We start from the raw sequence: 116,673 nt of genomic DNA, 5'->3' as shown, positions 1-116,673 counted from the left end.
ACAATCCCCACAAAATTATGAAAGGAAAAAACTTTATAGCTTACTACGTTTTCGTTGTTCACGCAGTACAACTTGCCACGTGAAGTATGATGTTTTATTTATTGCTTCTTTATTACTAACTGCATTCTCAACACCTTTAGCAGACAGTATTCAAATAATGCACTGAATGTACCAGCAGAACTATATTGTTGCATTACACCATTTCAGGAGATATGACGTCATAAACACTGAAATGCATGAAAAACTTCTGCATCGTGTATAACATTTAAATTTATTACCGCTTTGATACTAACTCTATTCGGAGACTGTATTCACATATCTCACTGAAGGGACCTACAATAATCTGTCATTGTAGGATACATAGTTCAGGGTATATGTCGTCAAATATTGATATACGTGAAGACCTGCCACATCATATAGATGTTTAAATTTGTTATCTCTCTACTACTAACTCTATTCTCAACACATATCACAGAAGGTAGCTACATGTACCATTGGATGTACCTGCAAAATTATATCACTGTACAACACATCGTACAGGAGTTACGACATCATAAACATTGAGCTTTGTGAAAACGAAACTGCAGAGCGAAATTTGCTACAGATACAGGTGAAATATTTGTACAAATATATGTGAAATATGATAAATACATGTGAAATGTCTACAACTTGTATGTGCATGGGTAAAGCAACATGTAAAAAGTTCAGCCTAAATCTCTGGAACAATTTCAATAAAATTTCATACACATATTAGTTACGATCTGCAATGAAATACTGTGCGGTTAAGAATAACTAGCCTCTTATTGGGGTGTGGGTGATAAGATGGAGAAAGAAGGGGGAGGAAGAAATGGACAGGTACAGAGGGAGAGAAGGCGATGGACACAGACTGGGGGGGGGGGGGGGCGGCGATGGACAGAGAGAGGGGGAGGGGATGGTCCAAAACAGGAAAGAGGAGGAGTCAGACAAAGAAAACAGAGGGGGAGGGGGGGGGGGGGAGAAGAAGGGCAGGAAGAGATCAACAGAAGGTGAAAGTGGAAGTGGTGGACAGAGATATGAGGTGGAGAAGAAGAGGGGGAAGGAGTAGATAGGCTAATAGAAGACTGCAATAAATAAATAGCCGGACAGCACTAGGCACTCAGCTATCTCTACATACAGGGTGAGTCAGGAGGAATGTCACATAATTTATGAGGTGACTCTACATGTAAAAATAAAGTGAAAAAGTCCTATGAACACGTGTTCGATTTTAGATAATTATGCAGCTGGAATAGATTGAAGGTTACACACATCCATGAATGAATATGAATCCAAGTGTGAGTATCACTTATCAAAATGCTGGGTAGGCCCTGTGGTGGACAGAATCGGCCTTAAAAGAGGTGTAGTGGTTCTCCAACAGATGGCAGCACCGTGGCATCGCACCAAGGCAACAGCCGAAAGTGTACCCAGTGTGCTATCGTGGGTTGGTGTGTGTTGTGCTTGGGTGATGTTTAATTGAGAAAGTCCATCACGTCTGTGAATACCAACATGCTGCATATCTTCACCCACACATAATATGCAGACATGCTGTTTGTGTGTGGGCACTGTAATGGCAGTGCCTGTGTGGCTGTGACAGAATACTAGACAAGTTTCCTAGATTGACGAACCCCCTACGTCAGGGTATTTCCCAGGGCATTTCCAGCATTACATGAATCTGGAACATTATCCAGTGTACATGTAACATCAGAACAGGAGGCCATCCAGTCAGTTGTGGAAAGGAAAGATATTATTGCAATAGTACAATGGAGTCCCACCAAAGAATACGGCACATTAGCCATCAGCTCAATATTCCACAAATGCAAGTGTAGCATACATTGCATTTGAGGGCTTGTACTCATTCCATGTGCAGCCTTACAACATGTGCATCCAGGTGACTCAGTAGGCAAAGAAAAATTTTGTGAACAGTTGGCTGTACACAGGGACGTCTTGCAGTATACTTTATTTACAGATAAGGCTACACTGACATGCAATGTTATCATGGACAACCACAAGTCTCACACATGGGAAAAGGAGACTCCACATGACACTAGGGAAACAAGATTCCAAGTTAGGTTCTCAGTGAACCTCTGGTGTGGTATGACCACTGACCTAGTGACAGGGCCTGTGTTCCTGTCAAATCACAACAGCCACAGCACACACACATTTCCTGATAGAAGATATATCAGCATTTTTGGAGACACAGCATTATAACAATGATGGCCAATATATTCGCAACATGATGGATCACCGATTCAATGTACCGGACAAACATCTCAGGGTCTGAATAACACATTTCCTCAATAGTGGATTGGCCGTGGTAGAGCCATTAACTGGCCTGCCAGAACATGACCAAACCCCATTAGACTTCTGTCTATGGGGCTGGTTAAATGGGGATGTGTACGCTACGAAGGTGGATAACATGAAGAACTTGGCAGTAGCATCACCAATTTGCTGCCCGCATTAAAGCCCGCCGAGGTGATGTTCGATGTGCAACACAAAACACTCTCCAGCATGTTGACAAGTGCATTGAGATAGGTGGGGACTTTTTGAACATCTCTTGTAGTATGAATCAATCATTTGTCTCACCATTATTCTGTCCACCACAGTGCCTACACATCATTTCGGTAAGTAATATTCACACTTGCCTCCATAATCATTCATGATGCATGTAGTCTTCAACCCGCTCTAGTTCTGTAATGATCAAAAAATCCGACACATGTTAATAGGTCTTTTTCGATAAACTTTCACATGCAGAGTCACCTCACTAATTACACGACATTTCTCCTGAATCATCCTGTATATAGCTGAGTACCTAGCACTGCCCAAGGATGTATTTATTCCAGTCTTCTACTATCATCTCCTCATTCCACCTCTCACTGAATTTATCATGTGGACAACTTTTTATCCAGTCATATTTCTTCCATTCCCATGTGACCGAGTATTTGGCACTTTGATCCAGATACAAAGTTCACTAGTATGTAAATGCCTATTCATAAACATGGATGAAAAACTCAAGTAAAACTACTTACTGGCACTCAATAAAAAGCAAATATCGGAGTGACAATAACAGTGATGGCAGGCTATAAAAGAGTACAATCAACAATGCCAAAAAGCTCGAATATTTCCACTCATAACTGGATACGTCGGTGTTCAGGTGGCTCCAACTATCACTCTCAGCAGTCCAGGGAGGTGCAAATGTGATTGCAGACTGTCTACAGTGATGGTCAGAGATAGGCTTAACTGTGAAATTGAAGTACGAATATGTGAATTGATAATTTTTATTTGGCTGCAGCGATACTCATGGTAATTCTTTATTATTATTATTATTATTATTGCAGCAACATCATCATAATTTTTAAAAATGTAAATGTGGACAGTAAATCTTCAAATTCATGTATACTATAGCTGCTACTTTTCAAAAGCTGTAAAATGTAAACAGGTTTGTGTTCATGGGTATGATTTGTACATGAGTAGCCCGTAACATAATTTTCTGCACAATATATTTACCTTCCATACAAATAAATGGCTGAATAAGTGTTTAAAGGCTAAGATTCAAATGGAACAACACAAACCCCAGGTAGGAATATCAACAATGTAGGAAAAGCTACTTACCATAAAGACGACATATTAAGTTGCAAACTCGCACAATTAAAAGACACTTACGTAAAGCCTTCAGTCACAGCCTTCATCAGCAAAGAAGAAACGTACACCATCCACACACACAAGCAAGCACACCTCATGCACACACAACCACCAACTTCAGCATCTCGGCTGGCCTGAGACAAACTGGTTTGACTCGAAAGAAATGAAAAATAATAATCCAACTGACATGTAAAACTACAACCAACTGAATCTATTGTTCTCATTAGGTCACTCCTGCACACTGGTATCATTCATATGAATGAATGAATAGTGCAACTGATACGTAAAACTGCAATCAACTGAATCGATTTCTTTCCTTCAATTGTTCACATAGACTAGTTCCAATCAAAAGAATTAATGCATAACTCAACTGGTATGTAAAACTACAACTGAATTAGTTAACTGTTTTACAACAACTGACTGAATTGATTGTCTTCATTCAGTTATTCCCATCACTAGAGAACAGGCTACTAATATAAATATCACTGTAGCTCTGAAAAAATGAAGCAACAATAGCATGAATTACAGAAAGACGAAAACAACTAGAAAGAAACAAATCACAGGAATAGAGAAACATTTCTGAGAATAAATTAACTAAATTCAGAAGTCTTTCAAGGCATATGAATAAGAAATCAGTGACAACATACATAGGGGAAAGGAAAAGATAGGAAACAACAAAGAAAGAAGAGGAATTGAAATTGTTATGTGAGCCCAGTTCATCCTCAAAAAAAAAAAAAAAGAGGAAAATTATTTTCATGAATTCTGACTTTGCCGACTTTTATGAGAATTTCATAAAGTGCCTTGTCTTAACAATACATTACTGAAATCAGTTACTGAATATGTTTACAAGAAATTTAAAATGGGATTGTCATGTGAAAGCTGTCGAAACAAAGCTTCCAAAAGCTTTTTACACTCTTTATGTGGAAGTAACGTGCAAGCGGGTCAGCAATGAGTCTGATAAATTATGCGATACTTCAGTTCATTACTTCAGTATGGGCTACATCTTTGGGCAAAAAAAGTCTTCAGCATACAGAAAAAAGCTGTCAGAGATATTTGCAACTTAAGAAACTTCAAATATGTAGACCTCAACTTCATTTAGCTGGAAAAAATGAGCCTGCAAAATCTTTACATATATAAATCTATCCTCTTTGGAGATGGATATCTTTTAAACAAAACCAGGGAACTATGGCAAAATAAACATGTCCATAGCCACAACACATGCAGCACCTGTAATATTCACATATCTCAGTCTAGAACACACTGTGTGTGTGTGTGTGTGTGTGTGTGTGTGATAACTGTTTATAAAACACAGTTTTTCACAATTTTTACTTTTATTATGTCCGACATACTACTGAAGTATGCAATGGATCAGAATGGATGATGATGATATGGACGACGACGATGACGACAACAACGACAACAAAACAGTGCAAATGTATTTCATTTGTGCCTCTTCCAGCCTCTTCTATTTATCCAGTACGGATCTTAACTGATTGATTTTATACCCACAACTACACATTTTCTCTGTTCTTCTGTTTGACTACTGGAAGAATGTTCAAAAAGGCCACGATTCTAGTGTACATTCAGTGACAGCAAAAAAAATGAAACCTCCACCAAATAAAAGTAGTTATTAATTTACTTGCTCTTATAAAAGTCAGCTGTCATGGTCACAGCATTCAGTTCAACAGTTTAGTGTTTCTATGTGCCTACTGCAATACTCTTAGCCCCTTATGTTGACATATGCATAGGCCAGGCTATTCCCCCACAGTTTTTGGTACAACAAGAAAATCAGTAATATTGTCACATTCAAATTTTTAAGACACAACTGAGAATCAGTTCACCTGCTAAACTATCAAAATAACGATAATCTGTGCAGTTATTAGTAAGACAGAAATTTATTTTGAAATACATAATGATGTATACAGGTTAAAAATGCTGATATCAAAACAACATAGTAATCGGAAGCGTAATTTACATCAGTCATGTACATCTTGAATTACTTAATGATTTACACAGCAGTAAGGTTGGTTGTTTCAAGTGCAGTCCTGCTTTTAGATAGGATCATTTTCAAGTGTTCTGTGATGGACAGCTTAATGAGATTAATTTCTGAAATAAAAATAAGTGGCATTCTCAATATTGATGTTTTTCAATACACATGCTTACATCATAATCTTAGTTATGTTAGTACAGTGTGGACGAAATAATGGACATTTTAACAATCTTTGACTAATGACAACCAAGGAATTACCTTTTCCATACTTTTCTATGCCAAAATACATATTTCATGAGTACCAACATAAAATATTGATATAAAAAACATTTCAGAAGTATAGCTACAACATTATAATTTTACAACTTTGCTGCAGATATCTCCCAAAGTGAAGTCTGATTTGCTCACTTTGTGCACATAACTACATGTTTATATATTTATATTATAGTAACAGAAACAAATTAAAACATATCTTTTTCTCGTGAATATCAATTTCATAACAAACAAAACAGCTGTGCAATCAACTTGGAAATGTATCCTTCAATGCATTGCTGTGAAAGCATATGTACTACTCTGTGTAGTAATACAATTACAGTGACAAACTAGAAACAGTGCAGTGATAGGTATTATTAATACCCAAAAGAGTTAAAAATAAGGAAAAAAGTTGAAATACAAAAGCACTATAGGACTTATGACAGGTGCCAGAAAGAGGATATACTTTCTGTAACTGTCAATTAATTTTCAGTCTGCTTTCTTCATTGGGGACCAGTGTCAGTAAATTGGATTTTTTCTGTATTTCCAGTGTTTGATAGTAAGGCTTCATTGAAGTAAAGAGTGTAGTCTTATGTGTTCTTAGATAGAAGAACACAACTTTAATGAGCCAATGAAATCTGATTACAAAATCTTATATAGCTATTACAAATAGCTCTCAGAATGTACAAAATGTACAGTAACAGTACATTTATGAACTATCATTTACTATATGAATCATATGTTCTACATAAATCTCTCCTACAATGAATTCTTTCATATTTTCAACTCCCTTCCAACACAAGTTTTAGAGACTTCAATTTGTACTTTCTTGAACAGGGAGTACTCTGTTTACAATCATTACATTTCTTGCCAGCAGCTGCACTTTTTAAATTGTCACAATGTTGAAAGTAAAACTCATAATCAATAATCAGTTCATAAAATAACTTGCATGCGAGTCTGAACACTGATCACAAACAATTGCGCAAAACACTTATAGTATTTTTGTTACATTCAATTTGCTTGACACAAAATAATCTGCTAATGCTGTGATTTCAAGCACCGTCTCAGATAAATGTAGGACATACATCAAAAATATATTAATATGACTTGATTTACTGCACATTGCTTACCATAAATATAAACTCTGTGGTACAGGACACAATTGCAAATTGTCTTGATGCAAACCAGCAGACATGTCTACTAACACAATTCAAGTGATAATATATTATTATAGAGGATATTAGTTAATGTAATAATGGGATACCCTGGGTGGATGTTATTTTCTTCTACATGATATTCAAAGACAGCCAATATTTGCATCATGCAAATTACCACATAACATCCAGATAATTATTTCACAATTAAGTTTCTCCCAGCAAACAAAAACAATAAATCACTAATTTAGTAAACTAAGACATATGTTCCTCACTGATTTCTTGTTGTTTCAGTCTCAGAGCTCCACAAGGAAACAGACATTATTCAAGGAACTCTGCAACTTCCTGCAACTCCCTTTCTCTTGCTTGCTGATGAGCCCAACGATCCTCTGCCAGTTTGTCACTCAGGCGCCACTTGTCATGGTAAATTCTTTGTTTGCAAGCTGGACATTTTTTGCCCCCTGCAAAGCAAATCATATCCTTTGGTAAAATGCAAAAAAATGTAAATTACAGATATAAAACCTCCCTAAAAAAATTTCCAAAAATTTTAAATAAATATGCTACAACCATCACATTACTAGAAGGTGCAAAAAAGATAGTGGAAATGGATGGAGAATATTCCAAGGTTTTTGACATAAAAATAGGAGTCGGACAAGAAGATGGATCATCACCATCACTCTTGCTCAATGTAATAATGCGGGAAGCACTGGATGCAACAAGTGAAGCAGAGGAGGGGATTAATATAGGAATAAAAATGAATGTACTGTCTTTTGCAGATGATGTAGCATTAATCGCTGAAAATCTGGATGACCTGAAAATACTGGTAAGGAAGCTATTTCAAAAAGTAAGGTAATTCATGAGCGTACAAAGCAATTACAAGACAAAAAGGTGGGAAACCATACAACTTGATGGCCATTTGCTCGAACAGTCCACGGGTGTACTGCCGGTCCATAGTGTCAAATGTGCACAATATTTCGGCGATCAGACGTGTTGCCATCATTAGGTGTGCTGACAAACTGAGCTCCTGAGAGCAGTGTGCCGTCTTAAATCCCCTCCCCCTGCAAGGTGTTCTCTCTGCAGTCCGCGCCTGCAGCCACGTGTCAGCGGCCACTGAGACGCTGGCGTCGGCATCTGTGGTGACGGTGTAATTGCCTATTCCGCCCTGGTTGCCCATTCGTTTTCTTTGCTGAGCATCTTTTTAATTAGACGCAATGATCATTCCCATGCCTTGCTGAGGTTATAGCCATAATCTTGGTTGATGAGTCTGTCCCTGGTACGAATTTCGATAGCCTCTCTAATGACGCTGTCCCAGTACTTAGATGTCTGTGCCAAGACCCTGGTATGTTGGTAGTCCATTTTCGGACAAACAGTGCTCTGCAACCGCTGACTTGTTGGGGTACCTAAGCCAAGTGTACCTTTGATGTTCTCGGCACAATCTTCGTTGGTGCGCACTGTCTGTCCAATATAAGTCTTCCCACACTGACACAGAATCTGGAATATGCCAGCCTTCTGCAAACCGAGATCATCTTTGACACTTCCCAATAATGCTCGTGTTCTATTGGGTGGGCAAAAGACAATTCCTATTCGGTGTTTCCTCAATATTTGTCCTATTTTCCCCAGGGAAACGCCTTAGACAAACTGTTTAGCGAGTGAAGCAAGGTGGAGGTTCCCTGATGTTTTGGGGTGGAATTATGTGGGGCCAACATATGCCGCTGGTGGTCATGGAAGGCGCCGTTGCCTCCAAACACGTCTCCGACGATTGTCTGGTTGAAGGCTTATACGACACTCATCAGTGAAGAGAACGTGATGCCAATCCTGAGTGGTCCATTCGGCACGTTGTTGGGCCCATCTGTACCGCACTGCATGGTGTCGTGGTTGCAAAGATGGACCTCGCCATGGACGTCGGGAGTAAAGTTGCGCATCATGGAGCCTACTGCAAATAGTTTGAGTCATAATACGACATCCTGTGGCTGCACAAAAAGCATTATTCAACATCGTGGCGTTGCTGTTCAGGTTCCAACGAGCCATAATCCTTAGGTAGCGGTGATCCACTGCAGTAGTAGCCCTAGGGCGTCCTGGGCAAGGCATGTCATCTACATTTCCTGGCTCTCTGTATCTCCTGCATGTCCAAACAACATCGCTTTGGTTCACTCTGAGATGCCTGCGCACTTCCCTTGTTGAGAACCCTTCCTGGCACAAAGTAACAATGCAGACGCAATCGAATCGCGATACTGACCATCTAGGCATGGTCGAACTACAGACAACATGAGCCGTATACCTCCTTCCTGGTGGAATGACTGGAACTGATCTACTGTTGGACCTTCTCCATCTCATAGGTGCTATTCATTCATGGTTGTTTACATCTTTGGGCGGGTTTAGTGACATCTCTGAACAGTCAAAGGGACTGTGTCTATGATACCATATCCACAGTCAATGTCTATCTTCAGGAGTTCTGGGAACCGGGGTGATGCAAAACTTTTTTTGATTTGTGTACTTACAGCAATCCATTAGAGGTGTAGGGTAAGCCATATGATTGTGTGTATCTGTTAATACAGTTGAGAAAAAGACTTCAGGGGGGTTCACAGTTCTTTTGTAAACATGTATTTGGCAAGCATGGGGTCCAGAAGTCTGTGCTGTTTTTGATATTTGGGCTGCTGCCTACTCTTCAACTATATGATACATTTATGAATAAAAAATTTCTATAGTAATTATGATAATAAATATAGATGTCTGGATGAAATGTAAGAATGAAATCTTGTGTGAAGTCGAAAAAAGAAATTTGAAATTGCTCTTCTGTGTATGTAGTATTTAACTAATTTGAATATATTACTTTATTACAACAAGGGATATCATTTTTTTAAAAAACTGAGGATAATTATTCCATTATGGTATTGTCAATATTGTGACATTTCTTGAGATTCATTGCTAACTCATTGTTTCCAGATTAGGGAATAGAACCATATTTGGAATAATCCTTCGACTTTTCAAGTGAAAATACAGGAATGATTTTGTTGTGACTCACGGATCTTTCAAAGAGCCACCTCGCAGTTACGTGCGTCCTCTACATGCAGCGCTGTCTGCCAGCCATGCAGCAACAGCACCACCTAAGCGGCCAGCAGCCGCTAGATTTGGACTCAGTTATAATTTGACTGTTAAAGTGTACACACGTCTTACTCTGTTTACTTGATCTATGACTTTCATGTATTGCGTCTTCCTTGAAATACATTTGTTCAACTTGAAGTTATAACAGATTTTATTTGACAAAACAAGAATAGATTCTCTGCTTGTTTTGCCAATCTAGAAGTTTTGTCTACAAACAGAAATAACGAAATTATATAATTTGCGAGTAACATTCATAAATAACATAAATAAATAATGACTGCTGTGGTGGAAGTAAGGCAGAATGGCATATTGTTAATTTAAAGGACATACTAAAGGTTACATAAGCTAATGACAAGATGGGGATTGGCAGCCACTGAGGGACACCAACGATGTGCTAGTGCTGCTGCATGAGTGAATGGTATCGAAGCAGTGCAATGCAGACTTGAGAGGATTGTATAACTGTGTTAAATGATGGAGAAGGGACCATCAATGAACACTTGTCAACAGTAATGTTCAGTTAGCATTTTGTTTCATGTTTCAAGTTTGTTTCATGTACAAGTAATAATCTGTTGCTTATACCATAACTACTTTCACGCTCACTGTAAGTAGGGCAAAGAGCACTTACAACTTTGTAAAAAATTATAAGTTTGCAATTTTATAATGTTTCGTTATTCAATTACAACCTAATTTCTCCTTTAGTGATTCATCTACAATATATTACTGTACTCAGTTTAGCAGCTGTCAGGTTGATCATTTTGGCAAGGGCTACTATTCCCCACTCCCGGTACCAATGTATGTGGGTAGGAAGTCATCCTACAATGTATGTACAGCACTTTTCATTTCAAAAATACATTCTATGTTATATTAAAAAATCAGTTAACAATATAAAAATAGGCGATAATGAGAAATCATGAAAATTTAGCAACAGAACATACCAGGAAATGACTGGGTATTTCCTTTCCTACAGACAAAAGCCTGCTGTTATTATATCAGACAGGAAACTGAATGAAGTTCTTATGTATCTAGGAAAATTTAATTTACACCCACATTAAAGTTAACTCAATCTTTGCTACTAAGAACGTGGTACATAAAGCAATAGCAAAACCTACCTTCAAAGGGAGGAGTTTTCATGTAGGAAACCAGGCACTGCAAATGCAGCAAGTGTCCACAGTAAACACGTTCAACATGTTTATCTGCCATTTCATCGACCTCGACTTCCTGTAACAAAATGCAGCTTCAAAGACTACCAGTATTTTGTTGGTATATGACTGACTGATAATACACCAGGGAGAAGTTAAAAAATCCTGAAAAAGTAATGTGACAGGCCCAGATAAGAGGTAGAACAACTGTAACTAATATATTATTTGTACCAAAAATTTTCATTCTTTCTTTTTGTAAATTTTGCCAGAAAATGAAGGAATAACAATACTGGTTTTGGCAATACAAACCAATAAGGGCACTGTGGACTGATAATACAATACAATTAATTTAAAACAGGCACAACAGAAAGACTGCTATACATTTGAGTTTTCAGCCAGAAGGCCTTATTCTAAAGTAGAAAGCACACACACATTCAATGAAGTACAAATCACACACCACACATGAACACTGTCTCTGGCCATTAAGACCTCAGCAGCCAAAGACAGTGGCTATATGTGTGTGCATTTTGCTTGTGTGAATGTGTGTACATTTTCTACTTTAGAGGAAGGGCTTTTGGCTGAAAGCTTGAATGTATAGCGGTCCTTTTTGTTGTACCTTTCTGTGAAACATCATCTCCTCTACATGGTGAGTAGCAATCTATCCCTTTTTGTAATACAGTCATTATTACATGCTGAATTATCCATACAATGAATTTCTGTTGACCTAGGGAGCAAATCTTCACAAACCACAATTAACACACAGTTTGTCCTGGGGAGAATCCGTACAAAAAGTACTCAATTTTTTCCTAAATTCCCACTTGAGTTTATCTGGTTATGCTGATTCGAAGCTCTGAGATTCATAAGCATGTCTAGGCCAAAACTCTTGTGAGCATAGTTCCACCAATGTTTTGCGTTCTTAACATGTAACATCCAAGTACAACGGGTGAGGTTGCCACAGCCCCTACCGACAAGTGCGAGCTTCTGAAAGCTGATACTCTAGACCAACTGAAAGAATATTGAGAGTAGTGGACAGAGGGTACTCAAGCATAGGCTTCAGGCAAGGGGGCACACACAGTCACCTCTGCTACATGACATTTGGTGAAGTAGATACCAACAATGACAATCAAAATGGAAAGGCTTCAAATACTTTTTATTTAGTGATGATTAATTACAGAACTGTTGGATCTTAATATATGTTAGTAGATACTGAAGGATTCTTAGACAGAACAGAAAGACTGGTTTCAAAAATAAAGAAAAGGTACTCCATGGAAATCATTCATATCAACACACCACAGTGGTGGTTGGTTGGATGATGCACAGTGCAAGTAGAAGTGCACCACATGATGCTCCAGAGAAGAGTGTTGTTCTACCACATCTGTCTATAGGACACACTCTGGTGTGCATATGGAACATTTAGCATTTATTTTCACATTAGTTTAGGTGTGGTGAGGTCACTTAGCCACTACAGTGTTCATTATGGGTGGCATTAAACAATTACAAAAAATATTACATTAAGAAATGAAAACAATAGTTTTCCTGAGTATATAAATTCTACTAGGGAGAGACAGAAGCAGAAACATTGCTCTGATGTAGCGATTATCCTGGTGTTGTCAGCTACCACGATAGGCAATGGCTGGAGAGTGAGTCAAAGGACACAAATAGAGAACAAACTTGCAACACTGCAAAGTATTCTCCATCTCTCTCCGAGCCAAGCGCACATCAGGCTGCTGCCTTCTTACATGTAAATCATTACAACACACAAATCATTACAATACACTCACATTCTGATGAAGAGGTAGAAGATCTCTATGAACAGTTACAGAAAGACAATATTATGAAAAGGATTGATTGCTATTCACTATATAGTGGAGATGTTGAGTCATAGACATGCACAACAAAAAGACTGCTAAACAAGTCTATGTGGTTCTGAGTAGACAAGACAGATTGCTGATGTAACTACTTAGATTTGAAGATGATTCACAGTGATCGAACCATGTAATATAATTAAAAATGTGCAACTGAGATGGAACAACAAATGAGAATTATCTTTATTATCTAACCACTTGCTCAATCTCTTATGGCATTTATGTATAGTACATAAAGGAACTGTAAAGCTTGTAACAGTCCTGAATCACTTTCAAATTACAAATGATCACAGATTTGTAAGATGAGGAGTAAAAACAGATTCAATGTTAGAAACAAACAGGCTCATCAGGCAAGAAGTCGGAAGTGTAGACTATGACTGCTCTGTTGGGGACCAGAGCCCTCCAGCATTAACAGTGCTGGACCACAGGTGGTCTACGCCAAAAGTTGGAGCGCTACAATGGTGAACACTGACACTGCAGTTCTGAGCACACACCTCACTGACAGGCGGAAGCAGCATCGCTCCAAGAAGGTGCAATTAGCGCGGACCTACTTGCTTCCACAGGACGACGTGCTTGAAAATATGTCTCACCATACCCTGGTGCCTCAACACTATTTAGGCTGGCGCATGGCTATGGCTATTCAGGCCTCCACAGTGAGCTCTCTTAGCTTTACACCAACCACTGATTCTGTGACCTGTAATCTGATGCCAGTCTACCTGCCTGGAATCTTTGCCTTCGACACTTCGTGGAACCACCCACAGTTGTCCCCGGGGTCTTTGATATTTTGGTATGACATTATGTCTTGTAATTAAAGACACTAAGTTGCTCATTAATCATACTTTGACTCAACTAATTGTGATTCAGTTTTCCCTGGATGACCGACCACCGGACTTAAGCATTTCACTAACTTCACAGACACAGACTTATTGTTGGGTAATTATGCTCCAAAGGAGGATAACTGAAGGTTTATGTTTGTTTCAATAAACTCCCTTTTCATTGTCTACCTGAGCTTTAGTTTCTCTGCATTTGAAATTGGCATGGGTTACTGTAACTGTCCTCGCAGAAGCAGAAATCTATTGCTTCTTGGAACAGCTCAATCATGAGGTCGAACCTCATGCTTTGCTTCATGGATGCTTAAACTCCTGTTTGTTGGAATACTTTGATTTCCAAGAGCATGTGGCAGCCACCTGTTCCAAGTTTTTTAGCTGCCACTGGAAATGGAAAATTGAAATGAGCATTTGGCGTCATTGGCCGGAAGGCCCCTTGCAGGGCAGGTCTGGTCGCTGTGGTGCAGGTCTTATACATTCAACGCCATATTGAGCGATCTGCGTGCTGGATGGGGATGAAATGATGATGAAGACAACACAACACCCAGTCCCTGAGTGGAGAAAATTCCCCGGCCCAGCCTGGAATTGAACCCGGGCCCGCAGGACGGCAATCCGTCACACTGACCACTCAGTTATCGGGGCGGACAGCTGCCTCTAACAAAACAGCAGTTGTACTGGGAGTGGACGGCCCACTTATGAGGTCTTTCTAGGGACTGCAGTTTCCAATGTTCTAATCCTCAGTGCAAACAGTCTTATGTGGTTAGGGAAATTATCCTGGTCCACTCTACAGATAAAGGACTCCACAATGACCTCTTAAAGCTCAATGACCCATCTTTAGCTACATGTCTTCCCCTCATCCAGGCATTTAAACAGTACATCTGGTCCTCAGTAGCTCTGCAGGACTCACTGCAAGTGCCTGCCACCCACCAAACTCTCCAGATCACCTCCTGGGTGGACAGCACATGCAGCAATTACCTTCATGCGGTAAGTGTTTTGAAATATGTCAGAAGCAGCAGTGCTACTTTCATAGGACAGAGTGGACAGACTGTGGGAAGAAAGGACACAACACTGAAGTATGCCGGTCGTCCATAAAGATAGGATGTTGATTGTGGACTCCAGGGATTGTGATTTGGGCAACACTGACTGGATCTATGGTCCAGATGTTCTCCATGTCCAGGCCTCCCTTCTATCTCCAATAGGTTATTAACACTGGAAGTGGCAATCAAGCCATTCTAGTTGTTTTTCAAATTAATACTGGATCTTCCACCACTTCTGTCGATTGAAGCTGCATTGCCATCTGGGCTCCCCTACACTACAACCTTTTTCTATTGCTTATTTGCAGCTCCTCTTGGACAAAGCCTCCAAAAGCATCCTGATGATCAACACTCCATTTGGTCCTTGTCTTTTTCAGTATAACAACATGCTCTTAGGCACTGCCACAACACCAGCCATATTCTATTGCTGTTTGGAACACCTCACACGGGATATTCCAGGGATAGTAAATTATTTGGAATATATCTTTGTCACTGGTAAAAATGAACAGGATCTAGTAATCAATTTGGACTACTTGTTCAGTGTTCTCCAGTGGGCTGATTGGAAGTGCAATATGGAAAAAGGCTGTTTCTTCATGCTGCAAATAGATTATCTGAGACATGTTTTCAGTGCGTAAGTCATACGCATCACCCTGCATCATGTCAATGCTGTACAAAACCTACCGGCTGGGGCCCTCAGAGACGCCAAACAACTCAAATCCATGTTAGGTCAACTGAATCATTACAGAAAATCTGTTCCTCTCAGACAGCAGCTACAGCCAAACCACTACATCAGCTTCTTCACAAGAATGTTGAGAGGCAATGGTCTTTCATCTGCATAAGTCTTTTCGAGACATTACACAGGCTCTACTCCGCTCAATGTGCCTCATGGCATATGGCCTGTCCAAGCCCCTGATAGTGATCACAGATGCATCCGACTACAGCTTGGGAGCCATTCTTTCTCACAAAGTCAACAGAGCTGAAGTCCCAGTTGTGTTTGTTTCCAGGATATTAATGAAGGCACAGTGAAATTACAGACAAATAAAAAAGAAAGGCTTAGCTACCATTTTTGCCTTGAAGAAATTCTTGATTATGTTATGGACAGTGATTTATCCTGTTAATGGATCATTAGCCTTATTACCACTGTTCAACATTCATTCTAATATTTCGACTAGGAGCACCCGATGCCTGCAGATATGGTCATTGTCCCTGTCAGGGTTTCACTACGACATCCCTTATTAGTGCACAGTGCAACATGTCAACATGGATATCTTATAACGTCTACCAGTGGGACAAGACCCCAAGATTGATGGGGCTGCTGAAGTCAGCTTTCATGCTGACACAGAGCCTGAGGCAGTGGTGGCCAGCTTACCCATGGATACTGCAGTCATTGCTTGACAATTGCCAGAGGACCCAGTCCTCCATGATGAGGCAGTGGTGGCCAGCTTACCCATGGATACTACAGTCATCACCTGACAGCTGCCAGAGGACCCAGTCCTCCATGAAGTCATGCAATTTGTGAAGAATGTTTGGCTAGCAAATCCAAAACCCTTGAACATCTGGACGCTGGGGCCTATTGCTACCTGCAACGTGAACTGTCTGCTCTCAAAGGCATTCTCTGGTTCCAAGCAGATAAACGACATGCCAGAGTGCTCAATCTGCAAGCACTCCAACACTGCATCTGGCCAGTACTTCAGGAAGGTCATTAGGATACGGTCCTCACCAAACAGATAGCCCGCCAACATGTCTTCTGGAGGGCACTGATATAGACCACATGGTTACAGTGTACACGACACACCAAAGCAGGCAGGCAGCACCAGCCTCTCAGTATTTTTCTTGGCCTGACGTAACATCCTTGTGGTCTCGTACTTATCCTAATTTCGCAGGGCCTTTCTGGGTTACTAGTCATTGATCATAAGATGCAGCAGCAGTTTTCCAAAAGTTTCATGAATGCACCCAATGTCATCAACAAAGACCATCCAGGATTTATCTTGCATCTTCTCAACTGGAGGGCTTCCAGAAACAACTGTGATGGATAACAGCCCTCAGTTCATGTCAGCAGAATTTTGCAGTTTTTGTGCGGGAAATGGGCATAGTTTTGGTATGTAAAGCACTGTTCCACCCCATTTTCAATGACTAGCAAGGATGTTCACTCACACTTTTAAGATTGAACTGGCGAAGTTGCACCATCTCGAAGCAACTCAGTTTACTTCTTGCCTCCCATTGCTCCTCTCCACAGGATGGATACAGCCTGGCTGAAAAACTCCATGGTTGGCAGTATCTGTCATCCAGCCCACCACCTTCCCATTCCCCACCAGCATTCACACAGTTATCAATGCCCAGGAGTGATGACTATGACCTCTAGCGGTCTCACTTGCAGGGCTTGCTGGCCACAGGACCTGGCATCACAGCCTTCCGGCAGGCCATGCGTCCACTTCCATTGATGTTGACAACGGCCTCCTGGGTTCTCAGCTTCCCCAGGACACCAGCAGTGGTACTACCACCTTCTGAGACACCGAGATGTGTCACCATCTCTTTTCTAATGTGGGAATGCTATGATGGGGCTCATAGACCTACAGCATAATAGCATTGTGCCACATGTGGCATGTGCCCAATGACCCACAGACTACAATGATGAACATAACCATGACATTCTGAGTGCACACCTCGCCAACAGGCGGCAGCATAATTGCTCCAAGAAGGCACAGTTGGTGCGGACCTACTTGCATCCACAGGGTCTTGTGCTCAAAAATAGATCTCGTCGTAGCCTGGTGCCTTAACATTAGGCCGCTGCATGGCTGCAGCTAGTCAGTTTTCCATGGACGAGCTCTCTGGGCTTTAAGCCGAGCATTGTCACGCAATGAGGAAACTGATATGTCAATGGGTGCGAGGGACAGGCATGATGTATTCTCTGCAAATATGATGTGTTACAATTGAGGGTGAACAGGACATCTGCAGAAGCAGTGCCTCCAGCCTCAGTGGAATAGCTGTGATACGTCTCATTGACAGCATTATAGGAAAGGTAGTAGGGGTGGACACAGAAGAAGCAAGCAGCCGTTAAACGCAAGCAACAATTACGTATGCACAGGCTGAATGTGCAATAATGGGTATAGTGAAGGGAAGGAAGTAAAAGTTATCATACACAGGGGTGCATATGTCAGTAGCCAGTAGGGACCTAGTGCGTCGGAAGCGATGGAACCCACCACACTACAAATTGCATAGGGTGACGGACAACAACATAAGGTCACTGAGACCAATGGAAATATATTTTTCGTTGGAGGCAGACGGATCTAGGCAGTGCATGGAGGTAGTGCCTCATGTAAGTGAGAACTACAGCATGATGATAGGATTGGACGTCTTGCATCAAAATCACACTATAATTTATCTTTGGCAACAAGTAGTGGAACTTAGTGGGAAGACTTTCTTGCCACAGAAATCCCTCAACCAATTTAGATCTGTCTCCATTGTAGTGGGCAATTCAATTAAACAGTGTACAAATACATTAAGGCTTAATTTGCTTGATTGTGAGCCAAGTGGCAGTGGGAAGTCGTTTTGGGTGAGTGTGGAGCCAAACTTACCAGTCAATGTTGTTGTTGTTGTTGACACTGGTTTGATGCAGCTCTCCTTGCTACTCTATCCTGTGCAAGCTTCTTCATCTCCGAATAACTACTGAAACTTACATCTTTCTGAATCTGTTAAGTGTATTCATGCCTTGGTCTCCCTCTACAATTTTTATCCTCCACGCTTCCCTCCAGTACAAAACTGATGATCCCTTGATGCCTCAGACCATGTCCTACCAACTGATCACTTCTCCTAGTCAAGTTGTGTCACAAATTCCTCTTCTCCCCAATAATATTCAATATCTCCCCTTTAGTTACACAATCTACCCATCTAATCTTCAACATTCTCTACCCATCTAATCTTCAACATTCTTCTGTAGCACCACATTTCGAAAGCTTCTATTCTCTTCTAGTCTAAACTAGTTATCGCGCATGTTTCACTTCCATACATGGCTACATCCATACAAATACTTTCAGAAAAGACTTCCTGACACTTAAATCTATACTCAATGTTAACAAATTTCTCTTCTTCAGAAATGCTTTCCTTGCCATTGCCAGTCTACATTTTATATCCTCTCTACTTCGACCATCATCAGTTATTTTGTTCCCCAAACAGCAAAACTCATCTACTACTTTAAGTGTGTCATTTCATAATCTAATTCCCTCAGCAACACCTGATGTAATTCGGCTACATTCCATTATCCTCATTTTGCTTTTGTTGATGTTCATCTTATATCCTCCTTTCAAGACACTGACCATTCTATTCAACTGCTCTTCCAGGTCCTTTGCTGTCTCTGACAGAATTACAATGTCTTTGGCAAACCTCAAAGTTCTTATTTCTTCTCCATGGATTTTAATTCCTACTCTAAATTTTTCTTTTGTTTCCTTTCTTGCTTGCTCACTATACAGATTGAATGGAACTACTGGAAGAAGACGATGTATTAGATTCAGCAAGTTGTTTGATTAAAAGAAATATCATATGCATATGGAAGAATAACAGTGGGAGGGTAGTACCCATCAATGTTGGCAATTTTAGCACTGAAGAAGTAAAGTTGACCAAGAGGAAGTTGATAGTGAGATGGGACATTCCAGAGGAGGAGGAATGCTGCACATCAGATGTAAGCTATAAACAGCTACAGGATGCTGCTAAGACTGCATCACATAAGGATGTGGCGTATCCAAAGGCATTAGAGCAAACACTGATGGATCTGCTATTGGTGTAATTTGAAGATTTGTTTTTTCGTCGAGGTCTATTGCCTGTGACAACTGTTACGTAATACAGAATTTCAAAAGGGAATGAAGTACCGTTATATCACAAATCATTCGTATTTGCAACCAATTCTGGAGGAACTTATTAACCAGCAGTTGGCCAGTGGCTTAATAGAAGAGAGTGACGGACCATGGGAAGTAGGAATTGTGATTGTGCTGAGAAAGTTTATGAACAAGAAATACAGATTTTGCTGCGATTACCATCATCCTCATGTGAGGGTCAGTCAAATGAAAACTGAACACCAACCACAATGGGACCATGGAACGGTTCCATTCAAAAGTAGTCACCACACATGTTAAGACATTTACCCCTCTGGGAGCTGAGATGATCAATTTCTGTTTTGCAGAATGCCGACAACCGCTGACGGATCCAGAACTGCACCCACTCTTGTACTTTCTCGTCCGCCTGAAACTGACGTCCATGCCTGTCCTCCTTGAGGTCACCAAAGATGTGAAAATCACAAAGTGAAATGTTCAGTCTGTACAGAGGATTTTGTAATGCTTCCCAAACAAATTGCTAAAATGTAGCCTTCCATCCGACTGGCAGTGAGGGGGCGGCTGTTATCGTGCAACAGGATGATTTTGTCTGACAGCATTTCTGGGCGTTTTGGCTTTATGGTGCAGTGCAGTTTGTGCAAAGTGTATTCACAGGGCCACACACTGATAGTAGTTCCATGTTTGAGGAACTCTATGAGCAGAGGAAGCATCCTGTCATAAGGTAACACCCGTCCCCACACTGCAAATCAGACAAAGGCTATGCAACAGCAATTTGGTTGGGAAACATTGCAACATACTCTGTGCAGCCTGGATCTTTCACCATTTGATTTTCACATTTTAGGTGACCTTTCACATTTTAGGTGACCTGAGGAAAGACATGCGTGGACATCAGTCTCACTCGAATAAGGAAGTTCAAGAAAACATGCACTTCAGGATTCGTCAGTGGCCACTGCGTTCTGGAAAGCAGGGCTTGATCATGCCATCTTCTAGTGGGATGAATATCTTAACACATGTAGTGATTACTTTTGAATGGACCCACTCCAATGTCCTGTTGCGGTGGGTGTTTGGTTTTCATTTAACTGCCTCTTATAGTAAGATGCATACCCCATATGTAGGGCACAGACACCATTGAAAACTTGGGGCAGGGCCAGTATTTTTCTACCATAGTTTAAGAAGTGGATACCATCAGTTGGAGGTGGTTCCAGAGGACCAACCAAAGACAGTTTTTTCGTTATCCTGGGGCCATTATCAGTATCAAAGGATGCCGTTTGGGCTGAAGGATGCTCCTGTGATGTTTCAGCATTTGTTGGTTGGAGTGTTGAAGGGGTTGAAGCCTTGCCAGTGTCTAGTTTACTTGGGCAACATATTGGTGTTCTAAAGGAACATGGAATAACACAGACAATATTTAAGAGAAGTATTTAATAGGTTGTGGGCTGCACATCTGATTATGAGTATGGAGAAGTGGCTTTTGTGTTGGAGAAAGTAAGTTACATAGGGCATGTGATTAGCAAAGATGGGACGAAGGTGAATAAAGAATGAAAGTTGTTCTTGGGATCCTCAATTTATTGTAGGAAGTCCATAAGGGGATTCGTTAACATAGCACAACCATTCATGCAACTATTGGAAAAGGGTGCAAAATTTGTGTGAACAGAGGAATGTCAGTGGGTGTTTGAAGCCCTGAAGAGAGTTTTGATGACAAGTCAAGTGTTGATGTTCCCAGATTTCCAGTGGGAGTTTATATTGTCCTGTGAGGCATCTTATCATGCTCTCGGCAGTGTTCTGAGTCAAGCGATCAACTGCGAGGAACACCCCATGGCTTCTGCACAAGACAACTTAACAGAACCAAGAAAACTATTCAACCACAGAGAGAGAAATGGTTATCCTCATGCATGGAGTGTCATATTTTCGATGTTACGTTTATGGGAAGAACTTTCAAGTAGTGACCCATCATGATACTTTGAAAAGGTTATTAGGGTTGAAGAGCTCATCCAGCAGACTAATGAGATAGGTGTTAAGACTCAATGAGCTTGACTACGAAGTGCAAGTACTGCGTCACAGCCCTGCTGAACACCAAGTGGCACAGAATGCTAACATTTGCTGCAAATAATACAGGATCCACCCACAGTTCAGCATATATGACGGTCTGTTGTGCAAAGTAACAGAGTTACAGCCAAAAGCAATGGCCCTGGCAAAGATGAAAGAAGATGTTCTAAAGGAAACACATGATCATGTGCTGCTCAGTCATGAAAGATGCAGAGCAACGAGCTGAAGGGTAATGGAGAAATACTAGTGGAAAGGAAGAAAAGGAGATGTGGATCAGTATTTGAGGAATTTTGCACAGCATGCAGATGCGAGTTGTAAGCAAGTACCGTTACAGAGACTGCCAGAAGCTTCAAAACCATTTGAGATGATGTGGTGGATGTGGTAGTACCGTTTAACCAGATCCTGGCAGGGAATTGTTGTTTTGCTGATGAAGAGTTGTCATTTCTCATTGTATGTTGAGATGATACCTACGCCGAACAAGCAAGTAATTACAATTGAACAGGCACTGGTCAATAGGCGGATTCTGGAGTACCAGACTCGATGATTACAGAGCAGGATACGAACTTAATGTCAGACTTGATGAACAAATTTCATCATTTGTTACATTTGAAGAAATTGATAACTAGTCCACCTCACCTTCAGTTGAATGGAAGAGGGGAATGGGTACATCGGATGACCAGGAGGATGCTGAGTTACTATGTGAACTCTCACCACAAAGATTGGGACACATGTCTTTCATTTGTAGTGTGTATGTATAATTCGAAGCTCCACACCAGTACAGGGTTGGGAGAAAAATTCCATCAGCATCTGATATGATTAAGGCAAAATGATGTGGAGTCAGTCCATGAGCTTGCGAGAACAATGAGAGATTCTTCCTCTTAAGCCAACAAAAGATATTTGTGTAAAAACATTGTTTATATAGTACTTAAATGGATAACTGCACACTGTGGTCTGGTGCACATACAGATGGGGTGAAAGAAGTGTGAGCACAGAAAATCATCAAGGCACAAGGAGGATTGAGCATCTCCACCTGCTATGGTGGGCTTAGTTATAATTTGGCGTCATGGCTTGGAGGTGTCACGGAAGGCATGGAGAAATGGATGCTGCTGATAAAATGACACTACCTGGAAACAGTTGAAGAAAGTTTAACGCAAATGTCATTCTGTTCTAATAGTCAAGTCTGTTCTGTTCTAAGACTCTGTTTGGAGGTGGTGTTCTGATTTAAGAATTAATAAGAGATCTGTTCGTCTAACATTATAATGGTTACACCAGAGAAGAAAAATACAGAAGAGTTATTCATAAAATTGTTACATCATTTCATTTCATAGCTTGAATCATTTGAAACCATGCCTTCTTGGCTCAGTGCAGATACAGGGCACAAATGCTATATTCCACTGCAGTACAGAGTGGGGCAGTGGGAGGTGATGCCTAGCCTTTACACACAAAAAGACAAGATGACATTTGTGATAAGGTTCCAAGGTCCTTGTCAGGTAATAGAAGCCACATATTCACTCAATGTTCTCCTGCAGCAGTCGATGAAGTCGACAACAATGAATGTTGGACATCTACAACTGTTCAGAGGCATTTTGCAGTCAACCCCAGGGATAGTTACAGTGGAACCAGAAGAAAAGCAAAAAGGATGAATTGGAGAAGTACACAGGAAAGTGTAAATAAACCATGCAAGAAGTGTCATATGCACTGAAGTCACAGAAGTAGCAGATGTATTTTATTTTGATTATAGATGGTTATTTATGATATTGTGTGCAGGGTACCGGGAGTAGTATTTTAAGGGTGAAAGTATGAATTGTGTGTCAGACTAAGGGTTCTTTAGGTGTACTTGGGGCAGAGTGGGGATACTGTCGACCCAACATATGGACTGAGGAGTTCTGTTTGCCAGATAAGAGGATGTGATGATTACTAGTCAGAAATAGATACTGACTTTAGTGTTTAATGCATGAGAGTTCTGGAATGAAATAAGGAGACTGGAGGACATGTTCAATGGTTTGTGATGGGTAGCCAAGAACAAGGGAGTACTTGGGGAAGTTTCAGGGGAGTACAAGAAATTGTGCAAGACATATGAGCAGTTGCAAGGGCAGATGCAGCAATTTGTGGAGGTGATGCCACGTTCATTACTACAGCAGAAGAAAGGTTGGATAGACACCAGGGGAACGATTTTGTTTGGAGTAGCAGGCTCTGGGTACATAAGAGAACTGAACAGGATAATGGAGGTAGTGAAGGAGCTGGCCAAGGATAATAAGCCAGTGGTGAAGTGGCATACCACACACATTGCAAGCTTGGAGAATGGAGTGTTAAACAATATACATATGCTCCAGAACCAATAAGTTAAAAATAAAGTGTTTAATTTGACAACCGCTTCTTCCTTGGCCTCACTAGCCTGCCATCCAGCCTCATGCCCTAGCGAATCAGCCTTCTGACAATGCAGCTGCCCCACACCACCCACAAGATTGACTATAATATATCTACATCTACATCTACATTGATACTCCGCAAGCCACCCAACGGTGTGTGGCGGAGGGCACTTTACGTGCCACTGTCATTACCTCCCTTTCCTGTTCCAGTCGCGTATGGTTCGCGGGAAGAACGACTGTCTGAAAGCCTCCGTGCGCGCTCTAATCTCTCTAATTTTACATTCGTGATCTCCTCGGGAAGTATAAGTAGGGGGAAGCAATATATTCGATACCTCATCCAGAAACGCACCCTCTCGAAACCTGGCGAGCAAGCTACACCGCGATGCAGAGCGCCTCTCTTGCAGAGTCTGCCACTTGAGTTTATTAAACATCTCCGTAACGCTATCACGGTTACCAAATAACCCAGTGACGAAACGCGCCGCTCTTCTTTGGATCTTCTCTATCTCCTCCGTCAACCCGACCTGGTACGGATCCCACACTGATGAGCAATACTCAAGTATAGGTCGAACGAGTGTTTTGTAAGCCACCTCCTTTGTTGATGGACTACATTTTCTAAGCACTCTCCCAATGAATCTCAACCTGGTACCCGCCTTACCAACAATTAGTTTTATATGATCATTCCACTTCAAATCGTTCCGTACGCATACTCCCAGATATTTTACGGTACTGCAGGGAGAAAAGAAAATCCCAAATGGAACAAATCAGCTATTACAAAAAGCAATATTTCCAAGTGAAGAATAAAGGGAATGCGGTACATTTATGCTGAAATATTTGTACATTTCTTCAATAAGGTGAGAGATGACACAATGAAAATTTTGCAAAGGAACGAACAGAAAAAAAAGAAAATAATAATAATAATAATAAAAGAACAGATGATGCATATGAAGTCATATGAGGTGTGAAGAAAGGGTAGATCCCTGCTCAGGACAGTGTTTCAGTAGAAATGATTAAAGCTGCAAGCAAAATAAAGGGAATTTATGAAATTGTTTGGACAATTCACACAAAACAATACTGTAATTATTCTCCTTCACAAGAAAGGCTACAAAAAAGCTGTAGATATTAACTAAAATCACTACCAACAACAGAGAGAGAGAGAGAGAGGGGGGGGGGGGGGGGGGGGGGGGGGGGCAGGAATCAGGCAGAAGAACAAGCTGGCTTTAGAATTTGACATAGCAAAATGGACCACTCGCAAATTATGAATGAAACCACAGAATGGAGCAATGAGTATAAATTACCACTTTGGGATTTATAGATTGTGAGAAAGCTTGTGACTCAGTTTTAACCAAATCTACACTGACAGCCAGTGGTGATTTGTGCAAAATTTTACCAATGTGCTACAATATTACAAAAATAAACAGACTGTGTTCCACTACAGCATCATGCTGGCACGACTTAATATTGCTGCAATATTAGCTTAACCTAATGTACTAAGATCAAGTACTTTGTTTACATGTTTATGATTTCTGCCTTTTTTTTAAACACATTAATATGTCTTAGATCTTTCACTCCCCCTGAACTCTTTTCAAACACTTCCATACTAAATGTCTTTATAACTTGCCCTCTTTTTTTTTTCCTTCCCCCCCCCCCCCCCCCCTGCCCACCACCACCACCACCAATAGCCTTTTGACTTACAAGGGTAGTAATCATAAGTATAGTGAATATACTAATATTATGTATATGAACTGAAGTAAAATGCTGCTCAAATATCCCTCACACTCTATGCGTATATCTTTAAGAAAATATTTTACCCTTTCCTATGGCCTACTCAGGAAAAATATTCAAGGAATTTGAAAAGGGCATCTACCTGCTTCTAGTTGCATACTTTGAGCCAAATCAGTGAGCCCTGTCTCACATCCTCCTGTTGTTAAGATTTAAATTTTGAGTGGATCCACCAAACACACTAACTCTCACTTTCTGCTCCAAAGAATTTACTGGAAAAAGGCCTTTTTAGCAGATCATCTACAGAAAACACTTTCATGCTAATTTCCCGTGTACTCACTTTTTTTTATCACCACCCAATATAGCACTCATAGTACAGGAAGCAGAAGGGATGAAGTCACATTAGAGTACGCACAGTCGAAAACAGACAGCTGCATCCCTTCTCTGAGTTGACCATAGCGCAGTTGACCACTTTTCAGCACTCATCATTGGTTTTCAGTTATTGTGGAGAGAGCACTATAAAACATTTTCTGTCTTGTTTTATTTGCTTACCAGCACACATTTGAAGTGAACTGGTGTACTTTTAATGTGATTTCCAGCTTGCATTCGAAGAGAAATGATGAATTTTTAAGGTGATTTCTGGTTCACATTTGAAGAGAAATGGCATAATTTAAATATGACATTTACAAAGTGCTGTAATATGTTAGCACGTGATCACCGGCCGCCACTGGTGACAGCCTTTTAGAAACAAAATATTGATTGAAAATCTGTAGAGCTTCCATTAGAGTTAGTCAACATGGTTACAAATTCAAAACTGGAAGAAAAGTCAGACAAATAGATTCCACATCACTAAAACTATTTTGATCACTTGAAAAGTGTGTTTTCAGTTAAGTTGGAATATGAAAAAGAAATATGAGTTAAACAAATATATCTAATATTGACAATAATATTTTAACTAAATTATAATTACAAAAAATGATTACAAGAGCTACTGAAATCCACCACGGAGTGCTTAATAAACTGTAAATATAGATTTTCTAGTTAGAATTATGCAAGGTCCGTCAGTTCAGAAACAATTTTATGATGTATGTGTTTTAACATGACTGCAATCACATAACTCAAATGAATGTTGTATGACAGTGGGAATCAGTGAAGTTCGGTGGCAGGAGGAACAAGACTACTGGTCAGGTGACTACAGGGTTATAAACACAAAATCAAATAAGGGTAATGCAGGAGTAGGTTTAATAATGAATAGGAAAATAGGAATGCGGGTAAGCTACTACAAACAGCATAGTGAATGCATTATTGTGGCCCAGATAGATACGAAGCCCACACCCACTACAGTAGTACAAGTTTATATGCCAACTAGCTCTGCAGATGACGAAGAAATTGAAGAAATGTATGATGAAATAAAAGAAATTATTCAGATAGTGAAGGGAGATGAAAATTTAATAGTCATGGGTGACTGGAATTCGAGTGTAGGAAAAGGGAGAGAAGGAAATGTAGTAGGTGAATATGGATTGGGGCTAAGAAATGAAAGAGGAAGCCGCCTGGTAGAATTATGCACAGAGCATAAGTTAATCATAGCTAAAACTTGGTTTAAGAATCATGAAAGAAGGTTGTATACATGGAAGAATCCTGGAGATACTAAAAGGTATCAGATAGATTATATAATGGTAACACAGAGATTTAGGAACCAGATTTTAAATTGTAAGACATTTCCAGGGGCAGATGTGGACTCTGACCACAATCTATTGGTTATGACCTGTAGATTAAAACTGAAGAAACTGAAGAAACTGCTAAAAGGTGGGAATTTAAGGAGATGGGACCTGGATAAACTGAAAGAACCAGAGGTTCTACAGAGTTTCAGGGAGAGCATAAGGGAACAATTGACAGGAATGGGGGAATGAAATACAGTAGAAGAAGAATGGGTAGCTTTGAGGGATGAAGTAGTGAAGGCAGCAGAGGATCAAGTAGGTAAAAAGACGAGGGCTAGTAGAAATCCTTGGGTAACACAAGAAATATTGAATTTAATTGATGAAAGGAGAAAATATAAAAATGCAATAAATGAAGCAGGCAAAAAGGAATACAAACGTCTCAAAAATGAGATCGACAGGAAGTGCAAAATGGCTAAGCAGGGATGGCTAGAGGACAAATGTAAGGATGTAGAGGCTTATCTCACTAGAGGTAAGATAGATACTGCCTACAGGAAAATTAAAGAGACCTTTGGAGACAAAAGAACCACTTGTATGAACATCAAGAGCTCAGATGGAAACCCAGTTCTAAGCAAAGAAGGGAAAGCAGAAAGGTGGAAGGAGTATATAGAGGATCTATACAAGGGCGATGTACTTGAGGACAATATTATGGAAATGGAAGAGGATGAAGATGAAATGGGAGATACGATACTGCGTGAAGAGTTTGACAGAGCACTGAAGGACCTGAGTCGAAACAAGGCCCCCAGACTAGACAACATTCCATTGGAACTACTGACGGCCTTGGGAGAGCCAGTCCTGACAAAACTCTACCATCTGGTGAGCAAGATGTATGAAACAGGCGAAATACCCTCAGACTTCAAGAAGAATATAATAATTCCAATCCCAAAGAAAGCAGGTGTTGACAGATGTGAAAATTACCGAACAATCAGTTTAATAAGCCACAGCTGCAAAATACTAACACGAATTCTTTACAGACGAATGGAAAAACTAGTAGAAGCCGACTTCGGGGAAGATCAGTTTGGATTTCGTAGGAATACTGGAACACGTGAGGCAATACTGACCTTACGACTTATCTTAGAAGAAAGATTAAAGAAAGGCAAACCTACGTTTCCAGCATTTGTAGACTTAGAGAAAGCTTTTGACAATGTTGACTGGAATACTCTCTTTCAAATTCTAAAGGTGGCAGGGGTAAAATACAGGGAGCGAAAGGCTATTTACAATTTGTACAGAAACCAGATAGCAGTTATAAGAGTCGAGGGGCATGAAAGAGAAGCAGTGGTTGGTAAGGGAGTAAGACAGGGTTGTAGCCTCTCCCCGATGTTATTCAATCTGTATATTGAGCAAGCAGTAAAGGAAACAAAAGAAAAATTCGGAGTAGGTATTAAAATCCATGGAGAAGAAATAAAAACTTGGAGGTTCGCCGATGACATTGTAATTCTGTCAGAGACAGCAAAGGCCTTGGAAGAGCAGTTGAACGGAATGGACAGGTCTTGAAAGGAGGATATAAGATGAACATCAACAAAAGCAAAAGGGGCGACGATAATGGAATGTAGTCGAATTAAGTCAGGTGATGCTGAGGGAATTAGATTAGGAAATGACACACTTAAAGTAGTAAAGGAGTTTTTCTATTTGGTGAGCAAAATAACTGATGATCGTCGAAGTAGAGAGGATATAAAATGTAGACTGGCAATGGCAACGAAAGCGTTTCTGAAGAAGAGAAATTTGTTAACATCGAGTATAGATTTAAGTGTCAGGAAGTCTTTTCTGAAAGTATTTGTATGGAGTGTAGCCATGTATGGAAGTGAAACATGGACGATAAATAGTTTGGACAAGAAGAGAATAGAAGCTTTCGAAATGTGGTGCTACAGAAGAATGCTGAAGATTAGATGGGTAGATCACATAACTAATGAGGAAGTATTGAATAGGACTGGGGAGAAGAGAAGTTTGTGGCACAACTTGACCAGAAGAAGGGATCGGCTGGTAGGACATGTTCTGAGGCATCAAGGGATCACCAATTTAGTATTGGAGGGCAGCGTGGAGGGTAAAAATCGTAGAGGGAGGCCAAGAAATGAATACACTAAGCAGATTCAAAAGGATGTAGGTTGCAGCAGGTACTGGGAGATGAAGCAGCTTGCACAGGATAGAGTAGCATGGAGAGCTGCATCAAACCATTCTCAGGACTGAAGACCACAACAACAACAACATGACTTCCTGATTATTGTAAGCCTTTAAATTGGATGCCACTTTGGTGGCTTGTAGATCAGTTTAACAGTTTATTTTGTAACAACAGAAAAATTCATCATAAATATTTACAAACTTCTGGCTCCTCACTACTGCCTAAATTTTCTTGTAGCTTTTCCATTCCTTGTTCAGTGGTCCCACTTACACACGCCTTCATTCTATCACTTTTGCCACTTCTTCTCTATCTTTTTTTCTTTCTTTCTTTGTCTTTTCACTCAATGTATCAGGATTTTTATTCCATACCACCTTTTCTGAATCTTATTATAATTACCTTTTTCCATAATGTAGTTTCACAGCAAATGATTTGATTTGCACTTTTTAGTGCTATCTTATGATTAGAATTCTTTCTCTTTCTGCCTGTATTCCTATCTTTTTAGCATGCTATGCAGTAACAGGAGAAAAACTTTGGCTTCTCCTTTGCTTTCTATTCTGCACAGATTTCACTCAGGATCTGTTTTACAGAAAAGCATCCTAATACCCTAAACACTCAAACTTGTGCCAATGTTTGACCATATTCAGTGTTAATCATAGATATGTGTTCAGCAACATTCATTTGTATTTTAACAAAACAGCAATTGCGTACAATGTTTTCTTGCTACTGTTTCGATCAGAGCTGAGAGTAAAAATGTCGGAATGTATCAGCATTTCTAGTCTTCACTGTCTTTGCTGGGGATGAATACCTATGTGGTTGTGTGTGAAAATGTGTGTACTCTTATTAGAAAAAGAGCAAAAGCTTGAAAACAAGTGGGAATAATATCGTCTCTTCTGCTTTTCTATGCTCCAATCATCAGTCACTACAGGTGAGTTTTGTCTTTCCCTTATTATATTTAGAATGTAATAATTGTTATTTGAATTTAGAAAGGTTGGTTCAGACTTGAAAATTCAAATTAATTTAAACTTCCACAATTTTCTTCTTCTAAAGGCTATACTCAAAATTGTATTTAGATATCTTCAGTACATTGCCACAGAATGATGAATAACAATTATTCAACAAGAACAATGCACATACAATAAAAGATTTTTTAATTGCACATCTGTACTATGAAATTAACTTGCTGTAGTACACTTGATACATTGGCCACCTCTTTTCATGTCAATTTTAAGATGTCAACAATTTTTGCAATTGATTTCTTTTTCTTCTCTGTGATCTTGTTCAGTTAATTAACAATAGACGTTTATATATGGTTCCTGTTTCATCAAATGCAACTGACACATAAGCTACAGAAATATTTCGAAATAATATGCAGGGTGTAGTGGCACCATCTAACGTCACTACTGACACAGAATAGCTGGCACGACATTACTATCGACCACTGTGGTATCACTACCCAGAGAGTGTAGGTAATCAGGCATGTCCTACAGTGGAACTCATGCCACAATCTGGCATATAAGTCAGCTCAGGGGTGATCTGAGTCAGCTGTAATGTGGTATGTGGAGTGCACAGAGAGGGTATAACAGGTTTGCTTCAGTGCTACTATCACAGAGTCTGTATCTCTTAGGCAGAACTTTCATATAGCATGGTTAACTTACTTGCCACCCTTATCAAATTTTTATAAAAATATGTTAATGTTACTTACTTGTGGTTCAAGAGGTAAGCACTGCCCACCACATATCTGGCATTTCTCTCCTGGTAGCTGATGGACCGTAGAGATAAGAAAGATGACAGCTTTCTGAAGTGAAGGTGAGGGAGAGAATGGAGGACCTTTTGACAGTTTTCGCAAAGGTGGCTCCACACATTGACGTACAATTTCCATTGCTTGCCCTCCCATGTATTTATGTAACACAGGGGGAAAATTACTTTGAACATCTTCAAAACTGAAAGAGATACAATGCTACAATCAATAGTAGTTCATAAAGAATAATGTTCTCCAAATTAAATCTAACAATTTATGGAAATTAAAACTATGTATTAAAACTAGAGATATATAACTGTTTCAATTATTAAAAAGTTACAATACCAGAGAAGGAAAGTTGCTACTCACCATATAGCAGAGATGCTGAGTCGCAAAAGGCACAATAAAAAGATTCACACAATCCTAGCTTTCAACCATTAAGGCCTTTGTCAGCAGTAGACACACACACACACACACACACACACACACACACACACACATATATATATAAAACCAAGAAGGCTTCCTCTAAGCGACCCATGAATAGGTTGGCGTACGAGGGGGCCATCCTGGTGGGCCTTCTTGGTTACCCAGGACTGACAACCCAAAGTTTGGTACAGATTTATTGATGACATCTTCATGATCTGGACTCACAATGAAGAAGAACTCCAGAATTTCCTCTCCAACCTCAACTCCTTTGGTTCCATCAGATTCACCTGGTCCTACTCCAAATCCCATGCCACTTTCCTTGACATTGACCTCCACCTGTCCAATGGCCAGCTTCACACGTCCGTCCACATCAAACCCACCAACAAGCAACAGTACCTCCATTATGACAGCTGCCACCCATTCCACATCAAACGGTCCCTTCCCTACAGCTTAGGTCTTCATGGCAAACGAATCTGCTCCTGTCCGGAATCCCTGAACCATTACACCAACAACCTGAAAACAGCTTTCGCATCCCGCAACTACCCTCCCGACCTGGTACAGAAGCAAATAACCAGAGCCACTTCCTCATCTCCTCAAACCCAGAACCTCCCACAGAACAACCCCAAAAGTGCCCCACTTGTGACAGGATACTTTCCGGGACTGGATCAGACTCTGAATGTGGCTCTCCAGCAGGGATACGACTTCCTCAAATCCTGCCCTGAAATGAGATCCATCCTTCATGAAATCCTCCCCACTCCACCAAGAGTGTCTTTCCGCCGTCCACCTAACCTTCGTAACCTCTTAGTTCATCCCTATGAAATCCCCAAACCACCTTCCCTACCCTCTGGCTCCTACCCTTGTAACCGCCCCCGCTGTAAAACCTGTCCCATGCACCCTCCCACCATCACTTACTCCAGTCCTGTAACCCGGAAGGTGTACACGATCAAAGGCAGAGCCACGTGTGAAAGCACCCACGTGATTTACCAACTGACCTGCCTACACTGTGACGCATTCTATGTGGGAATGACCAGCAACAAACTGTCCATTCGCATGAATGGACACAGGCAGACAGTGTTTGTTGGTAATGAGGATCACCCTGTGGCTAAACATGCCTTGGTGCACGGCCAGCACATCTTGGCACAGTGTTACACCGTCCGGGTTATCTGGATACTTCCCACTAACACCAACCTATCTGAACTCCGGAGATGGGAACTTGCTCTTCAATATATCCTCTCTTCCCGTTATCCACCAGGCTCAATCTCCGCTAATTTCAATTTGCCGCCGCTCATACCTCACCTGTCTTTCAACAACATCTTTGCTTCTGTACTTCCGCCTCGACTGACATCTCTACCCAAACTCTTTGCCTTTACAAATGTCTGCTTGTGTCTGTGTATGTGCGGATGGATATGTGTGTGTGTGCGCGAGTGTATACCTGTCCTTTTTTCCCCCTAAGGTAAGTCTTTCCGCTCCCGGGATTGGAATGACTCCTTACCCTCTCCCTTAAAACCCACATCCTTTCGTCTTTCCCTCTCCTTCCCTCTTTCCTGAAGAGGCAACAGTTTGTTGCGAAAGCTTGAATTTCGTGTGTATGTTTGTGTGTCTATTGACCTGCCAGCACTTTCGTTCGGTAAGTCACATCATCTGTTTTTAGATATATTTTTTCCACATGGAATGTTTCCCTCTATCCATACAAAATTCAAACGCGGCAACCCCTCAGCGCCACTACCATTGCTGCACGAGAGACATTCGCTAACGATATAGTGCACAGGATTGATGACGGCGATATGCATGTGGGCAGCATTTGGTTTACTGACGAAGCTTATTTTTACCTGGACGGCATCGTCAGTAAACAGAACTGGCGCATATGGGGAACTGAAAAGCCCCATGTTGCAGTCCCATCGTCCCTGCATCCTCAAAAAGTACTGGTCTGGGCCGCCATTTCTTCCAAAGGAATTATTGGCCCATTTTTCAGATCCGAAACGATTACTGCATCACGCTATCTGGACATTCTTCGTGAATTTGTGGCGGCACAAACTGCCTTAGACGACACTGCGAACACCTCGTGGTTTATGCAAGATGGTGCCCGGCCACATCGCACGGCTGACGTCTTTAATTTCCTGAATGAATATTTCGATGATCGTGTGATTGCTTTGGGCTATCCGAAACATACAGGAGGCGGCGTGGATTGGCCTCCCTATTCGCCAGACATGAGCCCCTATGACTTCTTTCTGTGGGAACACTTGAAAGACCAGGTGTACCGCCAGAATCCAGAAACAATTGAACAGCTGAAGCAGTACATCTCATCTGCATGTGAAGCCATTCCGCCAGACACGTTGTCAAAGGTTTCGGGTAATTTCATTCAGAGACTATGCCATATTATTGCTACGCATGGTGGATATGTGGAAAATATTGTACTATAGAGTTTCCCAGACCGCAGCGCCATCTGTTGTTGAAAATTGTAACTACTGTAATTTCTAAAGTTTGTCTGCCTGAAAATGTACTGTTGTCCCAAGCATATTGCAACAAACGGTGTATTTCTATCGCTGCTCGTTTAGTTTTTATTGCCGTTTCAAATATACCGGTCATTTTTGAAACACCCTGTGTGTATATATATATATATATATATATATATATATATATATATATATATCTAAAAAGAAAGATGATGAAACTTACCAAACAAAAGCGCTGGCAGGTCGATAGACACACTAACAAACACAAACATACACACAAAATTCTAGCTTTCGCAACCAATGGTTGCCTCGACAGGAAAGAGGGAAGGAGAAGGAAAGACAAAAGGATATGGGTTTTAAGGGAGAGGGTAAGGAGTCATTCCAATCCCGGGAGCGGAAAGACTTACCTTAGGGGGAAAAAAGGACAGGTATACACTCGCGCACACACACACATATCCATCCACACATACACAGACACAAGCTCTCCCTTAAAACCCATATCCTTTTGTCTTTCCTTCTCCTTCCCTCTTTCCTGACGAGGCAACCATTGGTTGTGAAAGCTAGAATTTTGTGTGTATGTTTGTGTTTGTTTGTGTGTCTATCGACCTGCCAGCGCTTTTGTTTGGTAAGTTTCATCATCTTTCTTTTTAGATATATTTTTCCCACGTGGAATGTTTCCCTCTATATATATATATATATATATATATATATATATATATATATATATATATATATATATATAAAAACAAAGATGAGGTGACTTACCGAACAAAAGCGCTGGCAGGTCGATAGACACACAAACAAACACAAACATACACACAAAATTCAAGCTTTCGCAACAAACTGTTGCCTCATCAGGAAAGAGGGAAGGAGAGGGGAAGACGAAAGGAAGTGGGTTTTAAGGGAGAGGGTAAGGAGTCATTCCAATCCCGGGAGCGGAAAGACTTACCTTAGGGGGAAAAAAGGACAGGTATACACTCGCACACACGCACATATCCATCCACACATACAGACACAAGCAGACATATTTTGTCTTTAAATATGTCTGCTTGTGTTTGTATGTGTGGATGGATATGTGCGTGTGTGCGAGTGTATACCTGTCCTTTTTTCCCCCCTAAGGTAAGTCTTTCCGCTCCCGGGATTGGAATGACTCCTTACCCTCTCCCTTAAAACCCACTTCCTTTCGTCTTCCCCTCTCCTTCCCTCTTTCCTGATGAGGCAACAGTTTGTTGCGAAAGCTTGAATTTTGTGTGTATGTTTGTGTTTGTTTGTGTGTCTATCGACCTGCCAGCGCTTTTGTTCGGTAAGTCACCTCATCTTTGTTTTTATATATAATTTTTCCCACGTGGAATGTTTCCTTCCATTATATATAGACACACACACACACACACAAGCGCGCGCGCGCGCCCACACACACACACACACACACACACACACACAACTTGCAGTCTCAGAGACCTGAAACTACACTGTGAGCAGCAGCACCAGTGCATGATGGGAGTGGCGACTGGGTGGGGGTAAGGAGGAGGCTGGGGTGTGGAGGGGAGTGATAGTATGGTGGGAGTGGCGGACAGTGAAGTGTTGCAGTTTAGATGGATGGCAGGAGAGAAGGTGCAGAGGGGGGAAGGGGTAAGTAGCGGAAAGGAGAGAAATAAAAAGAAATTAAAAGACTGGGTGTGGCTGAGGACAGTGACTAACGGAGGTTGAGGCCAGGAGGGTTACGGGAACGTAGGATATATTGCAGGGAAAGTTCCCACCTGCGCAATTCAGAAAAGCTGGTGTTGGTGGGAAAGATCCATATGGTACAGGCTGTGAAGCAGTCATTGAGATGAGGGGTATCATGTTTGGCAGCGTGTTCAGACAGGGTGATCCACTTGGTTTTTGGCCACAGTTTGTCGGTGCCCGTTCATGCAGACAGACAGCTTGTTGGTTGTCATGCCTACATCGAATGCAGCACAGTGGTTGCAGCTTAGCTTGTAAATCAGATGACTGGTTTCACAGGTAGACCTGCCTTTGATGGGATAGGTGATATTAGTAACCGGACTGGAGTAGGTGGTGGTAGGAGGATGTATGGGACAAGTCTTGCACCTAGGTCTATTACAGGGGTATGAGCCATGAGGTAAGGGATTGGGAGCAGGGGTTGTGTAAGGATGGACAAGTATATTTTGTAGGTTTGGTGGATGGCGGAATACCACGGTAGGAGGGGTGGGAAGGATAGTGGGTAGGACATTTCTCATTTCAGGGCATGGCGAGAGGTAATCGAAACCATGGCAGAGAATGTCATTCAGTTGCTCCAGTCCCGGATGGTACTGAGTTATGAGGGGAATACTCCTCTGTGGCCGAACTGTGGGACTTTGGGAGGTGGTGGGAGACTGGAAAGATAAGGCACGAGAGATTTGTTTTTATACAAGGATGGGGGGATAATTACAGTCAGTGAAGGCTTCAGTGAGACCCTTGGTACATTTAGAGAAGGACTGCTCATCACTGCAGATGCGACGACCACGGGTGGCTAGGATATACGGAAGGGACTTCTTGGTATGGAATGGGTGGCAGCTGTCGAAGTGGAGGTATTACTGGTGGTTAGTACGTTTGATATGGATGGAGGTACTGATGTAGCCATCCCTGAGGTGGAGGTCAATATCTAGGAAGGTGGCTTGTTGGGTTGAGTACAACCAGGTGAAGCAAATGGGGGAGAAGTTGTTGAGATTCTGGGGGAATGTGAATAAAGTGTCCTCACCTTCAATCCAGATAGCAAAGATGTCATCAGTGAATCTGAACCAGGTGAGGGGTTTAGGATTCTGGGTTTTCAGGAAGGATTCCTCTAGATGGCCCATGAATAGGTTAGCATAGGATGCTGCCATGCAGGTGCCCATAGCTGTACTGAGGATTTGTTTGTAGGTAATGCCTTCAAAGGAGAAGTAATTACGGGTGAGGATGTAGTTGGTCACGGAGACTAGGAAGGAGGTTGTTGGTTTGGAATCCATAGGGCGTCTGGAAAGGTAGTGTTCGATAGCAGTAAGGCCGTGGGCATTAGGAATGTTAGTGTACAGGGAGGTGGCATCAATAGTGACGAGCAGGGCACCGTGTGGTAAAGGGAAAGGAACTGTGGAGAGTCAGTCGAGGAAATGGTTGGTATCTTTTATATAGGAAAACAGGTTCCGGGTAATAGGTTGAAGGTGTTGGTCTACGAGAGCAGAGATTCTCTCAGTGGGTGCACAGTAACTGGCCACAATGGGGAGTCCTGGGTGGTTGGGTTTATGGACTTTAGGAAGCATGTAGAAGGTGGGAGTGCGGGGAGTGGTAGGGGTAAGCAGAGAGATGGACTCTGGGGAGAGGTTCTGGGGTGGGCCCAAGTATTTGAGTAGTGACTGTAGATCCTGCTGGATTGCTGGAATGGGGTCAGTGTGGCAAGGTTTGTAGGTGGAAGTATCTGACAGCTGAGGGAGTCCTTCTGCCACGTAATCCTTGCGGTTCAAAACAACAGTGGTGGAACCTTTGTCTGCAGGTAGGATTATAAGACCGGGATCAGTTTTTAGATGATGGACTGCGGTTCTTTCTGCGGATGTAAGGTTAGTATGCATGTTGAGGGATTTGGGGAACGATAGTGAGGCAAGGTTCGAGGATAAGAAATTCTGGAAATTTAACAGGGGGTGGTTTGGAGGCAGTGGCGGTGGATCACAGTTGGATGAAGGAGTGAACTGAGTTAGGCAAGGTTCAATATTAGTCTTTGGTTGAGTGTGACTGGTCAGGTTGGTGGCGAAAAAGTGTTTCCACTGTAGGGACCAGGAGAAAGAGAGAAGGTCATTAACTAGTCCTGCATGGTTGAATTTGGGAGTGCGGCAAAAGGTGAGACCTTTGGAAAGGACTGATATTTCTGTGGGACTAAGGCTTCTGGAGGAAAGGTTCATGACTGTGTTGCGGGTCTGTTTAGGTTTTGGGTTCTGTGTGGTGGTGAGAGGAGTTTTGGAGGGTGAGGTAAGTGTAGTAGGTCTACGAGACAGGGTTTGTCAGCTATGAGGGGGCGTGGGGGAGGTTTGGAGGTAGTTGTAGAAGTGGTGGACAGTGGTACTCTGAGGCGGGAGTAGGAAGTGAGCAGGATGGAGAACTTTTTTAGGGGGCATTGTGCATGTTGCTCAAGTTCCTGCAGGGCAAGAGTTTCAATGTGTCTCATGGGTTCCAGGAATTTGGGATTACATAGCAGAATTTTGCAGATGGAGGATTGGGCTTGGTTGATATGGTTTTGCAGGACTATGTTGGTGAGGGCTCAGGATTGGCGGAATCTGAACAGGTGGAGGACATTGTGGAAGGAGGGGTGGCAACCAGAGATGGGTAATTTGATGGTAAGGCCATTAGGGGGGATTTCATGAGCCAAGCAACAAGGTAGGAACAGTATGTGCGACTGGGATCTGGCTAGGGATAAGGAACCTTTTCTGTACTGATGCAGATGGAAGGACTGTGTTGGTGAGGGCTAAGGATTAGCGGAATCTGAACAGGTGGAGGTCATTGTGGAAGGAGGGGTGGCAACCAGAGATGGGTAATTTGATGGTAAGGCCATTAGGGGGGATTTCATGAGCCAAGCAACAAGGCAGGAACAGTATGTGGGACTGGGATCTGGCTAGAGATAAGGAAACTTTTCTGTATTGATGCAGATGGAAGGAGCAAGGATCCATGGTGGTGCAAAAATGTGAAAAATTACATAAGAAAGTAGAATTACACCCGAAAAATTAAAACAGTTAATGTCATAGTGGTAGTGGCAATTTAAGAACAACTCAGCAATTTGAATTAATTTGGGATCTGGCTAGGGATAAGGAACCTTTTCTGTACTGATGCAGATGGAAGGACTGTGTTGGTGAGGGCTAAGGATTAGCGGAATCTGAACAGGTGGAGGTCATTGTGGAAGGAGGGGTGGCAACCAGAGATGGGTAATTTGATGGTAAGGCCATTAGGGGGGATTTCATGAGCCAAGCAACAAGGCAGGAACAGTATGTGAGACTGGGATCTGGCTAGAGATAAGGAAACTTTTCTGTATTGATGCAGATAGAAGGAGCAAGGATCCATGGTGGTGCAAAAATGTGAAAAATTACATAAGAAAGTAGAATTACACCCGAAAAATTAAAACAGTTAATGTCATAGTGGTAGTGGCAATTTAAGAACAACTCAGCAATTTGAATTAATAATTATGTACAAAACAACTGGTTCACATAAATAGCAGCAGTCTTGTTCACATTCTTATCCTGGGTACCCTATGAGAATTGCTTTGGTGTTTAGCTAGATATTTGCAATTCAATTTTTTTGTCATGAGTAGATGGACTCAGTCTAAAGAAATACTGCACATCAAGTTTCACGAAGTGCCTACTGTCAACAGAAAAAGTTGTTTCTCGTTAAAAACTAAATCTTTTTTAAAGTGGCATTTCATATGTCCAATTTATACCAAACTCCAAAACTATTCTAATGTAACATACTGCTTAAGAATATTTGTTAACAGGGAGAGCAAATCACGATGAATGACCAGAACTCCATCAGTGAAAGATAAGACATATTGTCTGACAACAGTAAACAGACAGCACAGCATGGCACACAGGATAAGACAAGGCAGGCATGTACAAGACTTTTAGCAGAAGAGCTTCAAAGTTATAGCTTTCATAGCCTGTGTTTGTACCGCTGTTCATCTTCCTTCATTCAATAGATAACAATAAAAAGACACCACGAGACCAGTATCACACTACACTAATATGGGACTCTCCTGCGGAATGAGCTCATAAATTTCTACTTTTTATTTAGTCTGTAACAAGAAATAAACCAATGTTTTCCACTGACACAGTGTTGTATGAAACAACTAGATTATTATTATTTATTTAGATTGATTCTATGTACAGTGTGCATATAAAAAAATTTCTGATATCTATCGAAACACCAGTTGCTTTTAAAAGAGAGAGAGAGAGAGAGAGAGAGAGAGAGAGAGAGAGAGAGAGAGTCAAATGTTCTTACAGGAGAGTAGTACTGGTACTTAAAAATCAAAGAAAAGCCCTACAGATATATGCTGAGAAACAAACACTTGTTGAGATACAGGCCATTTTACTTGTGTTCAGAATGATCAGCACTCAGTGGTATAGATTGCAGAACCCTTGAACACATTCTCAGTTTGAATATAATACATTTTTTGAGACCGAGAATCTTATGTCCACAAATCAGCATCATGCAAAGCTCAACCTGCCCTTTTATCATGTGATACACTGTGAACTATAGATGAAGGGCAACAGGCAGTTTCCATGTACTAGATTTCTGGAAAGCATTTGACACATCCCCACTGCAGGCTGTTAAAGAGGGTACAAGCATATGGAATAGATAGAGTCACAGATATGTCACTGGCTCAATGACTTCTGAAGTAGTAGAACCCAGAATGTTGTCCTCGGTGAGTGTTCACCAGAACAAGGGTATTGTCAGGAGTGCCCCCGGGCAGTGTGTCAAGACCACTATTATTCTCAACATACATTAATGATTTGGCTAACAGGGTGGGCAGCAATTTATAGTTGTTTGTTGATGATGTTGTGGTGTATGGTAAAGTGTTGAAGTTGAGTGACTGTAGAATGGTACAAGATGACTCGGACAAAATTTCTAGTAGGTGTGATGGATGCCAGCTAGCTCTAAATGTGTAAAAATATTAGTTAATGCGCAGGCGCGGCTCGTGGTTTCTATATTGGGGAAGGCTGCGGCATTTATCGATTGGAGCCAACATAGACCTCGGGTTACACTACAGATTAGTCTGACATAAACAACTAAAAATACAGGGGGAGGGGGGTGGCAGATCACTCTCTACCCATAATTTTACGTACTGTATCTTCTATAATCAGGTATTAAATATGATTAAAAGCTAACTTCGAATTAAAATCTTTGGTTAGTGTTTTTATACGTCATCATTACATATTCTGACACTGCAGCAAATCATATGAAAAGACGCGTTTTGGAGAGATCTTTAATGCGATGAATGTTAACTTTGCGGTTGCTTAATATTTTTGGTGTTTTCAGTACTAAACGTAAGGCGTTTATTGTGGTTAACCTCCAAAGCTCGAAGTTTACGAGTTCGCATGACGATACTGTAATGTTTTCGTGACGTCACAAGTCATGTGCTGTGATTGGGTGGCATGAGCAATCCGTGCAACTGCCATATTATTTCGCATGTTTGAGAAGCGAACAGTTCGTATTTATTGTGTATTATGAAAATATGCATTTATATGAAATAGCGCACTAAAGATCTCTCCAAAATACGTCATTTTTAGTACGGTTTGTTGTGCTAAAGTACACAAAATGTGACACTGTAGCGCAACACACTGTACCGGTACCAAAAGTGATTCGTTTCGGAAAATGTCATCACGTTTATGACTGGCTAAACATGACACTACACTTTTTTATCCACTTCACTTAATAGGCTAAGTAGGACTTAATATAAAGAATTACCTCTTATCAATTATGAATGCACTTTTGCTTACCTCAATTCATTTGTTTATAGACGAAGTCAGCTCGTCTCCCCTTCTGCGCAGCAAAGTGGTCTATGACCATTTCATTGAAATTTGGCCGATTCAATAATTCTTTTTCTAGGGAACACATTGCAAGCGCACAAAGTCTGTCCTCATTCATAGTGTTGCGCATGAATGTTTTCACTCGCTTTAACGTCGAGAAGCAGCGTTCTGCCTCGCCGGTCGTCATAGGGAATGTTACTATTATTTGCAGAAGTTTTACACTTTCAGGAAAAGCTTTAGCCAGATTGTTATCGTAAAGACAGTTCAACAAGGTCAAAGCACCTGACGCCTTCATAAAATCTTTTCGGCTGTACAACACGTTCAGCTCATGACGTAGATCAGAAGACTGTAAATTGAACAAATTAACAGCTATTTTAAACTCTTTTTCCGGAAAAATAGTTTGATGTTTTGCAAACAACGATGGATCAAACAGCTGTGCAATCGATAAGTGATCACTGAAACTGAATCGTTCTCTGATCTGAGTTGTGATGAGGTCGCAAAAGTTTCGTGCACACACTATTCTTGATTCTGTGAAACGTCCCCGTTTTGCAGTTGGTTCTACCTGTTCCCAGAGATCGTCAGTTTCAAGTGAGGCCCTAACTTGCTGGACAGAATCTGCAAAGTGCGAAACATATTCAACAGTTTTCACTGCATCAATATTCCTCTGCTGCAGTTGATTAAAGAGAATGTCACAGTGAGGCATGACTGTATTAAAAAAATTTAACCAGAAGAGGAAATCTTCGTCTTGCAGGAAACCCTTCAGTCCCGTGGCCTTGTTTATTGTCTTGTAATCACTGGCATCATCATCAATAATTCTTTCTAGGCACTCAACAATTTTCTTTTGGTATTTGTACACAGTGGTTACGCTCCGTGATTTAAAATTCCATCTGATGGACTGAGGACAGGTAGGAATACGCTTCTTCACTACTTCGTCAAGAATGGCTGTACGGCTAGAAGGCCGTGAAAAAAAGGTGGAAATTCCTTCCAAGTTGCTAAAGAAGATCCGCACTTGTTTATTGCCCGTCACACAACGTTCAACAATTAAATTTAACTGATGGGCGTAACAGTGAATAAAGTGAGCATTCCTGTACACTTCTCTAATTCTAGTTTGAACTCCACTTTTATGGCCACTCATAACAGGAGCACCGTCGTAACACTGAGCTATCAGTTTTTCAGGTGTTTCTTGTACATTCATTTTCTCTAGCTCGCAGAGAACAGCTGCAGTTACATCGTCTGCACTGTGACTTTTTGGGCGTACAAAGGAAATAAATCTTTCATTTATTTGTCCCAGTAGCTCATAGCGAATTATTAGGACCAATTGTGACAAATTTGCACAGTCAGTAGTTTCATCAACTTCTATTACGAGAAAGTTTGCCTTCGACAGTTCACTCTTGATGAGATTAAGGCACACCTCATAAATTGATTCCAGGAGTTCATTTTGAATTGTCTTCGATAGGCCTAAGAAAACACGGTTTTCTGATTTCTCAATGTGCTGCTTCAAGACGCAGTCCAGTTCTGCCATAAGACTGACTAATCCTCGAAAAATTCCTGGGTTTTTGGAATCTTCTGTTTCATAGTGGCCCCTTAAGGCAAGCTCGAATTTGCCGCAAAATTTAATACAGTCTATCAGTTTACCCAGAATATACCGATTTTTTGATACATTTTCATTATATATCTTTATATTACGGCGGTAAGCACTGTCTAATTGGCACATAATGTCCACTTTCCCTAGCATTGAAAACTCAATGAACCCATTTAAATGTTTTTCGCTGGAATTATGTTTTTTCACCTTTGCGTGAAAATTCTTTAAGTCAGCGATACGAGTTTCAGTCCAGGCACTATCAGTACTATTTGTAAGAAGACAGGTGAAACAGAAAAATGCGTTTTTCACTTCACAACCACACAACCACTCAGCTGCATCGTACATTGCTCTATTAAAACTGCGTTTGTATCCTTGCCTAGATTTACACTGTTTCTGTACTTGATTGATCGTTAGATCGGGTCTGGTTGCACCAAGTTCTTTCACTTTCATCCTGTGGCCGTGTTCCAAGCTTTTACCTATTAAATTGCACACTGAATTCATGTTGCGCTGGTTTCACACTCGCCGTAATTCGCAGATATTCACAAGGAAGTAAAACTCACTAAAATCTTGCAAAATACACTCCGAAATAGAAACTTGCTAATATCACACGGTGTCAACAAAAGCAGTCAGCATCAGCAAGCACGGAAAATAAAGTAACGGGACAAATTTCGCGCGCTTTGTCCTCTAATCACTTACGAAACTCTCGCTAGATGGCAGTACTGTTATGTTACTGTAGTCTAGTGCACTCTGGCGGGATATTTGCAAACTTACTCTAAATGTGGATACAATAGCCAATGGCAGAAACAAAACTACTATGTAAAACATTATCAAAACAAAAATACTAAACGTCGATTAATGACGCATCGAGGCGTAGTAGAGATGTGCAGAGACAGATATTGGATAGCGAAGTTTCGGCCACTCTACATTCCTTTATTACATAGATAGTGGAACGTGAAAAACGTGTGGTGGTTGGTATAACACCCTTAGGCTGCAAGCTCTGAGCCTTCGGATCGCCCATAACGAGCAATGCTATGTAGAAGCCACGCCCCTAAACCGCTAATACACGCAGCTTACGGACTTTCCAAGGCGCAGCCTAAACACTACTAACCGTTCGGAAAACATTCATCGATACAAACAGTTCCAAAAACGTTGAACGTCGTTATTTTAATCGGAATGGGAAATATACGAAATTCGTCCTGATAATTTAAATTATGTAATACGTTCTTGCGAAATTTACTTTAACATATATTTTGGGGCGGCTCCGCCTCAGAGCCTTTAATTACGAGCCGCGCCTGTTAATGCGGATGAGTAGGATAAACAAACTGATAATGTTCGAATACAGCATTAGCAGTGTCCTGCTTGACACAGTCACATCATTTAAATATCTGGGTGTAATGTTGCAAAGTGATATGAAATGGAATGAGCATGTGGGGATTGTGGTAGGGAAGGCAAATACTATATTTTGGTTTATTGGTGAAAGTACTAGAAAAGTGTGGTTTATCTGTAAAGGAGACCACATATAGGATGCTAGTGTGACCTATTCTTGAGTGCTGCTCCAGTGTCTGGGATATGCACCAGAGCAGATTGAAGGAAGACATCAAATTAATTCAGAGAAGGGTTGCTAGATTTGTTACTAGTAAGCTCAAACAACACATAAGTGTTATGGACATGCTTCAGAAATTCAAATGCGAGTCCCTAGAGGAGAAGTGATATTATTTTCAAGGAATACTACTAAGAAAATTTTGAGAACCAACATTTGAAGCTGACTGCAGAACAGTTCTACTGCCTCCAACATACATTGCACATAAGGACCATGAAGATAACATACGAGAAATCAGGGCTCATATGCAGGTGTATAGACAATCTTTTGCCCTAGCTCTATTTGTGAGTGGAACAGGACAGGAAATGACTGGTAGTGGTACAGGATACTCTCCGCCACATGACGTATATTGGATTGTAGAGTATCTACATAGAAGTAGATGTCGATAGAGGCTGACTTCTTGTTGACATTCATACCTCACATCTTATTGGTTGTGTTTGGCCACACATAGTCCTCTGTATCTGATACTGTTGTCAGATAAGGCACTTTCAACTGTTTCCTTCATAAGCCACTCTATACATATCATTTTGAGGTAGTGCAGACATCAGAAGATAAATGATTCCAATGAGTGTAAACAACAAACATCAACACCCATTGACAACATGCAGGATGTGTAAAAATGAAAGGTAACTACACTGAGCACCTCTTGTTGTGTTAACAGACACATGACTATTAAGGACAGAATGTCCCATATCTCAACAAGCATTTATTTCCAGATGAACATTTATATGATTTTTTTCTAGTTTTGACCCGTATTATCTCCAGGGAAATATGTGACTCCGTTTACCCTTCTAGGGAAATTAAAATGCTATGCTGTTAGATGCACCCCTCTCCCATGCATAGATTTAACCTCATCACCAGTGAATATACATTAACAAATGTAAGTTTACTTTTACAGACTAAATCCGGAATGGGAAAAACATTAAATATATCGTCCTTCAAGGTTTGGTGCTTGGCCCATTCCTGTTCTTGATCCACATAAATGACTTACCAATAGATAAGAATCTTCAAGAATGGATGATACAAGTATACTGATAATGAGCCAAAAGCATCCATACCACACATAGCCAGAAGAGCAGCAGAACCAGTTCATAAATGGTTTACAGCAAATAATTCAACTCTTGATCTTACAAAATCTCATATTATGCCAGTCCAAACAAATAAAAATGACTATTAGGTATCATGAGTAGATATAAATGGGCCACGTTGGATATAACTTATTGTGTGAAATTCCTAGGCATCCAGATGATTAATAAACTGAGCTGGCACCAGCTTGGGGTTTACACTAACTAAAACATGCAGTTATGCCTATTTTGCAATTAGATAGCTCTCTCATTGTGGGATTGCTGACATAATTTGCATTCAATATTGTCCCACATTATACTCCTCTGGGGTGGTGAAACTACGTCAAACATATATGAATTGCCAGTGCTGTGTCTAAGAATATTATGAAAATTTGATAACTGAACACCTTGCAGAAGTTTCAACAGGAATGCTGTGATTCTTACACTCATGTGCCAATACATTTGATCCATTATGTTGTTTACGGTTAATAAGAAGAGTTGATTCAGCATGAGCTGTACAATTCACAACCACAATACTAGAAATAGAAATAACTTCCTTACAGCCTACATATGCCTCCCATCTATGGTTCTGAATGGAGTTTTATATTCTGATAAGAAAAAGTCTAACAGGTAGCCAACAGACATCAGGCAAACGAGAGAGAGAGAGAGAGAGAGAGAGAGAGAGAGAGAGAGAGAGGGGGGGGGGGGGGGGGGCGGGGGGGAACCCCCTCTTTCCATAATTTCACAGAATAGTTCACAAAAACAGAGCAACATATGAGCTGTTTTTTCTCCTAATACAAATTTATACATATAAAATAATCTAGATGTAATTTCAATGACTATCAATGTAAATACATTAGCACTTGTCATAACTGTTTGTTTGTATACTTAACAGGAGTAATCTACAGTGGCTGCTTCTGATATTTAATATATAACTTCACTCTTTCCACACGTCTAAGGCTGTCCTTCATGATGAAACTTTTGAAACACAATGTGTGAGTGAATGAAAAGAAAAGGCTATCAGATGGAGAGATAAAAACAAGTTGCCTGATATCTACAGCTTCGTTTTGTTCCCTTTGTCTTGGATTTCCTCTGTTCTCAATACTTTTTCATATGGTTGTTATGCTGTTGCTTCTGTTCTTCCGTCTGTGTTCTTACAGTCTTCATACTTCTTGTTTCAACTTTAAACCCTTCGAAACACTGTATTCTGTTTCAAAACAATGTCCCATTCTAACATGAAGTCTTCCAAGATGTTGGTCCTCTCAACATCTTTCCAAGCTTCCTCAATTTATGTCACGGTGATCATCTTATTCTGAAGGTAATCGAATATGTGATTGGAAAGTATATTTTTGTCTATCTGTATAATAGTCCAACATATAACAGCCTAATTTTCCTCATTGTCTCCTAATTCTCTTAGCATTCTGACAGATTTCTTTGTTGTTCTGAACTTTTCTGCCATCCTCAGCCTCGACTGCACCCATAATTTCCTTTTCAGAATAGCCAACTTCTCTAGCTCGGAGTTCATCGAGATGCTTTGATTGGAATTAAGCATTCTGCTCTGACCATAGTATTTTAGTGTCTTAGTTTGGCATCCCACTTTTTGTTGTAAAAGTTTTTATCTACATATTTTATTTACTATTCTTCCAATTCATTCCAGCATCCTCTGCTAACTGACACTCTCAGTTTATAAGTGTCTTTAATAGTGCTTATATGTGATAGATAAATACATCTTATACTGGTCAACTTCCTTGTGACCAGAGACAATTCATTAACATCTCAGGATCAGGAAATTCCCACTATCAGATTTCCAGCCTGCTCTACAACTGTACAATAGCTTGCCTTGTTTGACATGTGATTCGCAGTAAGCTATGTCTAACTGTTCAGTATAAACAGCTCCCCAATTTACCTTCTCACGAAGGGGGAGGACGATGATTATGATGATGAGGAGGAGAAGAAGACAGAAGTGTGTCTCATGACTGTGTACTCACTCTGATCTATAACATATTACATACAAGTACATTCAACACATGAAAGCCACAGATGAATTTGAACATTATTTTAGCTACAAAATGAACATTGACAAGAGGCAGCAGGAAAACTGTACGATCTAATTGGACTATAGCTGGAGGTAGGAAGCGGATGAGCAGGCCAGGACTGGGAGCACACCAGTCCACAACTGTGTTCATGCCATCGTCACCTCCCTCAAATGCATGGCAGTGAGAACATCACATTCATTTCACTGAGGTGGTAGTTTTAAATGACAGTTCATCAATAATGAGGCACCATGACTTTCACACCCAATTCGTACTCAGCATGCATAATCTCAACACTGATCTCACAATAACCCTGCAAAACCTGAAGTGACTGAGAGCCGTGCTATTATTTAAGTCTGATATGTGTAGTGTCCATCTTTCTATGAAGAGGACAGTCTTACTGAAGAGCTGACCACTGGTCAGTGTTGTTCAATGGATGGAAATTTTCCCTTGCTTGGATTTGTTGAAAGAAGTCACTGTTATGTAACACCAAGAGATGCTGACATGAGTTTTGACAAACTGATCGTCATCGTCATCATCATCGTCATCGTCATCATCATCGAGAAACAATTTATTTGTAACTGCTCATAATTTAGTAATTGCCACATATAAAAATCTGGAGAGCCCTTATCATCAATTACTAAATTATGTGTGGTTACAAATAAATTGTTTCTTGGTGATGACCAGTTCAATCAAGACTGTTAGAAATTTAAGCTTAAGTCAAGAAAATACATAAGCAAATGAAAAATAGCATACTGATTTCCTAGCTTATAGAGCTTTTCAAGCAATTCATTTGTCAAGCAAAATAAGAAGTTTGGAGACAGGAGAAAAGGAACAAGAATAGATGAAATATGTATGAAAGCTATCATTCAAAACAGATGCAGGCTGCATAAAGAGTCCAAAGCAACAGTGTACAGTAACAGGGAGTGAAATCACACAGTAACAATATCTGCTGACACATGTCAAAGAGTAAACTTCTAATTCAAAATAGATTCATGAATCCATATGGAAATATTAGCCACAGAAAAAGTTGTAAATAGTGGGAAAGGAAGGCACATAAAAAGAAGTTTATGATAATAATAATAATAATAATAATAATAATAATAAAAGAAGAAGAAGAAGAAGAAGAAAATGTTACAATGGGAAACATGTGCTAGCAAAGACAACAAAGACAAAGAGGGACAGAGATAGTTGTGCAAGAAAACTTGGTGGTGGTGGTGGTGGTGGTGGTGGTGGTGGTGGTGGGGGGGGGGGGGGGGAGGAGTGGCAAGCACAGTCAAACAACTGCAAGCCAGGATCAAGGTCAGTGCATGAGCACAGGGAAATGAGTGCTAAGGAGGTATTTCACACATCTGTAATTCAGAATAAATAATGCTGGTAAAACAGGTAGTACAAATTGAGTAAGTAGTTAAAGAAGTAGACATATCCTTGCTTTTTGTGCCATAGGATCCTCAGTGAATGGATACTGGATGCTACTGATACAGACAATTTATTTGTAACCACTCACAACTTCATAGTGGCATGCCACACAAAAGTCTAGACAATATGGGGTGATTCAAAAAGAATACCACACGCCCCAAAAGGCAGAGCTAAGCACTATCTGTCGGCGAATTAAGGGAGCTATAAAGTTTCATTTAGTTGTACATTTGTTCGCCATTTCAGCCAATAAAGTTTATGGTCCCTTTTTCTTCGAAGGTGCTACTGTAACTGGACTACAGTATCTGGAGATGTTAGAGAATTGGCTGTTCCCTCAGCTCGAACAAGAAGCACAACAATTCATATTTCAGCAGGATGGAGCGCCACCACATTGGCACTTATCTGTCCGTAACTACCTGAACGTCAACTACCCGAGGTGATGGATCGGCCGCCAGGCAGCCCGTGACAGAGCACGTCATCACTGGCCTCCAAGAAGCCCTGATCTTACCCCCTGCGATTTTTTCTTATGGGGGTATGTTAAGGATATGGTGTTTCGGCCACCTCTCCCAGCCACCATTGATGATCTGAAATGAGAAATAACAGCAGCTATCCAAACTGTTACGCCTGATATGCTACAGAGAGTGTGGAACGAGTTGGAGTATCGGGTTGATATTGCTCGTGTGTCTGGAGGGGGCCATATTGAACATCTCTGAACTTGTTTTTGAGTGAAAAAAAACCTTTTTAAATACTCTTTGTAATGATGTATAACAGAAGGTTATATTATGTTTCTTTCATTAAATACACATTTTTTAAAGTTGTGGTATTCTTTTTGAATCACCCTGTATTTACAGGTTAATGTCTGACTTTTCAATCATACCAGAGAAAAAACCAAAAGTGGCTGAAGAATAATAAAAGCCCAAACACTGATCTACAGTTCAACTTACTTTTAGGTGTCCAGAAGCCAACAATCTCATAACTATGTGGTACATGATTGTCTTTACTTGTTTCTTTCTGGTTATCAAAGACTATGAACTAGTTTAAAATACAGTCATCCAGCATAATTTCTCTGATATAACACATTCAATCTCAGATGTAACTCATAATTTTTTTCTGGCTTCATATCCTACATACCTTCTTACTAACAAATGGACTCAGAACAAATATTTTGTTCTTCACTATTACTTCCACAATCACACCTTCTCTATAATTTCTGTTGACAAAATCAAAATTTGTAACAAAAGATTTTTTTTATAATTTCATTTGCACCTCTATATTATCTTGTACTGCACTTTTGTCATCATCATCATCATCATCATCATCATCATCATTGTCATTGTCATCATCATCTTCATCAATTTTGCACGCATTATGATGAACAGCCAACATCTGCTTCTCAATGTTTTGTGATGTATACCTACCCAATTACAACAGCACACACACAAGGCAGAACACCAGCATGGCTACATTAACCCAACCAACTATACTGTAGTGGCACTGTACAATGTCACTGGCACAGCTTAATGCTGACAGTAGTTTCGGTCATATGGAATCTCCTCACCTCACTCTTGTTTCAGTTCTGAATTTCCCATTATTGTAGTTGAATTACACTGTCCCTTGAATTTGCACATGAGATAATAAAGTCTCTGATCACTCTATTCATGGGGTGCTATCTTGAAAGAAACCATAGAGTTAGGCAAAGTAGGACAAGAGAACAAGACTTAACATCCTCAAAGATTTGGTTCAAACACTTTTAGGAAAAGCATGTGTGTTTTTATTTATTAGCTTTGAGAAAAGCCAATAGAAGTACTAAAAAGTAAACCACATTCTTAAAATTCTGAAACCTATTTATAAGGTTAGGAGATAATTACTATAATGTGTCAACAGAAGTGGAAATAAAAATGAGTGTTTTTTCAGAATGTCTTTGACCATGACATGCATCTTCAAGATGAATTTTTACTCTTAGTTACCAGGAATCATGATGACCATCAGATAATTTCCTTGAGGTATACACCTTTTCTGTCTTGCTCAGGTATAATACAATATATTTAAGGAGTACATAATAAAAATAAGCTTTTCACATCACTTTACTTACACAACTGCAGCTTCAGGATAATTTTCTGGAATTACTATTCTTGTTTTTAAGAAGTACTTCCCCTCACACAATTTTAAATGGATAGATGAGGTCTTTTGCTTCAGCTTTAATTCATCTGCTGCAGACAAGCTTTTCTTTATGGAAGATACCTCATCATAACAGCAAGAAAGTGGGTTCTCATCAAGGAAAGTTTTTACTAATTTCAGTACTGGTAAGACCTGCAAATATCGCAAGAACCATTTAATCTCCAACATATGCATACTGAATATTTAAAAAGTTGGCAGCACATTAATTTAAAGTACACCTGAATCTCTTGCTTTTCGAAATTCTGAGTGGTTCCTTTTTCAGAAAAGGTTGAAGAAGCGAGATGCCATACAGTACAGTGCACCATTACAAACCATTTTTTTCTGTTTCCTATCTTTCCTCTCTGCTTATTATATGAAACTTGTACTTAGGTACTGTCCTTGTTTCAAGTATCAATTAATTTTGGCATTAGTCAGAACAGTATCTTTAAGTGAAGCAGGAATTTGTGAAGTAATCAAATATCACCTTTGGACAGGTTGAACAGAGTACAAAACTGAAGATAGGATATTAAAATAAATTTGAATCTGGGAAATAGATCATAAGGAAGTACAAACAAAAAAATACATTATAAAGAGGTGCCTTTTTTTTCTTTGTATGAAAGAGAGCCTATCAACAGACAAGCTTTCTTCTCCATTCTTTGCATTTGCTTCCACCACACTTTTTCCCAATTGCAGTGTACTCATTATCATGACATGATGTGTACCTGAGAAGATTATCACTTGTATAACAAATATATTGAGTTCAACAAAGGGGAAAAAGTTATATACACCAAAATGCCAACATATAAGAACAATATGTCCACAGAAATCATGCAGTCCGTGAAATATTAGCCCTATCTTCAAAACTAAAGAACCTGTCACGTCTGCCTAAATTAGTCTACATGTCACCAGTGGCACTATTAAAACATCAGTTGGACGCAAAATAGGCAAGTTTGAGATTTCATATTTGGAAGAATGAGTTTTAATGTTGCCCGATAGCTCAGTGCTCTGTGAATTGCCACAAGTACTGTTAGACACCTCTCTTTCCTGTGACTTTCAGTGACTTTTTCATGAAATAAACACTAGTGATTTCAACCTTCTCCTCGTACAAAGAAAACTGTCACCATTTCTCCTCTTCAATGACCAAAAATCCATCATCTTCACGCACCCTCTTAATGAATTGCATTTTTGTAGGGACATTACAGTAATACAACCAGGCTCATATCATTGTCTTTAGTGATCAATGGAAGACAGTATCTGAACTGTGAGAAGGGAAAGGGTGTGGGCAGGGGAGAGGGGGTTTTCCTAGCCTAAATGTGACAGTTCGCCTCCTTTATTTCTTCGTTTGTTGTCCTCGGTGTCAACTTACTGTGTTGCTACACTGGCTGAAAAATGGTGTGTGGAAGTACAACACTGATTACTTTAAATGATGCAGCCAGTACGTGCAAATTTGCATTTCACAGTACTTTACTTTCACTGTTCACAACCCTCCAATTAACACACAGTTATATAGCCCTTGCACTATTGTTTAACTTTTGATAAGCCTCATTAATTGGTTGCAGGCGAACATCCACATACTGCTACAATAATTTACTGTTGAACATCTACGAGCAGTTAAAAAACATAACCACATAATTCACAGTTCTTTCAGAATAATCGTGTACATATGGAACAGACACTGTCATTGTTTTAACACATGGCCTAATTGTGGTACACTTATTTCACAGTTACGTTGATGCATTGTTGTTGCTCTAACAAGCACGTTTCTCGTCTGAAACTCGGCATTGGACTGACTGTCTCGGAACCAAAAATTGGGCCCTTATATAGCCTCACAATAATAGGTACTGAAACTACACATTGTTCAAAGTTAAATTTACAGGAATTAGAATTAAAACTTAACTAATTAAATTAACTGAATACATTGAAAAATTTGTTCTTTTTAATAGCTGCTTCTACTACAGGAGTTAAGCCGAATTATTTGTTTAAATAAAGACTGCTATTGTTTCGTCTTCCAAACATTTCTAATTATTATAGAATTTATATTTGTTTATACATCCACAATAGAATTTAATTTATGAAACAATTATAGATTTCACCCTATAACAAAATACACAAACTAGGCATAGTCAAAATAAATTAGAAAATCAATTACATACATAAAACTATACACAAAATTAGATCTGGTGTTATATTCTTTAAGACTAAGGGCCAACCTTTGTCTTTTATGAAAATGCAGATTATACTCACGTATGTTAATGGTAATTAGTCAGAAGTTAAAAAATTAATTAGGAGGCAGATGGCAAAACAAGAGGGAAAGTAAAATTATCCTGGCTTGCTTCGTCGCATAACCCCTCAGTAGTTTTCTGAACAAACTGAATAATGATCTTAGGCTTTCCTGGCATGTTACATACACAAGAGGTTTCTAGGTGTTTGCTGGAATAGCAGAAAAGCTACATAAAAAGACTTTTCAAAGATAATTCACTCTTAGAGAAATACTAGTGTTTAAAATCCCAACAACAGTGTTGACATCAGAGAAGGGACAGTACCTTAGTTTAATGATGATCCACAAGGAAATCTACTTTGTTTCTGTTCAGAGAATCATCTTGGTATTCATTTGAATATGGATTTGCCACATACTTGGGCATACACCAGCCTCTGGCACAACACCTGTAACCAATGGTAGTCTTGCTCTAGGTGCTCCCTCACCAGAGATGGTACATGCGCCCGAGCAATGCAAATACAATGTGTGTTGCGCAACATACACCCCCCCAGCATATACAAGCAATCCTCTTGACATGCCAACCTATCACACCCACCATAAAACGTACCAACCTCATCCATAAGCAGTGCATGAATCAACGACAACGGCACATCTGCGTGTCACGTGAGCGCCAAGAACTGTGTGGATATCCTTCCACCTGCTGCCTATTTAAGACACTGCTTGACCAAAAGCATGCAACACAAGCTCACACTCCAGGCTACACTGGCCACACCTAGCAGCTCGTCAATCAGAGTTCACACTAGCTGCACCTTATCGATCTTCCAGCTGTCAACCTCAGAGCCTTCACCTCCTTGGATGCTGGCCTTGCCTGGATTTGATATATCAGTGGCAATCGGTGGATGAGACGCAACAGCATCTGCATTGATCAGTCAACCATCACCCTTAGGAGTCTTCATCACCTCCAATGCTGTGCTTCCCTGGTTTCTGTGCACCAAGAGCTGGTATTCTTCCATGTGAACCTGTACTTAGTCATTACCTTCATGACCTATATCACAAGGGACTACTGTTACGAAACACATCACTACATTGTTACAACCCACACTGCGTCAGACTCTGGCTTTGTTATGTTCATCCAGGAAGTTCCTTTTCAGTTCTATCAATTAGAATGTACATTATGTTGAACTTGTTTCTTTATTGGCTGTATTAATAAAGTATCACTGGCATGCTACTTGAAAACTTATAATTTGTTGCATGCAGCCTACCACTCAGGACACTAAAGGATTTAAGGCCCGATCTCCAGAGTAGGAGTCTCGCCCTTGCCAAGTGTGACACTCCACTCAGTTGGGGTTGTGTTGATTTGGGGAGGAGACCAAACAGCAAGATCATCGATCTCATCAGATTAGGGAACGATGGGGAAGGAAGTCGGCCTTGACCTTTCAAAAGAACCATCCCAGCATTTGCCTGAAACCACGGAAAACCTAAACCAGAGTGGCCTGACACGGAATTGAACCGTTGTCCTCCTGAAGTCTAGTGTCAGGGTGTATACGTGGACAAGAAAAAAAATTCCCAGATTTCCCAGTCAAAATTACGCTTTCTACCGGGTGAAGATACACTTTTTCCATGTTAAGTGACAGTATACTTTTCCTTAGAACTGTAAAACTTATCAGTCCATTGAATGGTTATGGTTTTATACACTGGTGTAGTACTTCTCGGCTCTTTAGAAAACCTAACTCAGTAAACAAAAGAACACGTTTTGGAAAGATCTTTGATGTGCAGCAACATGTACGCTGCATACTTTCGTATCATGAAAGTCTAAATTTAAATTCTACCAAATGCCTCATGTTACTTTCTGAAGCATTGAAATCAAGATTGCAATGCGATTTGTAGCCAGTCATAGCTCATGTCACGTGATCTCGCCAGCCGATGACACAGGATATTCGAGCATAGGACACGTGATGTAGTCAGCCAATAGCGTTATCACTGTTAAGTAGGGCGTGCACACAAATAGGAAATGTTAATGGTTTAAATTATTATATATACTGTTACTACAAGAAAAGCAGAGCTTTCATATATTATCTTGGTCTCGAAGATTAATAAGCTGCAAGAGAAGCTAAGCTTTCACATATAATGTTGATCTTTTTTTGCACATGTTACACTTTAAGATACAGCCCACAAATGTGCCAGTAAATTTTTTAATAAAGACATAAATGTCTTGATCTTCTGGGCTCAAAATTTTTCTAAATGTCTGTACTCAAAGACTTGATTTTTAAATGAGAATCAAACGCTCTGTGATTTAAGAAATTCATTGTACATTCTCACACACAAAAGTAAATTAACACTTTTCAAATAACCATTCACAATATTTTCCCATGACCTGTTAGAAGTAGTTTCGTTTCAGTACTTGCCAGAGAGTGCCAGATAACAGGTGTCACCGCGCTTGCGCAGCTACTAGGATGCTGGAAGCGTGTATGTTCGTAGGTGTAAGACATTAAAAGATCTTACATTATGTCATGAAAGAAACAAGACATCAGAGGATACTCCATGAGAATCGGAATTTCGTGCACCATACTAAAACGTGTAATTCGGATTAAAGTGCACATTCGTATGTGCAGATTCGGATGTAAATTTTCTTGGAGTACCAGTGCTGTATTATCTAATGTTTGGTTCTTCATTATGGCATAATGCCATACATGCTAGAAGATGAAAACACGCACTTTTGAAATGCAGCGAACAGTTGAAACTAGCCAATAGTGTGGAATGAAACACTTTGTTTCAAATAAATTTACTGCCTCATCGGAAAAGATTAATAAAAGCCAAATTTCTTTAGCAAATCGACAAAAATAACTTCATTGTTCTGCAAGGCGATTAATACTTGACTGTCAGAAAGGTGGAAATAAAATAAAATAAAATCTGAAACTAATAAGATATTTTAGCCTTCTGTACTCATGTCAGTGTATTTTAAATCACATGATAGCTCCTGGCCATATAAATCCATTTTGTTTTCACTTGACGTGACAGCAATAAATGAAGAGGAAACAGCAAAATCACTAAACGTAAATGCCGGTCACGTGGAGATTACCCACTTTCCAACTCTAACTCAGATTGCTCTGTGCATCAGGAGGGGGGGAAAAAAAAACACAACAACAACTTGCAGTCAATATTGGATGGGATAATTTGTAACCAGGAGAACAAGAACTCTTCAGAAAATTTGCATTCTTTATTGCCTATAGCTAATAACTTGCTTTTTTGTGTGACATAAAATTAAATATAAGATACATGAAACCAGTAGAAGAGACAAGCAAGACAGTACACATCTCTTCAGTCCGTAAGTCCTAGTATTTTTTCTCTCCAACCTTGTTACAGCTTTACATGGCATGCTTTCCTTTCTGGGAAAGAATCTATTACCTCATCAAAGATCGTCAAATGTTTTGCTACATGAAAAAAGAAATGTCTTTGTCTAACACTGAAAAATCTGTTAATACAAACAGTACCCAAGACTTGTATGGTTTCTCAATCTTATTACGTCTATTTTGTCACTGTCTGCTAGATAAAACAAAATAGGCCTGTCTAATATTGCAGCTACTGTAACACACACCAAATAAACAAGACTGTTTTGGCACAAATGGTCATTTTTATAACACGAGAAAATATAATTCACAAAGTACCAATATCAAATGCCTATCAGACCTACTACAAGCAAAAAGTTTTATGTTTGGAAATAGTTTCACATTTCATTCATATGCTCCAGCTTCTCAAGCACGAGATCAAAAAGTAGTAGTATGAAATTTTTATATAAATTTGGAATCGTGTTATTCTTCCATAATTTGTGTGATGTCACCATTTCTTCTCCTTCCTCGTTCTACCAAACAATCTTGTCATCACTAATTCTGTAACTTATTCTCCGGTTAACTTTGGTAGCCCTGCCACAATCAACGGTTTAGTTATACCGCATTTATTCTCCGGTTAGGCGTTATTACGTGTTCATACAATGCGTTTTCCACACTACTCAGGCAGCTGCTACCGGGTACAGTACAACTGGTCCTTACTAGTGTAGCAGTCTGGCCAAAAATTTTCTATCAACATTTAATTTTCTTGGGTACACCAAGAAGAAAATACATAATCTTTCTTACCTATGATTCCTGTTAGTCGTTTATTTCCACTCTGGTAGTCTGAAACTATGGATTTCGCTGGTAATTATAACAACGCCGATCATTCACAAACACAATCAACCACATAAACAAACAGCGATTGTCATTTACCCGTTTGGCTTTATTCCGCTCAGCTTGTATAGCCCCGTCCCCTTCTGTCTGCAGGAAAGTTTATTTGTAGATGCGACGGGATTCCCCTGGCAGATGCATGACGTACACTATTCACACATTCAAAATTCAACTTATGATTGATTCAGAAATAAACTCAGAATATGTTCTAAAATATTCAAAAACCTACAAGGGTGCGTTTCAAAATCATATGAATAATCGACAGACCAATGTGCCCTGGATACTAGGCGCTTTGTGAAACACTGTTTTTTTCCTCAAGAATATGAATTTGGTGGCCCCCTCCCATTCCCCTCAAATTGCCACCCGGGGTAGATACCCCAGTTTGCCCCCAGTGAATCTGGCAACTTGCATGCGCCAGTAAAATTTTTCCGGGTAGCATTTTGCTGCAGCTGCTGCTTATACAGCTAACAGTCACACTTATGTAGTCAGAAGCAGGAGAAGGTACTACACATGCACGACTCAACTGCTCATGCACATGAGACCGCCCTGCTCAAACAAATCAAAAGTAAACAGTTGTGACGTCACTCTCATCAGAGACGAAGGCAAATTGTTGTTATGAAGCACTGAACAGTCTTCCTAAGGCCTTTAACACATTTTGCTGTTGGCAGACGCTTGTATGAGCACTGTGTTTAGTTGTTGTATACGGCACATTTCCTTTGCAGCTTAAGTTTTATTTTTGTTTTTTTTTTTCTCTCGTTCATGTTTTATTGCTGCAGTATTATTCTATAGTAGTGAGATACATAATATCCTTTGTTAGAGTATTGTTTCTTACCAGTCAAAATAACAAAAATTTAACTGAAAGCTAAAACAAAAAAATTCCCAAAATTCCAAAAAATTCTCGAGTTTATCCCGGTTTTCTCCCAGATGAAAAAATTCCCGGGTTTTTCCCACATCTCCTGGTTGTCCCGGGTTGTAGACACCCTGAGTGTGCTAACCAATGCGCCACCTCATCTGGTCACTTCATTCAGTCTCAACTACCATCACTGCCGATACAGAACACAAAATGAAATGACTGTCACATATGTATAAATTCACCTTCCGCTTCCTTTGTTTCTTTGCTGTATTATACGAGGTCCGGTTAGAAAAAAACCGGACTGATGCTGGAAAAAACATTTATTTACAATTATTTACAATTTCATGTTATCTCCTTCAATGTACTCTCCTCCTCGGTCTCTACACCGCTCCATACGAATTTTCCACTGTTCATAGCAATGCTGCAGATCATTTTCAGTAAGTCCATACATTACTTCCGTCGCTTTTTCTTTTACTGCTTCAACAGTCTCAAATCTAGTTCCTTTCAAAGCTGACTTGACTTTAGGGAAAAGAAAAAAGTCACAGGGGGCCAAATCAGGTGAGTAGGGTGGATGATCTAAGATGGGAATGTTGTGTTTTGCCAAAAACGTCTTCACTGACAACACACTGTGAGCTGGGGCATTGTCTTGGTGAAGGATCCATGACTTTTTTCTCCACAAATCGTTCCGTTTTCTCCGTACTCGCTCACGTAGGGTAGCCAGGATGCTAATGTAGTAATGCTGATTCACTGTTTGTCCCTCTGGTACCCAATCAATGTGCACAATCCCTTTGATGTCAAAAAAAACAATCATCATTGCCTTGAATTTCGATTTTGACATTCGTGCTTTTTTTTGTCGTGGAGAACCAGGAGTTTTCCAATGCATCAATTGGCGTTTAGTTTCGGGATCGTAAGTAAAAAACCATGATTCATCGCAAGTAATAACATTTTGTAAGAAGGTGGCATCACTTTCAATGTTTTCCAGGATGTCGGAACAAATCATTCTTCGGCGTTCCTTCTGTTCAATTGTGAGACACTTTGGAACCATTTTTGAACACACTTTGTTCATGTTGAAACTTTCATGAAGAATCTGCCTAACACTTTCCTTGTCAACTCCTGTTAACTCAGACACTGCTCTGATTGTTAAACGGCGATCTTGTCGAACAAGTTTACCGATTTTTTCAATGTTTGCATCAGTTTTTGCTGACAATGGTCTGCCAGTGCGAGTGTCATCACTGGTGTCTTCGCGGCCATCTTTAAATCGTTTAAACCACTCAAACACTTGTGTTCACGATAAACAATCATCGCCGTACACTTGTTGTAACATTACAAGCGTTTCACTTGCAGATTTTCCTAGTTTGAAACAAAATTTGATGTTAACACGCTGTTCTTTCTGTACACTCAACATTTTCCGACGCACAGACAAAACGTCAACTACTTAAAACAGACGCCACGGGCAGACTGAGTGCAGGAGGCAGATGAAACTCGAGCAGTAGGCGGAGCGAGAGTCACGTGACAGGCCACGTGACTTTCAGCCTTATTGCATTCGTTTTATTGTTTCACCAGTACTAGTCCTGTTTTTTTCCAGCCACACCTCGTACATTTGTGTCAAGGAAACTTATGAGCTTCTTAGCCCCCCCCCCTCTCCCCCCCCCCCCCTCAATTTTTCTTTCAAGAAAATAATACAAAAGACAGTTAACAGGGAAGGGACAGAAACTTTTTTTAGCTACTTACAAGTCACATTAATAATACTCCATAATACCAGATCTATGCCCCGCCCTACAAACTATTATAGGGGCGCCCTTGTGCTGAGCTGTAGAAGTTTATAATGTTTAAGAAAATTGACTCATCAATGACTATGAGATATTATCTGTAAGTCAGTTGTAGAGTCCAAGAAATTCCAGCATGCCACACAAAACAAGCACCGTCGCTTACTGTGTTCCGATGCGACAATGATCGTGACAATGCGAGCCACATGTTGCTGTATTTTCGATGGCAACGACTGGATCATCCACCTTACAGTACAGACCTTGCACCAGTGATTTTCACTTGTTTTTGTACTTAAAGGACTTCCTTGCTGACCAACAGTTCAATAACGATGAAGAAGTGAAAACTGCAGTTAATGGATTCACATTTGTTTGGCCTCGAAATTCAAAACTCGCTGAGTGTTATGACAAACGTTTCAACCATGGAAATTATGTACAAAGTAGATACAAATATGTACAATATTGACAAAAATATGTTTTAATGATATTTACAGTATTTTAATTATTATTAAAAAAACCTTATTCAAAAAAATAATCTCATACTTTCAAACCAGGTACACTTTTTGCAAGTTTATTTTGTGTAGGAACACAGTAGAGAATTTGTGAGGGTTTTGTAATAAAGTTGGTGCACACTTAAAAAGCAGCGCTTTAGAACTTTATATGACTGACGCTTTTGCAAACTGATTGGGTAGTCATAGAAATCAACAGAAAAGTCTGTTTTCCACCTGAGAATGAGTCAGATAATATACACACTCTGACACAATGCATATGAGTCAGTGTTAAAGCAAAATTGTTTTGGAGATGGAGGTCAATTCAACTGAAAGCTGGACTAACATTCACGAAGAGAGCCAAAATTAATATATTTGAGGAAACAATGGTTTTTAAAATGCAAATAAATACCTTGAATACTAGCAAATGCTTTGTTTATATGTATGAAGATGGTATCTGTCCTTTTGGACAGGTCCGAAAGGACAGATACCATCAGTGACCATGCAGCTTGTAAGAATGAAATGGGCAGGGGCACTATGAACATAGTGCGGAACAATAAGTTGAGAATGTGGGTCTCACGGGAGGCATGCCAGAGATAAGTCCCTGCAATCGCACTATCCTCTGTGTCCTCGGTGCTCAGATGGATAGAGTGTCTGCCATGTAAGCAGGAGATCCCAGGCTCGAGTCCCAGTCAGGGCACACATTTTCAACTGTCCCCATTGACTTATATCAATGCCTGTATGCAGCTAGGGGTATTCATTTCATCGTAATTTCAATGCTTCATCTGTTAAAAAAATACCAAGCTAGACTGTAGTGACAGTATTATGAAAAGGATAGACTACTACTCATCATATAGGGGAGATGTTGAGTTACAAATATGCACAACAAAAAAAAAAAGACTGCTAAACATGTGAGCTTTCAGGCAAAAGGTCTTCTTCTAAAGTAGACAACACACACACACACACACACACACACACACACACACACACACAGAGAGAGAGAGAGAGAGAGAGAGAGAGAGAGAGAGAGATTCACAATTACGTAAGCACAGCTCTCTCTCTCTCTCTCTCTCTCTCTCTCTCTCTCTCTCTCTCTCACACACACACACACACACACACACACACACACACCACACGCGACCATTTTACTACTTTTTCTGACCACTGAGGTGGGGCTGTGGGCAATTGCGCGCATTGGGAGAAATAATCTGGGTGGGAGAATTAGGAGGAGGCAGCGGCAAGGGGGGGGGGGGGGGGGGGCACATAGCAGGGTACGGTGGTGGACAGTAAAGCGCTGATTGTGGGAGTGTGCAGGGACGTGGTGGGGACAGCAGCCACAGTGCTGTGTTCTACGTGGGCATGACAACCAACAAGCTGTCTGTTCACATGGATGACTACCAAACATCTGTGGCCAACAGTCAACTGGACCAACTAGCTGCTTAACATGCTGCCCAACACAACATTCTTGACTTCAATGACTGCTTCAGAGCCTGCGCCTTTCGAATGCTTAATACCAACACCAACTTTTCTCAACTGTGCTGTTGGGAGCTCTCCCTGCAATACCTCCTATGTTCCCATAACTCCCCTGACCTCAACATTAGTCCATGTCCTTCACCACCTATCCCTTTCTCTGCTCCCACTCCAGCACTACTCAGCCTTACATTCCATCAATGCACCCACAGTCTTTTCTCCCCTTCTCTCCGGATCAAAACTTCTGACTGCAAATAGCTGCCCTACCCTGACCCCCACTATGTACCAGCATGCTCCTACAAGAGGCAGTTTACTGCCCCCTCCCCCCTACTCTGTTATCTACCCCCCCCCCCCCTGCCCCTCACACCAGCCTCCACGTTACACCCACCACCCAGATTGCTTCTCCCATCATGTGCGCCGTTGATCGCAGTCTGGTCTCAGTGCCCAGATAGTGGTTACGTGTGTGTGAATTGTGCTTGCGAGAATTTGTGTGTGTGTGTGTGTGTGTGTGTCTGTTGGCTACTTTAGCAGAAGGCTTTTTTGCTGGAAGCTCACATGTTTAGCAGTCTTTTTGTTGTGCCTGTCTGTAACTCAACATCTCCTCCCCCTCCTCTATATGGTGAGTAGCAATCTATCCTTTTCATAATACTGTCATTATCCCATCTTGGATTTTCCACTATTTGATCCAGCTAGATTGTAGGTCAGACTGTAGATTCCCCATTAATTGGTTTGATCATCTCTCTCTCTCTCTCTCTCTCTCTCTCACACACACACACACACACACACACACACACACACACAAACTACTATTACTGATGGTGGTGTATTGTGGCACAATACCAAGTCACAGGTGTGTGAACTAGATTGCATTTATCTCAGTTTTCTATATAAGGGTCTAAATATCATCAGCTATACAACCACAACTACTGCTGTCGCTGGTGCTGGTGGTGGTGGTGGTGGTGGTGGTGGTGGTGCTGCTGCTGCTGCTGCTAGATTCATATTTCTTCTATCACAGGAAAATTTGAAATCTAATTGCAAAAACTGTTAAACATGAAAGAAATTAGTTTCCTGCACCGATCGTTTTTATTCATTTTATTTTGTATACTATGCAATTTTCAAGCAAACTGTTGCTCACTGTAATGTAAACTATCTGTTCTTAACAGGTTAAACATTTTTCTGAAAATAGCTACACAGCCAAGATGTCATAGTATACAAAATACAATCGATAAAACCATCCAAAGCAAGAAACTAATTTCTTTCAATAAGTTTATCACAGCTGTTAACACTGTCACAACTAAAATAACATGCTACACACAGGACTGGAGTCCGTGAGTTTGTGTGGCACACAATTAAGATGATGTGGAGGTGTGGATTAGGAGGGGATGATGGGACACAGGAAGTGGAAACTTGGGTAGATGGTGTGGGGCACTGGGTTACCACACATTGAAGACAGGATGACTACAGGAGCGAATGTTGTATTGTGAGGATAACTCCCAGATTTCATACTTTTTTGTATGGCTGTCAATGGCTCAATGGTCCTGCTATTTGGTGAGTGGTCTGCTTTACTCCCAAAGCACTTACATTCTCCCAGAACTTTCCTTACTATATTTACAGTTACAAATAATACTCCTCATGTAATGAAAAAAGTAAACTACTCTTAAAAAATTAAATTTACCTGTGGTTTCCCTAAAAATTTCTTGGCTTCTTCTTCACAAATAGATGTCAAACGATCCAATAGCTTTTCTGACAGATTCTTACTTTTCAGTTGAATAAGCAAAGGAAAAGCAGGATATTCTTCAGGAAATTGAATGCAAGCTGTTATCTGCTTGTAGTGTGTCCGCCTTAAAACATAAAAAAAAAACACACAAATTAATTCACTGACTGTTCCAACAATTACCTCTGCAGTTATCACGTACAAGTATCCTTAAGAAACAGGTAATGTAGGTGTAATCATGAATATCAAATTTAGACTTTCATGAAAAGTTTTGTTTTACTCAAAATGCTTATTATTGGTACACATTAGCCTAATAAAGATCTCAATGACACACAGAAATTAAACTTTTCTTCATGTATAAGCATCCTTGTTTTAAGTAATTTTTAGTGGCTTTTGTAAAGCAACATGAAATATAAAAACAACTACAAATGGTATGTGAAAGTCAGATGCATAATAAAAAAAGCAAAATTAGATCTCAATATTGCTTCTAGTGAAAATTTAATTCATGTACCTCACAATCGAATGTATGATAGTAAGGTTAGCTTTTTTTAAGAGTTCCCATTATCTGGTTCATTTTCAGCTCTTCTGGGCTACAAAATACATGATATGATGCACATGAATAACCTTCATTTCATAAAGATATGACAGAATGTGCATAATATGGTTTTTATTTTATTCATTCACATGCTTACATGGTCATTTTACAATCTTATACAAGGACTTTATACATAAACCAATACATAATATAAAACACACACACACACACACACACACACACAGTATCTTAACTAGTCCACAGTTCTTGGTGTCACTGAGTGCACCAGGAAATTTCCGTAGTCAACACTTTCAAATCACACGATATATCGTTTTCTTGCACAGTTGTGCACTGGGGCATCTTTGAACCCCCATTCATACAAACAGGCCACGCCTTTGGTGCCCTCTACAGAATCGATTCAGAGCTGTAGTCTCCTGGGAAAACAAAATCCATTCACATGTTTAGTAGGATCAATAATAAGGTGAGAATTTGCTGGGGGAAACTTCTGTCAAAACTCTTTCCACTCTTCGCACACATCATATACAAGAGGTGCACCCTGTGTTGGACAGGTTGGTTTTCTGGATTTAAGTCTGCTTGCACATATATTCTGTACCAGATTGCACAGAAGTGAATTCTGATGAGAAGTACATTTTTTGGAACTCTCTTTAAGCTGCTGCTCCTCGTCTAATTGTTAGGGGTGCAATATAACATAATACACACAAAATACATACAATCATTTAAGTGACAATGATTTAGTAGTGCCATTAATTATTGTCACCGCATGGTTTAGTTTAACATGTGATGTTCCGGATTTGTTGTAGATACACTTATTCATGTTTATTACATGTGGAATGACCCACAATGAATTATAAACAATTAATCATAGGCATGTATTTGTCCTAACTTTAAGTCTTTTTACACCTCTATTAAAGTAATCATTCTCTTACTATGAAGATGAATCCTTGGATACCAAATATTTCTTATCAATACAGATCATTAAACAGTTTTACAGTATCTCTTTATTTTATACTCATGACACCACCACTAAATAAAAAACAAAAATAGAAATTCCTCTAATACAGACTTTCAACAAATTAATTTCACACTTCTCCTGTGAAGAGTATATGAATCTCTATTAAACGTGCAAAACTAAAATGGGATATTGACCTGTGTAAGTTGTTATAGGAATCACATCATACATTGTTATGAGGCCAGTGTCCTCATCGCACACTTACAGCATTTATGAGACAGCCACTGAACCAGAAGAGTCATATGTTTTGAATGTCGTGCATTCTATTATCAGTTTCCTGGCTTTTCAATCTCTTCCAGGAAGCACCGCCTTATCGTAGCACTGTCTGTGCAGGCAGGAGAGTTTGTGTGCTCCGGGGAAGCTGAGAGCTATGCTGGGGGCAGCCGGCAGTAGTGTAGCTACTGGCAGGTCTAACCTAGCCAGACAGGTCTCAGCAGAGGAGTGAGATGAAGTGTGCCTCACAACGACCTGTCTTACATCCTACATATTCCCTACCTTACCCTTTCCTCAGTTACCACTCCTTTCCTCATCTAATTATCTTACATGCCACTGCCTTGTGGTTAGTCTCAGGAGGGATGAAGGCTAAGGGAGAAAACCCTGAAAGAAAATCTGGAGTGAGGCCCAAAGGCGGTTGGAAGGCATAATATGTCCCCTCCCAGCAGTTCCTGCAACCAAAATGATACCAGAAGTATTGGCATGCCTCTCCTTTGGACACTATCATTTAGGTTGAAAGGGAGACTGTGATGCATGGGCAACTCATGTGTCTTCATATTTATCAACCAGGCATGTAGCATCCTGAAGAGAACACTTCAGCAACATCTAAAGACATCGGAACAACACCGGAAGAGGCAGTCACCGGCTATGAGCTCTGTCTGATTGGCGTAAGACTCTAGTGCCAGAGGCCACTTCCGACGGTGGGAGAGATCACTGCATCTCACTGGACAGCTACCACCCGCCTCAACTTGGGCAGCCCCCAGTCATTAAGGTGCTATCCCACCACTACCCGCCTGCTTCACAGGGTGTATGGAGCTTAGAAGTGATCTTCAACAAGCGGGTAGATAAAATAAGGAAAAGGAAATAATAAAGAAACTGCCATTTTGTATTGCCACCTGGAATGTCAGGACCATGTGTTCAAGATGTATTGACGATACCCAAGAGGTTGATTTCATTCGTAAGACTGCAGTTATTGATAGGGAACTCCATTGCTTCAATCTGGACATTGTGGGAGAACAGGAGATGTGGCTACCAGACACAGGCTCTATTAGAGAAGCTAATTACACATTTTTCTGGCAGGGGATGTCACAAAATGAGCCAAGACTACACAGTGTAGGAGTCGCAGTTAAAAACACCCTCCTGAACAGCATTATGCCACCATCTGGTGGAACAGAGTAGATTCTTACTTTACAAGCATGCTTTTCAAGTGGAACTGGTTCAAATGGCTCTGAGTACTATGGGACTTAACATCTGAGGTCATCAGTCCCCTAGAACTTAGAACTACTTAAACCTAACCAACCTAAGGATATCACACACATCCATGCCCGAGGCAGGATTCGAACCTGCGACTGTAGCAGCCGCGCGGTTCCAGACTGAAGCTCCTAGAACCGCTCAGCCACTCCGGCCGGCTCAAGTGGAACTACCAACATCTTTAATGTGTACGCTCCCATCTTATCATCCAACATAGAAGGATCTGTTTTATGATTTACTCAGTGACAGAATACCCTAAGTACTTGGCTCAGAGTCACTATGTATTATAGGTGACTTTAACCCTTTCGGTCGTGGCGTCCTCATGTAAGGACAGACTAAATAAATGCTTAATATATTAAAATTCGTTAAATTTTACCTTTTGTAATTGTTGTGCTCATATTGTCACAAGCAGAGTGTTTATTTGAGATCAGTGTCGACATCTGTCAATCTGTGGTACACAAAACAAAACTGAATGTGCACAGTCACATGGACGTTTCCCAGTAATCTTTGTACCTCCCATCAGCCAGTTAATATCTTCTGAATTTAGGTTAAAAAAGTTATTTGTGCAGTAGGATAGTGGATTCTTGAAGGTGAAAACTAAAGGTGTCTTTCAGAACAAAAGGTAAGTGACATATTTATAACTTTATACATGTCTCCAAGTGAGGACATTGAAAGGTTTTAATAGCACAGGAATTTAGGACATTGTTTCGATGTCTTTTTAGTCATCTTATGGTGATTTCACAATACCCCGTGTCCAAGACAGACAAAGTCCACTTACATAAGAAGAAGTTATAGAGATCTTTAATTCATCTGAAACTGACGAACTGTGTGATGATCCTGGCGATAATTTTGAACAAGAGGAAAATGATGGAGCCAATGCGGAGGTTCATCCAGGAACTTAAGTTCTTTTGGACAACACTGGGTATCTTCCAGAGGTCAGTAACAAAAAAATCATTTGACAAGTGCAAGAAACTGGGCTGCAAAGACAAAAAGGAAATTTTATTGTGTAAAATGTAACATTCACTTATGTCTGGATAAAAAAATTGTTTCCTTGATTATCATTATTCACAAGTGTAAAACCATGGTTTACGTATATAATCATTCAGTAAGCGTTGTGCAATTTATGTATTTTAGTGAAATAAAATCAAACAAATTACTTTGACTTTTTCGACTTATACTGCACCCACTTGAACACAGTGTCCTCATTTGGGGACGCATTGTATCCCCCCCTTGGGGGGCAATTCAGAATATTTTATACATCTGAAAAATCATAATTTAATTCGAAGAACTGGATAGCAAAGCCATGACTTTTTTATTCAGGAAAAAAATAATTCGTGACCGAAAGGGTTAATGCTAGAGTTGGGTCAGATAATGACATGTGGCCGACTTGTATGGGTCATCATGGAGTGGGAAAAATAAATGATAATGGCCAGAGACAGTTAGAAGTGTGCTGCTTTCATGGTCTGTGTATCACAAACACATATTTCCAACTTAAAGATTGACAAAAGGTGACCTGGAGATACCCCCACTCTCATCACTGGCACAAACTTGATTTTGTCATAGCTAGGCATACAGATCTAAAAAATGTCCTACTGACACGAAGCTATCATAGAGCTGACTGCAACACTGACCATGCTTTGGTGGTGAGCAGACTGAGGCTCACCCCTAAGAAATATCACACCCTAAACAGAGAGGTCAACCACGGATCAACACATATCATATTCATAGCTCACCACGAAAACAAGAATTTGCCATTAGTTTTGAAAGTGCTTTATCAAGAAATGCACAAACAGAAATGAATATTGATAACAAATGGGCACAACTTTCTGACGCCATCTACATCTTGGCAATATTAGCCTATGGAATCAAAGACAATAGAAACAAGAACTGGTCGGAGCAAAATTTGGAGGAGATGGAACCAGTCATTGAGGCAAAACAGAAAGCCCTGCTTGCTTATAAAAGAAACCCAAATGGAAGAACTCAGGATGACTGGCGAGAAGCAAAGAACAGAGCACAACAAACATCTAGGAGATGCGCAAATAACTACTGGCGAAATTTATGTGCAGATATACAGAAAGCTGCCGATTCAAGAAACATTAAGGCTATGTACGGTGGTAGTAAGAAAGTAGTTGGTCCAACTGTCAGAAAAAACAGCTCTTCTGAAGACAAAAACAGGAGAAGTTATTACTGATGAAGCCAAGCAGATGGAGCGCTGGGTTGAACACTACCTCGAGCTGTATGCAGCTGAAAATGAAGTAAGGAAGGATGCACTTGATGCCATCAAACAAATGCCAGTTATGGAAGAGCTTGATGTAATGCCCACTATGGAAGAACTTGGCAGAGTAATAGATTGCCTAGCTAATGAAAAGGCTCCAGGCGAAGATGGGATCCCTACAGAGATCATTAAGTATAACAAGCCTGTCCTTCTACAGGTGTAGACAGGGCACAACAAACTTTCAGCAACAAATTGAAAAGTAAGAATGTAGGGAAATCAGTAAAGAGAAAGAAAGTGTTGTTGTTAGGTAGTTCCCATGGAAGAGGTGTTGGCCAACTCTTGCAGGATGAACTAGGATCAGAATACCAGGTCACCAATTTTTTTAAACCTAGTGCTGGTCTGGAGCAGGTGACAGAGGATTTAGGATCACTTTGCAAAGATTTCACTAAGGAAGACACCGTGGTTATAGTGGGTGGGGCAGGTAACAGTATTGACAGAGATCCTGGGTACAGCGTAGAGTGTGACCTGGCGAAGATTGCATCAGCATCGAGGCATACCAGTGTTGAGTTTGTATCTGTTCTTGGGCGCCATGACCGACCTCATTTGAACTCTTCTGTCAAGAGAGTTAATTTGGAGCTGGAACGGCTGCTCATGTCGGGTGCGGGGTCACACATTGGTGTGGTTCATGTTGATTCTATCAGTAGGTGGGATTATACTAGGCATGGCCTTCACCTCAACAGGAAGGGGAAGGGTAAATTGGCTGGGGAAATAGCAAGAAAGTTAAAGGGGGGAGGCACTGTCATGAGTGGTAAAATACCAGTGGTTATAGGATTCAGAAAAGACCCTTTTTTAGGGTAGGGAGGACAGAAAGAAAACAAATTTTAAGAGAAGTTAGAACTGAGACAAACCTTCAGTTTGAGAAAGAAATCAAAAAACATAATTCCAGCTTATTACATCAACATAAACAGCCATTGGTTAAGAATTTTCAACTGTCAGCAGATATTTTAACTCCACCCAATTTTAAGTCAGTCAATGTGAAATGTCAGCTATCTTTATTGCATCAAAATATTCGAGGACTGAGAAATAAAATTAATGAATTAACTATCTGCATAGATGAATTAGAGTCTTCAAACCCAGCTGACATAATCTGCCTCTCTGAACATCATGTGACCACTGGTATAGAACTTTTAAGTGTTACAGGGTTTAGGTTAGCATCTCATTTTTGTAGATCAGAAATGGAGAAAGGAGGAGTTGCCACATTCATCAGGAACTGTCATAAATTTAAGAACATAGACATTCATAAATTTTGCCTAGAACAGCATATGGAAGCATGTGCAACAGAATTAGATTTTCACAAAAAATCTTTCATAATATTAAGTGTATATCGAGCACCTGCAGGTAACTTTAATCTGTTTGTAAACCACCTTGAAGCTGTACTGGCCCATTTAACAACCAAAAACAAAGAAGTGGTTGCTGGTGATTTCAATGTAGATTTCCTTAAAGACTCTCCCAATAAGAACCTATTTGAGTTAGTAACACTATCATTCAACTTAATTCCCACAGTAAAGTTCCCCACTAGGATAACCACTTGCTCACAAACAGCCATTGATAATATCTTTATAGAAAAGTCAAATGAACAAAATTATATTACAAAACCAATAGTCAATGGCCTCTCAGACCATGACATGCAGTTCCTTCTTTTAAATGTTAATACTGAACAGGATATAAAATCTGTTAAATCTGAGCTCAAGAGGGTAATCAGTAAGCCAAAAATTGATTATTTTAGGACACTCCTCAGAGACATTCACTGGACTGATGTTTACAGTGCTCATGGCATGAATGAAAAATATAACATTTTTGCTAATAAAGTGCTTACCTTATTTGAACACTGCTTTCCCCCAAAACTTACCAAGGTTAGAGCAAAGTCTACAAAGAAGCCATGGATTACTCGAGGAATAGGGGTATCTTGTAAAACAAAAAGAAAACTGTATCTGTCAATCCGAAACATTTCCAATGTTGATGCTATAGCACATTATAAGAAATACTGCAAAATATTAAAGACTGTAATACGGATGTCAAAGCAAATATATTACAAGGAAAAGATAGTCATATCAGATAACAAAATAAAGACAATATGGGATATAGTGAAGGAGGAGACCGGTAGAACCAGACATGAAGAGGAACAAATAGCATTAAGAGTAAATGATGCATTGGTGACAGATGTGTATAGTGTTGCAGAACTTTTTAACAAACATTTTATAACTGTTACTGAAAAGATGGGGTTGTCAGGTTCGGTAGATGCTGCTATGGATTACCTTAGACCAGACATTTCAAGTAACTTCCATAATATGAATTTGACCCTCACTACCCCAACAGAAATAACGTCCATCATAAAATCTTTAAAATCAAAAACATCTAGTGGGTATGATGAAATATCAACAAAGTTAATTAAAGAATGTGATTCTGAGCTAAGTAACATATTAAGCTATCTGTGTAACCCGTCGTTTATCAGTGGAATATTTCCCGAATGGCTGAAATATGCTGAAGTTAAGCCACTGTTTAAGAAGGGAGATAAAGAAATAGCATCAAATTTCCGTCCAATTTCACTGTTGCCAGCATTCTCAAAAATTTTCGAAAAAGTAATGTACAGTCGTCTTTATAACCATCTTATCTCAAATAACATACTGTCAAAGTCACAGTTTGGATTTCTAAAAGGTTCTGATATTGAGAAGGCTATCTACACTTACAGTGAAAATGTACTTAATTCATTAGACAAAAAATTGCAGGCAACTGGTATATTTTGTGATCTGTCAAAGGCATTTGACTGTGTAAATCACAATATCCTTTTAAGTAAACTAGAATATTATAGTGTAACAGGAAATGCTGCAAAATGGTTCAAATCTTATATCTCTGGCAGGAAACAAAGGGTGTTATTAGGAAAGAGACATGTATCAAGCTATCAGGCATCATCCAACTGGGAACTAATTACATGTGGGGTCCCACAAGGTTCCATTTTGGGGCCCTTACTTTTTCTTGTGTATATCAATGACCTTTCATCAGTAACATTACCAGATGCCAAGTTTGTTTTGTTTGCTGATGATACAAACATTGCAATAAATAGCAAATCAAGTGTAGTCTTAGAAAGATCAGCCAATAAAATATTTGTGGACATTAATCACTGGTTCCTAGCCAATTCTTTGTCACTAAACTTTGAAAAAACACACTACATGCAGTTCAGAACTTGTAAGGGGTGTCCCAAGAGTATATGTCTAACATATGATGACAAGAAGATAGAAGAAGTGGACGGTGTTAAATTCTTGGGATTACAGCTTGATAATAAATTCAACTGGGAGGAGCACACCACAGAACTGCTGAAGCGTCTTAACAAATCTCTGTTTGCAATGCGAATTTTGTCAGACATAGGGGATATAAAAATGAAAAAGCTAGCATACTATGCTTACTTTCATTCCATAATGTCATATGGGATTATGTTCTGGTTGAATTCATCAAGCCAAGCTAAAGTTTTCCGGGCACAAAAACGTGCAGTAAGAATTATATGTGGTGTGAACTCAAGAACATCCTGCAGAAGCCTGTTTAGGGAACTAGGGATACTAACTACAGCTTCCCAATATATTTATTCCTTAATGAAATTTGTCATTAAAAATATATCACTTTTTCAAACCAACAGCTCAATTCATGGAATCAATACTAGAAATAAGAATAATCTTCACAAGGATTTAAAGTCACTTAGTCTTGTACAAAAAGGTGTGCATTATTCAGGAACACACATTTTCAATAACTTGCCAGCAGCCATAAAAAGCTTAACAACCAATGAAATTCAGTTTAAGAGAAGCCTAAAGGATTTATTGGTGGCCAACTCCTTCTACTCCATTGATGAATTTCTTAGGAAAACCAACTGATTTGTATATAAGTACAACATAACTTCTGCACAATTTCAGTGCAGTAATGTGTTCACTGAAAATTTGTGTGTGTGTGTGTGTGTGTGTGTGTGTGCTTGTGTGTGTGTAAGTATAATCTAACTTCTGCACCATTTCAGTGCAGTAATGTGTTCATTGTAAATAAGTATTACAGTAGTTGTATTACATGTTTCTTACCTTATAAATAAATAAAAAACTTTTTTATTTTAAATTCAGTGCAATAGTATTTGTAAAATGACTCTTAGTGTTCATTAAAAAATGACGATCATTCCACTTGGGACCTGTGGAATGGTACATTAGCTTATTTGTTTTAGTTGTAAATATTTGTCATGTATTGTTGTTTTTCTGACATGTTCCACATCCTGGAGAACCTCCTCACTACGGATCAATTGGAATGAAAAAAAAAAAAAAAAAAAAAAAAAAAAATCTACATTCACTTCTCACAACCATCTGGGAAGACGTCTATATCCCACTACGTACGTGAAATTCAACGATTGTTACTTTGTATAAATAGAAAGGAGACAGAAGTGATTGCAACAATTACATAGGCATTTAACTGTTGAGTGCAGTTGGGAAGGCTTATGCAAGAGTCATCCCAATGCGATTGCAATTCCTAGCATCTAGAATCTACCCAGGACTCAATGTGGTTTCAGACATGGCCGATCAACCGTGGACATCATTTTTTCTCTACAACAACTGAAAGACAAGTGCCATGAGCAGCGGAGACCACTGTATATTGCTTTTGTTGACCCCGTCAAAGCATTTGATTTAGTGAGCAGAATTCAGTCTGTTTCAATGGCAAAACATCGGAATCACTCCCTTTAAATAGCAGTGTAAAGCAGCTCCTACTCTGTTTGGCATTTTCTTTTCCCTTCTGCTGAGATCTGCTTTTGAAGACTGTAAGGGGGGAGTGTATTCACATGCAAGGTCCGATGGAAATCTCTTCAACATTGCCCGTCTCAGGGTCAAGACCAAAGTCAATACAATTGTTATTCGCACATTGTTACACACAGATGGTGCAGCTCTGGTAGCAAACTCAGAGGATGAGCTGCAGTATCTAATCAACAAATATCATATGCACATGGAAAATTTGGTCTTACCATCAGCCTCCAAAAGACTAAGATCATGGCACAGGGAACCATCAACCTTCCATCCATCAGCACTGACGGCAATCCTCTCCAGGTAGTTGATGATTTTACCTACTTGGGATCTACAATCTGTAGCAAACTTGTCTGTGAACACTGAGATTACCAACAGAACTAGCAGTACCTACTCATGTAGTAACCGTTAAGACACACCTCTTCCCACAGAAATATTACCTCTAGACAATCATTCAAATCTCCATGGCAATTATGTCCTTGTTTATGTATCCTGCTTTTTCTCTCAGGTATAGATCAATATTCTCATCTAGGTTCACCTGTTCTTCCCAACACACCACACATTTTTAGGGTACAATATCTTGTTAATATCATTTACAGCTCTACCTTCTCCATCTGCACATGTATCACGTAACATACTCTTACTGTATTCCGTATTCATACCTCATCCCTAATCTGTCTTCTGTGCTGTATTCATTGTACTCTTCTGTACATAATCACTCATTATTTACCTGCATACTACTGTAACTCTGAACGCCTTCCTATTATATATTTCACCAATTGTATTTGGATGTTAGCCTTAAAAACTAAGGGTATATCCCTTATTCCTCCGTTAAAAGTAACAGAGCTAACAGCTAGTAACAGAAGAAACAACTCATCTCTGTTTCGCAGCCCATCTAATGGCCAATGTCTGCTTATTTATGTTGTTTACCAAACACAAATGTAACCCTAAGTCTTTCAATACATACAATTATCTCACTGTGCATGCATTATTTATTCTATCATGTTGCTCGTAAAATACAGGATAATTATAAGTAATTACAATTTTAAAGAAGATATGGAAAAGGGTAAGAGACTCCTACGCGGAAATCTAAAGCTGAAGAAACATAGCAGACAACTCGATATCTAGCATGTGTTAATCTGAAAAATTAACACACGGTGTGAATTTATGTGAGAGGTGTTTCTTAGGACACATATTCTTTAATCATGTCTTAATCGTACAGATCTTTTTCTTTACCATTCAAAAGAGCAGATTAAGAAAACAGCCTTCAGGTCTTGAATCCTTAATATTTTTTATTGACCTTCATAACAATGGAAAAACTGTCTCTTTTTTTTCTTTTATTATGAACTGGGATGAAAAATTTTTACTAGCACCACGTAGTTCAATTTAAAATTTGGGGCACTTGCTTTCAATTACGTTCCCACAATCAACATTGTGCTTGTTGTTTTTCAAATTCCTCTCCATATTTCCTTGTAAATAACTATTTGCTACCCCAAAAAAAGAACTTTTAACAATGGTTCCTTAACGAATTTTTTATTCAATGCTTCTACTGGGTAAAGTCCAGTTGACAAATGAGGCAACTCATTATGGATAACCTGAACTCCAGGATCATCTGTGCCCATCATCATCATGTCCTTCGTAGAACATTTTTCTGATGAGTTGAACTGAGGGTGATATTTCGAAATAAGTACATATTTCAACCCCTCCCATTCCAAAAACTCTTTGTCACTATTATTTGCAAATTTAGTCCCTTATTGGTGAGCAAGCGTTTTGGTTTGCCCACGTTTGTGAAATAATCTCTACAACTGATTACAGTTGTAGTATTTGCTAATTTGATAGAATACAGCTTTACATATTTTGACCAACAACAGGCTACTAAGACTAAAATATAAAAAACACCGCCTCTGCCTTTCGGCAAAGGGCCAAAAAAATATGTTGCTGTTAAGTCTTGTAATGCTTTAGAAATTACTAGACACAACAAATAATTTATTTGTTATTACCTTTTTAACCTTGGGATAGAGATAAAAAATTCTTAATAAACTATTCATTGCTCTAATTCAATTTTTTAAAAAACAAAACTTTGTCATATGTTGGATGTACATTGGTGTACAAAAATAGCCATGCCCCCTATGTATGAACCAAATTAGATTCTCTACTACTATCTTACATAAACATAACTTCCAATGACATGACTTTTCACACTGTCTCCAAAATAAGGTATCCCCTTTGAAGAAGCATTTCTTCTTACCATCTCCTGGTAAGGTATTTTCTGCACGCCGCTCTATTACTTTCCCAAAACATTTATCAGTTTTCAGGCCAGTTTTCGTTTTTCTAACCAATATTCTTACCTTCTTGTTCATGGAACTTATAGCTAAAAACTTTATTCTAGAGATAACACCAGGGACTATGGTTTTAACTCCTGTATTCATTCCCACAGGTAGTTGTGAAAGCACATCTAGCTCTAGGTTTTATGATCCTTTCATATAGTTTACTTTTGAACTCTTGTAAAGGAAGTAGCCGTTTCATTAATCTACTGTGTAGTTGTCTACTCTCCACTCAAGACAATAAGGCCCAATGATTTCTGAACCCCAAATAATAGTTTCAAATAAATCCCTAACTATGGACAATAATTCCTTTTCAGCAGCTGTGTAATTTTATTTGAGCTTGTTAAGATTTCTACTGGCAAAAGCTATTGTATTATGCTCTATCTTATTGGGATCCCTCGCCCTTTGAAACAACTTACACCCAATTCCATATCCCAATTGTCCATTGCCAGTTTAAAGGGCTGATGCATTTTAGGATAACTAAAATTTTGGCTTGCAACAGAACCTGCTTAGTATTGTTAATTGCTTCCATTATGCTTTAATCCAAAATCCACTGAGGCCATTGCTCCAAAAGATTCAAGACTCAATGATCGTTCATAGATCGACCTTTTACAAAATGCCTATAGAAGCCAGCTAACCCCATAAATAAATGTAATTATTTTACACTTCCTGGGGCTGGGCAATCTTTTATTGCCTGAATTTGTTCTGGATAAGGCTGTCTCCCTTTTACTCCTACAATATGCCCTAAAACTTCAATTCTTCTCTCCCAAAACAAGATTTACTCAGTTTTATTGTCATGCCACTCTCCTGCAAACTTTTTAATGTTTTAATAAGCAGGCAGCAATGTTCCTTCCAGGTTTTAGGAACCAACAGTAGATCATCCACCCACATTATTAGTTCCAGTATTACAGTATTCATTCCTGTATTATGTCTTTACCCACAGCTTTGTCTAGGACCCGCATGAAAATCACTACAGATATATTTAAACCAAAGGGAGGTAACCTCAACTGGTAAGACTTTTCGTCAAACAAGAATGACATATAGAGTCTAGAATCTTTGTGCAGGGCACCCTGGCAGTATCTGATTGTCAGGTCCTTCAAACTAAAAAAACTTTCATTGTTCAAACTTACATATTAATTCTTCAGTAAGAATGGATCTCTCTTTTTCTGTTTCAATGTGTTTATTCAAAGTTGGAGCATCTAATACCAAACAAACATCCCCATTCGGTTTTCTCACTACTAATACGTAATTACTACATGTGCTAGACTACATTCTGTAATATCACTGTAAGCCATTTTCTGTATTTCTTCTTGTACTTCTATGTGTGGACTCCTATGATAGTGCTTCCTCTGTTATGAGTGATCTATCCATTGCATTGGTATTGGCTGTAGCTACCATGTTAACATACTTCACTTCTTCCAGTTCTTGCATAAACTCTACAGACTTACTTTTGAAAGGCACTTGATTAGTACACTTATCTTTTTTCAATCTTACTCCATTTGCATTAAAATTAAGTGAGGCCTTATTTTCTATTAGCCAATATAAACATAACTGTACCTCTACATTAAGATTTAGTACAATCAGAAGTCTGTTGAAATGAAAAGTTGTTAAATGTTAAAGGTAATCTGGTTTGCAATGAGAGGATGTACAGGCCAGGTCTTGCACTTACATCTATTAAGGGATACGAGCCATGAAGCAAGGGGCTGGGAGCAAGAGTTGTATAAGGATGGACAAGGATATTGTGTAGGATCGATGGGCAGCGGAAATGGGTGGGAAGGATAGTGGATAGGACACTCCTCATTTCAGGGCATGACGAGAGGTAGTCGAAACCCTGGTGGAGAATGTGATTCTGTTGCTCCAGTTCTGGGAGGTACTATTTCACAAGGGGAATGCTCCTCTGTGGATGGACAGTGGAACTTTGAGAGGTGGGGGGGGGGGGGGGGTGACTGGAGAGATAAGGCATGAGAGATCTGTTTTTGTATAAGGCTGAAACTCCCTCCCAACACCATATATAGAATCCAGAACTTAAACAAACCTGTAACACAATCATGAACCTTTCCTCCAAAACTCTTAGCTGCACAGAAATATCAGTCTTTTCCAAAGGCCTCCCTTTTTGCCCCACTCACAAATGCGATCATGCAGGACTTGTTAAAGACCTTCTCTCCTTATCCCAATCCCTACAATGGAAAAACTTACTTCATCAACCCTAACAATCAGACTTAACCAAAGAGCAATGCTGAACCCTCCCTCACTCAGTTCACTCCTCCACACAACAATCATCCACCCCCACTGCCTCTAAATCACCCCCTGTTAACTTTCCAGGATGTCTTAAACTAGGACCTAGCCTCACCATCATTCCCCAAATCCCTCAACTTGCAAACTAACCTTACATCCACAGAAAGAAGTGCAATCCACTTCATAAAAACTGATCTCAATCTTATAATCCTGCCTGCTGACAAAGGTTCCAACACAGTTGTATTGAACAACAAGATTTACATGGTGGAAGCACTCTGCCAGTTGTCAGATTCATCCACCTACAGTGACACCATTCCAGAAATCCAACAGATCTCTAGTCTCTCCTCAAATCCTTAGGCCCATGCCACAACCTCTACCTGGAGTCTTATCTCTCTCCTCACCCTAACCATTCCCTGCACTCCTGTCTGCTACATGCTTCTTAACATCCATAAACCCAACCCAACCACCCAGGACGCCCCATTATCACCAGCTTCTGTGCCCCCACTGAGAGAATATCTGCTCTTGTAGACCAACACCTTCACCCTACTAACCACAACCTAACCTTCTATATGAAAGATACCAACCATTTCCTCTACCGATTCTCCACAGTTCCTATTCCTTTACCACATGGTGCCATGCTCGTCACTATTGATTTCACCTCCCCTTACACTAAAATCCCTAATTCCCACAGCCTTACTGCTATTGAATACTGCCTTTCCCAATGCCGAGTGGATTTCAAATCTACAACCTCCTTCCTGGTCATAATGACCAACTATATCCTCATCCACAATTACTTCTCTTTTTAAGGCATTACCTACACACACAAATCCAATGATGGTTATGGGCACCCACGTAGCACCATCCTATGCCAACCTATTCATGTCCTTCCTAAACACCCAGAATCCCAAACCCCTCGCCTGGTTCAGATTCATTTATGATATCTTCTTGATCTGAACCGAGGGTGAGGACACCTTATCCACATTCCTCCTGAACCTCAATGCCTTCTCTCCCATTCGCTTCACTTGGTCCTATTCAACCCAACAAGCCACGTTCCTTAATGTTAACCTCCACCTCAAAGACGGCTATATTAGTACTTCTGTCCACGTCAAACCTATTAACTACCAACAATACCTCCACATTGACAGCTGGCACCCTTTCCATACTAAGAAGTCTCCTCCACACAGCCTAGCAGCACATGGATATCACTTCTTAGGACATGGTATCCCTCTTGAAATAAACTGAGGGTCTCAGTGAGACCTTCACAGTCCATAATTATCCTCTCAATATTATATATAAAAAAATAATAAAAAATAAAAAAAATTTAAAAAAAGGATCTCTTGTGCCTTATCTCTTAAGTCACCCACCAACTCCCGAAGTCCCACCCTCCAGTCACAGAGGAGCATTCCCCTTGTGATGTAGTACCACTCAGGACTGGAGCAACTAAATCACATTCTCCACCAGGGTTTTGACTACATCTCTTCATGCCCTGAAATGAGGACTGTCCTACCCGCTATCCTTCCCACCCCCCACCCCCCTGTAGTTTTCCACCGCCCACAGAACCTACATGATATCCTTGTCTATACCTACACAACTCATGCTCCCAACCCCTTGCCTCAAGGCTCCTGTCCCTGCAAAAGACTTAGCTGCAAGACCTGTCCCATACATCCTCCCACCACCACTTACAACAACCCAGTCACATGCATCACCAACCCCATCAAAAGCAGGAATATATGTGAAACCAGTCATGTGACCTACAAGCTAAGCTACAAATACTGTGCTGCATTCTACGTGAGCATGACAATGAACAAGCTGTCTGTCCACATGAATGATCACCAACAAGCTGGCCAAGAAACAGATGAACCACCCCATTGCTGAGCATGCTGAACAACACAACGTTCTTCATTTCAATGGCTGCTTCACAACCTGTGCCTTGTGGATCCTTCCCACCAACACCAGCTTTTCTGAATTGCACAGGTACGAACTCTCCCTGCAACATATCTTATGTTTCCGTGACACTCCAGGCCTCAATCTTCGTTACTCTTGGTCCTTACCCTCTAGCCCCTCTCCTGCTCCTACTCCGGCCGGAGCCTCGTTGTTGTTTTTTTTTTTTTCACATTGACCACGTGTGGCTGGGATTTATGGAAGAGACTTCTTGGTACAGAATGGGTGGCAGCTGTTGAAATGGAGGTATTACTGATAGTTGGTAGGTTTGATGTGGATGCAGGTACTGACATAGCAATCTTTGAGGAGGAGGTCAACATCGGGGAAGGTGGCTTGTTAGGCTGAGTAAGACCAGGTGAAGGGAAGGGGGGGGGGGGGGGGGTGGAGGAATGTGGATAGGGTGTCCTCATCCTCGATCCAGACGAAGAAGATGTCATCACTGAGTCTGAATGAGGCGAGGGGTTTGGGATGCTGGGTGTTTAGAAAGGATTCCTTTAGATAGACTGTGAATAGGTTGGCATAGGACAGTGCCTTGTGAGTGCTCATGGCTGTACCACAGGTTTATTTGTAGTTAATGCCTTCACAGGAGAAGTAATTGTGGGCGAGAATATAGCTGATGATGGTGACCAGGAAGGAGGTTGTAGATTTGGAACCCATCAGGCATTGGGAAATGTGTTCAATAGTGGGGATGCCGTGGGCATTAGGGATGTTAGTGTCAAGGGAGGTGGCACCAATAGTGACAAGCAAGGCACCATGTGGTGTAAAGGAACAGGAACTGTGGAGAGTCAGTGGTGGAAAATGGTTGGTATTTTTATAAGAGAGGGTAGGTTGTGGGTAATAGGCTAAAGGTGTTGGTCTACGAGAACAGAGATTCTCTCGGGAGTGGGGGTGGGGGGGGGGGGGGCACAGAAACTGGCCACAATGGGGCGTCCTGCATGATTGGGTTTATGGACTTTAGGAAGCATATAGAAGGTAGAAGGGCAGGGAGTCATTCTCATTGCTTGTTCCTATATTTTCATATTATCTTTAGATTTTTTTGTGAAAAACACGATCCAGATTTCCCATCTGCTTAATCATTTGCAGAAAAATGGTGCTAAATTCCTGTGTTAAGAGGTGTGCCGGAAAGCTTTGGTGCAACTTAAAAAGTTCCTTAGGTAATTCTCTTGTTTAGTAACATTCCACCTGGCAAACATTTAAGGGTATATGGAATGAGTTTTTCGATGAAAAAATCGATTTTTGGATAAATGCATTTTCGAAAAATTTAGACTCTCCCATTTAATACCATGTATAAAATATTTGGATGACGTGAATAGAACTACTTTAAATATTTTTTTAAAATAATTTTGACACACAATGTTCCGCACCTTGTATATGAGACGCGAAATATACCTGATATAGACAGCCTTGCCAGAGATATAATTGAGCACAAGAGAGTTAGCTTTTCTGTTGGCTACACTGCTAGACAGTTGACAATAGAGTCTGCACCATTTGTACCGTTTCCTTTGTAAATACATCCATGTCATTGTTGTGAAAGTCGTATGTGGAGAAGTCATTGAGTTTTCTTTCCTTCAACATGCCAAGACCTAGTCTGAAGGTACTTAGAAAGTGTGTACATTGGCGCAAGAAAGTAAAGTGAACTAAAAATTCATCTGATTCATCTTCATCAGTATCTGATGTCCCAGTAGCGACTAACCTCAACACTGGTAGTGATACATTAAGTGATGCTGCTGCCACTACACCGGAAAGTGCTTCAAGAAGAAAACTAGCTGGAACTGAAGAAGAATACAAGAAACTAAATGCTGGGACTACAAAATATGAGGTAATTAACGTCTCTTTATTATCGGACGTTTTGGAGAACAATGTGTGCTGCAAACAATGTGGAAAACGTGGTGTTTCATTGAAAACAAACTTACATGTAGGGCTTGCTTGTGAATTAGAGTTGATGTGCAGTTATTGCAAACACAGTGTTACTTTCTTCAATTCCTCACATGTTACTGCAGATACAGGTAAACTATACGATATAAACATTAGACTGGTTTATGTATTACGGTGTATAGGAAAGGGCAGGGCTGCAGGTGCCATGTTGTGTGGTGTGATGAACCTCCCTCCTCCACCTTCAAAATTTATCGAACACATAATTGCAATAGGCTCTGCTGTAGAAGATGTGGCACAGGAAAACATGAAAGATGCTGTTGAGGAAGCAGTTGTTGAAAATAATAATAGCAGAGACTTGTCCATAGCTTCTGATGGAAGCTGGCAGAAGAGAGGCCACACATCGCTGAATGGTGTAGTAACAGCTAAAAGTGTGGACACTGGTAAGGTAGTTGATGTGGCAATACTTTCCAAGCATTGCAGATGCAAGGAGAAAATGAAAACTAAACATGAAGAGGAGTGTATGGCAAATTACTATGGGTCAAGTGGTGGTATGGAAGTTGCTGGTGTAAGAAGTATTTATCAACGCTCAGTAAAATGGTACAACGTTAGATACATAAATTATCTTGGAGATGGTGGCTCAAAGGCTTTCAAAGAAATTGAGGAACTGAGACCCTATGGTAATGATGTGAAAATTTCCAAACTGGAGTGTGTTGGCCATGTTCAGAAAAGGATGGGATCAAGACTTCGACGGCTCAAGGCTAGCATGAAAGGCAAGAAATTGAGCGATGGAAAAACTTTAGATGGGAAAAATAGACTGACAGATGCTACAATAGATCATATTCAGAAGTGCTAGCAATAAGACAGAATACAGCAGATGTAGAATTAATGAGAAGAGTAGTCTGGGCTCTGTTTTTACATACAGCTTCAAACAATGAGAATCCCCAACATGGGCTATGTCCAAAAGGAGACGATAGTTGGTGCAAGTACAACAGAGGCAAGGTAACTAAGAAACAATACAATCACCCTCATCACCTGCCACCTGCCATAATGGATGAAATAAAACCAATATTCCGAGACCTCGCAGATATTAGTCTACTAAAGAAATGTCTTCATGGCCGGACTCAAAATCCAAATGAGTGTGTGAACCATGTGATATGGAATAGACAACCTAAAACTGTGTTTGTGGGTATAAACACACTTCACTTTGGCGTTTATGATGCTGTTTCATCATTCAATCAGGGCAATATAACAAAGTGCAAAGTTCTGCAGAAGTTGGGGCTCTGTGTAGTACTACGAACTGCCGCAGCTATGCTTTGTTTGGACAAGGAACGGCTCAGGTCTTCAGATAATGCCATAAAAGTATATTCAAAGCATAGCAGAGCCATCAAGAGGAAGCTGTTGGACGATTCTGATGATACAAGCTATTGAGCAGGCTTGTACTGAAGTAAAAACTTTGAAGCTAATTTCCCGTAACTTTAGTTTTTTGTGTATAAGGTACATTTTCTCAGGGCCTATTTATAGCAGAAAGATAAAATTTTCTGTAGTTGTTCCTTAAGACCTTCTAATATATCTGAATTAAAAGATATGTGGAATTATTTTGTATTAATGGATGTAAATTTTAAAATACTTGTTAAAATGTATAACGTTTTTTAACATTTACAAAAAATAAAATATTTGAAAAACTATACAATATTTTTTCAAAATTAATAATTCAGCATAAAAGCAGAACATATCTCTGCGTTCTGTGAAAAAAATCAAGAGTATCGCCCAAATAACAAATGAGAAAATGTTCCTAACTTTTAGCTCAATTTAACATTGTAACCATAGGGTGTTCCGTATACCCTTAACATTTGCCACTGATACATCAGGTTATGGCATTGGTGCCAACCCGATGGCACAGAACAGCCCACTACAGTATACTAAAATGTAGACTTTCACGGCCGGAAATATCATGTCCATTATAATTATCCGGGCTGTTATGCCGTGGTCGGTTGATGAATTTTGTCTCAATTCCCAGTCAGTAGCGAGCCAGTGGGTGTGTTGGACCTCCCATCGACCTACGGACCCCCTTGAAGATGTCTCCCGCAGTCGGAGACGAAACGTTGGGAACTGAGACAAAATTCATCAACCGACCACGGCATAACAGCCCGGATAATTATAATGGACAGCACCTAAATCATTAAAATGTGGCACACAGGAATTATTCACAAACTAAGAAAGATTCATTGGCTATCTTTTGGAGTCAAGAAGTTTCACGTATATCTCTAAGGTACTAAGTTTCACCTGATCACCAACCTTAGGTCCCTTACTTCACTATTCGCCTCCCCTTTGAAACTCCCCAATAAGATGGTACAACCGCTGCAATGGTGGACATTACACCTATTAGGTTAGTTGCTGGCCCACCACTTGGCACTCAAATGCACACTCACTTTCCTGCTTGCAATAGGACACTGATGCAGAGTGACTCGCACAATGGGCTGCGTTTTGACTTAGACGCAAATCAGTGACACACACTCGATGAATTCCAAATTATGGTGCTTGACTCAGAGACAGAAACAGGCCACGAGCTGCTACTCAGCAGGACGTTGTCCGCTGTAGTGCAGTTGTCCAGAGCACCTGCCTAGGGGAACCAAGTTGACATGGCGCACCTGTATTTTTCATTATGACCAGGCTTAAAATAACTGACTGTGTCATTTGTTGGCTACAAACAATTCTGAATACTGGGTGGTAGTTCCTCCCATGCCCCATTGCCATGTACTAAAGCTCCTCCACATTGCCCACTGGGGAATGCATAGAATAAAGGCAACAGCGCGGTGTTGTGTGCTCTGGCCTGGTGTTGATGCCACCCTAGCACAGTCCATTCGGAACTGCCAGGACTCTGCCCATATTCATCAGCCCAGCCACAGTGTTTCAATTCTTGGCCATGCACTGACGACCCCTGGCAAAAAGTGCACGTCAATTTTGCCAGATGGTTCTGAGGAGCAATGTGATTGCTATTTGTTGACACACTCTCTAACTTTTCCCTGGCAAATACTGCATGTCAATTTTGCCAGACGGTTCTGAGGAGCAATGTGACTGCTACTTGTTGACACATGGCTACCACCACCACAGCAGCTATCATCCATGTACTATCCATCATATTTGCAATAGAGGAGCACCTTTACAACAACCCTTCAGTTCACAGCATCTGCGTTTCAGGATTCGGAAGCCACATGGCTGGTCAGGACCTTCAAAATGCAGATATGCAAAATAATAATGACAGCTAACTCCAGGGATGCACTCGCCAGCTTCCTAGCCATCTACCAGTCCACCCCTCACCAATGGAAATAACCCAATCAAAAATTTAAATGGACACTGATCCTACACCCTCTTCAATCCACTATGCCCAACTCAGTGGGTCCACCATCCACGTACACAACCCTATTACCACGTGGGCTGCTATGTCTGGGCTCATATCTTTGGCCAGAACACTGCGTGGACCAAAGGCATCATCGTTGGCAACAAGGGGCAACAAATGTTTGAGGTTGCAGTTGGTCACGAGCATTTCGTGAAGCATCAAAATCACCTCCGGTGTAATGAGAAGTACCGTCCACGTCCCCTCCCCCCCCCCCCCCCCACTCTCTCCCTCAGCTACAATCTGGCCAAGATCTCCACCCCAGAACCCATTGACTGGTTGTCAATTCCACTGCCTGCACTGGCATCTGATCCAGCCAGTTGAGCTGAAGACCTGCCGCAGGAGCCTTTGACAGGGGGGTTTGGTATCTCTCTCTGCCCTTCCTCGATTAAGTCAGCACAGGCCAGGCTGTTTTTGGCCCAACTGCCAATTAGCGGGGGCAGTGGTTTAGTATCTGACAGTGATTTGGATTCCCCGTCAAGACCAAGTATCAATACAGAGAACAGGTCAGAGATATTCAAGCTACATACTCCAGCCACAGCTTGCTCCCGTGCGATGCACCGCCACAGGCCTGTCATGTGGGGCTGTGGAGCTGTCCACTGCAGTGGACTGCCAGTAAATACTGCGGCCCGAGACTGGTCAGTTACTCTGACTAGTTCATAGCTGCATAAGTACATGCTATTGAGAAGTAGAGTTTTCGTCTTGCCTGTATTATGTTTTTGATTCGGATTGCTCCCTAGACTGTTCGTATTTGCTACACTCCAGATTTGTTTTTGGTTAGCTGTTCACTACTTGAACTCTGCGATAACAGATGTCAGGAACCCACTGCTCATTCCACCATTCTTTGCATTACTGCCAGTGGAAGTGATCATACACATGTATTAGGGAAAAGAGAAATTTATTGCAGGATCAAATTGGTGAAAAGAGAAATTTATGGGACAACTTGACAAGAAGGGACTGGTTGATAGGACACATGGTGAGACATCAAGGCATTGTCAATTTGGTAATAGAAGGAAAGGGGGGAGGAGGGGGGGGGTGGCAGAATTGTAGACAAAGATTACAAAATGAATGCAGTAACTAGACTCAAGTGGATGTAGATTGTAGCAGTTATACAGAGATGATGAGACTTGCACGGGATAGACTAGCATGGACAGCCACATTAAACCAGTCTTTGGACTGAAGACCATCATCATCACCACCACCACCACCACAACTGAAGAAGCTGTCAGATCAAGTTTGGAAAGTAGGTCTTTTAACAAATATGTTGTCAAAAGGTAAATGGACAGAGGACATGAATTCTGAATGAACAAGATCATCAAAATATGGACCATGTGGAACTCCCTCCCAGGCAACCTAGTGGATAACTGTTTCCATCTTGATAACAGCATGTAGTTCGTTATACATTATCATATTTCAGCACCACCTGATTAGATGTCTTAATAGTCGTCTCCCCCCCAGTGCAGTAGCTAAAAATCCGAGATACTGACTTAGAATTTCAGTAGCTCCAATGTATTTCCAAGAAGCATTTTGTCATACACAATGCCAACAATGCCGCCGCCATCTCAAAGAACACATTATGTTATCTCTCGTGGAGAGGCAGAAACATTTGTATGGATAGTTTTTCTTTTCTTAGAGTTGAGCAATTCTTTTCATATTCGATACTGACATAAATGCACCATTTTTCATCATCACTACAAACATAGATAGGAATAGTTGATGCTATTCATGAACCTAATTGTACTGAAAAAAGCTATGTAAACTATTATCTGCTAATTTTGGTGGTTTCTGCTTTGAGTTTTGTATTCATAGTCCAGATTTTTTAATCTGTTCCTCATAATGTCAAAGCCACTGACTTGTCACAATTCATTACATTTGCTAATTCTTACTCATGTGGAGTGCTATGTTACAGAATTCTTATATTTTAGTTATAATAGGGTCTTCTTATATTTTAGTTAAAATAAGGCCAACAGACAATATATTTTTAAAGATTACAATCTCAACCACTGGTTGTTATCAACTAGATTAAATTAGCCTTTTATTTTGTTATCACCACTACTGCACAGCTTTGGCAGTGTGCCCATTTTCAAGTGACTGTTATTTTTATTGTTATTACAATGAAATGAACACCCTTAGCTGCTTACAGGTGTTGACTTATGTCAACGGGAACAGATGAAAATGTGTGCCCCGACCGGGACTCGAACCCGGGATCTCCTGCTTACATGGCAGACGCTCTATCCATCTGAGCCACCGAGGACACAGATGAATAGCGCGACTGCAGGGACTTATCCCATGCACGCTTCCCGTGAGACTCACATTCCCAACTGTCCACAATTCTACATATGTAAAGTACCTTATAGACATTTGCCCATCCACTCATTACTCGCGCACACTTAGGCGATTCCCGTAAGAGTTTGGGCAACCTGTGCGCATTCGCACAGACAAAGGTCAATGACTGGGTAGCCTTTTAACTATATATATGACTGAAAATGTGTGCCCCGACCGGTCGGGGCACACATTTTCAGCTGTCCACATCCATGTATATCAACAACACCTGTCGGCAGCTGAGGGTTTCAGTTAGTCATCATTTATTCCAGGGAAAAGCTGCACGGTCATCAACAGTATCTGTTCTTTCAAGAACTTCATATACAATCTAAATGTTTGTCTATTCACATATATTGTTAAAACCATTGCGGGTTGGCTGGGCCTCCAAAATAAGAACAAGGCACTCAATGTTTCTTGAACAACAGTGATGCAACACAATACAACAAAGAGTAAGAGTGCACTGGAATATGTAGTGTGACACCTCATAGCCAAATGGTCAGAGAGAAAAAGCTAAAATAATTAACAGAGTATTACTAACATACCTTATTTCAACTCGCACCATTGACTGCACACAGGAAATAAGTCTACTCCCTTGAATGACATGCTCACACAGTTTTGACACTTCTTTAAGCTCATCATCTATAAAGCCCATTGACTGTTAGGCTTGAACCTGAAAAATAATAAACACTGGTGTAATTAAGTGTAGAAGTACTGTACATGTATCACTCAAAATAATTGAAAATGTAAGGAAAGAAGAAGTTTGATTTCTAGCACTGTTCGCACCATACTCGTCGCCCTCCATGGTCTCAAACTAACGGCAGCTCAAGAAAATTATACAGACCTTTCTACATCTACATGTACATACATACTCCGCAATCCACCATACAGTGTGTGGCGGAGGGTACATCGTACCACAACTAGCATCCACTCTCCCTGTTCCACTTCCAAACAGAACGAGGGAAAAATGACTGCCTATATGCCTCTGTACGAGCCCTAATCTCTCGTATCTTATCTTTGTGGTCTTTCCGCGAAATGTAAGTTGGTGGCAGTAAAATTGTACTGAAGTCAGCCTCAAATGCTGGTTCTCTAAATTTCCTCAGTAGCAATTCACGAAAAGAATGCCTCCTTTCCTCTAGATACTCCCACCCGAGTTCCTGAAGCATTTCCGGAACACTCACATGATGATCAAACCTACCAGTAACAAATCTAGCAGCCCACCTCTGAATTGCTTCTATGTCCTCCCTCAATCCGACCTGATAGGGATCCCAAACGCTCCAGCAATACTCAAGAATAGGTCGTATTAGTGTTTTATAAGCAATCTCCTTTACAGATGAACCACATCTTCCCAAAATTCTACCAATGAAGCAAAGACGACTATCCACCTTCCCCACAACTGCCATTACATGCTTGTCCCACTTCATATCGCTCTGCAATGTTACGCCCAAATATTTAATCGACGTGACTGTCAAGCACTACACAACTAATGGAGTACTCAAACATTACAGGATTCTTTTTCCTATTCATCTGCATTAATTTACATTTATCTATATTTAGAGTTAGCTGCCATTCTTAACACCAATCACAAATCCTGTCCAAGTCATCTTGTATCCTCCTACAGTCACTCAACGACAACACCTTCCCGTACACCACACATCAGCAAACAGCCACACATTGCTATCCACCCTATCCAAAAGATCATTTATGTGGATAGAAAACAACAGCAGACCTAGCACACTTCTCTGGAGCACTCCAGATGATACCCTCACCTCCGATGAACACTCACCATCAAGGACAACGTACTGGGTTCTATTAATATACAGGGTGTTACAAAAAGGTACGGCCCAACTTTCAGGAAACATTCCTCACACACAAAGAAAGAAAATATGTTATGTGGACATGTGTCCGGGAACGCTTGCTTTCCATGTTAGAGAGCTCATTTTATTACTTCTCTTCAAATCACATTCATCATGGAATGGAAAAACACAGCAACAGAACATACCAGCGTGACTTCAAACACTTTGTTACAGGAAATGTTCAAAATGTCCTCAGTTAGCGAGGATACATGCATCCACCCTCCATCACATGGAATCCCTGATGCACTGATGCAGCCCTGGAGAACGGCGTATTGTGTCACAGCCGTCCACAATACGAGCACGAAGAGTCTCTACATTTGGTACTGGGGTTGCGTAGACATGAGCTTACAAATCCCCCCATAAATGAAAGTCAAGAGGGATGAGTTCAGGAGAGCGTGGAGGCCATGGAATTGGTCCGCCTCTACCAATCCATCGGTCACCGAATCTGTTGTTGAGAAGCGTATGAACACTTCGACTGAAATGTGCAGCAGCTCCATCGTGCATGAACCACATGTTGTGTTGTACTTGTAAAGGCACATGTTCTAGCAGCACAGGTAGAGTATCCCGTATGAAATCATGGCGGTGAATCGAGGAAGTACAGTACATACTGACGAAACTATAATGAGCTCTAACATGGAAATTAAGCGTTTCCGGACACATGTCCACATAACATGTTTTCTTTATTTGTGTGTGAGGAATGTTTCCTGAAAGTTTGGCCATACCTTTTTGTAACACCCTGTATGTATGGTAAAAATACAGAGAACAAGAACTTTTCAAATAGATGGCTATTTTAATGTAAGTTTTATACTTGAAAAATAAAATAAAAACAGCAAACAGAAAAACTACATCATCATCTATCATTACTGAAATAATATATTCACTGAAATTATGTTTATAGAAAAAAATATTTTAGGTGGCATTGCCTTCACAGGAGGTAGGCTCGCAGGGTGGTAAGAAAAGAACATTCAAGTTGATAAGAAAAAACGAAAGTGAATGTTAAGTTATGACACATAGCAGAGGAAGTGCAACTATAATTGTATTACGACCGTCACCATCAGCTAAATGACATTACCAATGACAAAAAAGTTTCTTATGGACAGAAAATATTGATGTGAATGTTACAGCTATCAGGAAGAATGTTAAGACACAAAATACGCATAAGACAAAGATTTTGATAATCCACCAAAAATACTCAACATTAGGAAAAAAGCAGTTGGTAAAATCATCTAAACTTTTTTTTAATTGCAGGAAGGTTCCTGATTAATTTTGTACTTCATCCTTATCCAGCTGAGCTTTTACTCCATCTCTTCTACTCATCTCCAATGACACTATTGTTGACAGTACGTTAAACTTTACTCTTCCTTCATCAGCTTACTGTACTACAAATTTCAAGTTGGTACAATGCCATTTCAGTCTGATTGTTAACAAATGATGAGGCAGTTATGTATGATATTTTAATGCCCCATAGCATAGGTGCTACTACACGTAGAGCACTAATTCCATTAGGAAACAGGTGCAGAAGGATTTGGGCAACCTTACTGAAGGTGATAGCCCAACCTTTCTAGTGCGATTCATCAGGGGAAAAAGGAAAGGCTTCCAGATCACAATTTGAAGAAGCACCTCCCAAACATTAGTGAAATGCTTATATCAGTATATCTGCTTAGTAAAAGCAATTACCTAGCCAGAGGAATAAATATTATGACAGTGAGTTCTCTCTTAATTTGCTAATTACTGAAAGAAACAGAAAGAAAATGGTTGTTTTATAGATCAATATAATGAACAATCACGTTATGTGACTGAGCAATATTTTGGGAGTTCCCCACAGAAAACTAATATCTGATGACTACGTAAAATGATATTACAATTGAATAGAATGAGAATCCACCACTGTGCTGCATAACCATTCAAAGTAACAAGGGACTGATAATTATTTGCAAAGAGGGGAGTTATTAGAATGCAATACATTCTGTTTCAACCAGATGTTGACATTTTATTACTTTTCTGTCCATGTGGTAGTGATTTGAAGCATTTACGGTTATTTTGTCTCTCTTCTTAGAACACCAATTCTAATTCTTATCAAATATTGATTATGGCAATTGGTGAAAGAAGGTACAGCAATCAGTTGCAACTTTTGTTTACTTTAGCAGATCTAGATTTCACTCACTGAGTCACCATCTTCAATGCTTGAGGTAATACAGTACCACCTCCCCATCAGAGTTCAGGAGATATAATGTCATAAACAATGACATCCGTTAAAACTGCCACATCATACATGTCGTTTAAATTTATCAGTTCTTTCCTACTAACTCTACTCACAACACATTTTACACACAAATATCCACACATGCTGCTGACCATACCTTACGACATTTTTTGAGACACAGATTAGGAGATATGATGTTAGAAACACTGAGATGCATGAAAAATTGCCACATCATGCATGAAGTTTTAATACATTTATTCTTTACTACTAAGACACTCCTGCAGACAAGGTAACTTTAGGAAGTCCCTGACAGCTTTCAACTGTGAAGTGCAAGCAGCTGCAGGTGAAAACAATAACCACCTATAGAGCTATGAAGAGGAGTTGCCATAGAGACAATTACCAAATGGTGTTGTGGGACAGCTGCACAGTTTCGTAATATCAAAGGTGTTACTAAAATACAAGTTAATGAAATTTTTTCAATATTACACTACAAAAATAGTTCATTTTTTGTTTTCGTTTCTAATAGGGAATTTACAAAATGAATACCCAGGCAATGGTGGATTTGCCAGCTAGTAACTAATAAAAGTAAAGTGAAAAATATTTCTAATATTGATGACAGCTGTGTAAATAAATTTGTCTACCCTATTATGGGAAAATTAGTGAGATAATTGCTTCAGTTTTTACAAAATATGCAGGCCTAATACAAATGTGACAGTTTCAATCACTGATAATCTAGGCTTAATTTTGAGAAACAGTGCTTAAAAAAGAAATGTCAACCAGGGATCAGGCTTATACAAGACTGAATGTCCAGACAGTGATGCATGTTACATGGGATAGACTGGCAGATGATTTGAAGTTAGATTCGGCGAGCATATTGCTATAGAGTGGAGTGATGTGGCTGATAGGTCAAATTTTGCCACCTATCTGATTTCAAGTGACCATGATGTGCTTGTGATGTCCTCATACACGAGGGTGTTATACCGATGTGAGAAGGGTATCTGTATGGACTTGGTGAAGGATGTCAAGATTTTTCACGATCGAGCGTTTCCTGGAGGGATGCTGCTCAACTGACACGAGAGCTTCCCATTTTTGAAAGACATATGAAGATCTGTGGCAGCTGACCAAAAGAGCTGAGAGCAAAAGACACACAAATTCGGCATGAAAAATATATTTGTAACTATCCATCTCCAACACAATTTACAAGTGTGCATGCTCTGTGAGCTTCAGTAATTCAAATTACATGCTTTTTAAGTGGTTCATCTAATAGTTACTATCTTTAACATCAATTAGCACCATAACAACATGCACCATTATTTTAGTTCACATGTGAGGACACATTATCCCATCCATATAAGCTCATGAATTGCTCAGCAACTAGCTATCACCACACTCAGTAATCAGCTTTAGTTAAATTTTGTTCCATTATTCACTAAACTGGAAATAAAGTACTTTAAATCACGATCTGTTAGCATCTTATGTTTGTTTCAGTACTCCATAATTATGGAAACTACAATAACTAAGTGGGTCACTAGCTCATAAAAGTGTAGCTAGGAGTGCATAATGGTTTATCTAAAATCATGGTTTCAATATAATTCTCTTTTAACTGTTGTTGTTAAATTTTTCAGAAGCTAATGCACATGTATTGTTTCTAGATACACCAACACATGATGTATTTCTTTGATACAATACGAACAGCAATTACATACATATCAACAGCCAGCTACACAGAATAGTTCACATTACCACCACTTTGATTGCACAGAATTTTTACTGCTTCAGTATCATTGTTGTAGCCACTTCTATTTCATATCGATAAAAAATGTATTTCTTTAAAACAACTCCTTTACAATAGTATAAATAACCAACTACATATATACAATGCATTACTGTAACATGGATCATGTATAGAGGGCACCATAGATATGTATGACGTAAAATAAGGCGAGCTGTGAGATAAATGAAAAACAGCAGCTTCAGTGCAATTTGAACTTTTGAAATGTATAATCCAAGAGGCACTATGCCAAATAATGGTTGAACTGTGCTAACTGTATCGGCTGATACATCCCATCTACTTATATTTTAAATTTATACAATTGTACTTCATATGTGTGATTCTATTTTAATTGATTGCCATATTACCTCTAGTATTGAAGATGGACAATCAATGACTGAAATCTAGATTTTCTACACTATACAAGTTGCAGTTGATTGCTGTACCTTCTTTCACCAATTGAAATAAGTATAGTCACTGAGCACTTACAGACTCCAGGTGGAATCAAATTTTTAAAAAAAAAGGCTATTATGGAACTATCACTTTTTTCATATAACTATTACATGTGGAAATCTCCAGAGCACTTCATTCAATATATCACAAAAATACGCCATGCTGAGCATGCCAAATTTAAGTTTAAACACAAATGTTGAATATTATTCTTGAAGAATCAAATTAGCCAAGATTGCAAGCAATTCTTTTTATTATTATGACCAGTTTAAACAGATCTACATTATCATCAGATCTTGTAACACTATTAGTTGTATATGCTTCTTATGATATTGAAAGTCACTTAGTGATGTTGTGTCAAATAAAACATGGCAGAGAACCTCAGCATGTCACAAATAAAGTAACACTATTACAACATGCTACATATTGTACTGATGTTCAAGCATACACTAACTGCTTGACACCACTATGGGACTTTCACCACTGCAACAGGAATGTACAACTAATAATGTTACAAGATCCGATGATGACAGCATAGCTCCATCGAAACCAGTCATAGTAATAAAAACTATTGCTGGTGATCTTAGTTAAGGTGATGCTTCAAGAATAATATAACTTTCAGATTGGCCCCAAACTGACGCAATGTCAAACATATACCACAGATGTTGAAGATGAATAGTTGAGTATCTGTCTGAGGGTTGGGTTGAGTTGTTTGGGGGAAGAGACCAAACAGCGAGGTCATCGGTCACATCGGATCAGGGAAGGATGGGGAAGAAAGTTGGCCGTGCCCTTTCAAAGGAACCATCCTGGCATTTGCCTGGAGCGATTTAGGGAAATCACGGAAAACCTAAATCAGGATGGCCGGACGTGGGATTGAACCGTCGTCCTCCCGAATGCGAGTCCAGTGTGCTAACCACTGCGCCACCTCGCTTGGTCTGAGTATCTGTCTGAATCGTTGATAATCTTGGATTTTTGTTCTCATACTCCTTTACTTTCAAAAACCAAAGTCAGATTTTCAAACACACAAATGTTATTACCAAGAAATTAACCATCTAGATGGACCTCTTTCTTGAGAACACTAACGGATGGACTCACAACCCAAGTTACAGACATCTCTATGAGCCAATTTCTGTAATCAATCTAAATTAAATGTATTGCCATCTACACTAAAATTGACTAAGTGATAAATGGCAATACTGATATGAACAGTCTGCTGACACATGATTAGTGTATAAATTAGCCATGTTGACCCAGTGCTGTGGGTTTTATAAGCTTTGGATCTGGGGTTGGATTTCAGTGATCATAGGCACACTTGACAAAAAAATTAGTCATGCCCTGGTGGCATTACACTCACACCACACAATGCCGCTACTAGTTTTGACAATGGCTTAAATGCAGAATGGGAAATAAATGCAGCATGGAAGAGAGTCCACAAGTTTCTTCTGGTATACCTTATCCAGCCGATGCAACTCATTGATGGTTAGATCCAGCAGAACAATCAGATTTTTTTTATTTTATTTTTTTTTATTTATTTAATTTTTTATGGGGGGGGGGGGGTGGGGGGGAGGGGATGCTGACTGCTCCATTTCACTCGCAAATAGATTTTCTTATGTGAGATTAAGACTGGCTGATGTAGAGGGTCATGTGGTGTCTGTGTATTTATCAAACTAGGAATGTATATGTACAGCTCTGTAAACATGGCTGTAGTCATCTTGGTAGGTGGGGAGTGTCCACAGCATACTCATAATGAAAATGTTGGAGAATGAGCAACACCTGCAACTCAAGAATGTTGAAATAAACATCCTGGTTTGTATTCATGGTAGCTTAACAGAATGGGCCTAATGTCACAGTACAACAAAAAATCCCTAAACATAACTGAACCACTTTCAGCTTGAGCTACACCCACTCCACACTGAGGGTTAAACATCTTATCAGGCTGTCAGTGGACTCAATCCCTTACACCATTTGAGAAAAAGAAGCAAAACTGCAAACTCAGACAACACTACATGCCTCTAGTCAGCTACTGCCCAGTTTCTGAGCTGTCGGGTCTAATGAAGACGTGCTGCTTTATGTTCCAATAACCTTTTGTGATGTTCCCGACACCAAAGGTCCACTGAATGTAGTTTACAATGTACACTGAGAAACTGGTTGAAACAGACCTGCATTCACTGATAATAGTAATTCCTGTCTGGTTTGACACTGATTGCCATTAAAGGCGTAATATTTATCTCCAGTTCCTGTCAGTTAGTATCATTTGATGACCACTATCTTTACGCCACATTACATGGCTGCGATTGGTACACCATTCCTTGCAGACATGTTAGTTGCAGACAGTCTGTGCAAATGCACCAATAAATCGAGCAACTTCATTCATGTTTCCAGAATAAAATTTTCACTCTGCAGCGGAGTTTGTGCTGATATGAAACTTCCTGGCCGATTAAAACTGTGTGTCGGACTGAGATTCAAACTTGGGACCTTTGCCTTTCGCGGCAAGTGCTCTACTGTCTGAGCTACCTCACAGCTTTAATTCCACCTCCTCTGCTACCTTCCGAACTTCACAGAAGCTCTCCTACAAACCTTGCAGAACTAGCACTCCTGGAAGACAGGATATTTCGGAGACATGGCTTTGCCACAGCCTGGGGGATGTTTCCAGAATGAAATTTTCACTCTGCAGTGGAGTGTGAGCTGATATGAAACTTCCTGGTAGATTGAAACTGTATGCCGGACCAAGAAAGGAGAGGTTCGCAGGAGAGCTTCTGAGAAGTTTGGTAGGTAGGAGATGAGGTACTGGTGGAATTAAAGCTGTGAGGACGGGTCATGAGCCGTGCTTGGGTAGCTTGGATGGTAGAGCACTTGCCCGTAAAAGGCAAAGGTCCCAAGTGCAAGTCTTGGTCTGGCACACAGTTTTAATCTGTCAGGAAGTTTCTACTTCATTCATGGAGTGGTCATCAGCATATCTAAACATGGTAGCTCGTTGCTGCCATTCTGATGCATCTCCAAGTCAATCCATTTTACTGCACTGATTACATACTACTGACTGGCACACACTTACCACTTCACTGCCATGACTTACACCAGTGGTGTAGGTTCAAACCTAGTAGCAGCTACACATCAGCTACAGTGTTCAAAATCAATGAGTGCACCCTTTTACGGAGGTAACTAACATTTTGTCCAATGAGTTTACGAATACTACACAGGAAAAAACAGGCTAGAAAATGAGATAAATGCCTTATCATTTTGAACTGCATTGATTACTTCACAGAAGGACTCTGCTAGCTGTCGGACACGTCCACATAAAAACCTTGCCACAGTGAACCCATTCCAGAAATCCAACAGGATCTCCGGTCTCTCCTTAAATCATTACACACATCCCAGAACCTATCCCCATGTCTACCTCTCTCCTCACATCTACCACTCCCCACAGTCCTACCTCCTACAGGCTTCCTAAAATCCATAAACCCAACTACCCAAAATGCCCAATTGTAGCCAGTTACTGTATCCCCCACTAAGAGAATCTTTACTGTTGTGGACCAACGTCATCAACCTGTTACCCATAGTCTACCATCCTGTATTTCCATCATCAACACACAACAGTTCTTGCTCCTTCACCACGTGGCACTCTGGTTGTCACTATTGGTACCACTCCCTCTACAGTAACATCCCTAACATCGATGTGTTACTGCTATTGAACACTACTTTTCCTATTGCCCCAATGACTCCAAACCTACAGTCTCCTTCCTCGTCACTTTGACCAAGGGCATGTTTGTTTAAGATCTAATAGCCACAATTATCGTGTTTTAGTTTGCGTCAGAAAGTAAACCGATTCTGTGACATATTACAGCTTCCTAATCAGGGGCGAATTATTTAGTTTCAGCTGAGTACTTTGGTAGTTAGGTTTTTGAACCTCTGCGTATAAATCTAGACACGGTTCCTGAAATTTCGTCAGGGTCTACAGCAGATTTCTGTGGCGCAAGTTGATAGTCGTTTGTTTGTTTTGAAAGCTAGTGACCGCTTGTTGGCATTGATCAGCCAGTCAATCAGGCAGCAGAAGCCGGCCGAGACACAAGCAGCAACAGGGAAGTAACCGAAGTAACCGATTTTGTTACTTTTATGAATTCCTAACTAGGAGCAATTTTATAATATTATCTGTGTGTTCTAATAGTTTAGTTTCTTGAGTTTCTGCATGTTCATTTAATATCTAATAGCCACAGTTCTCACACTTCCATTTGTGTCGGAAAGTAAACTGATTTTGTGACATATAACAAGTTCCTAATCAGGGGCCAATTATTTAACCTCACCTGAGTGCTTCGGTAGTTAGGTTTTTAAAATCTCTGCGTATTAATCTAATTTATTAGACACAGTTCCCTTGTTTTCATCAGGGTCTACAGTAGAGTTGCGTAGCACATGCCGATAGTCCGTTTATCTGCATAGTTTAGTTTTCCACGGTCTTCAGTATGGACAGGGACTGCGATTGTTGTGTGTGGATGCGAGCCAAGTTAGTGACACATCGTTCTCAGATTCAGGCTGTGATGGCTTTGGTTACACGACTTGAGGCTGCAGTGGATGGGCACCACTGTTGTGGGCTGGCTATGAGGATCAAACGGACGTCCAGCATGTCCAAGTCCTCCGATCGGTCCTCACTGGTGGCCAGCCCAGATACTGCTCACACTGAGGTTGACCCCTCGCCTGTGGTCGAATGGGAGGTCACCCCGGGGCGTAGCAGGCGGCAAAAGACTTCCCAGGCAGCCACATGTAAGGCCTCTCCAGATTGTCTGACAAACAGGTTCCAGGTGCTGTCTGTGGCTGACACTGTCGCTGAGCCAGATGCTGTCGCCTGTCCTGTTTCAGAGGAAACCTCTCAGCCTGCAAGATCCGGACAATCACAGAGGGTGAGATTATTGATAGTTGAGTGCTCCAATGTCAGGAGCATTATGGGGCCCCTTAGGGACATGGCTGCCAAGAAGAGAAAGAAAACCAATGTGCACTCAGTGTGTATACCGGGTGGACTCATTCCAGATGTGGAAGGGGCCCTCCCGGATGCCATGAAGAGCTCAGGGTACAACCAACTGCAGGTGGTTGCTCACGTCGGTACCAATGTGTGTGTCACTTTGAATCAGAAAAGATTCTCTCTGGTTTTGAGCAGCTAACAGAAGTGGTAAAGATTCCAGTCTGGCCCACAAGATGAAAGCTGAGCTGGCCATTTGCAGCATAGTCGACAGGACCGATTGCAGACCTCTGGTACAGAGCTGAGTCGAGGGTCTGAATCAGAGGCTCAGACGGTTCTGCAACCATGTAGGCTGCAGATTCCTCAACTTGCGCCAAAGGGTGGTTGGGTTGAATACGTCACGTGTCCACTGTACGCAGGAGGCAGCTACACGGGTGGCAGGGGCTGTGTGGCGTGGACTGGGCAGCTTTTTAGGTTAGAGGGTCTCGAGAAAACACAAGAAGGGCTTCAGTCACAAAGGGTGCAGGCCAAACACAGGAAGAACATAGATACAGGAACCATCAGTACAACAGTTGTAAATTGTTGTAGCTGTGTTGGGAAAGTACCAGAGCTTCAAGCGCTAATAGAAAGCACCGAATCTCAAATTGTTACAGCCACTGAAAACTGGCTAACACCAGGGATAAGTTCAGCCAAAATTTTTACGAAGAATCTAACGGTGTTCCAAAGGATATGCTAAACATGGTTGGCGGTGGCGTGTTTGTTGCTGTTACTAGTAATTTATCTGGTCATGAAATTGAAGTAGATAGTTCTGTGAGTTAGTATGGGCAGAGGTCATTGTTGGCAACCAGAAAAAAATAATAATTGGATCCTTTACTGACCTCCCAATTCAGATGATACAGTTGCTGAAAGATTCAATGAAAACTTGAGTTTGATTTGAAACACGTACCTGACTCATATGGTTACAGTAGGTGGTGACTTTAATTTACCCTCGATATGTTGGCGAAAATACATGTTTAATTCGGGAGGTACACTTAAAACATCATCCGAAATTGTGCTAAATGCATTCTCTGAAAATTATTTCGAGCAGTTGGTTCTTCAGCCCATGCGAATAGTAAACGGTTGTGAAAATACACTTGACCTCTTAGCAACAAATAATCCTGCGTTAATAACGGGCATCTAAACGGATACAAGGATTGGTTGGTTCGTTGGTTTAATAGAGGGGAGAAGGGACCAAACTGCTTGTCATCGGTCCCTTGTTCCGAATAACACAATGCCACACAATGCCATAAAACAAACGAGACATACAAGACAAAACGGAAAGAAAGGAAAAACCACAAGAACGAATGAAAGGTAACAAAAACTAAAAGGAACAAAAGAGTACAAGAAAACAACAGAGAGACTCAAGAAACAGTTAGAACAGAGAAAAACAAGAAAGCAGATTACAGTGGCTGGCCGGCCACGAGAATAAAAAGGAGAAGCCAGTCACTCTGCAACACATTAAAACCTCTACCCTAAAAGCGCTAGGGTGGAGGACACAGAGGGACAAAGGACATGTGCGAAATCTTAGATCAAATGATAAAACCCACCTTCAAGAATAAAACATAAAACTAAAGCTGCTGTTGAGGCACTGTCGCCCAACACCGAAGTAGGGTGCTGGGAAAGTTAAGTCCGCTGCAGAGTGGCTAAAAGTGGGCAGTCCAGCAAGAGATGGACGCCTTTCATTTGTAATCCATAGCGACACTGAGGTGGGTCCATGCGACGGAGGAGGTAATCATGCATTACCCACGTACGGCCAATGCAGAGCCGGCAGAGGACAACTGATTCCCTGTGAGAGGCCAGCATGCAAGACTTGCACATATTCGTAGTCTCCTTAATGACACACAGTTTGTTGTGTGTACTGTTATACCATTCTGTCTCCCAAAGCCAAAAAACCTTGTGGCGTAAGACAGAATGCAGGTCAGATTCAGAAAAGCCAATCTCCATAAGCAGTTTCTGCGCAGCCTGTTTGGCCAGCCTGTCAGCAAGTTCATTGTCTGGGATTCCAAAGTGACCTGGGGTCCAGACAAACACCACTGAACAACTAGACTGTTCCAGAGCATAAATGGACTCCTGGATGGTCGCTACCAAAGGATGATGAGGGTAACATTGGTCGATAGCTTGTAGGCTACTCAAGGAGACAGTACAGAGAAGAAACGACTCCGCAGGGCATGAATGGATGTGCTCAAGAGCACGAGACATAGCCACCAGCTCTGCAGTGAAAATACTGCAGCCATTGGGCAAGGAATGCTGTTCAATATGTCCTACATGTACACACACAAAGCCAATGTGACCATCAGCCATCGAGACATTGGTGAAAAACCACTTCACAGCCTCAGTACAGGAAGAGACAGCGGAGAGCCGCAGGGTTAACAGAGTCCTTAGGGCCATGTGACAGGTCCAGGCAAAGCCGCGGTCTGAGTGTACAAAATGGAAGTGTACGTGAATGGACCTCAAGTACAGGTGGTAAAGGCAAGGAGCCAGTTCGGATAGAAGAGATCGAATGCAAATTGCAATTGGAAGCCCTGACCTGAGTCGCTGATGCGGGAGATGAACTGCCGTGGGTGGAAACTGGAGACGGTAATTCGGATGCGCAGGAGAACTACAAATGTGTGCAACATAACTGGCGAGCAGTTGTGCATGCCTAACCTTCAATGGAGGGACCCCTGCCCCCACCAGGAAGCTGGTCACCGGATGCATCCTAAAATCTCCCGTCGCTAGTTGAACGCCACAGTGGTGTGCTGGGTTGAGTAAATGCAATGCTGAGGGCGTTGCCAAACCATAAACCACAACTCCCAAAGTCAAGACGGGATTGAACAAGAGCTCTGTCGAGCTGCAGCAGCATAGAGCGATCTGCACCCTAGTTGGTGTTGCTCAGAAAGCGGAGGGCACTGAGGTGCTACCAGCACTTCCGCTTAAGCTGACGAATTTGAGGAAGCCAAATCAATCGGGCATTGAAAACCAGTCCTAAGAATAGGTATGTCTCCACTGCAGTGAGTGGATCATCATTAAGGTAAAGTTCTGGTTCCAGACGAACGGTACGACACCACAGAAGTACATAATGCCCGACTTTGGGGACAAAAACTGGAAACCATGGGCTAGAGCCCATGACTGCACATTGTGGATGGCTCCCTGTAGGTGCCACTCAGCAAGTCATCTGCATACAGAAAAGGTGCGACAGACGGCCCAACAGCTGCTGCTAGAATGTTAATGGCCACTAAATAAGAGATACACTCAATACAGAGCCCTGCTGGACCTCATTCTCCTGCATATGGGAGGCACCAACTTGGACACAGAAAGTACGAAGCGACAGGAAATTTTTGGTAAAAATTGGGAGCGAGCCTTGGAGACCCCATTCGTAAAATGTGGCAAGGATATGATGTCACCAGGTGGTATCATATGCTTTTCATAAATCAAAAAAGACGCAACAAGATGTTGGCGTCTGGAAGAGGCTGTTCGGATGGCAGACCCAAGGGACACAAGTTTATCAGTGGTAGAGTGACCCTGGCGGAAACCGCTCTGACATGGAGCCAGTAGTCCACGCGGCTCCAGGACCCAACCTAACCACCAACAAAACATACATTCTAGCAGCTTACAAAGAACGTTGGTGAGGCTGAAGGGCTGATAGCTATCCACATCAAGCAGGTTTTTGCCAGATTTGAGCACTGGTATGATGCTGCTCTCCCGCTATGCGATGGAAAGACGTCATCGGACCAGATCCGGTTGAAGATGACGAGGAGATGTCACTTGTAGTCAGACAAGAGATGTTTAAGCATCTGACTGCGGATCTGATCTGGCCCAGGAGCTGTGACGTGGCAACATGCAAGGGAACTCAGGAGCTTCCATTCTGTTAATGGGGCATTATAGGGTCCCTGCAGCTTGTAGTGAACAAGAGGACTTTCCCTTCCATCCGATGTTTGAGAATGCGAAAGGTTGGCGGGTAATTCTCCGATGCAGAGGCTCATGCATAGTGCTCAGCAAAGTGCTCGGCAATTGTGTTTGCCTCGGTAGATAACACGCCATCGATGGTAACGCCAGGGACACCTGTTGGCGTCTGGTACCTAAAAACACGTCTGATCTTCATCCAGACTTGGGAAGGCGACGTGTGGCACCCAATGGTCGAGACATACCTCTCCCAACACTACTGTTTCCGCCTTTTGATAAGCTGGTGAACACGGGCACAGAGCCATTTAATGGCTATTAGGTGCTCTAGGAAAGTGTGCCGCTTATGTCGCTGTAGAGCTCGCCGACACTCTTTAATTGCCTCAGTGAGTTCCAGCGATCACCAAGGTACCGATTATCCCTCAGACCCCAATGGACACGCCAGATAAAATGAACACCTCGGCACTCTAAGTTGGCCTGCAGCTCGTCGTCAGACTGGAAAAGGAGGTCCCTGTGGAATATAATACCCTGGACCAAATATAAGCTTTTATGTGGTTTGATGCTAACGGAAACATCCCCCAGCTTGTCACAAGCGAGTAATGCCCGTAACTGGGCATAGGATGCCATTTTTATCAAGACTAACCCTGACCACACTTTGGACAAGCCATCCACCTCCCCAAACTTGCCCTCTAAATGCTCAACAAAAAAGTGAGGCTTCATTGAAACAAAAGAGTCCCCATCAGCTCTCGTAGATACGAGGTACAGGGGCGCATAAGGTTCACTGCCATCCTTAGCCTGGCGTTCCTCCCATGGTGTAGCCAGGGAGGGGAATGATTTAGGGTCATACTTCTTTGCATTGTACTGAGACTTTGAATGCTTAGAGACTGCTGGTGTGTGATCACCAGCAAGAGATGACGTGGTACACTTCAGCGCGTGTCATTCGCCCTGATGCCACCCACTTCGACCAAGGGCCCTCCCACAGGTGCCACCCACAAGCAGCAAAGGCCACCTGGCAGAATGGCCATTGCCGGGAGTCCTTGGAATATGTGGGGAGTTAACAGCACAGGCATCAGCAGAGCAATCCCTGTGTGGTCAGGGGGCTACAACCAACAGGGTACATGGTGCCCCCACCACAACAGACTGGCTACTGTGCTGGATATCAGGTGCAACCAAGCAAACATGTCCATTATCATCATCAACACAGAAAAGGATACTGCACAGTAGATGGAGGAAAACGCACCCAGGATGGTGACCTCGCCCAGCAGCTGGAGAATGAGCAGAACTGCAGATCCACATTAACAAAGGATGCGAGAGATCTCAGCATGTGATGGACACAAAGCACCATTAAGGCACCCTTCCCCAACTGGCTCGCTCTTCGGGAATATTTGGAAAAATGGAGGTCAAACCCAAGAGGGGACCATCAAACAAAGGCCGAAATGTATGATACTCGTTTTATTCGCCTCTTCCGACAGGCAGGAATACCTCGGGCCTATTGTAACCCCCAGACCCACAGGGGGACAGGGGTTAGTGAACACAGGGTTGTCGTAGCAAGACTGAATACTGTAACACCCAAATCCTTCAAACATAAACGAAAAATATACCTATTCAAAAAAGCATATAAATATTCACTTGAAACCTTCCTGAGTGACAACCTCCATGCCTTCCAAATTATTAATGTAAGTGTAGACCAGATGTGGCTTCAGTTCAAAAAAATAGTATTAGCAGCATTTGAGAGATTTATACCAAATAAATTAACAAACGATGGAGCCGATCCTCCTTGGTTCACAAAACGGGTCAGAACACTGGGAAAAAAAAGAAAAAAAATTTAAAAAAAAATAAAAGAAAAGAAAAACCATGCCAAATTTAAACAGACACAAAATCTCCAACAAGATTTGCAATATTTTACAGAAGCTCAAAGTTCAGTGCTGACTTCAATGTGAGATGCTTATATTAGTTTTGACGACAAAACTTTGTCTCAAAACATGATAGAACATTCCAAGAGATTCTGGTTGAATGTAAAGAATCCTAGCAGCAAGACACAATCAATGCCTTCTTCTCTGCACAATAGCAATGGAAATACTATTGACGACAGTGCTGCCAAAGCAGAGTTACTAAACACAGCATTCTGAAATTCCTCAACCAAAGAAGACGAAGTAAATATTCCAGAATTCAAATCAAGAACAGCTGCCAACATGAGCAATATAGAACAGAAATCCTCGGAGTAGTGTAGCAACTTTAATCACTTGACAAACGCAAGTCTTCTTGTCCAGACTGTATACCTATTAGGTTCCTTTCAGAGTATGTTGACACAATAGCTCCATTCTTAACAATCATATACAACCATTCACTTGACAACTGATTCATACCCAAAAACTGGAAAGTTGCACAGGTCACTCTAACATTCAAGAAAGGTAGTAGGAGTAATCCACTGAATTACAGACATTAATGTTGATACACAGCAGGATTTTGGAACATATATTGTGTTCAAACATCACGAATTACCTCGAAGAGAACAGTCTATTAACACACAGTCACCACAGATTAGAAAACATTGTTCTTGTGAAACACAGCTAACTCTTTACTCATATGAAGTGCTCAGTACTATTGACAAGTGATTTCAGATCGATTCCATATTTCTGGATTTCCGGAAGGCTTTTGACACAGTACCACACAAGCAGCTTGTAGTGAAATTGCGGTCTTATGGAATATTGTCTCAGTTATGTGACTGGATTTGTGATTTCCTGTCAGAGAGGTCACAGTTCATACTGACAAAGTCACTGAGTAAAACAGAAGTGATTTCTGGCATTCCCCAAGGTAGAGTTATAGGCTCTTTGCTGTTCCTTATCTAAATAAACAATTTGGGAGACAATCTGAGCAGTCACCTTAGGTTGCTTGCAGATGACAGTCGTTTATCGACTAATAAAGTCATCAGGAAGATGAGTACCGTACAATCAACTTAACAGCTCATGCGTCAAAACTGCTGACAAGAATAACTGACAGAAGAATAAAAAAGAAAACTGAGCATACGTTAGACGATGATCAGTTTGGCTTTCAGAAAGGTAAAGGCACCAAAGGAGGCAGCTTTGGCACTGTGCTTGATAATGGAAGCAAGACTTAAGAAATACCAAGGCACCATCATAGTATTTGTCAACCTATAAAAACCATTTGACAAAGTAAAATGGTGCAAAATGTTCAAATTTCTCAGAAAAGTATATTAAGCTATACAATACATACAAAACCAAGAGAGAACAATAAATTGGAATATCAAGAATGAAGTGTTCACACTGAAAGAGGTGTAAGAAGGGCTTCAATCTGTTGTCACTATTGTTCAGTCATTACCCTGAAGAAGTAATGACAGAAATAAAAGTACAGAAACAGGTTTTAAATTCAGATTGAAAGGATATCAACAATAAGATTTGCTGAAGATATTGCTATCCTCAGTGAAAGTGAAGGAGGATTACAGCACCTGTTGAATGGAATGAGAAGTCTGATGAATACAGAATATGGATTGCGTGTAAACCAGAGAAAGACAGAACTAATTAGGAGTAGCAGAAATGAGATCAGCAATAAATTTATCATCAAAATTGTTGACCAGGAAGTGGATGAAGTTATGGAATTTTGCTACCTTGGAAGCAAAATAAAACATGATATACAAAGCAAGGATGGCATAGAAAGCAGACTAAACACAGGCAAAGATGTCTATTAGTCTCGAACATCAGCCTTAATTTGGGAGCAAAATTTCTGAGAATTTTTGTTTGGAGCACAGCATGGTATGAAAGTGAACTGTCGGCTGCAGGAACACAGGAAAAGAGGAGATTTGAAGGGTTTGGCATGTAGTGCTGTAAAATGTTGTTGAAACGTAGATGGACCAATAAGGTAATAAATGACGTGGTCCTCAGCAGAGTCAGCAAGGAAAGAAACATGTAAAGAATGCTGACAAGAAGGGACTGGATTTTAGGATATATGTTAAGACATCAATGGAAAACTTACATAGTATTAGAGGGAGTGCCAGAAGGTAAAAACAATAGAGGAAGACTGAGATTGGAATATATCCAACAAACAACTGAGGACATTGTGTATAAGTGCTACTCTCACACCAAGAGTTGGCACATGAGAGCAAACCTAGCAGGCCACATCAAACTAATCAGAAGCATCAAAACACAAAAAATAATTGTTGCTGCAACTGCTTTATAGTCACTGATACCAGTTTCAATGTGAATGTTCTCAAAGAGGTCACCTCCCTTTGTTGTCACTCGATCTAACATATTTCCATCAAGAGTGGGCTTCTGAACAATCTGTTCTAGGTAGTTTTCAGAGAAGCCATTTACTAAAGTTTAACAGGACATCTTTTTATGCCCACCACTTACAAAATTGTAATTTTCCCAACTAACTGTTAGATGATTAGTCTCCACAAGTGATGAAGGTAGTATTGTGGAATTTAGGTACCATTAAATGAAGTTTTTTCTCAAGTTTTCAGTTACATTTAGGTACGAGTTTATGCTTACACTTGATACTGCATCTTTCACAAACACTCTCACATGCAGTTTCAACTTCTATCTTGATGCATTTGAGTTTCGTGTCTAGTGCAATAAATGCACTACCTCCATTTCAAATTAGCTTATGCTTTCAAAACAGACTTAAATTTACGTCAAAATCTCACTGCTATCAATTTTGAGTTTTAATCAGCTTACTGTACCTTGTATTAGGTGATTTCCATTGATTCTTTAGGAGCACTTCAAACTCTGGCATTTTATTGCAAATGCTTTAGCAGTTAATCAGTGGGATTTTAATACTTTCGCCTGTAGGGGGCATTCCTTTGGCTCTTACACTGATAATTTTGGATCTCCTGCCAATGTCATCTGAACTAGATGGAGAGTAACCTTTAAAACCTCTTGTCTGCATCCAACACATGGTCAGCTACTTAATAACTGCCTCCTCTGATGTGTAGAGCACATCTGACTCATTGGGGGGGGGGGGGGGGATCCTACAGTTCTCATCCCTATGGGACAATTCTAGGAAGTTGCAGTCTAGCTAATCAAGAACCTTCAAAGCCTCTGGCTCAAGCCTTCCACTCATCCCATAAAACACATCTACATCTCATTCCAAAACACTTTACAGTCTGTGGTGAAGAGTATATATAGTATCACTTCTTCCCCATTCTTAATTTCATTCCTGAATGGCCTGTAGGCAGAAAGACTGTCAATAAACCTCCATATGAGCTCTACTTTGCCATGGACATTTTGCGAGATATGGGAGGAAGTAATACGTTTCCCAACTCTTCCTGGAACATAAACTCTCAAAACATTAACAGAATCACTCCATGATGCACAAATCAGCCATTGGAGTTTGTTGAGTATCTCTGTAACACTCATCCTCTGACAAAATTAATAAGTGACAAAACACATGGTTCTTCATTGCATCTCCTCTTTTATTCCACACTGTACAGGATCCAGACTGACAAATGAGAATCAAGAATCAGTAAAGCTTTTGTAAGTTCCTTTTTCTGTAATTGATCTGCATTTCCTTAAGATTCTCCCAATTAATCTCAGAAAGATAAATTGAATGGAATGGAAAGTGTCTTGAAAATATTTTAGACAACAAACGTCAACAAAAAGGGAAAAAAATGGTAATAGGATGTTGCGGAATTAAATCAGGAAATGTTGGATGAACTAGTTCAGGAAATAAGACACTAAAAGTAGCAACAGAGCTTTGCCATTTAGACAGCTAAATAACTGCTACTAGTTAAAGTAGAGATAATATAAAATTCAGATAGACAGCAGCAAGAAAAGCATCTCTGAATAAAGGAAAACATTGACTCAGTAAATTAATTTATATGTTATGAATTATTTTCTGAAGGTTTCTGTATGGAATGTGGCCTAGTACAGAAGTGAAACATGGCCAATAAGCAGTTCCAACAAAAAGGGAATAGGGTCGAGGCCCCAGTTATGGCCACATCAAGGGCAATTTGAGATACATCACATTTTTAGTATAGGAAGAAAGCATACAAATTACTTCAAAAACTTGTATCTATCGCTTCAAAGTCTACACATTACAACCATGTAAAAACAAATATTCTAAGTTGTATAACAAAGGCAGAAAAAATTATTGAAAAATAAATGGCATATTTCCCCAGTTTTGGCCATGCTAACCCTACCTATGGCCAGTTGTTTTTCCACTTATGGCCACTTCATATTATAATAAAACTATGGCTAAAATAACTGTCAATCCATGTGCCAGAAAGTAATTTGTGCTTTAAACAAGTATATAAGACAATAGACAACAAACATACATCAAATAGGTAAAAGGAACAGCAACTGAATGAACAGAAAAAAAGTCATTAGGCAAAGTATTGTCCCAGTAATTACTTAAATCAACTTCCAGACAAGTTTATTTCTCATGAGTATCAATGGAACCAGGAAACTTTGTTTTTAATGAATGTCCTTCTTGCATCAAGACTGGATGTGGCAGTTTCCCTATAATATCTTCACCCGTTATAGTCAAAACATCATTTTCAGTCTATTCGAAACAAGTTTTCTGAACATTAGAACTTTTAGGCACTGAATTTCATATTCAGAATCAGAAAGCACTTTCAAAATTACACATACATACTTAAAAATTGCAGGTCTTGTTCTATTTCCTGTTAAACTAAATTTTACCAAAATAAAGTCCTCTACTTTCAAATTCTCATTCGAAGATAGTTTCACATTTTCTGGTATTTCATCTTTATCTCCTACGTAATCATCTAAACTGCTTCCACTGTACGTCCATTCTTCTTCCTCGGAAGAACTTGTTAACTCTTGTCTGTTTCTTGTTTTCCCCTTTTTTTTACATGAGATAATGCCAAGTGCCGCTCTTTGGACTTTAACTCCTTCACAGCTTTTCTCTTCCTTTTTTCCTGCTCCTTCTCCTGCTTCTCTTTTTCCTTCAGTTCATGATATTCCACCCACTTGTCACTAGTCACAACAGTGGGTGTGTGTTCTTTCTTTCTCTTTGTGCCTTGTTGTCTGGGTTCTGGCCAAGTGATGATACTTTCAAAAACTGTTGCTAATGATTTTGGTGGTGTCACTTGGATACGCACTGAAGATGGACTATGGTTGGATGTTAGAGTACCTGAATTATGTGAAATACTATTGGGGGTTGTTGATATATCTGCAGGAATAAGACTGTTGGTGGGTGTTGAAGGAATATCTGAATTTTGTAAAATGCTGCTGTGTGTTGAAGATATGTCACGATTATCAACATTTTGAATGGATGAAGGATTAAGTCTGTCTTTGTTTTGTGAAAGATTCTCTGTTGGATTATCTTCAGAGGGAGGCACTATGCTATCTGTCAGAATGTCATCAGTGTTATCACTGGCACCATGCATTTCAACCTCATCAGCTATTTTTCTCCAGAACTTGAAAAATAATAATGCTTCTTGATTTCCTTCCCACTCATGATTCCTTCTCTCGGTTGCTCTGAACTCATCTAGAAGGACAGGATCAATTTGCTTTTCTATATATGTGAAATGTCTCTGAAGCTTCTCATTTGTCTGAACTGTGGTTGAGGCTGGTATACTACGAACAACTATCTTGCTGTAATCTACATTGTTCACATTAAATGGAAAGAGACCAGTTGCCCTGAAACCAGCACGAATATTTGCACCATTTTAGGTCCTGTAATAATTTGTGACAGAACAGAAGGTACATCAGATTTCGAAATTTCAGTGCCATTATTTTCAAAACACCATTTCTGAACCATCTTCATCCACATTTTTTTCATAGGTCCAAAGAGAGCTACATCTAATGGTTGCAAGATGTGTGTAGAATTGGGATGGAGAGCAACTAGAATGATCTGATTTTCCCTACAATATCTGCTCAACTGAAGTGTCAAATGAGAGCAGTGCCCATCTAAAAATATTACTACAGGCCGGGGAATTTCAGCTTCTTTCAAGAACGGATCAAATACATTTGTTATATACTCGAAAAAACTTTCATCTGTCATCCACCCATTTTCTGTTTTTCCAATGCCCCAGTTAGGAGGAGCAGCTTTCACCAATGATGCTGGAATCCTTGCATATTTGAACAGTGTTAAGGGAGGAGCAAATTTTCCAGCAGCGTTCACTGCAAACAATGTAGTAACGTTTTCTTTGTCAGAGTTACATGACTCATCATAAACATGACAGCCACGAAGACCTATGATTAATTCCCCTTTAGGAGCCAGAAAAAAGAAGTTTCATCCATATTAAAAATTCTATTTGGGTCATTTAACACATCCATATCATTTAAAGTGATGGATAATTCGTGAAACCAGTTTCTTATTTTCTCTTCTGTAACAAAATGTCTAGCCCTATTGACATATTCTGCTTGTTTTTGTGACAGAACCTTGTGTCTCTTAAGAAATCCATAATACCACTTTTTTCCAGGTCGATTGTTAGTAAATGTAGCCTTACAACTTCCCATATCTGCACTCTCAATAAGTGCACAGACGCACAGAGATTTTCTTTAGTAACTGAAAATCCCATGCTAGAACAGTCCAAAACCCAGTCCACCAATATGTCCCCCCCCCCCCCCCCCCTGGACGGAATGTGGACTACAGTGCCCTGTAGAGTCTTGTTGTCCTTGGAACTTTGTACAACTTGCTTGCAGTAGCAACCTTCGTTCCCTCATCAACAGCCTTTAGAGCATCTTTAACTTTGCTGGGAGAATACTGAAACCTCTTATTCTTTGGTTGACTCATTTTTCCTATAAATAATGCACGAAGATGGAGTTAAAGAATGTTGCATATTTGAATAGTGCCTATTGCATATTTTGTATCTTACAAGTATAGGTAAATTAGTATGATATGCGAAGACAATACTAACAATGAGGTATATATAGATATAAAAATACCAAAAATATTTTAATAAGCCTATCTAAATAAAATTAGCCTAATGTAATGTAGGACAGAACACCAATATTGATGTTTTTGTATCAGTTTTTAGAAGTGGCCAAAACAGGATACATATGTGTCTCCACTTATGGCCACATGCATGGCCATAACACGGAACCAGGGCTAAATATGGATCTGTTAATGGCCACATACTTTTGATAACATATTTTTAGGCTGAGCTATATAAAACTTAAAATAAATGAAATTATAATGTCTTATCTTACCTCTGAACAGATTACGTTTCTTCTGATGTTTTATTTAAACATGTAAAATACAAAAAACAGATCATGTGTTGCTTAAATAAAACTTCTGCAAAACCCAGCTTCTTAAACACTGATCCAAACAAAAACAGACGAAATAATGATTATGTAGACAAATGAATAGAGCCTTTCACAAAGTTTATAATAATCTATGTTAGAACTGGTTGGTATTCCAGAGAAGCTTAAAAATTAACCTTTGACATCAAGGTGGCCATAAACGAGATAGTGGACAAAACTAGAGCCTTCACCCTAGTTGTTTTTGAAATGTGGTGCTAAAGTAGAATGCCAAAGATCTGATTGCTGAACTGATTAATAAGGAAGTACTTACTCAAAATGAGGAAAGAAGAAATTTACAGCACAAGTTGCCTCTAAGGGACTTGTTGATAGGACATACCCTAAGGCATAAACTAATTTTCAGTTTTGTAATAGAGGAATGTATGGGGAGACCTAGGCAAAAATACAGTAAGCAGGTTCAAACGAATGTAGAGATGACGTGGTTTGCACATGATAAGAATGGTGTGGTGAGCTGCATCTAACTAATCTTCAGATTGAATACAACAACAACAAGCAACTCTGCAAAATTTGCAAGAAATACTTTTCAGTTTCCACATAGAGCATTCAGGAATGGAAGGGTCCAGTTCTACCTGTCTGCTCTGACACGTGATGTAGGCCTAACTGTGTTGTGTGACATCACTGAGGCGCAACATATTAGAAATGGATTATGTTTGTGAAGGGCATGTTGGAATAAGCAGTGGTACACTCTAGTATGTGGTATTTGTTTCTAAATTATTTTACGCCGATGTTAGTGAGATATTGACCTTAGTGCTGTGTGTTATTCGATGCTGTGAGAATTTGTATTTTACTGCCTAGGCAGAATGTTATTTCTGTCTCATTAGTTACTGGCCACCCATTTATTTTCAGTTTTGAGATTGTTAGTTGATCATGTTATTAAGGGTTTGAAAGCTATTCTTTTGGAGTTTTGTTTGGTACTATCTATGAATGTTACAACAAAGTTTACTAGTCATTTGTTGGTTGCTGCTACGGACGACAAGATGGTGTATAAAATAGAGTTCTCCAGTTATATAGTCACTTCGCAGAATGTGCAAAGTGTCAGCCGTATGCGTACGCAAAAGTTATGAAACTGAGCCAAGTCTCTACTTGTATAGCAAGCAATGTTTTAAGTGGGTTTCAGTACTGGTGTTTCCGTTTTTTAGAGAGAGAGAGAGAGAGAGAGAGAGAGAGAGAGAGAGAGAGAGAGAGGAGTACGGGTGGGGGAAGGGCAGAGGGAAGTGCCTGGTATCGTTGCTTTCCTTTGAGGGCAAAAGAAAGATTTGACTCCATATTTATTTTTTTTTTTTTTTTTTGTTTTTGGTCGGTTCATTCTTGAGGATTCTGTGTTTGTTATTTTTCGGTATAGTTTGTTTTAGAATGATGACAGTCTTACTTGTCTCCGCCCAAGACCTTCTACTTTGTGCACCATTAGTTTCATTTTATTGCTGAAGTGAAATATTTTGCATGGTTAAATATCTTTGTTCGTCGGTCTATTTAGTTGCCATATTGTATACACTGGGAATAGGGGTGTCCGCCATCTTGACGAATCCACGGTTGAAAACATACACGTGAATCCGACACTTACATATTGCCGAGTGTTCCAACTGAGAAACTAAAATCTAATGAATCATCTACACAGTTCAAAGCCTTTGTCTCTAGTCAGGTTTTGACACTTTGCTTTTGTGACAAATTATAGGAAACAATTCACAAAAATACCTGTTCTTCACAGTCATTATTACTTCTGCTGTAAGATTTACTAAGGCTATATCCAGAAATCGTAGGTAACAAGCTCTTATTTATCTAGTTATGTATAGTTACATACAATATCAACTACGATTCCAAAGTCCCAAATCACGTTTAATGCATAAAAAAATTGTGTAAGAACTGAATAATTTCGAGCTTTGCTGTGCAGAATTGTGATACAATTTTTGGACGTCAAGATTAATGTAAGACAGAACTTCCAGATCCAAACTAGGCTATCCAAAATTCAACGCACATTAGTAAGTACTCAGGTGTTTCAATCCCTCAAATGAAACACCCTGCGCAAGTAACTTTATTCTGTAAGTAGCACGTTTCTGGATTTGATGCTGTTTATTCATCAGCCGGAAAATAAAAGGTGTTGAATATAAACAAAGAAGTATGATTTTCTTGCGGCCTGTTCCTGTGTACTTTCAGGGTCGCAAAACAGATATAAATTGTTTATTATTCCTGTTTTGGTGGGGCTTACAAGATATAACTCACTACATCAGGTTCAAGAGTACATTCCTGTAAAATGGTAATTATCACGAAAAGGTCACTAATAACACGTAATGCAAACGTTCTTAAACTATCCAAAATGAAGAGTAATGTCTTTTTTTTCTTTAGTTTGTTGAGTAGCTGTTGCATCCGTATAATTTGATTTTCGTTCAGAGAGCAGTTAGTTCTACATACGCTAGAATTGTAACGTATCATTTACCTCCCGTCTATCTTGAACACAATATTAAAGCATATGGTGGAAATATATGCCAATCCTTCGAAAGCACAAAGCTATTTACTTAATTTCTCCGACGGTCACACTTCTAACCTCTTTCATCAGCTTCACATATAAACAAACACCAAATGATTCGATACATCGAATGCAAATAGGATGAGTATTTCTTTAGGGGTGAACACTGTTGGTGCCACTAAACAGGTGCCAATTAACTTTCAGTTCATCTTAATCACCTTATGGCCAATTCGCACCTGACGCAACACGTCGGCAAAACATTCTTCATTGCATTTCAAGGAGGGCGTAACACAAGCCGTCAGAGTCACGTCGAGGTTTCACTGCCCTCACTCATTTCCAATAGTGGTTTCGAGCTTTAAGATCATCTTAATTTGTAATTAATTATTTTCTATTATTTTGTGGCAACTTGCGGAAAGCTCTACGTCAACTTGCATATTTTTTCCATCGAATGTTCTCCCATAAGCCAGTCTAGATATCTTAGAACAAAAATCATATACGTATTACAGTAACAGAACACAGCTGACATGTATACTATACACAAGTAAGAACATAAGTTGATGAAGCAATTTTCAGGAAATATGTGAAAAAGTCAGATCTATTGAAAGAGAAAAGTACGGTTGTTTATGACGTTATTTACTATGTAAAAACATTGTTTGATGTTTTCAAATGTGTGTGAGGGGCCGCTCAATCCGTGATATGGCGCCTCAAACCAAGCTGCTCTGGTGTGTTTATGTGTATGTATTTTCGCCAGCAAATAAAAGTCGATGTTCTGAAATGCTTCACTCTAAGTATCTCTGAAGCCCGTCCACACGAAATAGTCTGTTTCAGCAAACGTCTGCACACATCAAAACTGCGCAGACAGATCGATATTCTGAACAGACGATTTGCGCAGATATGAGATGTACGCAAAACTGAAAGTCAAGTTCGAGGTTTGAGCGAAATTGCTTACAAATACAATTTTTTTACAAATACAAATGTTTTATTGCACCTTTGACCATACACACTAACAATAACATTATTAATAATATAAACTTGGACAAATGTCATTATCTACAATACAATAATTAAAAATGGATACAATAAACATTTATACAAATGTCAATAAAAACAAAAAGTTTCGTAACAGATCAATTACAAGTTAGATGAACTCCATAGTTCAGT

At 40.3% G+C, this 116,673-nt stretch overlaps 1 protein-coding gene and 1 non-coding gene across 3 annotated transcripts; both read right to left on the bottom strand.

Moving 5' to 3' along the window:
• Positions 1-5,538: 5,538 nt before the first annotated feature.
• LOC124787968 lies at positions 5,539-115,625 on the bottom strand. Of its 2 annotated transcripts, XM_047254974.1 has the most exons (8): positions 115,483-115,625; positions 89,209-89,336; positions 64,476-64,641; positions 51,727-51,944; positions 31,505-31,742; positions 11,262-11,370; positions 7,326-7,511; positions 5,546-5,760 (listed from the first exon to the last, which is right to left on the bottom strand). In XM_047254974.1, the coding sequence occupies exons 2-7, from the start codon at positions 89,316-89,318 to the stop codon at positions 7,372-7,374; spliced, it is 981 nt and encodes a 326-aa protein (XP_047110930.1). In that variant the 5' UTR covers positions 89,319-89,336; positions 115,483-115,625; the 3' UTR covers positions 5,546-5,760; positions 7,326-7,371. The 2 variants fall into 2 exon arrangements, with proteins under 2 accessions (XP_047110929.1, XP_047110930.1); XM_047254973.1 differs by having other exon boundaries at positions 5,539-7,511.
• Positions 88,525-88,598, bottom strand: Trnat-ugu. The gene has a single exon. It is a non-coding gene; the product is annotated as a tRNA-Thr (tRNA).
• Positions 115,626-116,673: the final 1,048 nt, after the last annotated feature.

This window comes from Schistocerca piceifrons, chromosome 3, assembly GCF_021461385.2.
Source record: "Schistocerca piceifrons isolate TAMUIC-IGC-003096 chromosome 3, iqSchPice1.1, whole genome shotgun sequence".
In the NCBI taxonomy this organism is placed as follows: domain Eukaryota; kingdom Metazoa; phylum Arthropoda; class Insecta; order Orthoptera; family Acrididae; genus Schistocerca; species Schistocerca piceifrons.
This window is presented reverse-complemented; position numbering and strand designations above follow the sequence as displayed.

Excerpts from the sequence above, each read along its gene's own strand:
- LOC124787968 (XM_047254973.1), bottom strand. The coding sequence starts at position 89,318 with ATGGGCTTTATAGATGATGAGCTTAAAGAAGTGTCAAAACTGTGTGAG. Across the intron at positions 64,642-89,208 it reads ATGGTGCGAGTTGAAATAAG|GCGGACACACTACAAGCAGA; the intron begins GTATGTTAGTAA and ends TTATGTTTTAAG. Across the intron at positions 51,945-64,475 it reads AATTTTTAGGGAAACCACAG|GTCTTACCAGTACTGAAATT; the intron begins GTAAATTTAATT and ends CGATATTTGCAG.